This window comes from Hypomesus nipponensis, chromosome 9, assembly GCF_054491055.1.
Source record: "Hypomesus nipponensis isolate SF chromosome 9, ASM5449105v1, whole genome shotgun sequence".
Classification (NCBI taxonomy): Eukaryota; Metazoa; Chordata; class Actinopteri; order Osmeriformes; family Osmeridae; genus Hypomesus; species Hypomesus nipponensis.
Window position 1 is genome coordinate 7,964,968 of NC_140369.1, and position 144,179 is coordinate 8,109,146.

Consider the following 144,179-nt stretch of genomic DNA (forward strand, 5'->3'; position numbering starts at 1 on the left):
GTGAATTAGCTGGTGGATTCATTCTTGCTTTTGCCTTATGAAAGCCAACAGTTGTAATATGCAAGAGCTGTTGCCTCTAAATAAAATTACTGTACAAACAAGGGGTGACCTCAGGTTTGTGATGTTTTTGAGAGTGGATGTCTGACAACCAGCAGAGGGCGATGTTGCAACATTACAAAGTGACTGGAATTAAGTACAACACAAGTTGTACACAAGGAATTAACTTGGCAAGACAAAACGCTAAATACTGAAAGACCAGGTTGAACTACATCAAAACCCATACTTTATTTAATGTAAAGCAATACAATTGACTTATTAAATAGCACTATTAGACTATAACACCATCATATGAAAGTATCATAGTGATATTTGACCTATGATCCTATCATATAATGATTGGATATAATAAATGGACAAAATCAAAACATTTTTCAATGCAAGATACAAAGTAGAGCAACTGCCAACCTTGCCAAAATGGGTGAAGCAAACCTATTCAGTGACTCAATAACTTTAGTGCACACTGGTCACAAAATTAGATTCAGGTGTGGGGAGAGAAGTATGTAGTATGTTTGCACAAAAAACTAACTGCAAACATGGTCTTGTTTTTGGAATGTGAATTAAATCAGAAGAGGGGCTCTTTACGAAGAGGGAAAAAAAATCTCTATGAAAATATAAAGTTGTATGAGAACAAATAAAAGCTTATTTCTTAAACAAAATATGTACATGACTTAAAAACAAACTAACATTCTTTATTATGGAACTTTTAATTATTAAAGTTTCCTAGTGTGATAATAAATGACAATAAGTCAAAGTGTTTCTCCAAATATTGGAGAGTTTGACCTCATTTAACAAACTGCTCTTTGATAAAGAAGCGGATATGAGAGGGAGCACTAATGCAGAAAGAGAGATGTTGCATAATTCTAGGTGAGGAGTGGATTTGTATGCTAGGGGAGGGAACAAACATGATCTCAGCCCACTTGAATCTCACAAAGTCTGCATCTAGATCTGACAAGGTAAAGAAAGCATACATTGTTTTCACTGAAATGTATCTAGACTTTTTTGGACACATTTTTAACCATGTCTTTGGTTACAAATAAAGCGTGTCCCTGCTAAAATGAAGTAAATACATAAATAGGCCAAACTAGATCAAACCTGTTTGACAGAATAACCTATTGTGTTAGTACATCCGGTTCAAACAAACAATGAGAGCAGAGGTAACATAGTCTTGTAGGTAGCTACAGTCAATCATTCAGACAAAATAAACTCCAAGCAGGAGCCACAGTATGCGAAATTACAGAAGTATACAAAACCTTTTTTACTGTGATCAAGATAGTCATATACAATACAAAACAATAATAAATCTTTATATAAAGCAATAAATGTTCACAGTAGATGCTGTAATACCACTTCAACAAAACATAGTATGAGGTTTTACAAAAAAAGAAATTATATATTTGGATAATATAGATATAATATGCAAGTAACAATGTATTTCTACAGGCATTAATGTTTCTTCCATTTGGTGGGCTGTTGATGAGCAGGTATTTTGACCGGTTGACCGTTCTGTGATGCATGCTAGGCTGAGTTGGGTTATGTTTGGAGGGATGGGCTATGTTAAGACATTGGAACTGGATCAGCTGGAGTGTGGGGTGAGTTAGTTGACACGTCAGTTCTCCTTTAATGCAGTCTAATTTAGTGTTGAGCCACGGTTCAGCTACTCTCTGTGAATCATCACTAAGTGGATTTAGGCAGTAACACTGACAGTATAGTGCAAACCGGACACAGCTGCTTTCTCATCGTATCAACTTAAACAACAGGTGCAACCGTTCAGCAGGATAACATTAAAACAAAATCAAAGACAAAAAATAAATATCAAAAACTTTTTTATCAGTGTAAAAAAAGTTATAAGGTTAATTCATTTAACCAAGATTCTGGAGGATAAAGGCCTCAGGAAAGTCTTCCAAAGTTCTTGAAATAGTACAAATTAAGTGCGTGTGGAGGTGAGTGTTTTGTCAGACGAGCGACTCCATGCTCTCTGTGGGGTCAGACTCATCCATGATCACCACCACTCCGTTAGTGTCCATGTACATGGGGCTTAGGCCACTGTCCCTGGAGCTGATCAGGCTCAGCATGGCCTGGTATAGGTACTGGTACTGCTCCTGGAAACACACACACACACACCGTGGCAGTTAGTTCGTTTTTTACATTTAAATTAGTTCTTAAAAAAAGTACTAAATTAACACTTCAATTTTACACTTTAGGCATTGTGTTTGACCTCCTTGTCTATTCTTTGTTTGTCTATAGCCACACTGCAGCTACAATTCACTAAATCTCTCTTACTAATTAACCGTCTAATTAACCCCGTAAGTGTTTCTTTGAGGGTGGCATTTGACCCCTGGTTGTAAAACATCACATTTAGCTCTCCAAAAACACATTTGCAAATAAGATTTTTTTGAAAGACCACATTTACAAAGCCAATGGGTCCTATTGTCTTACCTTGCAATGCCATTGGATGAATGTGGTCTTTCAAAAAAAAGAAATTAGCAATTAAAGAGCTTTAAGTGACGTTGTAATTTCACAACCAGGGGTCAAATGCCGCCCTCGAATAAACGCCACCCTCGAAGAAACACCGCAACAAAAATGAACATAGTGTAATAAAAGCTCCGGCGTTTAATCGAAGAAATATGGTAAACTGTTATGATGTTGTTATTACACTGTTACACTGCTATTACACTTACATTACACAGTGACTACACTGTTACACTGCTATTACACTTACATTACACAGTGACTACACTGTTGCAAAGATGAGAAGTCTGCTTCAGTCCACTTGATCTATTAATGTAGATTTAAGTAGACAACTTTTTACTACAACACTAAAACAGGTAGTAGTAATGGTTACTTTTTACTTATGTATGTCAGAGTCCATGCTTCTTTACTTTAACTTGAGTGAAAAAGTGTATTTTTAAACTTGATTATCTGTACTTCTACTTAAGGGATGTGAGTACTTTTGCCATCTCTGATAGCCATGTAAACTATCAGTTTGTAGCCTTTTTTTTCACTGTGTCCAACAGCAGAAGCTTCAGTGTGTATTTTTGGCACCCCATTTTTCTTCAAAATGAGCAGTTAAAATGTTCTCGCTCTTATAATAGCCTCTTCCAGGCGTCATTGTATGAACTCACCAGGTCAGTGAAGACACCAGGCCTCATGAGGTTGATCATCTTGGCCACCTGATAGACGTCTACGGCCCCCTCGCTCTCCAGCTGCTGGGACAGGGTGGTGAGGGCGCACAGAGTCCCCGCCGACACGGCCCCGTACCTGCTCAACCAGGGACGACACAGTCAAACCTACCGGTCCAGCCTGCACCGCTTCGGATTACAAACCCCAGGAGAACAGTCTCCAGCCCACATCCGGAGATGCTACTGCAGAGCTATATGCACTACTTGCATGCTAACGCTACATCAGGGTTTCCCCCAGCACTTTTCAGTTAAGGCGACTGCCTAAGCAACACACGCCTGCCGCCTTAACTACGTCGTCTGTTTTTTCCATTGCAAACCGTGACCAACGCCAGTCTCCCTTCTCTGCAGAACGCATTAGTCTATCGCACAAACTAGCCCGTCCCCCCCCCCCCCTACCCGCATTGGTCTATCGCACTGTCGCCCCCCACCCCCCGCCCTCCCCTACTTAACTAACACATTTCCTGTGGAAAACCCTGTACATGGATACTTACTCATCATGCACTATGGTGGGGCCATCTCGAGTCATGGCCTCCTCCTTGATGACGTTGATGAGCTCAAAGGTGCTGCTTAGTGGGGCGTCTGGATTTGGCCACTTGGGGCACTGGAAATGTCTCACCTCCAGGACGTAGTCATCCTGACCCAGGGAGAGACACACAGAAACAGGCGCAGTCAATACAGTATCAAAGGGCAGGGGAAGGAAGATCGGCCACATGTCAGAGGTCAGGGGTCAGGGCAGTTTACCTGCGTGGCCTCCAGGATGAAGTCGTGGATGATGATCTGCTCCTCGTTGGAGAGACACAGTCTGTCTTTACTGATGAGGGTTACGGTGAAGGCTATGCAGTTCATGGCCTCCTCTCGACTAGGCCAGTACACAAACTCATCCTCCGCCTGAACAAACACAAGCACACAGCAGAGGGACTGTGAGCATCATCACAGCTGGATCAGTTCACACACAATATTCCTACCAAAGGACAGGGGGGGAAAACCAGCTTTAAAAAAAAGACCAAGTTGCCGCCAAAATGGAATACTGGCTGTGACTGATATAGCTGCTGGATTACAGAGCAGACAGGTGAGCGGCAGGTTCTAGGACAGAGCAGGCTACTCACCAGACCCTGGTTGTCAGGCAGCATGATGATAATCTGGGCGTTGTGGTCCCAGATCATCCTCCAGAAGTCTGTGGTGGTGTGGGGCAAAGGATGCTGGGTAATGATGAACTCATTACTCCTGTAGTAACCCTGATAGATCAAAAGTTACACATGAATGGGCAGAACTGATTATCTGGACGCGTATATGATGGAGGTATATAAACAGACATGACTACCATACCATGATGTATGAGGCGTTGATGTAATCAGTTCCTTTCATGCCAGGGAGAGGGGCTAATCCTACCCGGGCTCGCTCAGCTGAAAATACGCAAACATCTTTATGACATCACAGAACTCATAGGTCCACAACCCTAAATAAGAACACCCCTATCATTCCCCCTATCATGTTGCTGTGGCAACAAATACACTATTCGGGAGCACAGCATGGTGCATGGGAAGTTTCACTTATTTAAGCTCAGCATAGATGTCAATTATGTTCTGTGTACTTATATGTTATGTTATGCCAGGTGCTTGTGTTGTCTTGTCTTAAGAATTTCAGTGCCCAGTCTGACCTTGTGTTGTTCTGTGTACCTGACAAATAATACACTTGAACTTGACCAATGTTTGTGTCTCGAAACAGGGGAGATGAGAGGCGAGGCAGAGCTGTGTCTATGATCCTGTGGGACTCACAGGGCACCACAGACGAGTTGCGGTTCTTCTCCTTGTTGCAGTCCTTCTGGGCGCTGAAGCACTCCACAAACCTGGCGTTGCACTGGGTCAGGAGCTGGAAAGGAAATCACACAGGGATGATTTTAGTTTTAGCTAAGTTGACAAAACCATTAGAAAATCTGATTATTTCGGTGGGCTAGTCAACAGAGGTGCCTTTAATAAAGTACATAGGACAGGAACAACATGAGGAACATCTCTGAGTAGACTTGGATTCTTAGATCAGATCAGCCAAATACTAAAAAGCATCAAGCAGCTGACAGGGTTATTCTAGTGGAATCTGCCAGCCATGGCAATGAACCACGCCAGGTTATTCTTGGCTGCTGAGGCCTACCCTGAACTGCTTCTCCAGGTGGGTGCGTCCACCCAAGCTGGGCATGAGGATGCTGTTGACGTAACCATGGAGCTGCCAGGCGGGAACCTCTGTCTCCCTGCCCAGTATGGCCTCCATCAGGGCGTCATGGATGAAGACATACTGCTCCTGCAGGGGGAAAGGGAGTTGGGACATCCAGGGCTTAGACACCACACAGACTACACATTGGGAGTAATAGAGGTCTGGTGAGGGGAGTCTGTTTCCTGTGTCTGCTACAGGTGAGGAGAAGTTGCCTGCCTTGGTGCCTGGCAGAATAACTGAAAGCTCACAGAAGCGTTACCTCAGTCTGGACCAGGTAGTTGCGTTGTGTGCGGATGTGTTTGAGGAACCCCAGGATGTTGACGGTGCTCTTGTCCTTGATCTGCTGCAGCATGCTGTCTATGACAATGTATGTCCCTGTCCGACCAACGCCAGCACTGTGGAGGTACAGCACAGTTCAAGCAGATCAGCGCCATGCATGAAATCCCAATATCAGCCTCTAGAGGGAGCTGGAGCCACGCATGAAATCCCAATATCAGCCTCTAGAGGGAGCTGGTGCCATGCATGAAATCCAAATATCAGCCTCTAGAGGGTGCTGGCCCCACACATGAAATCCCAATATCAGCCTCTAGAGGGAGCTGCTTTTGCTCAATGAAGACCAGTTTTTTCATAAAATGAAGCCTGTGGATTAGACTATAGATGGGTTTACACCGTAATGGCTCCTACGCAGCTGGCGGATCTGATCGCGGCCACTCTAGTCAGTGCTTCTGTTGAAGAACCGGCCCGGCTCTCTGTTCTCTGTTTTGATTTTAAATCAAATTAAAGTATATTAAATGATTCTATTTTTGACTGACGGCACGTCCAAGCCAGAGTTCACACACAGTGAAATATACAATTAAACCGGCCAAAGAATTGGCATTAGCAAGTTGTACCGTCCTATACTTATGCAAAATCAAATGGAAGTCTACATCGGACAGGCAAAGTAGTTCATACAGTAGCTCTGCTTCTGAAATGCTCCAGGTGTGAGTTTACACCGCGTGGAAGATGGATCCAAGCCTTGTCGGAGCCGTAACAAGTCGCAGACGCGCGCAGTGTAAACCCGGCTGAAGGGAGGGTGTGGGCGAGGGTCTCACCTGCAGTGCACCAGGACTGGGCCCATGTCTGGGGTACGACAAGCAGAGGAGCGGCTGATGAAGGTGAGGACGGGCAGGGTGTACTCAGGGACACCCATGTCAGGCCACTGGGTGTAGTGGTATTGGACCACCATGCGCTCATTCAGCCTCCCTTTCGAGTTCCCCTTCTGACCCTGAAACAAGGAGGCTTGCCTCTTAAGATCATGACTACTTAAAGGACAGGGAGGAATAGCAACATGCCACACGCTCAAATATGTTTTACACTAAATATGAGGAACGATATTGGTTCTTCCCCGAGCTGAGAGGCTTCAGCATCACCATAACAGCTGTTACCTTTTTTACTTTGGTGTTCCGTATAAGGAAACGCCGCAGTGTGTAGCAGGCGTGGACTTTAGTGCTCTTCAGTGTCACTACGATGTTGCCGTATTCCTCACTGCTCTCTGTAGGCCAGTATTGGTCACACTTTCTCTGAGAAGAAAAAAACACAAGATTCACCATGACCACCTCCTCTCTTGCGACATTTAGCCAATCGAGCCCGTGGTCCAGACGGTCACTCTTTCTCAGCGGGTGATGGAAGCTGCACCCACCCTGCCTTTCTCCACCAAGTTGGTGATCATGACGATGATGCCTGTGTTCTGCTCCCACACCATCCTCCAGAAGTCCTCAAACGTGGACTTGAGTGGTCCCTGGGCCGCGATGTAGGCCTTGGGCTTGTTGTAGCCCTGAGAGAGGAGAGGACCACAAAGAGGGAGGCACACATCATTGTAGACAGGTGACAAGAAGAAAAAGGAAATAAAGGAAGTTTATCAGCAGCACATTCCAAGTGATTGGGGGTGATATGACTCACATCCACATAGTTGGCATTGATGTAGTCACTGTGTTTGGAGTCTTTCCCAGGCAAGGCTCGTAATTTGACACGACTGTGATCATCTACGAGACACATAACAGTGAAGTGTCACATTACTGTCTGCCATAAACAGCGCTTCCTTTTAGTATCACAGGACAATCTGTCTCTTAACATCCAAGATCCATTAATATCCCAGCTTGTCCTGTTCTGGGTGTTGACTCACAGGCCACAATGTTGATGTATCTGTTTTTGTGCTTGTTGTCAAGGTGATTAGAATGCTCGGCTGTGATCTTCAAGTCTGCTGTGCAGCGCTGAACCTCCTAAGGAAGAGAAAGACAGAGACAGAGAAAGAGAGAGAGAGGGAAAGAGAGAGAGGGAAAGAGATAGAGAGAGAGAGAGAGAGAGAGAGGGAAAGAGAGAGGGAAGAGGGAGAGAGAGAGAGAGAGAGAGAGAGAGAGAGAGAGAGAGAGAGAGAGAGAGGGAAACAGAGAGGGAAAGAGGGAGAGAGAGAGAAAGCGTAGCCAGAAACAAAGACAGATGAGTGGGAGGAACAGCTTGGGACTGGGGGTTTTATGAAGCATCACATGAGGTCGAGGTGATTTGATTGCCCTCTCTGGGTAAACCCTTTCCCCATAATCAAATGGCATGTTGGACTTCTTACATTTCATCTGTAACACTATATGAAAAATATGAAAGGGGCTTGTAGACAGTATTAGTCCTCGCTGGACTGATGTTTTGTTGTTGTGCTAGAGAGAATCGGCTGTGGATGGCATCTGAATTAAGTATGTTCACATGCACCACTGTGAATGACCCCAATTAGACAGGTTCCTCAGGGTGGAGGTATTTGCCTGGTGTCTCAACCTGGTCAGAGAGACAGTGTGTTCCTGTCCAACCAAGCAGCAAATATACTTCCTTTAATTAACCTTCCTCCCCCAGCCATCTGCTCCACAACAGGAACAGACACACAAGAATACTCACATACATATATGGGAGTTAGATGGCTGAGCGGTGAGGGAGTTGGGCTCGTAATCAGAAGGTTGCCAGATCAATTCCCTGCCGTGCCAAATGATGTTGTGTCCTTGGGCAAGGCACTTCACTGTACTTGCCTCAGGGGGAATGTCCCTGTACTTACTGTAAGTCGCTCTGGATAAGTGCGTCTGATAAATGTAATGTCTAAATGATATTCAAGCCCACACACAAATGAACGTGCAGCTGATTTGATTTTATATTGGTGTGTAGCTGAGATCATAAAATATACATGTAAATCCAATGTGTTCAAGCCTTAGTGATCCCACCAAGGTCAAGAGAGAAGAGAGACGCCTACCTCAAACTCCTCAGCGAAGCCCTGGAGGTTGTTGGAGTAAAGCTCCATGATGTGTTTGATGAAGTGCCTCACTGGGACAGCATCCATGTCATCTAGAAGAACAATACAACCCGGGGGAACATCTCAATCAAAGATTGCTGGAAACATACTACACACACGTCTGTGTGGATACTGTGTGTGTGTGGATACTGTGTGTGTGTGTGCGTGTGTGCGTGTGTGCGAGTAGATTAAATGTAGCTGTTATGAAATGCATGAAAGCACCAATGTTCTTTGTCAGATCCCCCTTTTATGGGGGTGAGAGCCTTAGTGGTTCTGAGTGACAGGTGAAGCACCAGGGTTACTGATGTTCCTCCAGTCCCTGAGCCTCAGAGACGCCACCTCCCCATGCTCAGCCCCTCCTCCACCCTTCCTCCACCCTTCCTCCACCCCTCCTCCAGCCCTCCTCCAGCCCTCCTCCAGCCCTCCTCCAGCCCTCCTCCACCCTTCCTCCAGCCCTCCTCCAGCCCTCCTCCAGCCCTCCTCCAGCCCTCCTCCACCCCTCCTCCAGCCCTCCTCCACCCCTCCTCCACCCCTCCTCAAGCCCTCTTCCAGCCCTCCTCCACCCATCCTCCAGCCCTCTTCCACCCCTCCTCCAGCCCTCCTTCACCCCTCCTCCAGCCCTCTTCCACCCTTCCTCCACCCCTCCTCCAGCCCTCCTCAAGCCCTCCTCCACCCCTCCTCCACCCCTCTTCCAGCCCTCCTCCACCCCTCCTCCACCCCTCTTCCAGCCCTCCTCCACCAGCCCTCCCAGTGTTCTCATGAAGCCTAGGATCTGCTCAGATCTGCACATGGCCACACCGACCCAGGGATGACCTCATACCGCAGGCCTTGTAACTATTCAGATCTTTGAGAGCAAACGGAAGGGGTCTCTACATCGTGTCTGGGGTCGACTGATTTGGTATTAGTAACTATGCTATAAGTAAAATCCTCCATGCCTCCAGTCCTTCACAAAAATAGACATTCAAAAGGTTGTCATCTGGAAATTTTGCTAGCAGCACTGAACAGTCTCAGAATCACTGATCATGATGGATGTCATGTGTGCCTCAGTCAGGGCCACAGTTGGAGTCGAACAAGGAGCAGCACTATGCTCTACAACTGGAGGACATGGCTTGCTTGTTCTGTCGTCTCAATGTCACCTTGGGTGCCATGTTGGACAGACAAAACAGAACGCTGCCCTCTGTCTGACTAGCCTGCCAGGGCCGACACACCCACATAGGCCTACAAGACATCTACTGAGATGCAAAAGCACCAATGAGATTCAATATCAAAATGACATTGTCCTTGCATGCAAAGAGACCTCATTAATCACCTTGCAGACTGACAGCTATAGTACTTAGGCTTAACCAGTCACCGGCACTAAGAGGCTAAATTGGGTAATAGGAGAGTTTGGAGGGAGGTAGCATCTGTCTGATTTGAGCCAGTCCCCAATCACACATTAGGAAGAGGAGGTGATGGGCTGGTCACTGTGGCAATGAGACAAGCATACAGCAGGCCCAGCTGCTGGGTCTGGGCTGCTGGTTACTATCAGAGCCAATCTTCCCTCACAGCTGGGACCACAGGCACTCAAGCTCTCACCGCCGCGGTTCACTGCTAGAGGTGATTGCTTAGTTTTGGTTTAAACTGTTAATTTATCAAACAGCCTCTCCTACCCTCTCCTTTTCTCTGCTCTCCTCTATTCTCTTATCTTCTCCTCACCTCTCCATTCTTCTCCTCTCCTCTCTTTGTCTCTGTTGACAATTGAATCAACTGGCATAATAAATTCAGTTTTTAAAGGGCAAGACTGACTGATTTGAGACGTAATTTCTTTGTTTGTTTTTTTATAAAGAATAAAGGCACTACAAAGCTGCATTGATACAGGGTCAGAACAATAGTAGAAAATCAGTTCATGAAACAATCAGTATATTCAAAAAAGAGGACAGGAAGAAGTGGGTTTCAATAGTCTGTCCTACAAAACATTCAGCCAAGCACACACACATACTCACACACACACACACACACACACACACACACACACACACACACACACACACACACACACACACACACACACAGTAAGATTATTATAAGTTTTGGACTGCACCCCTCTGTCTTCGATCCCTCATTATTCTTCTGTCACATAAACATCTTGTTGTGGATGTCTTCTCTGTTTCCAAACCTTTATAACAATCACTGTTCTAAAATCCCCCTCGTAAACAGTACCACTCACCTCCACTCCTTCACCTTCACTAAAGTATTATTAACAGACTTGTCAATGCAGCAAGAGGCCCTCCAACCCTCCAAGAGAATAAATGAAAAAGAGGAGGAGACAATAAAAGTAGAATGGATGGAGAGTCCATTCTGACAGCAGCTGTGGTCTTTAACTACGGTATCCCAGCCTTGAGACGGGGCACAGTCAGATGCCCTGGGCTGTAAAGCGCTCAGTAAAGCTCTGGTATTGACTTCCTGCCACGTCCAAGCTAGACTGGGGCCTTGAGCTTGGCAGAAACCCAGTCAGAGCTGTGAACAGGCAGCTCTCCAGCGGCAGTTTCTCATGCAGATGCAGTGTGAGTGGCAGAGAGAAGAGGACTTGATCAGGCTCAAAGTAAGGATGATAAGCTACTCAAAGCTACAGACAGACTTCTACACGAGGCTCTCTGTATACAGATGAGAAGAAACGTAACAGTTGGTGCTATGTGACAGGAAAAGTAATTTTCAAACTAGTTTAGCAGCCTGCACACATGGCTTGTTTACCCCACTTATCTCTGGAAACAGCATTGAAGATCAAGGCTCAGTCTGCTCTAGCACTGACAGTAGAGCACCACCAGCCAAGAGAAATAGAGCACAACATGAGCAAAGAACCCCAAACTGATCCAAACCTTATGCAAAAGAAAACTAAATCTGACCTAAATTCTGTTACCTAGTGTCAGATAAGTTTGAGTCGAGTTGGGCTTACCTGGAATGGGGATAACAGGTATGTTGTCATTGGCGACCACTCTTGGAGAGCTACAGTCCTCCACGTAGAAATGAGCGGTCTGGAAAAACCTCCTGCAAGGACAAAGAAGACAGAAGCTTCCGGTTAACTCATGACATCACACATGCTTTGCATAGTCCTTCTACCTCCCAAAGTTTGGTCCCAAACGGGTCCACAGACCCCAACAGGCTGTGGAAGCTCCTGGAGCAGCTCACAGTCAGAGGAGGCAACGCAGAAACCTTGAGAGGAAGCAGTCTCTGAAGCGGGGGTCCGACATGACTGCAACAGCAGGCCAGACATCCAAGCTAACACATCGACACTGAGGCACTAGTACACCGTCCTCTGCTAGAGACTGTCTACCACAGCATGTGCATGGGGAGTGTAATTGGCCAGGACTGGCAGTAAACTGCTGTTAAGGGCCCCAGGGTAGCTGATGTCATACACACACACACACACACACACACGAGGCAGTGCTGGAGCAGCCTAAGAGTACATCGCAGCCTGTGGAGACCCAGTGATGTGACTGCAGGGAACTTGTAAACAATACCAAAAAAAACACCATGACACATTTAGACTTGAGTCTGTAGCAGCTAAACAGAGCGTTGCTGGGTTTGTCACACCACAGTGGCTTCAGCGTCAACATGCAGCACCAAATCAGTATTCTTGAAAATGTTTAGCCTTTTTCTTTTATATGAATATTGGATTTGCCAACAATCAACAACCAAAACTGGGAGATATACAGAAACAATCAGTAGCAACTTTTGAGAAATTGGATTGACCTACATCTACAAATACACCCACACAGGCAGTATTGCAGGTGCACCTGACTTTTCATGAGCATGCATCCCCAATGCACTAATGAAGCCCCCCTACCTGTACTTGATGCAGAGCAGAGAGCAGATGCTGGTCATCCTTGTAGTGGAGGAGTGAGAGAGAGACAAAGAACATAGGAGAGAGTGGCTAAACAGCATGTACTGTGTGTGTAGAGAGAGAGAGAGAGAGAGAGATAGAGAGAGAGAGAGAGAGAGAGAGAGAGAGAGAGAGAGAGAGAGAGAGAGAGAGAGAGAGAGAGAGAGAGGGGAAAGAGAGAGAGGTGGGGAACAGGCGAGGTGCATGTCCCCAGGCTTCGTCACAGCCTCCCCCCTCATCACCCACGTGTAATAACTCCCAGTGGGGGCAGGAAGGCGTGGTGTGACGGGGTGGGAGGGAAGGGGAGAGGGTGGATTGACACCAAGGGATGAGGGATGGATGAGCTCATCTGACTGGACTCCAGTTCCACTCACAGCACAAACCCTACCCACCAGCCCCACCCCCTGCTCCAGTGTGGCTTGCCCTTCCAGCGTCCACCTATACACACGAGGTGTGTGTTTGACATCTGGAGCTCCACCCAACCATGCCTGTCTCAGAGGATTCCAGATGGAGTCCTGCCCTCAATGCAATCATTGGCTTAACACACTTAATAGACTCATAAACACACATGATAAAGACATAGAGAAGTATACAACTGTGTACAGAAGATCCCTATCCGTCACCTTCTGTACTGTTGACAGGGAAACCTACATTCCTGACTAAAACCCTTCAGATCAGCTGGGGCTTGGAGGAGGAATTGCTTCTCCTTAAATGCCCCCCTATCGTGTGGTATAACTGGACTAGACTGATGAGGGACAGGATGAGACAGAGGGGGCGAGTGGAAGAGACAGGGGAAGAGAATGAAAGAGGGGGGGGAGGGAGGAGAGCGAGTGGGCTGATCTGGCCTTTCATCGCGTTCCGCTCCCTCGGGGAAGACAGCCATTGTCTGGGAGCTGTCACAGCCACCGTGATGGCCCTTTCACATCCCGACAGTCCCCCAGCTCTCACTCAAATACCACTGCAAGCGCACACATCTTTCTCACTCACTCACACACTCACTCACTCACGCAGACACACACACACAGATGAGACTGCTCATCACAGTCCTTCTATTTCCTTGATCTGTCTTCCACTAAAAGTTTTCCAACATTACATCTCAGTCAGAGGCTGTCATAGGTTCGTTGCAGGAGATCAACACGGTGCCAAAATCTGACAACGAAACAAAACAACATTTAGGGCTTCTGAGAACCAGTGGGAGACTACGCAGCAAGATAGCAGCACTACAAGAACATATGAATGTGCACTGACGCTCTCCACCCTGACACTGCTCAGGGCAGAGCTGAGCATAAATAAAGCATGGGGATCTGGTAATGATCCATTGTGCTGTTGTGGCTCATTAGACAGCCGGCATGTGCCGCTGGCCTCGCCTGTGTAATTACTGAGGCTGAGTGCTGGGGCTGGAGTCAGCACTGCAGATGAACACACAGCTGGGCCCTGGCTCTTGGCACAGCAAGGCCCTCTGGTCCCCCACCACCATCTCCTCAACCCCCCCCCCCACCCACCCCCTCCCCGCCCCCCGCCATCATCTTGTCTCCCAGGAGCAGAGAGAGAGAGGGGTGGGAAAGAGAGATGGAGACTTGCTGAGATAGCGGCAAACCTTCCAGATCGTTTTGTGATGCCAGCAGCATGGCCACGAGCGGCACACACACACGCATACACACATGTACACACATGTACACACACACCCTCTGGCAGATGGGCCTGAAATCCCCATGGTGACAGAGGATAAGTCACCCCACTTCAGACACAAGACCATGTCCGGCCTTTGGAGTGATTGTGTGTATGTGCGTAGTGGGAGACCTGGGGTCATAAAGGGGTAACTGCCTGACTGTGGAACTGTAGTCTGGTACTTAAGGGTGGCTTGCGGATCAAATTAGAGCTCTTAATCACAAGAACCAAAATGCATGACACAGGAGAAGCTCTCTCAGCAGCATGGTGTACCATGATGACCCACTCGTCCTCCAAACAAGACAAGAAAGAAACGTGGTCCTTTTGAGAACACACGCAGTATTGGACATCTTTGACCCAGTCGAGCAGGCCTCACCTCCAGTAGACCAGCACAGCCAGCAGCAGGACGAGGCAGAGGAGGGTGAGGGCAGACACCACCACCAGGGGGACCAGCCACTCCACACGGCCCATCCCAGGATGGGGGCTCCGGGTCATATTGGACACGCCGGTCCGGTCTTTGGCAGTAAGGACACAACAGAATGGATTACTTAGCACACAATCAGTCACCAAATACAATTTGTTTTATAGAGGGGAATAAACATCTTTACTACTGACACACTTAAGAGTCCTTTACTCTATTTGGCCACAAATGTGCATTCATTATTCCGGAAGCGCAGCTAGATCTGGAAGGTAATAGACTGGGGGAGCCCTGAGGCACATAGCAAGGCTTACTCAAATACATCCATTATCCACAATGACGAAAATATGTGATGTAGCAAACAGTTCATAAAACAAATATCCAGGTTCCTCGTTTTCTGTCTGCCAGGCAGCTATATACATATATATTGTATATGTATACATCCAATGGCCCCCGCAGCAGCCGTTTTATGCCTTCGAGGCACTGAGTTATACTGATACGCAAGCAAGCTGAGGCTGTAGCTGCAGCTAATCTTACGTCAAACTGTACTGTAAAAACAATTCCAGCCTTCAACTTGATTTTTAATTGCAAAAGTGTTGCATATTATGGCGTTTTAATAGTGAAACTGTAAACTTAAGTTTAAGGGGGAAGGCATGGGTTTGTAGTTTCCCTTTAAATGACACAATCCCTTGTATTTGGTGTGGATCTCGGCTCACCAGGTTGGACAGAGAAAGGCCAGCGTTTTTTCTCTTCGCCGCTCCCTTTAGGAGAGCGGGTGGGGCTTTGGGGAATCTGCATCTCTGTTGTGTCATTGTTGAACTCCTGAGTATTCTTCACCACATTGACCAGCTGGTCCTCCTCTGAACTGGGGGGCGCTGTGGTCGTCCGGGACGCACGGTCTTTCCCTTCATCTTTCTCTTTGGCTGTGGACGTGGGACTAGGGATGGTGGACTCTTTTGCCACGGTGCTATTCAGCTGTGTCTCCGTCACCTCATCGGAGGCATTCTTATTCTTCTTCTTCCTGTCTTCCTCCCCCTCCTCTTCCTCTCCTTCCTCCTTCTCTCCCTCTTCTCCCTCGTCCTGCTGACTCACCTCGTGCTCGTCAGTGTGGGTGTCTGTGTCTGAGCCGTTGGGGCCGGCTGGTTCAGGGGTGGAGGGAGCCGGCTGGGCGGGTGGGCGGGTGGCCCGGCCGTTGGTGGCTGGGGCCTGGGTGGGCCAGAGGGAGCCAGGGAGGGAGGAGATGACCCCCCCACTGAAGCCCAGCCCTGCCAGGAGGGTGCTGGTCACCACCGAAGCCACCGTCGCCTGGCTGCCACTGGAGGAAGGGCCCATGCCCGTTGCCATGGAGACAAAGGAGAAGGGGAGGCCGGAGGAGGTCCAGGTGGAGGAGCCGGAGCTGATGGGAGCCATGTCTGCAGACGAGGCAGGAGACACAGTGGGCTGGAGAGAGAGAGAGGGGGAGAGAGGGAGAGAGAGAGAGAGAGAGAGAGAGAGAGAGAGAGAGAGAGAGAGAGAGAGAGAGAGAGAGAGAGAGAGAGAGAGAGGATGAGGGAGAGAGAGAGAGACAGAGAGAGAGAGAGGATGAGGGAGAGAGAGACAGAGAGAGAGAGAGAGAGAGAGAGAGAGAGAGAGAGAGAGAGAGAGAGAGGGAGAAAGAGAGAGAGAGAGAGAGAGAGAGATAGAGAGAGAGAGAGAGAGAGAGAGAGAGAGAGAGAGAGAGAGAGAGAGAGAGAGAGAGAGAGAGGAGGTGTTGGGGGGATGTTTAATCAGCCATTATTCATTATTTTACAACCATGTGCTGCCATCTTCTGGTCACTTACCATTCCAGGTTTGACAATTCGTGACCCTTCAAATATCCTGGTGGTGTTTGCTAGAATGTAAAACCAAAATACGTTTATACAGAAAGCAAGACACAGGGGATGTAATGCACAAATCCAGTATCTCTTCTGCACAGTGAATGACATGGTGGGTTAGGCTGCAAGGCAGTACCGCTGAAGAGCAGGGTTTGGCTGAAGTCGCTGCGCAGGTCCTGCTGACACACAGCTTGCACTCTGAACAGGTACAGAATGTCTGGAGACACGTGTGTCACCATTGCTTTCTGCAGGAGAAAATAGACACACACACATTAATGACTGCAAACTTCAACATGTATTACCATACAAAATACAACTGTTAAGGTAAATAAAATATCGTACAAGGTGCTAATTCTATGTCATATATATTGCTACTGTTATACATCAAATGGAAGGGGAAAGAACTGTCTATATAAATATTGTATGTGAAAGTAGCTGGATAACCTTGATGTGCTGATGAAGAGATAAATGAGACGTATGATGTCTGCATAAAGCAAAGTCCATCAGCTGGTTAAACCTGTCTGTTCTAACATATGCTTTCTATCCTAACCCAACCTTTTACTGTGTGACTCAGAGTGTCCTTATGCTCAAGAGGATGTTCTACAACAAATTATTATTACAGAGGTGTTTCGGTGTGCGTGTGGTGTGTGCATTGGAGGCAAAGGGGCTTGAATTGGAGGTCCTGAGTGGTTTTCAATTGATCCTCTGATTGCAGAAAGCCTGCTGATCTCTAATATGACCAGGATAAAGGCGTCGAAAGACGGAAATTGAAAAAGAAAAATGGAAATGAAGAGAAAGGGAAAAGCAGAGGGTCAGACAGATGAAGTAGAACACTTTGACTGTGTGAAGGGAGAAAGAAAAAAGGTGCTAGTTGAGTACGGTGAAGAGAGATGGAAGTCATTGAAAAAACACTATTCTTCCCGGAGAGGCCTTTCCTGTTGTCACTGCTGATTTACTTTATTAACTTCAGCCAACGCGCCTCTGGCTTTGGGCACCTATCAATCAAGCTCTGACTGGGAGCTAGACATGCGCTGCATCGCAACTTTTAGACTTGGCAAGTCTGCTGTCTAACTAGCCCAAGTGGCAACTACCTGTCTTTACATGGAAAACAGAGGACAGATTTGACATCAATGTGATTGTAATTAGTCACACAAAGTGTCCATTTAATCTCAGACTGACACGTTTGACTCAACGGATGGAAGGCATTTCACACAGCGCGTGTGTGTGAGTGTGTAAGTGTGTGTGATTGGATACCAAAGGCCCAGCGTTTATTAGCAGGCAGGGGGAGATTGACAGGCTGGTGTCAAGCCCATTCGATCCAGACAGACTCTCATCCAGAACCTGTCAGAACATTCTAGTCACCTCCCATCATCCTGTCATTCCTCTCTCTGATCCTCTGACACCACATACAGTAGGAGACAGTCCAGACCAATCAAACCTAATGGAGGCATCTCCCACTGTAATATGTCTTTTTTTCATACGGCACTCAATCTTGAATGGATTGAACAGGAGATGACCTTACCATGCTCTGCTCTCCAGTCTTGTGGAAGGTCTTCTCGTACGCTTCCTCACTCCTCGTCCAGCTGTAGGAGACCATATAACTGAGGATAGGGGGATGGTAGATGGTCAGTGGCCTTTCCCAGCTCACCACCAGCGCCGTCCGGTTCATGGGCTTGATCTTCATGTTGACAGGAGCGCTGCTGCACACTGCGAGAGAGGGGAAGGAGGAAGGGGGGGGGGGGTGGGGGGGAGCAGAGAAGTGATTCATACAGTAAGACACAATAGCAGCATCCTAGGCAGGAAGATGCCCCGGGGAGCCGTTGTTGTAACGCGCGGTGACAGACACTAGCGGGAATGAAAGGCCTGCTGGCTGGCTGTGCTGTGATCTGAGCAGCTTTGTGAGGCTGGCGACGGCAGGGACACTGCGTGAGTGGGTCGCAGGGAGCCCGAGGAGAGGCTGAATCTGTTATTACTGTCTGCCTTTGACTCACTCAGTCGTTTGTACCAGAACATCTTCAAACGGCCTGAAATACTACGTCAGCTCATAAAGAAAACCACCGCTGGGCCTGGCGGGTCTCGAGACCACAGCACGCAGGAAGGGCGTCTGTCTGCCTGGCTTATGGCTGAGGACAAGGAAGCCGGTGAGCATGGGACTGGAATATCAAACAGTGGATTTCGGTAACTGTGCACGGTGTTGTTAGACAGCTGACAGACAAGATGCAACATCCCTGCAGTGCGGTGGGAAGACCTAAAGGGGGCACTGCAAGCTACAGCATTGTATCCATGACACAGGCGTCAGAGGCGGGGGGGGGGGATCAGTCAGGGTATCTGTTAGCATGCGAGTCAAAGTCAGAAAACTGGTTCATATGACATCTGCACCAGGTTTCTGAACTGGGCTTTCAGGCGGCGAGAGACCACTGCTGTGCAAACAGCACATGAACAGGAATGAGTGGAGGAGAGAGAGACTCCTCACTCATAGGAGTGAGAGAAGCAGAGTACAATAACGGAATCGAAAAAAAATCATGTGAAGGATTACCAAAAAAAGCTAGTAGGTGCAACTGGGATACATGTGTGTTTCATGAGATTCCATATAGTATAGCTGGGTTTCACTGTGTCCATACACAGGTGGTGAGGACCCGTTCAGGACGTGTGTTTTCATGGGATTCCATTGATTGAGGATTTAAAAGCTTTTTCTCTATTTATTCACCAGCCAACGTATCTTCATCCTCATTATCCCAAATCATCATCATCATCGTCAGTCCTCATGCACCTTAGCCTCGACCTGAACACAATCTAGTCATCACCCAGAAGGCCAAACACAAACACATGCGGGTTTGTTTGGACAGGGTGTCCTCCCTTCTAAGCCAGAGGATTAGTGGGAGTAGAGGGAGAGAGGGGCAGAGATAAATAGAGATATGTTAATGAAGAAGACCAAGAGAAAAGAAAAGGCTGCGAGAGAAACAAGGAAGACGAGAATAAGGAAGACATCGGTCGGAGAATTGTTTCCGCCTGTTGACATAATGGCACAAAAGCAATTTCACAAATTTGTACGGCTCTATTTTTAGCATGCATATTAATGATGGTGACTGTTCTGGCCCGTTACAGCGCTCCAACTTCATCACAAGCGTTCCCAATCAATTCTCCCTGCCAGACTCCAAACAAAGAGCCCCCCATTTAAAGGAGCAGCAGTCTGTGTTCTGCTTCTACAGCACTACAGCTGGAATCACAGCTCTGACGCGCGTGTATTCGACAAATGGATGAAGGGTAGGCTTCATGAATACACTGTAAGTATTAAGTGAGTGAGTGAGTGAGTGAGTGAGTGAGTGAGTGAGTGAATGAGTGAGTGAGTGAATGAGTGAATGAGTGAGGTGTATCCATGTGTACCTCTGGTGGCCTCAGTGGCGTGGGGGTTGACCAGGACGTCGGTCAGATCCCTCTGCCATGCGTCCTTCACAGAGGACTTGAAGAGCATTCGGTTGTCCAGCTGCTGCAGGGGTCTGTAGTTGTTCCTCAGGTACTCCACCGACTTGACGTGGTCCTGCTGTTCTGTGGTGAAGATGGAGTAGAAGGCCTCCAGCTGACAAGCAGAAAGAGAGAACCCCGCATGAATCATCGGTGATCCTGACGCTGGTGAATGTGTCTGTGTGTGTGTGACAGCGTGAGACACCGAGAGGATACGTGTCACAGTGAGACGGGTTTTAAGGAGGATCCAGCTTGAGGGCCCCTGAGGTGGCCAATTGTCACCGAGCTGCACAGGGTTGCCGATGCTCTCCTGTGAAGGCTGAGCTCCCGCAGGCCGCAGCTCAGGACACCTGCAGGGGGAGGCTGTGGGGGCAGGGCCGCTTGCTGTCACACGGGGTGTAACATTTCAATGGGGCAAATTTGTAGCCATCGATCGGTTTGACTGGGCTCCTGTAGAGCGCCGTAACGACTGCACGTTAAAGATCCTTGGAAATCAATGAGTCCAATGGAAGCTTTTGAGAAATGAATCATATACTCATAAAAGGAGCTCTGTAAACATCAAAAAGATGGCCACCCTAGTCAATAACCCCCACACCAGTCAACCACGGGATCTGGAAGTTCTGGAAAGGTATAAGTGGACAGGTGTGGTATTGTAAGTACTCTTCAACAGGCGACAAGGGGAAAATAACTAAACAGCTGGAGACAAACTAAGTGTGTTGATAGTAGTGGTACAGGTAATTTGCTGTAAATACGCAAGACAGTTGAATGTGTACCAGCTACCAAAAGCTTCATTCAATTTCGAGGCCTGTAGAAACTTCCTGCATGGATAGCAGCGTGATGCATGTCTCCGAGCAATCTGCACACCCACCATCATTCACAGCCAGTAATTGGCTACTCCTCCTGCTAAATCATCCTCTACACACAGAGGCAGTTAAGGCTTGATACGGAGGGGCGTGTGGAAGGGGGGGGGGGGTATAGATGAAGGAAGTGGAGGAGGGGAGGGGTAGCAAGAGAAGGAGCTGTACGGTGTGAACATGAATAAGAGGAGGCTAAAGCGGTCGTCCTATTTGTTATGCTAAAAGGCATGTTTGCATGTGTGTGTGTGTGAGTGGGGCGGGGGGGGGGGGGGGGGGGTGTACTGACCTGTGAATGGGACAGGAAGACAGGCCTGGAGAAGATGATCCACTCCACCACCCTGCTGCAGGGCGGGGTGGTGAGAGAGCCAGTGTAGCGGTAGTAGCTGGTCAGGGAGGAAGGCAGCAGGTCCCTCAGGATGAACGAGCTGAGGACTGTCTCCTTCTCTGGAGGACACATAGGAGCACGCGTCAACACGAGGAACATGCAGCCGTCGCTGTTTCACAGTTTAGGTTGAAATGATCAAGTACTGCCCACATACACCAGACATGCAAACACATATTCACACATCTCCATACTATGAGGACTTAAGGTCAGGGCATTCATCCAAATTCACTCTTTTCAGTGATGGAATCTTGTTGACAACATCCTGCTTAAAGCCTCTTCCCCTGGTATCAGTTTGGGAAAATCCCACTGCTTGGCAGAGGGCAGGAGGAAGAGGAGAACAGAGCATCAGATAAGGTGGTCTGCTCTGACAGCTAATCCATGACTGGGCTGCTGGAGCCTGTGAACTGATACAGTGTCTGGTGCTGCTGTAGCCTGAGGTGCAGGAGGCCTAAGCTTCTAGAAGGCTCTCTCCCCTCTTCAGTGTATCAGGCAGCTGTCAAAACCTGAGGTGACAGTTGGACCGAGCTGAGATAGGCTGAACGACAAGTAAATAAACAAAGTCAGTCCAAGGAAGCAGACATGGCACGTATCTGGCAGTTCCGTACCCATGCAGGTAAGGGTGACAGTACAGTCCTTTGTGACCACCACTGCAGTAGAACAACGTGTGAGTGGGGGACATTTTAATGATGTGTGAGGAAGGCCGCACCCAGTGGCAAGCCCTGCCGGGTCGGTTTTAGTATTCACAGGGGCATGTCCGGCCTCAGAGAGCCTACGTGCACTATCGCTCCAGACTTGCTAGCGAGCTGACAGATGGATGGCCGCGGCTAACGAGCTAACGAGCTAGCGGAAAGCCCAAGCAACCCCTCCAAGGCAGGAGATAGGTGCATTACAGACCGAAGCGGAAGATCCTCATTTTAAACAGCCGCCCCCGCCCAGAACCAGCCGGCGGGGACCCCGAGTCTGACATGGCCGCCGCAAGGGAACACGGCTACACAGGAAGGCTGGCGACGCGAGCGGCCTACCTCACACAACCACCTCCCAGCTATCACTACGTCTAGTCCACCACCACCGCCAGCTTACCAGCCCTCGAGACTGAGCGGAGTAATAAATGTTAGAGAGAGCCAATGAAGCACAGAGGTTGAGTGGTGAAATTAATCAGCATGAGTAAAGAGAGCTCTGTTTATGGCCATATGCTTTTAGTCCATCCTCGTCCATTAAAACGTCTTCTTCTGTCTGTGCGTCGAGCCACACCAAGAGACTGAGCTGGTGTGAGTTGCCCCGCTGGCCATACGTGTGTGCCGTGTACACTTGGAGGGCAGGGGGATTATAGCTGCATGCTAAAGCACCACGGTCTGGTAGAGACACGGAACACAGTAACTCATGTAATGACACGCGCACGTTAACTGTGATTTCAAACTACATGCATCTGTGAAGCAAAATCCCCATAGCATTAAAGATTAATGATGCAGGAGTACACGTGCGGCTCATGCTGTGTGTTTGTTTGTAAACATGGCTGAGCAAGAGAGAGAGAGACTGAGTAAGACTGCATGTGTGTGTGTGTGTGTGTGTGCATTAGACGGAGCACTGACTAATTGAGGCTCAGATGCAATTAATGGTTCTGTCTCTTCTGCTGGTGCGACACTGAGGGAGACGAAGGGAGAGCTGGTATCTCGCTGAGCTAGGTTCCTTTTGATGTGTGACTCTGCTCACAGCTTGTGTTCCGACTCTAATTTGGGATTAAAAATGGAGGCCAAGTTTAAGTATCTTCAAAAAGCAGTCCAGATGACCAATCGCACATGGGTGTCTCTGTTTTCCAGAGGCTAAGAGGGAAATCCAAACTGTCACCTCAAATGAACATCAGGCTCGCTGGAACAGAGCCCAAACAGAAGACAACATCATCAAATCAGTGATGTCTTCATTTCTTTTATGTCCAGCAGAGCATAGCTGTGCTTCGTACTATTCAGTTTCTGCATCACATGTGCTTCATTCAGAGGAGACTACTGCAGACAGCAATCTAGAATCCTAAAAACATTAGGAACCGTAAGACCAGTTGCCCTGAGTGCAACACCTTTAGGCTTCAGGTACAACACACACACAAATACACACAAACACAACCAATGTACAAACCCAGGGTGGGAGTGATGAGAAGAAAAGAGTGTAAGAGAGGGGAAAAATAAGTGTGACATTGACAATCCTTTCCTCACCATGGTGTACAACCCGCTTCAGTCCCTGGATGATGGGGTCCACAGCTGGATTCTCTCTCCGCCCCACCTGTAGCCAGCAACCAGAAACACGGACCATGAAAGGACAATACAGAGGACTCACATACTGCGATCTGACCACTCCATGGCCTCTTCTCATGAGTTTACGGCTTAAAAACCGCTTTGGCTTCCAGGAGCTGTTGTAAATGAATAGCTAGTTTTCTGCCAAACTCCCCGGTCTCTTGTTTCAGCTGTGTGTCTTCTGGGACGTTCACTTCACACTTCCCTTCCTGTAACTAAGTCCAATCTTCTGTTGTGGAACATGAGGGCCATCAGTTTGGTCCCCACGTCCTATTTACATTATGGGACAGAACAGAGCAGGGACACAGGGACCAGTCTTCCTAAGCCCAACACACTCATTTAGGTCAGTCAGAAGAGAATAATCTTCTGGAGGTAAATGCTGAATGTGGGTAGTGTGAACACCTTAGAGGCCATTCGTGGACCCTTGGGGAGTCCAAACAGAGCTCCTGCCCATTGATTAGAGATGGTAAATCTCTGAGTGTGTAAGTGTGCGTGCGCCCGTTTAAAAAACCTCGCTCTGGTAAAATGCAATTCAGCGGGTTGCGCATGGTGGTGCTAATTGCTATAAGCGATAGAGCTGTCAAGACCCAGCGGAGGCATTTAGGTCCTCACACTCCCATGGTCCTTCACTGTCTCCATGCAGACCTACATAAGCAGCACCTGTGTCCTCATTCCTGCCTGCCTTTGCCTGAGAAATGACCCTCTCCACTCGCCTTGGCTCTCAATACTACAACAAAGGGCCTCTAAGTTATAGATGAAGGGAATATAATAGAAAGAGACAGTATAACCGATGGAGGCAAAGTGAACCTGGACCTTCCATCCATTCAGTGATCACTCAGTCTTCTGCAGCTAGTCTCTGCGGAGGTCTACAGGTGCAGACTGAGAAATGTGGAACTCTTCACCCTTCTGCTTAAGTATGGATCTATGAGAGTTTTCCTTCTTTTTCCAAATAGTTTTGAGAGCAATATAAATGATAACTGTCCCCTGGTATTAAGAAGAGCCTTGAAAAACAGCCGTAGAAACAAAGTCACTTTTTCCCTTCGATGCACATGTGTGAAGCCAGCTAAGGGCCATTGAGGTGTTGTACTTCAGCCCTTTTCCCAAGGAGTCCAGATGGCTGTGTGAGTCTTTGGGGGTGCTTCTGTAGAGACTTGACATGGGTTTAAGAGGATCAGAACAGAGGAAGCCCCTTACTTTGAATGTGCTTCTTCTACACTGTAATGGCTCCCACAAGACACATGGCAGACTGCTAACTAAGTACAGGTGCCAGTCTACAGTTGCCCAGGGCTATTACACAAAGACTCACAGTTCCAAGAGAGGAGTGTGTGTGTGTGTGTGTGAGAGAGAGAGAGAGAGAGAGAGAGAGAGAGAGGGGGGGGGAGAGAGAGAGAGAGAGAGAGAGAGAGAGAGAGAGAGAGAGAGAGAGAGAGAGAGAGAGAGAGAGAGAGAGAGAGAGAGAGAGAGAGGGAGAGAGAGAGAGAGAGAGTAGGAAAAGAAAAAGCACCCGGCCTCAGTCTTACTTTACCTCAAAGAAGACTGCCATGGCCGCTATGATGCGTTTCTCCTTGATGGCAGCATTGAGGCTTTCAAAATCATCAGAGTTATACAAGTAGATCTGCATCTGAGAGAAGAGAAACAACACAAGGCATTAGGTGTGGACACACACAGCCTTCATGATCAAACTATTGGCGTTTAGTTTGATCCACTGCAAAGGGATTACTGTGGAAAGACATGGATCAAATGTTTGCATAATATTCCTCATCTGTTCTATGCTGTGTACTTGCATCATTTTCATACAAAGCCTTTCCAACTGCCGTTTCTCTCTCTCATATCCTCTCCTTTCTTCCACTTAGATCCTTTCCCCATCCCGGATGATTTTGCCCAGTTGCTCTAATGGCGGCAGGAGAACCACTGTAGGATTATGGTCTCATGCAGCCAGATCTAGCAGCGTGAGAGGCCTTTAATCACGCCTTCCCAACTGCCTCTAATCAGACGCCATACACTCTAGGAAAACACGGGACAGTCATTTCAAAGATTATGAACAACTCTTGGATGGCTCGGTAACAAGAATAATAATTACGCATGAATAAATAAATAAATACATAAATAAGAAATGTATGTGCTGTATGTTATCAGCAGGACATCTGCCAACCAGGCTCAGAGACGGGGGGGGGGGGGGGCATCCTGTGCTGTGTATTTTAGTGTTTGAAGTCCATTCACAATAGTCATGCAGGCGTCATTCCAGACCATTCTGCATCGCAACAGTCACATGACAAGATAATTTATGCTGAATAATATTCAAAATAAGCCTAACAACACTGTTATTTTAGCACGTCTCTCCCAAAAAGGGGAATACTGGTACCTTTTTGGTCAAAGTGTTCAAGTTCACTAATTCAAGTTCAACTTACTGACTTAAGATGATTCTCAAGTCAGGACTACAATCCCAAATATTTAGCCTGGGTACCAACTAATCAAATGAGTTCATGGTTTAGCTCTAGCAGATACTCCCATTCAAACAGATTTCCCTCCGGCATGAAAAGTGTAGGGCCATTCACAACCATTTATCTGATGTGGGGTGGGATTCATATGATGACTGTTCAGAACAGCGCAGTTGAGACATTTTCATAAACAACTAAGACGACGTTATGTCGCTCTGATTAGTTGTCTCCTGCGTCCGGAGGCATTTTGTCTGTGTCCGTTGATAACACCCCATGGATAATGAAAAATGAACTGAGAGGTTCCAGACTAATGCGCATTTGCAAATTGGTCTGGCGAGGCGAGGCTACCAAATCATACACTTTGATACAAAGCCAACACACCCACGCACACACACACACACAGGTTAGAGATAGTTTGTCTGTAGTTGTTTACAGATGGTCTGGTTCAGCTCTGTGTTTGGGGTCAGCGTGTGTTGGCTGAATCAGGCTTGCGTCTGATTCATATGTCCAGTTTTCAATGCTGTACACCGTGTGTTTGAAACATTTCTCTCACACACAGTCTTCAGTTTCCTCCTCTCTAAACCAAACACTTAGACAGACACACCATAGGTAACCCATCAGTATCCTGCTGTAGACCCGTCAAGGACAGAACCTGCAGTTCCCTTGACAACCGGCTAGGCTGACAACAGATTGTGGCGTGCAAAAAAAAAAGAAAAGAGTAAATACTTTAGTACATAGAGCAGGCACAGGAAGGGCCCCAACCCCGATCCTGCTAATCAAAGTTAATCAGTTTCTTCCAGAGTTCCTTTAACTGGAGCCTTTAATGGAGGCCATTTGTTGTCTGTCTGTGAGCTCAGCAAGGAGGGCATTGGCCATCCATCACCATTCAAATGTTATTAACTACATTCGCCAATTAACTTGCCCCCACAGGCTTCATTTACTCACTTAGTTTGGCATGCAGGCAGCCAGGGCTTGTTGAGAACGCACATCAGCAAACCTGACACTCAATTATCAAATACTTTTATAGCAATAAAAAGGGCACCTGCCGCAACAAATGTAGCAATAAAAGGGTTCATAAAAGTCACATCGACTTTTAGCAAGTTAAAAGTTGCTTGTGCGCAGTGTAGCTAACAATGTTTAAGCCCATGTCAGGAGTCATTGGACATCTTAAATGTAAACAGGCTGGTGTGGTATGCTTCATGTGGAGCGAGGCCGTTCAATGTTCACGACTGCTCTGAGGTCCTTCTGCCTCCCCAGGCTTCCTGTATACAGTTACCCTCTAAGGGGTTGGAGTGGAGCAAACAGCCGTGCACAAACATCCTGCTCCTATCATTTAACTGGAAGGGCTCAGGAGCCAATTAGCATTGGCTCGTTTGAGACTCATTTGTTCTAAATCATATTGTGTATGGGGTTGAAAATGCATGCAGTGTTAATGAGATGATGCTGACTTGAAATATACATAGTGTCAGCATGGTACAGTATGTGAGCTTGCCGCACGCTTTTGTGTTCACAGGATACGGCAAGGACACACACAAACACTTCCCACACAAGCTTCGCACACAGCCTCACACTCTTCTGCGGTACGCTGCGATTCCATATTTCATGTATAATTAATCTAGGCCTTGTGACAGTCAGATACATTATTATAACAGATATCCCTATGGCCTCCTGAGGGTGAAATGGCTTTATCATTTTTCATTGTGCTGTTGGAGCGAACAGGTGGTCCATCTATCGATCCCATACTTCACACGTTTGAAAAAGTGACTTGTCAAACTCCGGGGCCGCAGGCAGTACAGCCCACTGCTCTTTACATAACCATGGGGTAGAGCAGCTTGGCACAGGCCCAGTACATCTGTTAGATGTGATGTCTGTTCGAAGAATCAGAGATGTAGGCCAAGGGTCTCTATGACCATGCTGCCTGTCAATACACGAGTCGTAGAGACCGCAAAATACATGCCGGTGGGATCATTGACGGACTCACTGGCTTTGTAATGGGACCAAAGGTTTATTTGACTTTGAAACTAACTAAATTAGTCATTATCAATTTACTACACCAACGTAATACTCAATGGGGATACTCCTTAGTGCTGTGTGCGTGAGCGTCAGAGATTGCTTTTAGTAGTCATTCCTCAATAATCTATAAGCAGAATACACCACGGGCCTAAGAGTGAATAACAGTCATCTCCAGTTGAGGGCTGATTAAACATATTGGAAAACAACCTGTATTTAGCTGAGGCAAACAAGCCCACAAACGAAGCCTCCAAGGTCATGCAACCTTGTCTTCTATAAAAGAGGTATGTGTGTGCGCGTGTATGGTGGAATTGCTCAATTTAGTCTGTGAATACATCATAGTGTAGCGTTCCATTCATCAAGCCTTTTATGTCATTTGTTGGCCGCACATACAAAATATAACCCAACCATTGATCAACTCATATAGTAAAGATGAATGATGAAGAAGGAAAATGGCCGTGTCCCACACCATGACAAACATCAAATGACCCAAAGCTTTTAGTTGTCCTGTATTCATTACAAGATGGATGACTTATTCGGATCAGCCTACTGTATATAATCAACTTCTGAGGCGTGCAAGAGTTTTATGTACAATGCTTCATATGTGAGTGTGTGTGTGTGTGTGTGTGTGTGTGTGTGGGGGGGGGGGGGGGACAGAGTGAAAAAGACATAGAGAGAGAGAAGTGCAGACAATAACTGCTGCATTTCCATAATGGCCCTTCTTTCTATGTGTAGGTGGGTGTATTCCTGTGCACTTGCTTGCGTGGCCCACATGTGCCCGTTTATACCTCTCCCTGACTGCGAGTGGGGTCATGTGTCAGCAAGTTAGGCTAGTTTATGTGTAAATGTCTGTTCCTTAACTGTTTTCAAGCAGATAGGCTAACCCCCTCTTCATTCCTCTGCTATTGCACTTCATTTCCTGTGTGCCAATTTCAGCAGTCAAAGGTTATATTCCCATGGACTCACTTTACGCTGTTTAAATCCCTGCCAAACTCCAGGCCAATCCTATCTGGGTGTTTCATGCTAAACTCAGACTACTTGAGGACGAGGGTCACCCACCTTTAAATATCCTCTCAGTTGATCATTTCAATGAGACTTTGAATGAGGTCTGAGAACACACCATATTTCCTTCCAACTAAATGTCAAAGCTATCCATTCTAGCCTGTCAACTAGGCCATCAACACAGAGAATACTGAATCATGTGAGTTTGACTTCCAACTGCCAGCCACCTTGCTGAGTCGCACCACCACAGAGAATCTCAGCAACATGGCAGAACCGTATCTGCACACGTGTAGGGGACAGTGTGTGTCATTCACACACACACACACACACACACACACACACACACACACACACACACACACACACACACACACACACCTACACCAGGGTTTCCCACAGCACTTTTCAGTTAAGGCGACCGCCTAGGCAACACGCTGGCCGCCTTAATTACGTTTTAATTTTTTTATAGCGATATCCGACCGACAGCTAACCCCACCCTACCACCTTAACTAACACATTTTCTGCGGGAAACCCTGTACACGTCACGTGGACATACAAGTATGAACACACAATCACACATACATGCATGCACGCTCACACACAATCAATTGGACAGGATTAGGTGAAATAAACACAAATAAAATTATGAACAACCACACAATATTCTGGTCCTGGACTACAGGTGGAAAATGACAGCCATTTTTCTACTTGATATAACAACAACCACACAATTTACTTTGTTGAAAGTATTCTGACATACAAAGACAGTATTGCAGTATTTTGTTCTTTCACGTTTCCAAGCAACAACACTTCAATAGGCTACTTCTGTCAATGACTGTACTATATATAATCACATTTTACACTGCCACCACTTTGAAATCATGGCCTTCACCAGGTAGGCATGCTAGGGCCTGCTGGACCTACAGAGAGCAGACCAACGTCAGGAGATTTCATTAACACCATTGACTCACATTAAGATTTATGTACAGTACAAAAGCTATCCAACACTTGCAAGCTTGGAGGTGTGATCACTTTATGTTTGGAGTGTTTAAGTGTGTCAATATTCCAAAGGTCCTTTGAAAACCCTTTTTCTTCTCTTTATTTATTTGAATCATGGAACAAACGGGAACAATACTTTACAAAAATCAAATGATTCATGCTTGAATCTCAACCAATTGTGGTTTATGGTTGATTATGATTACGATATTAGCCTTTTATGTCTCTAACTACCTAACTATATATCTTTCATCCAAGTTAATAGCACTTCCATCTTCAAGACTATCAGTGTTTCCCCTTCCATTGTTTTGACCTCTATTAACCTCCCGCGCCCCTAAACATATGACAAAATTATATAATTAGGCTATATATTTCACAAACAAATAAGGACGCACGAGATAAAGCTGTTTTCATACAGCCAATACGCTTCTTGCTTGTCGCCTCAAAAGTTCGATTACTTTGCGAATTGCGACTAAAGTTTGCGCATCGCCTTTGTTATTTCCCGCCTGTCCATGAGTCGGCTACACTGGATCCATTGGCAGACACTCACGTTACATTCTGGAAATAGCATTTACTTTCTTCCTGCATATACTGTGCTAACTGTGTTCAGCTAGCTAGTTTTGATTTGACTGACAACATACTGACGTTGCTCGTCCACAAATGCCATAATAAACGCCTAGAATAGGGTTCGCTTCTCTTGTTAGGCTGTCTGTTCGCGCTACCAGGTATATCACACTGCCTTCCTTGCGGGGTCACGTGACTTCCATTGAAAATGAATGGGATTATATATTAATATGTATTAATAAATACATCCGCAAACTCTACTGGAGCTTTTATTCTAACCTGTAACTGCAACCTAGGGCCCTTTGGTTGCCAAGAAGATCAGAGAACAAATAGTGCTGATAATTACACAGGCACTCATGTCTCTATAGTAACAGGGTTCAGCAACAGACACAGGAGAAATAGCAGGGAAGAATGAATGTCATGTCTCCTTTAGTGCTTAGGTTTGTTCCATAGTATTGTACTAAACCGTGTTCACTATTCATGTTTAACCAACATTTGTTATTTCTATAAATCACTATACAATACATTTGTTCTAATTTACTATGTGTTAAAACAGTTCTGTTTTACAGCCTCATCCCTCCAGGACCCCCCTTCCTCTCTCTTGTGCTCCAATATTGTGTGTCGAGAGCACTCACCTCCACTGGGAACCTCCTGCCGTTGATGCTGTGTTCAGAGCCCTCAGAGCCGTTGTTCTGGCCCCAGTGGAACTCCACCTTCTCTGCCTTAAACCTCCCAGGCAGGCCCGCTCCCCTCACAAAGTAGTCATCCTTCAGCATGATGGCCACTGGAGGGACAGAAGGTAAATAGGAGCATCATATCAGATGAGAAAGCACAAGAAAGATACTTAAAAAAAAGGATAGCTTCATTTGTCGGAAATGTTTTTTGTTCAATCTCGTCTTTCTGAGTAGGCCTGGTTCTATTTGGATGACTGTTGGATCCCTGCCTGCGAATCCAAGACAGTTCACTTTCACGTCATCCTAAATGAGTTCTTTCATTGCTTCCATATTGAAGCTGAACGCACTCGAGTGAAGCACATTTAAAGCAGTGCTTTCTGGGCTCTCATATTTGGCCTTTAAGGTCCCATACAACATCCATATTCAAATATCTCTGCTCAGGGGACTCCATAAGACTATGCTCCTGAAGGAAAACTCTGCAGCTATTAAACCTCTGCTGAGTTTCAGAGCTTTAAAAAAAAACTACAGTGACAAATTAAGCTTTGGAGAAACTTCAGCTTTCAATTAACCCCCACAACCTCCAATAAATGCACACTGTCAAGGAGATATCTGTGTCCGATTAAAGCTGGTTGCATTCTGCAGCTCACTCTGGCATAATGCTATGTAAAACTGTTTAATTACTAGATCATAAATGGTTCATGACATCAAACTCTTTTATCATGGCACATTACAACACTTTAAAGAAGCGAACATGACTGCATTTGCTTTGTACGTTCTGGCTTGCTCTCTGGAGGACCAGTGTTTGAAAAATGAAACTAGTACAAGTTCGCCATGATAGGTGGGAACAACGTGCCACACAGTTTGCCTGTTTGCTGAAGTATCTTTTTAGTTGCATTTCTTGAGATTTTAGCCCGTGCTGGCCATGCCTTGGTCAGGGCCTTGTCTGGATCTATGCTTGTTCTTTATGTGTAGTCAGATCCAGAAGCCTTCATCATCCAGCTGACATCATTAGCCAGATTAGACCCCTAGCTTTGGCAGATCATCCTGCCATGTTACTGCAGGATTTAGTCAGCCTCTCGAGATGAGATAGAGAGGCCTCTTTTAATCACAACACAAAGCGAGTGAGGGGGATGAGCATGAGCACAAACAAACACGGGATGTCAGTAAACACAGAGAACAGGACAAACACGCAGGGATATGTACACGAGAGACTGAGGCAGACAGGGAGAGTTGGAGAGGACAAAAGAGAGAAGGAGAAAGATGAAAGAGACAGGGAGAGAGGGAGGGAGGGAGGGAGGGAGGGAGGGAGGGAGGGAGGGAGGGAGGGAGGGAGGGAGGGAGGGAGGGAGGGAGGGAGGGAGGGAGGGAGGGAGGGAGGGAGGGAGGGAGGGAGGGAGGGAGGGAGGGAGGGAGGGAGGGAGGGAGGGAGAGAGAGAGAGAGAGAGAGAGAGAGAGAGAGAGAGAGAGAGAGAGAGAGGGAAAGAGGAAGGGAAAGAGACAGTAAGATATGGAGGGATGGGAAATGATTTGAATGTTTAGAGGGGATGAGTACAGCATTGCATGGAAAAAGGAGAGATGATGTACATGCAGTTGAACAGCCAGCAATGGTTAAGATAAAGAGGCTCATCACACTGGGAAAGGCATGAGATCCTGCAGCTCGACAGGCTCTTCCAATCACACTAGAAAACAGACCCAAAGTGGAAACTGATCCTTCAACGTGGTTATAAGATGTTCTGCTGGTGTTGTTGATGTGCAGTTGTAATCCCCTATAGCACCTGGCAAGCAGGCAAGCATGTAAACAAGCATTCATGCAGACAGACAAACCGACAGGTAGGCAGATAACCAAGCCCGCACACAGTCTGACATGAAGGCAGCCAGACAGACAGACAGTCAGTCAGTTAGACAGGCAGACAGAGACAGACAGACAGACAGACAGGCAGGCAGGCAGGCAGGCAGGCAGGCAGGCAGGCAGGCAGGCAGGCAGGCAGGCAGGCAGGCAGGCAGGCAGGCAGGCAGGCAGGCAGGCAGGCAGGCAGGCAGGCAGGCAGGCAGGCAGGCAGGTAGGCAGGCAGGCAGGCAGGCAGGCAGGCAGGCAGGCAGGCAGGCAGGCAGGCAGGCAGGCAGGCAGGAGGGCCTGCTGGTCCTGGGAGTTTCATTAAAGATGTTGCCCTGTTTTCGAGCGCTTCAACAGCAGAGCAGGAATTAGACACTAAGCCAAAAAGACCTTGAATCACAGCCTGTGAAAAAAGGGGAGCCTGTGTGAAAGTAAATCCTTGATCAATGCAAATGTCTCAGGGGCCTACGAGTCCTCCAGCATTTGCTTAGATGGTTGTTAGAATTTTGCCTGGGAAATGTTGAGTTGAGAACTACTGGATGGTCGCCAATCAACTGTGCTTGAAGCAAGTCAAGGGCCAAGGAAAAGCTGTTAAATCGAACAGGATGAACTTTCTCTTAACTACAAATGGTGGTGGTATTAAACTTATAGCAAACCGTCAACATCTCTGTTCCTGTATGTCCTTTTTTCCATACCATTCTTTGCACGTGGCAAATGGGGGCTGACAGAAACACTTGCCATAATTGAGACTTCTCTTTATTAAGAAAGGCTAAATAAAGGATAACCATGCACACACTGTGTGTGCTTTAAAACGTTTGTTGAGTTTCTCAAAATAATCGGACAGTGACTGTCCGCGGATTTAATATTAGAATAAAGCTCTAACCAAATTTCAAATGTACCCGTCCTTAACATGGCTCTGTCTAACAGCAGTACGGCTCACCTGTCTTTCCAGTGTTCTTCATGGAGGTCCTGTTGGAGGACTCTTCAGAGAAACCATCCAGCGTCAATTCCTGGCACTCCTGTGACACCTGGGCTTCCCCGTCCACAATGTTCACAGGTGACTGGTAAGTCTCTCCACACTCTGGGTAGATTAAGGCCCAGCGCCCTGGCCCATGGTTCCCTGGACAGAGAGAGAGAGAGACAAGGGTTCAACATCAGGTACTCTACACAAAACTAATCTGAGCATGACCGTGCTGGGCTCACTGCACCTCGCTCCTCTCCACAAACACAACAGTAGTTTGGCTGCCGTCTGGGGGAGCCTCCTGATCTGTCAGTCCCTTGACGGACTGGGGAGGGTGAGACAGAAAGGGTTTCACACCAATAATTTCTGTGCAGCAAGAGCCAAGCCGCAACTTCCTCCAACATCCCTGATCCACTGTCTGCTCTTTTAATCCTTTATCCCCCACAGCGGAAGTTCTACAAAAGAATAATCCACAGTCAACAGGGGTCTTCTTGATCTGTTCTGGGCTACAATGGGCCAATGGAACAACAAAAGGCTGTAGGATCAGAGGAATGGGAAGCCTGCATGTTTCTAAAATTTCTAGGTTAAAGCTAAAAAATAAGATCCCATTCCCTACAGATATGGGGCAACACTTTCACGTTATTTTGTATTTTTTTAAACAATGTGAGAATGTCTTATTTGCAACTAACCCCCCCAGACGAAGGATGGCTTGGTGTCATGCTGTGTGCAAAAACGTAAGAAACCTTGAGGATGAGACAGCTGTTCAAATGAGCGTTCTTCAAAAGATGACATGAATCTGAATGAATCTAGTAGATTTCTAAAGGTCTTTTTTTTATTTGTCCAGAACTTTCCTAGCACACACTGTATCTACGGCTGTTTGAATGTGGGCCTGCATGCATTGACACATTCAAAGGAGTACACACTCACTCACACACACACACACGCACACAAAATCCAAAGTCATCTGTAAAATGAATTTGTTAGCCTGCTGTTTCCCATGCTAAAGAGGCAACACTCCCAAGCACAGCTCAGATTTGTCCATTGTGCTAAATTAGGATGAATTGTCTAACCCCTGCTTCACACAACTCGTGGAAGTTTATTGATTGGTGAGGTCTGGGTTCCATAGAAAAGTAGCACTATGGATCTTGGCTGCGTTTCTCACTAATGACTGCATCAGCAAGCCGGAGTGAAGTCATCCGTCATCACTTTAGTGTAACCAATATGTCTGGACCAGTGTCACTCTAATATCTCACACCCACAGGCACACACAAACAGTTGTAATGCCTGAATGTGCTGCTTGTCTGTCAGAGGTCCCAGAGCCAGCATCCAGAGAGGCCGTATGACTAGAGAACAGAGTACACAGACACTGTGAACCATCTTGACTGATGTTAATGGTTCTATTCTAAGCTTGATCATTGTCCTCCCAGCTCACTTCAGCTTAATTAGGTGGGACCACAAATGATCCTGCTTCTGATAATCGCATTGTTTTCTGTATGGTCCATGTTGAAAGTCTACAGACCATGGCTGATATAAGCACACTCTTGTACAGATAGAGCAAGACTGCCCTCTCTCAGGAAACTGTTTATTAAAGACTTCAAATTGGAACAGCTTTTCTGGAGCCGTAGCCTCAAATTCACCTTTCTGGAAAGCAATCCCTAATGAAAAAGGAGCTCATCGTGCATGGATATCTCAACTAAATGTTAGTGCCTGCAGGCCAGACTCTGCCCCCCCCCCCCCCCACACACACACACACCCTCTTCCACAGCAGCACCAAAACACAGACATCCAAAATGACTTCAGCTGGAACATCTCAACTGCTAGGACAGATTAAAGATGTTCAACGCAACTGACTTGCTCGGTTATAAAACATTATGTTATTAGACTGTAATTATCTCAGCGTTTGTATCTATAATTAGGAACTGCACTAAGCTTTACAGTTCAACCATCTCTCTCAGGAAACTCAGGAAACCCTCTCCAGCTCTCCACTGGTGTCCCACAGGGCTCCGTCCTTGGACCCCTCCTCTTCTCTCTGTACACCACCTCACTTGGACCAATCATCATCTCCCATGGCTTCTCCTACCACTGCTACGCTAACGACATGCAGATGTACCTGTCGTTCCCCCGAACCGATCCGGGGATCTCAGTTAGGGTTGAGGGCTGCCTCGCAGACATCTCTGCCTGGATGACCGAGCACCACCTCCAGCTGAACCTCGCCAAAACAGAACTTCTCATAATCCCGGCCAAATTCTCCATCTCCCACAACCTCTCAATCACCCTAGGATCTGCGACGGTGACCCCTTCATCCTCTGCCAGGAACCTTGGGGTTACCATGGATGACGAGCTCTCCCTCACAGCCCACATTGCTGCGGTCTCCCGGTCATGTAGATTCACCCTCTACAACATCCGGAAGATCAGGAGATACCTGTCTGAGCACTACACCCAGCTGCTTGTCCAAGCACATGTCCTCTCCAAGTTGGACTACTGCAACTCGCTGCTCGCCGGTCTCCCAGCATGCGCAACCCGCCCTCTTCAGAGGATTCAGAACGCAGCAGCCCGTCTGGTCTACAATCTACCCAGACGCTCCCACGTTACCCCGCTCCTCATCTCCCTCCACTGGCTACCCATCACGGCCCGCATCAGATTCAAGACCCTGGTACTGACCTTCCGAGCAGTGAATGGGACCTGATTACATAAAGTCTCTCCTGCAGTCTTACACCCCCACCCGCCACCTACGGTCTTCTTCAGACAACTGCCTGGTGGTCCCACCACTCCAGACCGCTCGGTCCCAACCCAAGCTCTTCTCCTGTCTGGCCCCCCAGTGGTGGAATCAACTCCCCACTCTCCACCTTCAAGAGAAGGCTCAAAACGCACTTGTTCCGGGAGTACAACGGTACTTTGGAATGGTTTGCTGAACCCAATGCTAGTTTCCTCAAGGGTCACAATGACTCTTGCTTAGAGACTTTTTGCTCTTGTTGGTTAGTGGTAACTGATTTAAACTGTTGTATTTGCTGCAAAATATTCTAATTTAGTTTATCTTATTTTGTATTTTATTTTGCACTTGCACTTAGCAATTAATGTTTAATTGTAACTTGCTTAACTACATGCTCTCATGGTTCTTCCCTTTGGCACTTATTTTTTGGTTGTTCACAATGTGTACTTCTTGTTTTGGCTACCCGCAATGCTTTGGGGCTATCTTGTTGTTATTATCAGTGATCTATGCACTTCGTAAAGCTCTCTCTTGGAAGTCGCTTTGGATAAAGCCGTCTGCTAAATGAATAAATGTAAATGTAACCATCAAGCCAGTTTACCTCCAGTTCACCGAGCTGCAGTCCAACCACAGAAAACCCTGCCACAGGACATACTGTGTGCGTGATCAACAGTGACAAGCTGCCAAACTGCTGTTAGTTAGCATACCAACAAGCTGTCCCATGGACAGTGCTAACACAGGTCAGTTCTACTCAGGAGGGCTACACTGTCCTGGGCCGTGAGCCGTGAGCTTACAGACAGATCAGAGATCAGCCGGATCCATGGCTGCCCCACAAATAAAATACTGTTATACACATGCCACTGGACAAGTAAACACTAACACACACTAGAGACATGCCCAGTAGGGTTGAGAGGAATGTTATGGAAGGTTAATGATAGTATTAGGATGGGTCACATATTCCTAGATCAGGGGTCAACTCTAAAACAAACCCTTACTCTTGCTAACACCAAGAAGGAGCCAGCTAAGGACTGATAAGTTAAATACATCTGGATCATCTGGATATGAAATGCTGAAAAACATTGACATTGGAGGAGGCGTCACACTGTACTGTGTGTTATGTCAATATTGCCCTCCAAGACAGAAGGCTTTGTTTGCTAGGAGATCCCCTACAGCATTCCCTGCGAATATGTCTGATCAAAGGATCATGGCTGTATGGCATCCGTGTATGTGCATGAGTGTTGGGTATAGAGATATTCTACAAGGTCCCAGTAAGCATGAGCTCTCTAGTGAAGCAGTCCAAATGACAGCTCTTAAAAGACCTCATCCCAGTTACATGGTGAAGCTCTATACAGACTTATCACATGTTTACCAAGAAGTTAATCAGTGGGAGAGAAGCATCTTCACTGCTAGTTAGTAGCTTTCCACATAGCAAATGGAGTAATAAGCCATATACTGAAATCACTCAAGTACAAATTTCATGCACATCACTTTCATCCAAAAGCAGCTGACAGCACTGTAATCTTGTGGTAATTTTCCATTCATGAATAGATTACATTCCATTTACTAGCTCCAAGATAATTTTGGCCTTTATAGTAACAGAGAAAGGGAGGAGCACAGTTAGAATCAGATAAGTGAGGGTTGCGGAGCAGTCCATTAATCTGTCCACATGCCATCCATCAGCCTGTAATTTTAGTGGCTATGCTTGCCGGTGTCCCAGGGGTGAAGGAACACTTCTGCATCAGGTGGGACTGTGATGCCTGAAACAGGCCAAATTTATACTGTGTAATTAATTGTCATGGTTTGGTTTGCACAGCTTCAAACGAGTTAGCATGTCTTCCCTGCAAGGCAACAGACCAGTAAGTATAGGAACCACACAGATATGTCTGAAAACCACCTGTCACCATCATCAATACAAATTATCTCAGAACTGTTTCCAACTGACATTTCTGAGAATGTACTGCTTGCGTCTCCCAGTCTAAGTGTAATTGCAGTGCATGATTAGTCCCTGATAGCTCTCTTGTCTGTGAGAGAGCCTGGATGCCTTAGAAAGCTTTCATTCTACTTTGTTTGGTCCTTTGATAATTACATAACACAATACTTCTATTGTTAATGTAGTATGATAGAATGATTGGACAAAAAAGCTAAACACCAACACACCACACACTACCACACACACACATATTAAACAGAGGAATTAAGCAAAGCATCTCTGACAACCTCTTTATGTACCATTTCTATCCACAGCTCAGATATGAAAGCTGTAAGTGAAGTCCCACTCAGTTAAACTGTTGCCAATAACTGTAACTAAAAGGTCTGCCAATGTTAACCACGTCAGGTCCACAGGTCGTGCACAGGACTTGACCTTGCTCTTCCAGGAGCCTAATGCCAGGAGATTAATTTATTCTCAACCGAGCAGGTGAGACGATTTCACAAGTCTGACTTCTCCCTCCCTGGACTCCGTCTGACAGCCCAAGCTACATTATGGAGTGAGAAGATAATGTTCCTGTCATAGCTCAGGTCTTCCACCATGAAGTAATTCATTATGGCAGGAACTGTTCTCACCTCATCCTTTCTTCTTGCTATGTTCTTTGAAGCTTTACCTCTCCTCTAAGAAGAATATATTTGAAATCATTTAAGCACATTATGCAGGTGAATGGGAGATAGTATATGCCTCAAGTACTTCTTCCATTTTTCATGCACTTTAAGTGCTACACATGGAAGAGTTTCATCCCAGAAGCAAAAGACTGATGCCAACATCAAAATGACAGTAAATCTTTATTGTGACATTATTTGGCTGTGTGATATCATTTTGGCTACACTCACACTTCTGGGCATAGGTGGCCCAGCTGGTGTGATAAGTAACCCTCCCTGAGGCCTGAACACTGGCATTGGCTCAGCAAGCTACGTCTGAATAAAAAAAGACCTCATGAAGGCCATGTAGTTACAAGTAAGGTTGCCTGTTGGAGTACATGCCATCAGGGAGCTGTAGCAGCAGTGTGGGGAATTTCTTAAAAAAGATAGAGTAGCATACAGCAACAGTTGACCTTATTCTGTGACACAAAATCTAGGCAGAAAACCCCCCCAACGTGTCTTTATGCTGTAGATACATTCACAAAACAATGTCTAAACAAAGCCATAGAGAAACCAAACACAAATGAATTCCTTAAGTTATAACAAATTGCAATAAAGACATTCAGTTAATAAGCAAAAGCAGTAGCTCTGTTCACACTGCTTTTAGAAGTAAGGACATTGAATCACTCAGTTCCCCAACTGGGTTTGTCACCGGCTGTCACAGCAAAGGCCTCCCAAACAGTAAGACACACTGAGAAGGATGAGGGCTTCACAGGTACTGAAGGCTTCAGTGTTACGGCACTCTCACTTGGAAGGTATGTCATTGCCAGAATACTAGTTCACTGTCTTTTCTTCAAGCCTCTGTCTGCCCCTGACCCTTTGATCTGTGGACAAGTGATGACACTGAAGCGATGGGAAAGGAAGATAAATGCTCCTTTACTCCCTGCATGACAAGTGTTGCAAATAGACAAACTTGTCCTACACACTGACACTCTAATGGTAAAGGAAAAAAAGCTAGCCCTTAGTCTAGCTGACTAACACAGAAACACTTTTCTTATCAGCAGGGTACCTGATACTTCAAATTTATGGCTGAGCCGTGACAGACAAGGTTAATTAACCAGAGCCAGTTGGTTATATGATGTGTGCCCTAATTTCTGGAGGAACAGGCACAAATCTTGCAAGAGAACAAAAGACAAAATTCTGGAAACAAAATCTGGGATCTGTAGCCTACTACAAGATGTGATGTGAAACATTTACATAAATAATTTAAGGGACGTTGATTAAATTCTCAGACCCTATAATATCATGAGCGGAAGAGATTGACCACACACCATTGCATCTGACCTGCATCCACCCCTAGAAAGCTCTCCGCAGGTCAGACTGTGTCCGGGCCGCAGGCTCCTTCTGGCTCTCCCATGCTGACGCGTTGAACCTTGCCAAACATTAAACAGTGGACTAAGGCGCCAACAGCCACACGGCATATTTCATGTAGGAGTCAGTGTAGCATGCAGGGAGCCTGTCCCATAGCCTCTGCTGGCCCACACACAGCTGCTCGCTCACTCCCTCTGCGACACAGCAGCGCTGAACCAGGGAAGGGCTAAATGGTGTGGATAATTCAACTTGAGATGGCGATTGGATGAGGTGAGCTCGCAGGCTGTCCATGTGAGGCTCAGGTCCTCAGAGGGCGACATGACACCACAAATCTTCCATCCTACATGCTCAATTACACACTGCACGCACCATGCACTCTAACACAAAACAAACACACACGTGAACACCACACAGACACACACCACTGAAGGAAGTACAGGCACAGAGATGCCAACAAACACATATAGAATAGCTTGAGCTTTGACACTCAGACAAGCCTCTTACAATGTCCCGCATTTTCTCAAATGAGGACAATAATAGAGCTAGGAGTTAATAAATAAAAATAGGCTCATCAAACTGTGGTCCAACCACCATCTGCATCCTGGACCGCGGTCCAGCAGGTCTGCAGAGAGTCATTCTAATCTAAATGTACATTTATGTTGAGCCCTATCATTACCATACTGAATGGAGATGTAAACAGACCATTACCAAGTCTCAGCTATCATTGAAAGCAGAGAGGACAATAATCACTATCCACATGATGGCCAGCCTCAATAACTTAAAGGCTGCACAGCAATTTACAGCTAGACCAAATTAAGTTTTGACTAGACATTTGTCTACTGTATCCTAACAGGCAGTTGAAACCCAGACCCATCAACATTATTGCCCATAGATACATGATGTAGATGGCGAGACACTAAATTATACACCCAGGCTTTCCTATGGTTCATCAATAAAGGATATTTTTTAAAGCAGAAATGGCTCAGTGTGATCCGGGATGTTCCGGTTGTTTCAACAAGCCGCCTTAACTGATGTGTCACCTCTTTCGTTGTTCCTCTTTGGCTTAAGTAAAACAGGCACATGTTTGTCTCCATGCAGCACCTTTCTCGCAGACACCATCCCATTAACCTTGGAGATAAATAACCTTGCCTTGGCCACTGCTGCCGTGGCGACACTGACAGAATGGCGATTGCCTTGTCATTTCCGTTTTGTCCCCTGGGGAGGGGTTGTGGGAGGTAGGGGGAGGTAGGGGGAGGGGGGGGTTGGGGTGCATGCTCCCTGGAAAGCCTCCCACATTTGGCACACCAGCCATGCATATCCCCTTCCGATAAGTCCACATGCACAACCACCAGAGACAACAAGCAAACAAGCCCCGCTGACGTGAGCTGAGGTGACAGCCAAGCTTGGTTTGCAAACACAGACGCAAACTGTTTGGCAACAGTGACAAGTACAAGGTACGCAGGCCAGCCCACTCACTGTTGTAGTCCTGGATTGATGGATGACCAGTTCTGACTACATAGGACTAGTACAGTATATCTTATTGATTGTGCACATAACGTGTCTACTAGATCACACTTCAGTGACCGCGACCCAGACACTGATATTGTGCGGTATATCCGGCAAAGCAGGCCAGCCATTCTGACATGTCCATGTTAGACAGCTGATTAGAGCTTGGCTACAGTGTGTCTGATGGAACGGGGTGCTCTTTAGATCCTGCTGGGAGCTGGGGTAGCAGTCTCTAGGACTCAGACTACACATTCTCAGCTTGGGCTGTCTGTTTCCATGGCGTCAGTTATCACACACAGGCTTTTGTCATCGTTCCCTCTTCCCATCTACCTCTTCTTCCAGCCCCTTCCCCTCTCTCACTCACTTTCTCACCCTTTCCCCCCCCAATCCTCTCTTTTCGTCCCTGTGACGTGTAGATCTGCAGCCAGGAGGGGAGTGGTGCTCAACACCGCTGGGTCTACTGTGAAAACAGCAGAGAAAGCTGTCTCACAAGCCACTAAGTCAGGCATCAGCCACAAGCAGTTTGATATGAATGTGTGTTTCTAACACAAGAAAAGAGGTCTATGGCATCCTCATTAGCTCCTTGGCACCAAACATGTAGCCTTTTCCAATGCTCCCGTAAATCCCAACCTAATGTGTCAACCACTGCAAAGTGTAGGTGAGTCAGCCATGAATCTAGCTTTAATGTTAAAAAGTTTCAGCATGCCCCCACATTGCATGTGAAGTTAATGAAGCGAGGTGAAAAAATGGATGTTTATCATAAAGGATCGCTTTCCTCCTTGCAGTAGTGAAAGCCTTGTGTGTGTGATCTCCTATTCTGAGAGCCCTGCACCTTCAAAGGAGTGCCTACTGGTGAGTCTCTTTTATTGGCCAGCTAAGATGAGAAAAGTCAATCACAGTTTATCCAAAAAGGTACAAACCATAATACACAACCTGAGTAAGCTTCAAAGACTAGTGAAAGAATATTTGATGGATAATGGAGAATTACTATAGCCCCAGAATCATGAAATGAAAAGGCAATAAGGAACTCCTTTTATGTTTCTTGAGCTTTTGCTCAGTCTTGACGGGGAGCCAATCATTGGCTGTCAAACCAGTGTACTCTGCTGAAGTAAACAGGATGTTGATATTCATGACTTGTCATCAGGGGGACAGGGAAACCCCCAGTACCTGGGGTCGTTTGGAGAAAGTCTAAAGATTTAAGCATAAGATGAAGGACTTTGACCTTGTCATTATGACAGAACTTAGAAAAACGACAAGGTCATTCTTGAAGTGATGCTTTGGAGTCTTCACTATCCTGAGGTGGTAGAATGGTAAAATGCCCCTTAGTCCACAAGACAACAACAGTACCAATGCAGGAATTGCTCTAGAATTTATGAAAACATCTATATTTCACATAGGTTATGTGCACTGTACAGTAGGCTGTATGAATGTCAATAAAACATTATCTGTTCTATCTTCTATTTTCCTCTGTGGATGATAGTGTTACAGCCAGAAGATTCTTTAAATATTTGGTACATGTACAACCTTCGCGTGTGAGCCTTTGGTTTCTCCACTCTAAGGCTCATGTCTCAGGGAATCGTCTGAGTCATACTCAGGCCCACAGCAAAGTGTTCAGAAATTAGGTACATTATTTAGCAGCTCTCACTTAACCAGAATAATGGGGGTGATGTACTGTCGCACTGTGGTGTGTGGTGGGCTGAAGGGTACTTGAATCTTTCTCTAGGCCGTAGCCTCATTCTTTGTCTTACTAACTCAATGCCAAACCAACTAAGTAGGAACTTGCTCAAATAAGAAGAAAATCTGCTTGAAGTTAAGGCACTTCAAGGGACGGTGGTTACGGTACCATTCTCTTCAGTCATTCTCAATTCAAATATTCATCTTTAAAATGCATGAGGAAAATGGGATTTGGCTCTAAAGCTCAAAATAAATCTCTTAAGCTGAGGAGGAAAATGTGGTTTCTGTCATTGTTGTTGTTTTGGGTTTTCTGGACGCACAATATTTACACATTAAATAAGACAGCAGATAATACAACTGGGACAACAAATTGGGTCTTATCCTCAGAAAGTGAAAAATGTATCTCATAATCAAGTGTTTTTACCCCATTTTTTTTTTTTTTTTACACAAAACAGGATCATGCTTAGCACCAGCTTGGTGAGTGCAGACACACTGCTCACTTTTCTTCTATTTGGAAGAATGTTTGGATGTGAATGTTCCCTTACAAATTGCAAGTCCAGATTTTACAGTTAAATGGCTGCAAAGTTTACATAATGTGTGTGTTTGTTTTTCAGGTTGTCATATCTAAGCTCCAAACCGCTTTGGAGCTAGTTTTAGATCACCTACAATTTAGTCTCGTGCCTCTCTTCCCATTGTAGGAAATACATTATAAAAGAACATCTAGAGGAGGCCAGAGATGTTCTTAAAAATGGCTAAAGCACGTTCAGGAAAGGGGTTTAGCAATCTCCCCGTTTTATAGGAGAGCTTTAGCTTTCATTTGGTAAGCCTTTTATGACACCTATCAAAGAGTTGCCTATTAAAATGATGCCCAAAGTGCAGAGTAAAATGTTTTAACATCCTTCCACTGCTTATAAGTGATCATTACCTGTTTTAAAAAGGACCACATAAATTGCATGAGAGAAGATAGAGGAGATCTAATTTTAGCAGCTGATCAAATCAAACATAGTTGACATTTCATCTTTCTTCTGTCATAGACATATGCATATATCCAGACAGCTTGGTGGTCGTGGAGAGACAGCAACTGCTCTAGGTGTGAGCTCTGGCTGTGAGGGGAGACTGCATCGACAGAGCGTCTGAGGAGACAACACTCTATGTCTCAATGTGTTAGCCCACCGTCCGGGATTAATCCTGCTCTATCACACATGAAACTTTTGAGACCATGGTTCTTCTAGAAGTAAGTTCCACTTTTCCATGGTCTTAGACATCCGCTGACTCATACTGCGTAACCTAATTAAGTAGTTACACAACATGTTGGATATTTTACATTTCGGCATCAACCGATGCACGTAGACACAAGGTTAGTTATTCTCCGCTTTCAGATCCTATTAAGAGTTTTTGGCCTCTGCCCATTTCCTGAGCTGGACCACAGAATGGCGCTTGACAAAGACATTAATCAGCCTCATTAGGCTGGGCTGGTGGAGCGAGACCTGTGCGGTCTGAACTCTTCCAGCACTGAACTACTGACCCCCTATGGTTTTACAATGGTCACCAGGGCAAGCTGCAACACCAAACCCCCAGTCTGGCTGCTGCTGTAATATTGCCATGTGACAAACACCCAGCTACACCCACCAGTCCATGGGAACACCATAGATTTCCAGCCTTTAAATTGCTGCAATATGGCTGCCTTAGAGGCTTTGGTGTTGATCAAGCTAGATGCACAAATCAAGCAAACATAACTGAGATATTTCTTCTGTCTCCCAGAGGCCCGCTACTAGCTATGTACTGTGGAGTAGCGTTAAATTGACATGGCTGACTCATCCTGGGTTGAGAACCAGAATCAAGACATTTCTCTTTTCATAGTGTCTCTCGCATAACATCTAATGACCAATTTGTCATATTTGTTGCATCCTAGACAGACTTACACTGCCCTCTACACATGGAGCGATACAAATCTCTAGAAGTATGTTCCTTGTGGTTCAAACAGTAGCCCCTAGTTGGTCTCTACATAGGATTACGCAACTAAAGGGAATTGGTTCATTCATGTTACCAAAGAGACAGGCCCAGGGTGAAGTGTCAGACTGAAATAAAGAAAGAGACCTTGTGATTCCCTAAAAGACAGCCTCCTCGGGGACCAGTCCAGCACCATCATGCATTTGTGTCAAATCCTATTTAGAAATTGTTAACAGCAAATAATCCTGTATCTTATTTAGAGCAGTCATGTGTGTTTTTGTCAATATAAGACAAATAAGCCTGGAAAGGTTGATATGGTTAAGCTAGTCTATTTCAAAACTTTAAAGATAATGTTCCCATGGGCAGGCATGAGATTATATAACCAAAAATATATAATCTTGATGTATTGAAGCTTAGCGTCTTTGCTAAATGACTGTCTCTTTCCTGTCTAAACTTGACTGTTTCTACATTGGAGTTAATGTCAGTTGAGATTTTTACGTAACTACGGACGTCTTGCAGTCCTTATCAGCTTCACTCAGACATTCCTTATCATGCAATGAATTGCCTCTAACCCCACCTTGCTTTCCAGACCAAGTGTACAGGACAGGGTGGAGGAAAGACAAGCAAACACTCTTATTTATATACAATGTTCACCAGGAAATGTTTCAATGGAGAAAGGGTACTGAGAATAGACCGGTATAGAAAGCAGGCCACTGTTTCCTGGTCTGGTACCTACCATGTAAGAATCAACACTGTTCCCAGCCTGGTATACAGTAAAAGTGCCACGGAACAGCATCGGGACATAATCAATCTACACATTGTATAACTCATTGATAACAGGAGCTGAATTTAACAAATGTCAATTAACAAGGAAGTAAAATACACACTTTGCCTCTCAGTAGTCCAACCCAATTATATTTTTCCATGATAAACAAAATAAATAGCGAAGGAGCTACTGTGCTATGCAGACTAAAACTGTCATAAAACATGGACTGCTATAGAATCAAACATCTGAACAATACAACCATGTCCACTTATTTGGTTGTAGGCAGGAGAACAGGCAGTGTAGTCCTCTGCAGCGGACATCTGATAAAGAGTGGCGCCATGGCAGTCGCACAGGCTGAGCTCAATCTTTAATCAGGGGTCATTGTGTTCCTCAGCCTCAAACACACAAAGCAGGTAGAGGAAGTGCTAAATCAAACAGCCATTGCAGTCTAATTGACCACCAGAATAAGCTCCAGCCAAAATATTGTTTTCCCTTGGCGCTATCTGCTTCCATCTCGTGGACTTTCATAGAAACCGAGGCTTCCTGTTCGAGGGTGTTGGCTGCAGAACACGTCCAACATCCCCAAGTCTGCAAAAATAATCTCCGGGTCCTTGTGTGAAGAGAAAGGAGGCCAGAAATACATTCTGTCCTATGAGGAAAGAGAATGAAACAGTTTCCCGCTCTTTCAAACCTGGAAGCTGGCCAACCGAGGAGAGCCTTGGAATTCAGCTTCTTGTTAATGCCACCTCTGAGCTAGCAGATCATTAGTAAACCCAGGACAGGTCACTCATATCCAAGAGATAGATAGCTCTGGGCCACTCCATACCAACAGCGTCAGCAAGTCAGAGCCAGCTCATTGAAGTCAGGACCTTAGCAGCAACATCTAAGGCTCCTTGTTCACTGACAGTAGCAGGTCACAGCTGTCTTGGAGGAGAGTGATGGCCACTCGTCACTGGCTGAGCACCTGACCATCTCCTTTCAAACTGTAAAGTTTAAATTTAATCGTGAGGGGAGATTTTTGGGCGGCAACACATTGCGCCAGGGTTACATTAACTGCCATGCCACTTACATTGATTTTTTTTGTATTAAAGGTCTTGTTATGTTTAATGTAACCATCATGTACAGTGTTGGCAAGTTCTGTTTATTTTTGAAGTGATACGAAAAGACTTAGTAGGTATAGTAGGACATCTGCTTTAAGATTTCCCTTAGTCTCGAGTTCAGTAAATAGTTTTTTTTCTTCCCAACAGTGATCTCAAACATGCTTCTCATTAAACATAATGCAGCATACAAAAAATGGACAGCTGAATAGATTGATAAATGACCAAATTAATGAAAGAATGCATGTTTAGGTGAGATAAGAAACTGCAGAGGGATGGGCCTCATCTCTTTCCATATCTTTCTGTCTGAGGCGATGCCCTATGAGAGCTGATGGAATGAGGTCAGGCTTCAAGCACACCCTAATGGGGCTCGAGGGTGTCTGGCCATATGTAGATCACTGCAATGTGTCCATTGTCGTAGGAACAATCTTCATATGAAGGTGCAGACCTTACTGACAGTCCATTGCATACTTACAACAAACTGATGGCGTTAGAGCAAAACCTTGGTGAGGGTCACCAATAGTTCTAACTAGCTGCATACCAGCTGTCAATTAACAGGTATTTAGAATGTGATGAGAACACTTAGTACAGTACTGTAAAACAAAAACAATTATCGATATCCACTTGCTTGATTGACAATGATGAAATATCAATTTCAAGATCTGAAAGAAATGGTCTCTGAGACACAGAAACTAAGATATCTCTTTATCTGGGATTCTTAAATCGTTAAATGACAAAGCAAAAGAATGAATGCAGACAAGATAGATTTCCATTAAGATTAGAGAGGCACAATACAAAAAAAGCCTGGCTTGAAACTAATCATGTATGGAACAGACAATGTAGTGAAATTGGAGAAAAGATTTAGCCATCGATGAAGAAAGTGTTTAGTCCATCTCTTCATTAATGGAGTGACTACGTTCAATTGACTTCTGGATTTTAATAAGTATTATCAATCGGCAGATTGGGAGAGAAAACCAGACCTCTGACAATAAATGCCAACACAACACCGAACTTAGGTCTCAATCATGTCTCTCCCAGCTCTGCAGGCCAGAGGACCATTTGTTATAGGGCACAAGAAAGTAAATACATAGTGACAGTCAAGCAGTAATGGTGTTACAACAGTCACAGAGAAAGAGATTGACAGCTCCCAGCCCATGACCACTCTCAGGGCTGAGAGAGATTATATTTGGAGCTCTATCTGTAGTCATCACAAAGGACGTTTACCCAGTACTTAGTCTTGACCCTGGACCTCTATTCAGCCTGACAAATCAGACACAATCAACTGTTAGCAAATGTACATGAGAACATACTTACCAGTATTAAATAACTAGTTCTAATAGTGAATAACATAAGCACAAAGAAAATCAAATGTCTTCCACCCCATGCAGGCATGAGGCATACAACTACACAGTAGTTCTCCTTGTATAGAAGTGGAAGTGAAAGTAGTGGCTTGGAGACATAAATCCAGCTATGTTCAGCAAAGTAGGGAGCTGTATATTAACCAGCTGTATCAACTAACTGGTGTTCTGCCCCCAGGTAAGCCATGCAGTAGTTGTGGTAAAAAGGAAAAGCCTTAGGGGACACATTACCTTCACAGGGGACTCCATAAACCCATGAGTCTAATACAAATGTCTCTTGTTACTTTGGCCTCCTCTGCACTGTTCATGCATAATACATCCACAGCCGTCTTTGTTGCTCTGACATGGGCTTTGAATCCACACAGACAAGGCAAACAGCAGTGACCTGACTCGGATTCTCTCTATCACTTTCAGGCAGCCAGTCCATCCCTGCCAGCTCCACCACTGGAATGAACACCGTGTCCGATCCTCAGAACATGCTAACCAGTCCCAAACACACTGATTCCAGATGAAGGAGCATCCTGTGTTGAGAGGGTACCAGGCTGTGGAAGTAATTGTCCACGCCAATTAGAGATACTGATGAGATCATGAAATACATGAGGTATAATATCACCATCGGCAGTGTGAGAACCCACTGTGTTGCTACTTTCTGTATGTCAGTGTAGGTCAATGTCATTAAGCACATATTGCACACCGATGTAAGGGAGACTCTTGCTCATTGTAAACAGTGGCGAGAGGTGGAGACTCTCTCAAGCAGAACAGAGATCTCCAGCATAGAGCCCTCGAGTGAAACGCTAATTAGTAATGCTACATTACTTTGCTTTCTGTCCAAGGGCAACTGTTTCATATCAATGCACTCTTACAGACAAAGCAACAGGCCGAGTCATGGCAAATACCCCATTGTTCTGTGATGGGAATTTTAAATCAAAACAGCGCTGCTCTCATCAACAACTCAAAAATAAGAGTGAGAGATTATTGGCGTTAGTGTTTCATCATTGTGCATTATTTCCTGTTGATAAAAGGAACCTTTCTGGCTGCTGTTATGTGCTCTTGCATCTCCCACCAAGCCCTGCATGGGCACACACAGTACAGTTCAGTACATTGCTAGAACTAGGAGACACATCTGCATATGATGGTGTTGGTGTTCTGAGTACTTTGGCCCTTGTGATGAGGAGAATGACTCAAATCAGATAATCAGTTCAGCAAGCCTAAATCACACATTCCATTATCACTTCACCAGCACTGTGTGTATGTGTGTTTGTGTGTGTGTGTGTGTGTGTTCATGTGCATAGAATGTGAAAAGAAGAAAGGAGCAGAGAGGTGTACCTGCCCGTGACTCACCATATCCCTCTCCCCTTCTACATTTCTTGTCTCTCTCCCTCACCTTGTCTATTTTGCAGCTTGTTCATATTTCTCTCTCTCAGCCATTATCTCTGTGTGAACCTCTCTCTGCACACTTCATTTATGCATGTTACGCTGTTAGATTTCCCATCTCCCGGCCTCCCCTCTCCGGCTCCTGTTGAGCTGAGATTTGTGCAGTGCCAGGCTGAATATTAAAATTCAGAAGCTGCCAGTCACCCAGACAGGGGAGGTGTGAGCAACGATGCATGCCTGCCCCCGAGCCCCATGCCCAGGGAACTCAGAAGGCACAGGAAGGGTGCCACGGGTCACAGTAGGCACACACTCCCACACAAACACATGGATGTACCAGACCAGGCGTCTGGAAACAGGCAGCAGTGTCTTTAGGGGGTGGGGCTGGTGGTGGGTGAGAGAGGCGTGTCTGCAATCTCAGGGCCAGGGGTCACACTGTAGGAGACCTGTGACCCCACCATCCACAGTCAGAGCTAACTGGACAGCCGACTCCAGGACACACATCACAAGCTGAGGGGGAATATGTTGACAGGTGTTGTGGAACAAGATCCCTGTAGAACAACTTAAACTTTCACATTTACATGATTGTGTAAATTTCTTTTCAACAAAGCAGTGCTTTTGAAATCATCGATACCATGCCCTAAGGGTATTACATTCCTGCCTTGCTAGGTGTGTGGCTCCTGCTGTCTAAACTGATCCGGTGTCCAGGAGAGAGTTAACTCTGATTGGATAAGAGAGTCTGTGATGCTCTAACTGATTTCAGTTCAAGTCTCTCATCACAAAGCAGTGCACAGCCCTGGAGATCATAGGTACACCAGGAGAGAAGCAGATTGATAGAGCCCCATTCAGCACTCTGACAATCTGATTATCTCCCAGAGGCTTTAAAGCCATTCCATTACCTACCACACACACACACACACACACACACAGATCACAGTATTGTGGGGCAAGAAAGGGACTGTACAGTACAAACTGAGACATACTGACTCCAAAACAATAGGTTAAATGAATGAATGGATCAGGATTAATGACAGGAAGGATTATTAAATTCACAATCAAACATACACTCACACACATGTCAACATGGGGACCAACAAAGCAGAACAAGAAATTGAGATATTTCAAAACAACCCCTAGAGGTTTCATTCTGCATGAGGTTGATTGTGGTTTCCTCTTCCTGAGGTGCACCTGTGTCCTCTGACCTGGCCTAATCAGGAGTGTTTATTTACCCCAGCAGTCATTTACCGACTGGACAGGCCAGCACAGGCCCCATGCCTCCCTGCTAAACACTTTAATCTGCTGCTTAATTATTCACATGTTTTCTGGATCGCTTAACATTGGGCCTCTGCCTGCTTCCCTACAGCTCGATAAAGAGAGGAAGTGGAAAAGAGTGAGAGAGAGAGAGAGAGAGAGAGAGAGAGAGAGAGAGAGACAGAGAGAGAGAGAGAGAGAGAGAGCAAAAAAAGAGAGAGGGCAAAGTGTGTATGGGTGTGTGTGCGTCAGACGGTGGGGAAAGCAGAAAGGGGGGAGCAGGGAGGAAAAAATACAAGAGGAGAGAGGCAAGTGGGCAGCAGAAGCAGAAACTGAGCAGGTTTTCAGCCTGGAGCTCCAAAATCACTAATTAGGCCACAAATCACAGGCTAGCACAACCACATCCCAGGATGATTGCTGCACTAAGCACAGTGAGCAGAGATTCCTTAGTCCTGTCCAAATCTGGCTTGTGTCTCCCCTTCCCCCCCTCAGAAAGTCCACACACAGACCCCTGCTCTGAATCCAGATAAGGCCCGCATTAAGAAAGATGTATAAGAGAAGAGAGGGAGGGGGGCGGGGTTACTTCATTGAGCAGAAACCTGATCCTTGAGGAAGACGGGGCACAGTCTAGGTGCTGTGACTCATGATGCGTGCGCCCCACACCACAATCAAACCTACTGGCATGTAGCAAATTAAAAGCAATAAAATTAGTAATTACATGGCACTGATAACCACTTTGGGTATGTGAGCATGATTGGCTGGGAATTAATACATTATCCCAAAATTATAATTCAAACACACCTTCCACATCCAGAGGCAGCTTCTTCTTGTGCACTACAAAAGGGGTGTTGAAGAAAATGTGACAAAGGTAGGCAGTTTACGAAGACATTTTGATAAAGCTTTGAAACGAGCTGCACCTTTGTGTTGAGCGCAGATCATGAATTCCCTGAGCACTGACAGGATATGAGCTAACCTCATGAACACAACAGACTTAATGAAATTACTACCTGACAATAGCCTACATTTCCAACAATTGTGGTATAAGAAAAAAGTTTGTGAATTGAAAGCAACATAAAATGGACATGCTCAGTGGTATGCAGCACCGTGGTATTATTCATCGGTATACACAGGAAAAAGACAAAGGATCACACACAGAATACAAAAAAGCACTACAATTAGGATCAGAAAGTCTGTGTTCAAAGGCATCTATGTCAGTAGACACCCAGTTACATCATCCCATGAAGGCTACTACAGCCACCCGCAGAGGAAAAGAAAAGCAAGAGAAAAAGAACACCCCTTTCCCCTGACAACCATCCCTTCTTCTTTGACATGCTTAGACATGAGATAGACCTACTCTTCCATTTGGCCTTCCTTAACTCCAAATCTTATTCATCTCTGGTTACATTGACATTACATTTAGTCATTTAGCAGACGCTCTTATCCAGAGCGACTTACAGTAAGTACAGGGACATTCCCCCCGAGGCAAGTAGGGTGAAATGCCTTGCCCAAGGACACAACGTCATTTTGCACGGCCAGGAATCGATCTGGCAACCTTCAGATTACAAGCCCGATTCCCTAACCGCTCAGCCATCTGACTCCCTGGTTCTAATCTTGTTGCTCTTATGACAAATGATCAAGAATCTTTTGATCTGAAGCTAGTCATCATTATGATGTTATCGATGGCTCCAACGTTTGAGTAAAGCCATCTTTCTGGGTTGCCTTCCAGTCCAGAAGAGGCCCTGGTACACAGAGCTACAACCCACTGCCTTAGGAACTTAGCAGTACTTCTCAGCCCAGCAGACATTACTCAGCCAGAGAAGAGCTTCTGCAAGCTAAGCATGAACAACAATGGCCGCAGGTTTGCACAGAAAATGCCCCGCTAATTTAGAAATCCAGACAGAAATCAATAGGCAGGGGTATAATTCACTTAGCCCGAGATAACAGGGTAGGAGAAACGATCTACAGAATCACAGAGGAGTAAAAAGGCAGGCAGTCCAGCAGTCACCCGTCATTCCACCTCACGTCTTCCTGGCTCAGACATTTGGGAGGGCAACAACACAGAATCTGACACCCCAGTCACACACCAGTCCAAAAGGGCTTTTCTCTTTTCTTTCATCACCAGTTCATTTATCTTAATGGCTGTGATTGCAGCACAGACAAGCGTTGAAATCTTTAATACACATCCCAAAGTTCTAGCCTGTGACCTTACCCTTTGCAGGTCTGTACAGCAGTTAGTTAGCCAGAGGCCACATCCCTAAAGGTGTTATGCAATCTTGATGAAAGCATTATGCTAAACCCAACGACATGTCATCTTAAGCATGGTATTATCCACATTACTTATGAAGACATCTTTGCCATTATGATCTTCCTCAGGCCTTAATAAGCACGGCGCAAGTGTAACAAATGTTATTTCATCTGCCCCCCCTGTAGTTCAGCCATCACCTCTGGGAGAATATGTACTCATTACAAAGTAAGTCATCATCATTATGAGTTTAAAAATCTGCTGAGCTGCTTGCTCATTCCAGCTCATCAGCATAACCACATTAGGGGAGGGCGAACCTGTGGGCTGGCAATCTACACTTCCTTAATTTTACAATCCCAGGAGGCCGAGCATGTCCACATCCATTAGACTGGATTAGAGCCACCCCGGGTCCAGACAGCCATCACCAGCACACCGCAACACCGACAGCCTCACTAGCCAGACTACTACAAACTAAACAAATTACTTTACACCGCCCTCCAGTCTGTCTGATATGTTAGTCATGGGTAAACAAGATATTCCATCCTGACAATGTGGGGCTCGACTAGTTTCTAAAATGGATACTTTACCTTTACTTCCTTGGACCGACAATGGCGTGAACTGCCCTCACAACACTGTTAGGAGTTGCCCTCAACAAAAACTCCAGGAAAAAAATATTAGCTCAGTGGGCACAAATCCCTAACTTATTTAGATTCCAAATATATTTACCTCATCCAGAGAGTCGAGACAGAATGTCAGAGGCAGAGAAGAGATGTGATTTGGTCCTCGATTCTGCTCACAAATTGCTTTATGCCAGTGTGATACATCATGGAGAATTAAGAGGCCTCTCTCCACCAGCAGAGTACCGTGGACGGCCATATTGGCACATCTGTCAGAGGCCCACCCACGACAGAGATAAATGGACCAATCGCAGCACACAAAAGGCTGATCTGATCTGCCAGCGATAACCAAGATGAATCCTGCGTCAGCCTGTGCCCCGGTGAAATTCATTTTTAATAATTAGTGTTCCCACGCCTCTGAGCTTCTCAGGAAATGAGTGCAGGTACGGCCAGAGGTTGACACTCTACATCAGCTCAGCTCGAACGCTGGAGGGTTATAAATGATGCGCTGCTAAGCTGCCATCATGGCAGGAGCAGGGAGGGACTCTGAAGGCACACAGGCAGGGAGAGGGCTGTCTCGGGTCTCTCCAGGGAGTTGAAAATGAACTGAGCACAGAAAGAGGTGAGGCGGATGCATAGCATGGAGATAGTTCACAACGACCACACTAATAACAGGCAGGAGAGGATATGGTCAAACAGCATCCACTTGAATTTTTTTAGAAGCAATGTCAACAACTACTAGCATCACGGCTACAGTACAGTTGTGTCATGTACCAGCCAAGCCAACACATCAATTTGCTGACTTTAAGTAAAGGCAGAGGATGTATTTAACTGTAAAACCTGCAGCTCCCTACCTGGTATGAAAACAGAAGTAGAGCTTACTGGGTTTGGGTCTATATGGGTCCACTTTGGCTCACTCAGCTCTTGGTTGCCATAGAACAGGGATGGAAAAAGGGAGGGACATAAAAGGTTTTGGGGTAGAGGCAATGGGGATAAAAGAAGGGAGTTGAATGAATGAAAAAGGAAAAAAAAGATTGAAAAAAGTCATGTCACTATTTTAGTGAAATTGTTTGGAAAGGAATGGGCTGAGCTTTCATCTGTGGAGCCATCCAAAATGTTATCAAAAGCAACATGGAATGGCAGCTTTAATCTAGGCTGGTAGAAAGGTAAAGATGTCAAAAAGTTGAATTAGAAGATGTAGAATTTCCTTTTCTCGAACATAGAGTGAAGCCAGGCCCATGAGCTCTCAAAAGATAAGGTAAGAGGACACACTATCCCCCTAACCCTAACTCCTACCTGGACTCCAGAAGTGATGGATCCTGGTGCTAGACTGTTGTGTAGCAGTCTCTTCTGTGGGTCGGCCCAGAGGGAACAGCCCTCCCTTCCATTCACAGCCTCCAGGGAGCAGAGTGTCTTTCATGGAGTGCCATGTCAACATTATCCTGCTCTCATTCCCCTCGCCTCAGCAGGCGAGCAAGGAGCTGTTATCTAACAGAGATACCTCCTTCACTGGGAGCCAGCCAATTAGACACCAAAGAAACTAGAATATAAGCTGTTGTCAGTCATGTGGTAGAAAGGTAGGCCTTGTGATAATGGATGGTAGGTCCTATAGCAGGTGTGTATGATGGAGACCTTTGCAAAGGTCTCAAATTAACTTTCTGGTTTCTAATGGATACCAAGGGAGTGCAATAAAAAAATGCAGTAGTTAACAAAAAACAACAAACAATATCAGGCAGAAATCGAGAATGAGAAACAAACCATGAGACACATAGATATGGAAAAAAATACTAAATGATCTACAAGCCAGTTCCTATGGGGCTCTCATGCGATATCATACTTCATGTGACTGATGTCTTCGCAAACACGTGTGGTGAATAACCTTTAAATCCGACGTCGAGGTGGTGTGTGTTTCTGAGTAACTTATTTGAACAGGTTTGTAACTATGGTCCACACAGTAGGAGAGTGAGAGAGGAGCTGAGCTCCCCCAGTCATGTCAGTCTCTCTTTCAGCAGTGTTAACAGGTCACACAAAACAGCTTCAATCTAGTTTGAACCTACCAATTGGGTTTTATAAGAGTAGAGTTAGATTAGCTCTACAGTCAAATTTAGATTTCCTCATGATACAATCTATTATTGTATGCTGATGGTGAAAGTAATTGCATGATTTTAGGTTTTGTATTGTCCTGTCTTTCAGGCAGAGAAACAAGCAACATCAAAATGTACAAATTACACTATTAAGTGGGCTTAAGTCTTAGATCTCAAAGCTAGTTTAATAGGCTAACAAAGTCGCACAGTGTTTGACAGCATGCTCTCAGGAGAATATCCTCCGAATCCTGACTAGAATATATAATAGAAGAGTCAGAGTTACATGGCTGTCACCAGTGTCAGTCCATATGAATCACATGAATCCAGATGATGTCATCTTGCTCACATCAGTAGAATGGAAGTGAGAGTGTGAGTGTGTTTGTGGGGGGGGGGGGGGGGGGCTCTGCTGTAAGTGAGGCAAGGGAGAAAAGGGACACTTTTCCTACTGTACGCATAGTCTCGCTGCATTGAGTGTAACAATGGCTCTCTTTCGCAGAGGAATCCCCTTGTCGCCCTCCCTGTGGGAGATGAGCTCTCCAGGACACCAGTCATTGAGTGTAACGATGGAGTCAGAGTCCTGGCCCTGGGGAGAGGGCAGGAGACTCGGGCATCACAAACCTCAAGAGAAACTCTACTCCTTCAGCGAGGTCACAGGTTGTGCAGCTTGGAATAGCAGGCTGGCCTGGGTGTTTGCATTCATTTCCTCCCTGCACTAAGTAAATGTCTTTAATAACCATTTAGCTGCTAGGGCAAGCTTGTCCCGCCCCCCATTGAAAAGCTGAGACACTAATTAGCCTACCTTTCTAAGGCAACGGGCAATTCTGTGTTCCCTGAATGCTTCTATTTTGGCCAGTACAATGAGCCAGCTGCAATTTATTCATAGTGTGCTTGACAAAATATTCCCTTTGAAAAGCACACGGTATATCAAACAGTATGTCAAAAACATACATCTGAATACCAGGCCAGAGTATCAGCAGGGGGAACAAAGAAAGTCAATCTCAGCCAAACAGCTTCAGGGCCCAAATTTCACACCCATAGATCTGTTTTGTTTTAAGTTTACGATACTGAGATGTTAACATGTTGCATGCATTCTAAACAATATATGGTTTAAGCAGCATCCACTAAAGTGGATAGAGATGTGAATTGAAGCCCAGGGAAAGCAAGGATAAGGTTAAGGAGTGATATCCTGGGTGGTGGGTTTACTGTAGTCACAAGTGACTAGGCTCATCTCACAGCTGTGTCTGGGAGGTACTGAGATACATGTTGTCCTGCTCTGCTCTGCAAGGAATCGACCTGAAAAATTCATTCTAACTAAAAGCTATTTTTTAGCTATGTATGTTAGATGCTTAAGTACCTAAAGACCCACCTACATACAGAAAACATACACAGGAGACAGACAGCCCCACTCACAGACACAGTGACGAATCAAATGAACAATACAACAGTTGGTATGCAAAGTATCTATCATTCATTTAGTTTGATCCACTACTAAGAGCTGCCAAGCTCATGCCTTCCTGAGTGCAGCTGCCAGGAGAGTGAAAGAGAGAGAGAGAGAGAGAGAGAGAGAGAGAGAGAAAGAAAGAAAGAAAGAAAGAAAGAAAGAAAGAAAGAAAGAAAGAAAGAAAGAAAGAAAGAAAGGAGGCATTTGTGAGTATTACTCAGCAAGGTGTGGACAGTTTCATTAATAAATGATTTGAAGAAAACAACCAACAGATAAGAATATTTACTTGAGACTTGGATAGACTTGGATCCCCAAAGTCAATATCTCTGAACTAGTCAGTGACCACCATCGACAAGATATTATGCCGGGACAGGCTGGATTCCTACTGTTTCAACCTGTCATTACTCATTTGTGTGAAGGGTTACATTGATTATTCCTCACATAAAACTTTTCCAGCACAGGCATTTCTTCAGGACTGTGTGGGTCTTAAATGTGATTTTAAGGCACACTGGGAGCTAGCAGGCAGAACAGAATTATATAAATATTGTACTTAAAGATCATTCTGTGCCACAGGCCTATAAGGGTGGAGTAAGGACAAAGACTGCTTCTCTCAGAGGATGGCCCTAAAGGGGACATCAGCTAGGCGAGCTGGCCAAGAAGCCAAAATAACGACTGATAGAGGCTGGAGAGCACATTTACATCAGTAATGTGTGGTTCTGCAGACTGTTTTATTTCAATAAATAATAATAATAGGTTATGTTAGTTATGTATGACTGGAGTAAGTGAACCAAAAGTACGGTGCAGTACAGGTACTTCCAAGTCATGAAAGCAGCCTTATCAGGAGTTCAAGTGCTAGATCTGACTGTACAAACACACTGAAGAGGTCAGTGGAGGATGAAGCCATTCAGATGGACAAAGATGGAAGACCAAGAAGAAAATGTGATAAATGCCTTAATTATAATAATAATTTACCTCAAGTTTTTCCCTTCAATGGGTGGGTTTCCATGAATAGAAGGGATAATGTCTGTCAGAGACTCACCTGAATATGCCCAGTAGTGATCTGCTGTAGCTCTCCTTTCCCTCCTCAGGCCAGGGCTCCCATGAGCCTTCTCTCCCACCGATCCGGGCTGGCCACCCTGTGGAGCTGAGGAGGACAGCGAAACAGGAGTCAGACGGCACGCTCGTCATTATATTTAGCACAGCTCCATAGATTAGATGCTCTACAGAGGTGATTACACTGAGGGATGTCTAAGTACTCCAGAACACTGCCACATCCAGACATTCCAGCCAGAGCAGGGAGAGGGTGAGAAGATGAACAGCTGCTGGGCTCAATGGCCCTCGGCGGCAGCGGCAGCAGCGATGGTGGCTAGCCACCTCACACTCAGCAGCCCAGGTGTCATCGTTTGACACTACGACTTAATGGGAAGTAATGATTATCACCATTGGGCTGCTTCCAGGGGGCTGCTGCTGCCGGTGAGAACAGAAGGAAAGCGTTTCTGGAGAGTAAAGTCTCTTCCGATCTCTTGCCATCAATCAGCTCCATTCATGCTTCTGGCCCGGCATGGGCTAGGCTGAGTACCACCTCTATTTATCGAATAAATCAATGAGAAAGCCATCCAGAGAAATATGCTATGCAGTTTGTTTGTGCCCAAATTAATAACACATGCTTCCATTCTGAAGAAAGCGAGAGAGGGCTTGTTGTGGGGTTGAATGTGCTTTCTCATAATGCCCACTGTATCCAACTGAGTGAACTATACACACACAAACACATGGTGAGCTCAGAGGGCAGGTTATTCTCCTGGAGGGTGCCGACAAACTGCTTAGCATGAGGCCCCTTTCAAGGTTCAGTGTGGAACAGTCGCTCACCCCTGCTGTGGTTGAAGCACCAATATTAGCTCATTTGGCAGTTATGATGGAGGTCTAGACCTTGCACTACACTATACTGATGGCCACATCTGCGTATCTACACTACCTGAACCACACACAGTAGCTATTATTTCTGCAATTTTTGCCACCCTTACTGCTGTGTTTTCAGCTTTACTCGAAGGTCTCTCCTGGCACATAAGTAGTGTGGGCGATGTCAACGTGCCTCCATGTCAAGTGATCAAATACCCTGATGTTACACCGCAACCTTCTTGGCTTGGTTTGTCACTACATCCTCTCTCGCCCACCTTCCCCCAATTATCAGATACCAGAGGTCAAACACACACAGACAGGCACAAACCTTTTGTCTACAACCAGGTAATCATGTCTGTCTGCCCATTTGATTTAGGTAAACACAGCCCACCCACCCCTGTAACATGCAGTGTCCAATCTGCCCAGATCAAGTAACCATTTCCTACTAACACCCTCAATGGCACATTGTGACATTGTTTGAGGTCAACTTTTGCTACAGGAGTCTAAGGCAGATTGCTTCCTTTTTCAACAGCTGTTCCAGGGAGTGACTCAAGTGCTTGACTTAGTATGGCACATCAATGGCTCACACACGCAAACAGCTCTGTTCAGCTCTTACTGATGGTTGCATCATTAAAGGGGAATTAATTAAACACTTCACCAAGTCTACTACGACTAACAAACGGACTCTGTCTCTGTGCTTAAAGTGGTGCAATATTGTCAACTAAAAGGTAGCACATCACTTCCACGGTCATTACTCATTAGTCATTTAGCAGACGCTCTGATCCGACTTACAGTAAGTACAGGGACATTCAAGTAGGGTGAAGTAGGATTGGCCTTGCCCAAGGACACAACATCATTTGGCACGGCGGGGAATCGATCCGGCAACCTTCTGCTTACTAGCCTGACTCCCTCACCGCTCAGCCATCTGACACCCGTGGTCACCCCAAATGAACAACCAGGAGGCAGGCCTTAGTCATAAAATGTTCCAAATACAGCCACCAATGAATTAACTCCTATTGAAGGCCAATGGCTAAAGCTAGAGCTAATTTGAAATTGAAAGGCAGTCAATATGAATAGACACCAAAAGATCACAAAAAAAGAGGCAGAGAGTTTATGTGGGGGAGTAGAGCTTATTTGAAGACAGGTTGTGGAACAGGAGAATGCTTCGTCTTTGATCAGAAAGCAGAGGAGACAGCACCGTGTCAACAGTTTACTCTCAACCGTATCAGCCATCTCCTCTGGGCATGGGATTAAAGCAGTCCCATCTTTACTATAGACTCTGAACAGAAAACACGGGGCCTTGCTAGGCCTGCTCTAAGCCAGAACGGAGAACGTAGGCTCCCAAGCCGAGAGCATTCACCAGGAAGCTGACCTCCAGCACCCGCACACTACTTCAGTCCGGCCATTAGATTACCAAACAACACCCATCAGTATAGAAACTATATATTTTATGTCGGGTTCACAAAAAGAGATCTAACATATCAAGCAAGACTTGGAAAAAACCCTAACACTCCACTTTTCACTTAGAGTAACAACACCCATGTCCCCCAGTGTAGACTCTGCATCTCTGCACCCACTGACAAAACACTGCACCCCACACCCAGGAGAAACCTGGAATAACTCTCCAGCAGCTACCACAGGAACACTCCGTTTGAATAATACACCACCACTCGTTAAAGATTTCTGGAGTATTAGCATGGATGCATCACCATTGGACTGCAGGGGAGTTGCTAAAGCCAAGACCGTTTTGACCTGAAGCACCAGGACACTCGGAGGAGAGTGTAACACCATTGGCAGATTATTATGCAAAGGCTTTTCTGAGCAGCTTCTTCTCAGCAGGTGCTATAACAGAATTCAAAACTGGATGATGAAAGCATGTAGGCCTAATGTGCTTATGTAACAGCACTGGTCTAATGTCTTAAAACAACACTGCATGATTCAAGAGTCAAGTTAAAGAGTATAGTATGTTATGTATTATAGATCTAGTACTAAGGTTAGCCTGCTGTAGGCATACAGTTATTGAGATACACACTACTGGCCCATTTTGTTGTGCCCATGTAGACTCCAGGGATGAAACAATCCCCAACCCTAGTGACTTTCCTCAAATAGAAGTTGTAGTTAAGAAGCTTAATGGAGACCTCATCATAGTGCAAGGATGCTCATGTGAATTTCAAAGTGAGGAAACGATACCAGCCTGGCAGCCACTGTCCCTGTGGCTACTTCCTAGCTGCCCGTCCATCTGGCTGGCAGAATGCCAACTCTAGTCAACTGCTCAGTCAGACACAGTACATCCAGAGCAGGGGTCGCAAGGCAAATAGACACACCTGTTCTTAAGTTGGGTACTTTTCTTCTTCATCTGGCTCTTTCCAGCTTTCAAAAATTATCCATAGCCCCCCCCCCCCCCAAAAAAAAAGGAAAGAAAAGGAAATGTGCAGGCTTTAGTAAAGCCAGGAAACAACATGTCTGCCACAAAATGAAGCAATGAAGGAGCACATCCTTCAGCACATGAAATAAGACCTTTTTTTCCCCTCACAATGAAGACAGATAGACTGCAAAGAACCATTCAGTTAGCTTTCACTGCATAGAGGCTGGTATGACACTGACCTAAAATGGCAGTTTAGAGTGGGAAGAAATTCACCTGTGCAGTCTTTGTTGTTGGTTTGGTGGAAAGCAAAATCCTAAAAAGAGTGCAATTTCAGCGTAGGCAGGTTGGGATAACTAGATGTACCAGTACATTTCAATCAGACTCAATCTTGAGTAACATGCAGATTAGCAAGCATGAAATTATGAGGAAGGAAGAAGGCATCCATTAATGTTGTGTAACTCAAACATGGGAAAAACATGTAGTTCCACAAGACCTACAGTAGCAGGGCTCTCAAGTTTCGAGATTACCATATCGGTCAACATTTGGGTACTAATATCCAGGAGACGGGGGGGGGGGGGGGGATTTATCTCTATATAACTCATGACAACTCTCAACTTGGCAGAAAACTTCCTTCCGTATGCCTGCACCTCGTCCATTAATATTATATAGACAGGTTATCCCTTACTTCTCAGCGTGAGAAATGACTTCTCAGTGTGAGAAATACACGGTGTTGCCTGAGAGCGTGAGAAATGGATGAAATGTGTGAGTCTCATGGCAAATGCGTGACACTTGAGAGCCCTGGTCTATCTACCATGGTATGAGGTAATATCCTATATCAGCAGTTACCTGCATTGTGTTGATGTGGACTGCAAGCCATCTGCAGTAGATTGGACACCGATCTGACAATAGGTGTTTCTATCTTCATTAGATAAGCCTATAGGCTATGCAACAATCCATAGAACGTATACATCATGGAATAAGATAACAGCCTGTCCCTTATATCTTCATTCCAATCCAAACCTGTCGTTTTCCATTATCTGCCTATCATTACTCTGGTCATGTTGGTCATCTTTAGAATAGAAAACAGCAGCTCGAGGAAGGATCCTATATTTTTGAATGATTTAGACAACCTATCTGTAACTTTAGTATGACATCCCTTACATCACTTAGACTTGATTTGGCAGTCACTAGACTATTAGAATAGTCAGTGGCTATACTGTAGCTTAGTGAATGGTTCACCCAACTCAGGCTTGTTTCTTAGAATAATGTGTTGAGAATACGCCCTATAAACATCTGACCACAATTTTCACATGTTTGTGTCCATGTTAAAATGATTGAATTAATATAATTATTTAAATGAGTCTACATAAATAACTGGATATTCAAAATATTACATCTTAAACAGCTTTGGCCACAATTCTGCTACACTGAAATCACAAAAGAACTGAATTTTGGACCATGCCATACAATCCCCCAAAGCTAATTAGCACAACTGAAAGTTTTGTCTGTTAAGAGAAATCGATCAATGGTATTCAATGTAATATGGTATTTCCATCTTGAAAAGAACTAAGACTCCAACAATAAGTATAGCCTAGTTTGTTGGAGTCTGGTGCAGTACTTGTTGAGAACACATCCCTGCTCCCTGGGTGTGGGAAAATAGTACTCACATCCTGGGTTTCATTCTGTATGGCTCTAGTGATAGTCAATTGTCCTATTGTCTGCAAGGCACCCCCTTAGCGCACTGAAATCAAACTTCCTGGTGAAAAGTGGAAGTTTAACTCAAGTCAAGAGTCATATTCAATTAGAATACTGTTATCTGCATTACTTTTGATAAACTGAATAGAGTAACATTTCCTGTTAATATTTTGCAACAAACTGCCACACTACATCGATGCTGGTTTCTTGACAAACACTTTCATATGCCATTATTAGGTCTTGGCTAATATGTTAAGGCATGTGTCTTGGACCTCCCATCTTAACCAAGTCCAGCATGGGTCCACTAGAGGATTCAGCCTGTTAAATGTACTTACTCATTACATTTATCTGGGGCTTCAGTTAAAGCTAGATTAAACACATTAAGGGTCCATGATATTCTAGGTCAAGGGAATACTCGTTCTTTACATTTGACATTTTATTCATTTAGCAGGCGCTTTTCTCCAAACCCGCGAACAAATACTGCATTGCAGTAGACAAGCACTGTAAGTCGTCCAGTCGAATTACTATTGTATTTTAAATTCCCCTCTACTGTGTCCTCAAACAATATAAACATCCTTCTGAGCATCCAAAACATTCTGCCATAGTGAATTTATTGAGAGTAAAGTAGTGTTTTCAACATACAGCAATTACAGTGGCAAAGTGCCAAGGGCCTCTGAGGTCCTCCTTTAGGCCATTATCAGGAGTTATGGTCCCTGGGGTTAAATGTCCTGCTATTGATCCAGATATAAATCTGCTGTTAAACAATACTGCACAGCCAACACCCATCTCTGAAGGATTCTTCACCCCCTGCTGTCCGTGAACAGCTCGGTGACTGTTTTTTTACAATGGCATTTTTTGAAGATAAAAAGAAAGATATGTTGTTAAGGGCTGAAAACACTTTGTTTTGTTGGCACAAGATACATTCATCTTAATGTTACTGTTAACAATGGGGCATTTGTAAGTTTACCATTTGACCACCTATAGTAGCAGTACTGCATTTAGACCTACCCACACCCATCTTTAAAAGGAAATCTAAAATACAGTAAAGTTGTCTTCCATCTCACTGTTGATTGGTAATCTATCAAACAGGTCAAATCTTTGGTTTCTCACCATGAGACATGATAGCCCATTTCAAGTTCAATTTTCAATTCAATGTATTTGATCAAGAGGTACAGTGTACATTTGTGAACATTAAAATGTAAATGCACCCAACTAGAGCCAAAAGGGTAGTTTCCGTTGGCAGTCCCCCTGCCAGAGTGGAAAAAAGGCTATACAACCCCAAAAAAGGAATTAAGTAAAACAAATATATCTTTAAATACACATTATCACTACTTTGTAAGTAATACAAACATTCTTGCCATGCTAGCCGGACTCAATAGAACTACAGGCTTCAGTCAGCTCTCCTCATTTCCTTTTTGCTGGTCTTTGGCATGAATCAATCCTCCATGGCTCAACTTAAAAAGAACCACAGAGAAGGATTCATCATTTTGCTGAAAACCAAGGTGGATTCAGCATCCCTTTACAGTTATGTACAACCAAAAATCCATACTCTCTGTACGCTAAGCTCAGAACCTTGTACAGAAAGAGAGGAGAAACGATTTATGATCTCCAAGACCACTTCAAACTGTAAAGCACTTCTGAGAACCTGCAATTACCTGCTGTGTCCCGCCTCCCCCCTCCTCCTCTGTACATTAGCCTACCTATGTGCAGGTACCAATGGAACAAAACCACAGTAGCCTGAGAAAGTGTTGGTGATCGGGAAGGCACCAAGGACAACTACATTTGAAATGTTTTTTTGCTTAAAGTTGCAAAATGTAAATCAATAAACCTATTTCCACACTTTAAAGGTGAAAAAATTAAAGCTCCTGAAATTCAAATAGAAAAAAATTCAGGCTGCTCAAATTCAGAAAAAAAAAATGTTCTTATGTTATGAAAAAAAAAATCTTTTTTCAAACCCTCAAAATATTTTTCGAAACGTATTTTTGAAAAAAAAAAAATCAGCCTTCCGGTTATTTTATTTATTTTTTTCTAATCGTTTTGTCAAAAATATTTTTTCAACCTTTTGAACAATATTTACGAAAATATTTGTTCAACCTCATCAATAAGTTATTGTCGGATGATATACTGAAACATTTTTATAACACATTAAATTCAGTCCAACCAGTGAATAACATCAGAATATGACAAAGAAAAACTTTGTGAAAAGAAGAGTAGTTACATACCTATATATAACTTCTGAATGGGATGTATCTTCCTTGGGTAATACCTTCCTAAAGCCCCTGCTCATACTTATATTACTATTTGGCAGAAGGCAGTACTCTGAGCAGAAATGTAATGATATCATATTTTGTTACCAGCCATCTGCTGCCATCAGTTTGTTCATATAATCTCTCTTTTGTGAAATGAAAACAAGCAATCGTACACAGACACAATACAAACAGACACATACGTTCTTAACATTATGTCTTGGTTTTGACAAGACAAACTAACCATATATATATATATATATATATATATATTTATATATATATATATATATATAACCACTTGTGGTTGGATAATGGATATATGTATATCTATTTATATATGTATAGAGAGAGAGAGATCCTTGTCCCCATCTTTTGATAAACCATGGCTGGTTTGAGCTTGAGTGTTGTTGTGCATCTTTCTGGTATCTTAAATTAATGTCACGGACCAAACAGTGGGTTCTTATGGATGAGAGCTCCAGACTCTGCCCTTGCTCGTGTATCAGCCACCCTAAACAATCAAGGTGATTGTCACAGCACACTTACCTAAACAGTACAGATTTCCATTGTCTCTCAGCAACATTCTTTTCTATTCATTTCTAAAAGACCATCCATTTCAACAATGGCATCCAAGCTATGGTAAAGCATGTAGTGCATATCATGTATCACAGATCAGTGAAAAAGATCCTGGCTTTAGTTTATTCTCTGATGTCTGTTCTGCTGTTGATGAGGAGCGCTTGCTGGTTTCCAGGCCTCCAGCTGGTTGTTTACTGCTGGGCCAGCAGATTTCTGGGATCCCTGGGTGATTCGTGGTTACCTGGGGAGAGGTTGTCTCATCTGTGATAAACACTTGTGTCATTTGAGGATTAATCCCAACAATAACACCCATCCACACTCAAGTCACTATGGACCCCACTTCTGTGTTTAAACAAAGAGGAAGGGCAGAGTTGAGGATAACACAGAGATTGGAGTTTCCAAAAGGTTTCTATGGATATCAAAAAGTGGACATAATGATAGGCTTACAAAATGTTTCAATGTTTCTCTAATGTAATTTACTGTTATTTAACTTTTCAGAATGTGAAGGCTGACGCAAAAGCCTAAAATGATGCAATATATGAAAATGTCATAAGAAAAGGCCATGGTATTACAAATATCTTGTTAATTAGGGTTCCACTACCAGGGGGGGTGAAAGTTTGCATTGGAGAAAATACAAATTTGCATTACCCAAAGGGGGGCATGTCAAGAGGATCGATAGGGCACCTTGTATTACAGAAAACTCAGCTCTGCCTCAAAAATGAACTAACTCAGCACATATCCCTACATGGAATCCCAGGAAATTAACAACCAAAGACCAAACTGTTTGCAATAGTGGCTACTGTCTTTTGTCCCAATGTAATACCTTACTGCAACAACACTCAAATTAAAAGCATACAAAACAGCCTTGACTTGGGGACAGGGGATGCCAACTATGAAATAAAAACTATTGGTGTCACTATTGGTGTTACTCAAACTGTCATCATACTAACAAGTTGCGGTGCTCAGCAGAATATACCTAAAAACCATTGTGCTGGCTTAAATGCTGTCTCCACATAGCTTTTAAAAGACACATTTTTCTTTGGTGGATACAAACTGAACATACCCACAGGTCTACAACCTAAGCACACGTACTCACTGGCTCAGACTCAGCAGCAGAGTGTGGCCTTGGGGACGGATGTCTCAGAGCGTTAAAACGGAAAAAAACAAACATCATCACTGCAAGCATTTAATGAGTAGGGTCCTCTTCCAATTCACAAGCAGAGTACTGGACTGTAAAAAGGCACTTGACTGCTCTTCGCCTCCACGTCTGAATGTGAAAATAAATGATTTACAGAGAAATCAGCTCAGTGGTCTGGCTTGTGCAACATCTGTGGGCAGGTGAACAGCTAGACCTAAACCACACTCAGTAGTCAGAGACTAGGGGGTTTGTTTCATTACTCATGCAACACTTATGATTGTTGACAAACATTGTAAAGTTCTTTGTTCAGTGTATCAATCTACAAGGCCATTTTTCCTGACGTGGACTAACACCAGAATCACAATAAATCATAGGTTGCCTACTCTGGCATGATAAACTGATTCCATGTTCAATATCTACCATATTCTAATGATGTGACATGCTGAACAGCTGATCTAATTTTCTGATCAAAAAAGTGCATTTCAATCAATATGTCCAATTACATTTTATGCTTCTGTCCTATTGATTTCTTTGCTTTCAGTTAAATGATTTACTACTTCTATGCAGGTCAATATGGTTGACTAGAGTCAGAGAAGGGACAGGAGAATGAAGGATCTTGTTCTGATTTCATTATATTGACAGCCACTCAATCACAGTGTCGCTCAAGCCTCATTAGGTATGAAGGACACAGGAATATTCAGACAGGACTCTGACAACATCTTTATACCTTTATAAACCGAGTTGGCGTTTGTGGCAGAAGTGCCTTCTGCTGTTCTACATTTGTTTGTCAGAGGAAAAATATTTTACAGAAAGGAAAGCTGGGTCTCACGCAAACCCAAATAACCACTTACTGTATACAGTTATACTAAAGCACATCACAATAAATAAATACTGTATTGGATTGATCATCTCTAAATGTTTGGTCCTTTTACAGTATATTTCCCAGTTCCTAACTTGTCTCTGAGAAATACATGAGGACTTACAAAATACAACAATGGTGCAAGAACAACAAATTCCAAAACAATGAGCATAACGTAATCGGAAACCCATCCCTTCCTTAACTAAATAATCCAACAAGCCGCCTCCATCTTGTTCTCAAATCTTCAAACAAAAAAAGGCAAACTCCGCAAACTCCACAATTGTCGTTTAAGCCCTGTATTACACAAACCAGTGCTGTACCATGAGAATTTGTGATTTTTTTTCAAGCTTTATCAAAGCCATATTGTTAAGCGAATATTAGCAGCTAAATGATTCCCATGCACTGAAAATAATGATCCAATTAGAGAGAAAGTGCTTCAGAGGACAGTTTGTCTTGTTGTTCATAAAAGCCTATGAAGACTGTTTTTTTATAGGCTATAGGTGAGAGTAATTTGCATCATTCTCTGGATTTTATGTGCTGTTGTACTACAGCAGTGTCTACTGACAGATCATCAGTAAGTAAAGCTGGCAAGGTAGTGGCACATACTGAGGATGAGAAAGGTGAAGGCAAGGCAAGGGACAGTTATTGATATGGCAGAGTCCTTGGGTACAGCAGTATTCGTCCTTTAGTGACAATGCCTTATTGCCCGGACATTAATCACCATTCCAGGAAAACGAATATCCTACCACTGGGACCAACCATGTCCCAGAGAGTCATTTTAAATGAATACTTGTGTGGCTGTCTTTTACAGACCTCTTGTTACCTGATAGAATCAACATATACACATTTTGATTCAGTTCTTATGACTGAGTTTTACAGTTGATGTCATAAACAGTGTAACACACCATAATTTCAGGTACGTTTGCTCATGCACTTGTCCAGATTAGATATAGGCTACAGTAAAAACAGACTGTGGACTGCTGGTGTAGCCTGTAGGTAGGCTCAAGAGAGCCTAACTATAATCAGACTGACAAATACAGACTGACAAATCCAACTCTTCTGGGATGGGCCTGAAAATAGGAACGAAAACAAAGATGCGATGGCCATTTGTGGTGCGACTTTCTCAGCCCCATTACAAGGCAGACTCGGCAAATCCCAGACTAGAAAACAAAAGATATTCTGGCCTTATATGTTGATTAAGCATGGGAATTGTTATTAATGACGGACGTTGCTTAACTTCGACCCCTCATATCCTGGCTAAAAAACACTCTGTTGGAGAACACATACGGCATACAAATCAGGCTGATGATCTAATGTTGATCAAAGTGATAACTGTATAGTAAACTTTAATTTACATGGAAGGACACCTAATTACACTTTAACTGGCGGGAGCCAGACTCCTGTTGTTACATCACGCACGGGCATCAAACCAAGGAACGTGCATAACTATCCGGTGCAGCGCAGGACATTGCTGCCATGTCACTGTCACATACCTGTACAGCTGCCATCCCCACACATGGCCACTTTGTGCCTGGGCAACTGTCCTCCAAAATCATACATGTTTGAATATCAGTCATCTGAAGTCCGGACATAAAACCGGACGTGGTAAAACATTTTGCCATGTCCAGCTATCATCAGTCAATTCCTCTCCAATCATACAGGATCCGAATAGCCTTGGGTTGTCCTTGATATATCTACGTTTAACTACATTGTGGCCAATTATGGTTATTCTTTAGGATGGTCACAACGACTTACCAGGGTGACTGTCCGTAGGTTTCGTCAAGGTTGAAAAAATTAAGGGCACGATCCACCAGAAACTCGAATCCAGTATTCTCCGCATGTCTGAATACTCATCGAGAGCAACAAGGCAACGGGTGACAAAGTTTGACGTTCAAAAATTACATAAACTTGATTACAATTGAAATCAAGTTAACAAATGCAGCGTGAACGAAACTGTAACGTCAGATACTGAATGCCTTGATGGAAAATGTACAAGCATTTGCATCGAGAAATAGTCTTATGCACCAAAGGAAAAATTCTGACAGACTCGGCCACATGCACCAGGCTTACTCTAAGCTACATTTTCGAAGGACATTGATCCTTGCGCTAAGAGTCAGTTTAATTACAGCAAAAGTATCCAAGTGTCAAATTTTGACCAAGAAATCGTCCAGTCATCGATATCTCAATGCATCACTTAAAACGATAGTGAATTTAGGAAAAGCACTGCGGGAAATATCCCATTCTCCCATCCAGGAAGTAAGCCTACGGTACGAGCAAGCATGAGAGAATTCTGGCGAACGGGTCAGGCTTGGAATACAGCCACTGTGAGCCAACCTAGCGAATGAACAAATAGGAGGGAGAATCTCAGATTGCTGGATCCTAGCGCCGTTGCTGATTACCAAGCTAGAGTTTTTCGCTCCTCCTTAAGCAGTTTGGTGTACTTCAACTATGATAACTGAGGCAACCACGCAACGATTTTTGCCAACGATTCTGCATCAATCACTAACTTTGTTTGATGGAAGTTACTAGAGATCTGGTAGCCTACTTATCAGAGACATATCATGGTGGCAGTGGCGGTTCTTGACACATTTTACTGGGGGTCCCTTCCTCGTTTCATGACGATTACTAGAAGAAGAAAAACGTGTAAAAAAAAATAATATATTTTATATATATATATATATATATATATATATATAAATATAAATATATATATATATTTAAAAATATATATATATTTTTTGTATTTGTATTCAGTCAGCTCAGGGGGGGCCACAGGGGGGCCAGGGACATTTTTTACTGAGGCACTGGCCCCTGTAGGCCCCCGTGTGGAAACGCCCCTCGTGGTAGACTTCCTCAAATATGTCGTTTTTTTTATTAAGGTGTCAAATCCACTGACCAAAATAGCAGAATCCAGGATGTCATAAATTTGTTTCAGAGGAGAGACTAGCCTGTTTGACTAGCCTACTTGTAGAATGAACAATAGGCAACTGATATCATTATAAACAGTATATCTGAAGAATCACTTAAAGAGAAAACAGACTGAAAACTTGCCATTGGCTGACGGAATAGGCTGTTCATAAACCAATGGAGGGTTGCTACAGACAAATACTACTGTCAAAGATGTCTGCATTAAAACTTTTCAGTTATTTGTTTCTGTGATAGTCCTGCTTTGAAAAATAATACCATGCATACATATGGTCTAGTCTGTTGTGGTGGCGAAGGTGGTGATTTTTCCCAGGGCCTATTATTAATATGACCCTCCTGAGGCCACCCAGTGTGATAGCCACTTCATCCCCCTCCGTCAGAGCTGTGAATGGAATACTTTAGCAGTAATTATCACTCTGAATAAAATCAGGTAGAGTGTGTTTTGATGGGAGAGGTCTGAACACAGCATGAGACACCCACAGACGTAAAAGGAAAGGTAGAGTCAGTCAGCGAGGGTCTGGGAAAACCATACAGCTGGACATTTAATTTGAGAAATCTGATTAAATTCCTCATTTAATTACGCTGTTCTCGGCGGGGTTGTTGAGGATAGTCGCAAGAGGCTTTGCTTTTAATGTGGGCCATCTGCTTCTTCTCCAAAAAGCATGTCTCACACTCCCTTCTTCTCCCTATCAGACCCTCCACACACTTCTTCTGTGTGCATCACCCCACACTGCGCTTGCGACTGATGCACCTGTCCTGTAATCCCGCACAAGGTGCTGCCGTGGGATCACATGAAATCCAATATGACTTCCTGCTCCAGAATACAGGGGAGGGAGCCACATAACCCACCTCTGAAAGAGACCACCACTCAGGGTCTTTGACTTCAGTCTTCCAGTGAGTGATGTCATCTTTCCCTGCCTGGGGATGAAAAAAGTGTTATCTTTTATACAGGATATGCGTCTTTCATCCTCCAGTGAGTTCTTTCAAACTCTTTTTCTTTATGCATCTTCACATGGTCACACTCATATTTACATATAAATACATTTACCATATTTATTTTATGAACATGCTGTATCCAGTGGACGTAAAACTTTCAATTAAACATGAGCATGTTGGCATTGTAACCATGTACTGTACAGTCATGCATCATGGGTCCTGGAAGTCTGGGAAACGTCCCAGTCTCTGCCCTGGGAAAGTTGCAGTGTTTTACTCTATAGGGAGGAGTGCCCCCTACTGGCTCTTCAATGTGACTTCTGTCTGTTGAGATACCTGATTACTGATGATAAGCCTTGACCACAGCTTACCTACCTGCCGGACAGACATATCCTTTTCTCTGCATCCAAGGAACTTGCTTTCTCCTCTGTCTCTATGCGACTGCTTTATGATTTTATTGATAATGTTTGGATAACGTTTTTATATGAAAACTACTGTATAGTGGTCAGTCTATTTAACCTTCACCAGCCTTACAGTTATTTGACACATAACTTATTGTTCTCGTAAACAATTTCACACGTTGAGAGTTTGTACGTAATAAACATCTTTGTACACCAATTATGTACAATAATCTAGTCGAAAACATATAATTTGTTAAAATCATTCTAATCTATATTTTACCCTTTCTGTACACCCCCTAAATACATTACTCGTTAACAGTATCTTCTGTGAGTCTCTTCTCCTTTAAAATTGGTCTATTACAGTCTGGTACTAGCACAATGCTACATTACCACTTATGCCATACCTTTGTCCAATGTTCATTTTACCATAATAAGGGCCTCTCCTTTCATGCTTTTTTGTTGGGATGTCATGGTATTTATCTGTATTAACAGTACAGTATACCTGTGTTCATTTACAGTGAAATAGCTGACCAGTTACTACAGCTCATTGGGTAAGTCTATTATTATGGAAATGTGTGTGCATACATTAAGCATGCAGTTTACAATGAAACAGCTCTAAAGTTAAATTGATTACAATCTCTATTTTCTGCCAATAAATTTTTCCTTACAAGGTCACTTTGATCTCTGTGCCAACATTGTAAAATATCTAAATGTGGTATGTATCATAAAGTGTATGAAGTGAGGATTATCATAATGAAATTAACATTTGTAAAGAAAAATAAGTCTAAATCTCAGTGCAGTGAACGTCTTGGCCACACTTCTATAAATTCAGGTTGAAACTCAGGTTCAAAGTCTTTAGAATCCATTTAAAGACAGGTATTTTCTGTCCCTCTCTAATGCATTATCACTGTCACAGCCAGTGTGACGTTACATATGCTTCTACAGTAGGAAAAAAAGAGGTTTCACTGTTAGTAGCTGAATGCTACGGTACTTCAGCTTTATGCGCTTGTTCCATTTGCTTAGTGGTCCTGGTATTTTGCAAAATCATTGAACATGTCAGTATCCATTTGAAATTTGGGATTCTCTTTTCAGCTCAACATGGCTGTTTTTGTTTTTTGAGTGAGCCATGACAAGAAAATACCTAAAAGATTTGAGCCATTTCTAATTGCAGCCCAGAACATTGTTTTCATGGACTATAAACAAGTCACACACACAGATAAAGCGGTAGTTCTCATTTCTTGAAGTGAATGGCCAAGCTTCAAAATGTTTTCATGCAAGTGGCTCATCTCAAACTGGGCAAACACTGTAGTTGAACTGTTAAGCTGAGTTATGTTTCACATTCAGCTCTAATGTGTAGGTGCCCTGAGGCAATCTGTGTTAAGTATTTCAAAGTGCTGATTTATGCTATGTAATTGAGAGACATTATAAGAGAAGCAGGCAAGGGTCTCCAACATGTGCATAGTGAGCAGCTGGTAACTTTCTGATTGTTTTTGAGTAGCCCTCCAAAAGGGTAGAAGATAATGCATAGAAAAATCCAACAACAAATAAATGTACCCTGGAAACCTCTTTCCATTTCAATCCATTCAAATACACTGATGTACCACCCCCCTCCAGAACAAAAGGATATCAGCTGTCAGTCAAATTAGTTACACTACTGTCAGGTCTCAATAGGCTACTACTTGTCACATCAGTTACAGTGTTTGCCATACATATACATAGAATACATAGAACCATACAATGATGAAAAGGTTTGTAAAAGCACAAAAAAGGGAGATGTAAAGAGACCGAGAGAGGCAGAGGTTAACAAGAAGAGATATTTGATTGACATGTAGTTACATTTGAGACCAGCATAGGGGGTTCTGATGGCTAATGCGAAGATGAATAAAAAACATAAACATCTTGACAAATGGGCATCAAGTGGTAGAAGCACATGGATGAGAGTCAGCTGTTGGCATCCACTGACAGTCAGCTGCTGTATTTGCCAATGGCACAAATGCGATGCCAGGTATTTGAAAGACCATAAACATGTGCCACTACATTACCACAACTTCTGCTTGATACTCTTTTTTAAAATCTATGCTAGTTCTGCAGCTTGTTGCTGTCTCCAACACCTCCGCTTCTACCTCTCTGCATTACTCAAACCTAAGAGAGTATGGCGGATGTTACGTTACAGATCTGCTATTGTTTTAAGATGAAGCCAATGCACTCCTCTGACAGAAATCATTTTGAAGAAAAACAATCCATTGGGCCGAGGAAATACTGAAATGCTAACACCATGTACTCTGAAGACCGAACCGTGATTGCATTTGTAGAAAACCAAAGTAAACGTCTATGTAGGCCCTGAACTTCAATTTCTGAATTTAGAATTACAATTTGGATTGTAACATCAAAGACCTAACATCTCATTTCAGCCTTCTTATCAGCAATAGCGACAATTGCTCAGTAAATGAGACTGTCAAAGCAGGCATATGTTTCAGTACATAACATTCATTTGGAATCCGTTATTGATCCGTCAGCTGTTGTGACACCATTTGTGACATTGATAGTAAAAATAACAATACAAAATTGGTTTGATTTGGAAGGCTACTGTGTCACTGGCAGTACAGTTGCTCCAACTAGGTCCTCTTCCAACGTTTATGCGTTGAAGTTACACCCCTTAGGCTAACTTAACTCTTACAGTACAGTAACTAAGCTTTATGTAACAGACACTATTGAATGTTACTTAACTAAAAGTCATGAGAGCTGTAAAAAAATGCAAATGTCCAACCCTGATTGGAACACACAGCAATAACATACATTGAAGTTGTGCAGATGAATGAGTGGATGAATATAAGGGAATGTGTAATAGCCCCATCTCTATGCAGTGAAACAAATACATCTTCAGACATGTAGAGAGAGAGAGAGAGGTAGAGGTAGAGAGAGAGAGGTAGAGAGAGAGAGAGAGACAGAGAGAGAGAGAGAGAGAGAGAGAGAGAGAGAGAGAGAGAGAGAGAGAGAGTGAGAGTGAGAGAGACAGAGAGTGAGAGTGAGAGTTCAATTTGTCCATGAATGAGTCAGGGGCAGAGCCAAAATTTCATTTTTGGGGGGTTCCATCTTAAAATCAAGGGGACACAAAAAAGGATTACAGTTACATTGAAGGTTAATTCAACTGCTGCTTCATTGACGTGGCATCATGAGGCCAGCTCACTAAAAGTCTTACATGAATTGCAACAGCACCAAGGTCACTTTTCCCTACACATTAGGCTCTATTCAATTTTTAGCAGACTACTGTATTTCTTATATTCCTCAGTGACCTGTGGTCCAATAGCAAACATTGGCACAGTGGATTACATGAATAACCTCGAACATTTTCACATTCTGCACATGATATCTTCCTGATAATATCTCTTCGTTCAAATCCTACATCAAAGGCAATCCTATGAGAACATTTGAGTGGCCAACTGTTGTACACTGTGAATATAAATCCACTTTCCTAGAAAACCCAAATGACCACTGCGCTCGCATTTCATTCCACTTTAGTTGATCTGTGGAGTGAAACAGCATTATGGCTTGTTTAGCTAGAACAGATCCCCTCAGGGATCACTTTCAAACTGCTACTATTGTACTATAGATACTCATTCAGGATGTTCTTTGACTGGAGTGAGGAATTACAACTTAATTTCATTAGTCTAGAGCAGTTTTACAACAATAAAGTACAACTGCTCAATACTTGATAGAGCTTTCAGTCAAGACCTTATACGGGGCATAGTATTAGATCATTTGTGTTTTGTTGTGGCTGCATATGTGAGTTAACACATTTTTACAAACAATGTTGTTTCTGTATCTGTCTGTCATTAGTAAAACATACTTTTGCATATGGCAAAGTTTATTCTTTCACTATAAAGGATATTCAAAGATCCAGCTCTGTTGGTTTTAGAAGGTTTGGCAAGCGTTCCATTCTTGCTGTAGATTATTTTCTGGGCTTGTTGTGATGTGGCAGCTGTCCAGCTGTATGGTCTAGGCTTTTGGTTTTTGGCCCAGCAAAACAATGGCCATGGAACACAATTTGAGGATGAAAGATAGAAGCATTTCAAACTTGGATGCTGTCATTCTGTTTTTTAAATCGTTTGACCATGCACTGTATAATTCATGGATCCGATTGAAAATAATACTTTTTCTTTGAGAGAAATGTGTGCGGCCTAAAATATACACAATATTTACAACAGCATAATTCATGACTGCACTGCAATAATCAAGGTACTGTATATGAAGGATGTTGTTAAACAACAGCAAATACTAAAACTGGAACTCTAGTAGTAAACCATATTATTCTCCAAACATCTGTCAGTCATAACTGACCTATTTGCATGCTGTATTTTGGTAAAAATTGTAGAAATGAGTGGCTTTTGGGTGGCATTCTGTAACATAAGATAAGCTACCCAACCACATCTTTCCATGTGTTGCCATGTTGTTTTTATTGGTTTGTTCTTTCCTTATAGAAACCCATTACATTTTACAGTCCTACCAGTTCCACGAGTGACTTGCAGTGTAATTGCAGTCCACACAGAACAAATTACATTAGACCTGGTGCTACTCATCCGGCGGGGGATGGTACATATGCCTGTATCCACCCCCATCTATGCCTATGTTGTACTAGACTTATAGAGGTGGTCCGCATGATAAAAATGTATCAGATGCAATCTTACTGGCCTCAGCACAACATCACTCAGGGGACAGAATGCAGACCTTTATGATAGCTAACGACCCATGGCTTTTAGTGTCCCACAACCATCAGCATAATTAGGTTCAACGGCTGTGTTCGACCCTTCGTTTACGTGCCCTTGAAAGCAGAGATAGCTATTGCTATTGACAAATTGAGTAGAGGGGTTGGTCGGGCGGTGGGTGCGAGGGGGGTGGGGGACACATACTCCAGATGATGCAGACACCAAACATATTTAAAAAACAAGAGGATTTCCTCATCTAGAGTACCGCTCATTTCATTAGACAACACAACAGCTTTAAGGGTTGTTATTCTTGATGAGACTATGGGTAGTAAGTGTATAAGACTGCGTGTAAATCATTGTGTGTGTGTTGATAAAATATACTGTGCAGTGTAGGCTCTGCTGTCAAAAGTTACAATTTGTTGTTCAGGTTTTTATATGCTGTATTGGTTGAATGATAAAAAACTGTGAGGTACAGATTGAATAATGTATTGAATAATGCTTCTGCGGACGATAGCCTGGGCCACTGAGGTCTATTCAAAACTATTCCATTTTGTTGTGAACCATCATCCGTCATGGTTATTTGCAGCAAGGTGCTGTTGATTTGAACGCTGCCTGTACAACTTGCCCTGCAAAATTAGTTTCACTCATAACTTTACTGCTAACATTACAGCACCAATTCTGTGTGATCTAAAATTAAAGGTAGAATAATGAATAATGGATTATACCCCCTGTGTTGGTTTTTAACTCCCTAAAGATGAAGAAAAAGATAACAACAATTAACACCTCATGCTAAACAGGGAATTACAAAGCAGTGGGAGATGCTACAATTTACAATGCATATTTTCCAGTTAGTTCCAACAAAATGAGATGAGAGGAAAAGCACTTCCGTTTATTCTCATCTCCTCCATATCAATTACGAAGACAAAGGGTGAGCAGAGCTACAGGTACTGGTTGGAAAAGGTTATGTTCTGTACTACTCCATATCCTATGTGGAGGTAGTAGTCTACCTCAGGGTTCGAATTACAGGTGGGTTTGGACTCCCCCAAAAGGTTTTTTAAAATAAATTGTTACCTGTAATGTTGATAATCTTATGTTCTGGTAAAGCATTGTTTGGGTCTGTGTTTGATCAGAAACACAGACACAGTTGTGTGTGGGTTTGACGTGCTGCCGGTTTTGCATTACGATACTTTGTTGGTGACCCCTGACTACATTTTTGGATTATTGAGCCTTGTTTCCCAGGGCAACAGACAATTGCCCAGGGCAACTGAAAATTGTTAATCCGGCCCTGTCTGGAGAACGATTTGGTGTGAACTTGAAACGCAGCGTTTCTGCAATTGTCGTTGTGTTTTGTGCTAATGCTGTGGTGTTCTCGGCTAATGCTGTTGTGTTCTCGGCTAATGTTGCGGTGTTCTCGGCTAATGCTGCGGTGTTCTCGGCCGATTTTGCTGATGTGAACCAATGCTGTTATGTTGTAGGCTAAGTAAGTAGTAGATTGTTTTTGAATTGTAGCGTTTTTATAAATGTTTCGTTTTTGTTAATGTCGTTGTGTTGTGTGTTAATGTTGTTGTGTTTTCAACTTTAGTTTGCTTCGCTAATGTTGCTGTGGTGTGCACCCGTTGGCCACCGTACTTTTCCTATTCGCTTTCCTCACCCAGTGAGCGCCGACAGGTAGCCTATCTCACATGGCGTGCAAAGAGCGATTCACGTTGAAAGAGCTCAGCAAGGGCGAAACATATCTTCGACTCTGAAAAAAAACATTGTCTGTCAGGTTTGAAGTCTCAACTATTCAGTCGGATCTTGATTGCTAGCGTAGATAGGAGTTTAAGTCAATAGAGTAAATTAAAGTAACTTCGAAATTGTCTGGTTCACTGGGACCCTAATGATCACGGCTATCCTTTGATGTGGTAGCAAACCAAGTTACTAAATTAGCTGTTGTCTTGCAATGAATAGTTAATCAAAAGCTCAATACTTAAAGAGATGTCAAATTTTGTGGTAGGTGGGCTCAGAATATTTGCACAAGCCAAGCAATATTAGCAGTCATTTTGGGGGATTTTGAATGAAAGTGCAGACCAAACCATTACAAACCATACATACACTTCCATATTAAATGATCCTGATAACTTTTATAGTAAACATTTTGAAATGCTACTATGTTTTTTATCTAGTCTGTGCCTGTACGCTAATCTAGTTTACATCACTTGTCTCTGTCACATTAACTTGTGGGTGGAAGAAACACTTCAGTTGAGCTCAGAGCTGGGCTGTTTGTGTAAGATGACAGTAAGTCATTGTAATGCAATTCCCGTTTAATGAGTCTCATCACCATTATGGCAATGCTCCATTCTCCTTCTTTTCTCAAATTTGACAATTACCAAAGAGGAACTTTTTCAATGAGACAGATTCATGCAATTTCACCTCTCCAACAGCCTATCCATATAGCTCATCAGTAGACTTGACTCTGGGTGAGAGACTTGTTTTGGCAATTCACTTTAGTCCCATTGAGATATTTCTGATATTGATTGCAATGTCAAAAGACTTGGGTTTTAATGAGCTACTTATTTAGGGGGGTGACAGAAGTGAGATTGAAAACCATTAATGTATTATCTGGAACTGGAAGACGGCTTGATGAGGATGGTTTAATATTTCTCTGAACTGAGACAGTTTGGTATCCACTTTTCACAGGGTGCATGCGTTATCTCTGACTGTTGCCTGACTGATTTGCGCACATCGCCTACACCCTGTGATGAAGATGTACTTCAATGTCAATGAACAGGTTCATGACTACATTTCTTTATCATGTGAAAGTGTCATACTTTCTTTAGCTTAATGTCTTCTGAAAATGATCTTCTGACAAACGGAGATGGGTGAAAGTGTCAGCAGGTGTTTATCCCACGAAGCCATGAACTCCCTGATTGAGCGTGATTAATCATATTTTTCTGCAGTCAGTTCTGTCAAAAACAGTGGGTGAGATGATTAACCAAATTAAATGATTTGGTCTGGCTAAATCCTTGGGTTGATTATGCTGAAAGAGCGAGAGAGAGAGAGAGAGAGAGAGAGAGAGAGAGAGAGAGAGAGGGAGAGAGAGGAGAGTTGCAATAACAGAAAACACCTTTACTGTAAACTCTTATTATTTGGCACGATGACATAGTGAATATTTTTCTCTCCAGCAGCCAAGTATAAGTCAACCATCCCACTGGACATGATGAGCTGTAAAAATGTTTTTGACATTGTAGTGGGTTGCCAATGTTTACTGTGTACCTCCTAAGTTAATGTATACCCAACATCAAATACTGCCCACTATAGAGAGGCATACAGTCGAAACAGCAGCTTCCCATTAGATTGATGGCCATCTTGTTGTGTTAAATTTCCCTATTGTTGTGTCTGTATGCAATTTGGCAAGTTTAATTCATGCCCTTGATTTAAATTACAAACCCTTGCTAAAGCATATGCAGTATTTGCATGAGGCGTGTTTTATATTTCAATTTTTCAGAGTCATTAATCATGCACCCGTTTAGTATTGTATGAAAATGAATGCACCTGGGAAAGAGATTGTTGAGCGTCACAGAAGTAATGTTTTGGAAAGACTGAACATCCAATCCACACAACAACAACAACAACAAAACATGAAACTGGGACCAGCCATTTAGCTCATATCAGTTATGTTTTCTAAACATAAAAAACAGGTTCCCATTACATTGGTGACCTCTACCACAGCACGAAATTGATAAAATAACAATGTTTTGAGTAATGTTGGTGGGAATGCATGTCTTTCCTGAGATGTGATTGTCCCTTCCAGACACAAGCCCTGACACTTATTCCTGTGCAGAGTCTTCACTGACACTTTATGTGGCAGTTTGATTTATGAGCATGCTCTAATTGGTTCTCTCATTTACCTTTATCTAGTAGAGATATTTTGCACGAGATATCTTATTTTCTTATCACAGCTGAGGTGCTACTTGGATGAGTGATAGTTGAATGGCTTGAGACAAAACAAGGGGATTTTAGTCTTCACTGTGCTTTTTCAATCCAATTTCTAAAAGGGGCCTGAGTACTGAGTTCTCATCTTGTAAAAACACATGCAATATTCTCCTATTTCTGGTTAGTACAGAGCAAGACATCTGATTCAGTTATGTGATCTCCAACTCTTACCAAGAGCACAACGTTGTTTTCAAATATCAATTGGATCAAAAAAGAAAAGACAACATCTGCCACACAACCCTTTCCTTTTATTTAAGAAACCTGTGCATAACTTTGGTGCTTATGACCAGGTAAATTATAGATCATCTCAGATTCTTTTTCTAAGTAGTTGTATTTGGAGTTTTTGTTGCATGTATTTGTCATATGCAAATTACGTTTTGTATTGTCTCTGCATTCAATTATTCAGCCAAAGAATATTCCAAGGCTTATTAGCTGGTAGATATTTCTGGAAAATGAAGACATGTTATGTCCACCCATTCCTTTCCAACATCAAAGCTCAAAGAATGTTAGAACTGTTTTACCATGCTGTATTTTTGTACACATGCACACATCGTCTCCAGGGACAACGGGTCCACATGTACAAAGACACTGAGAGAATTCTGGTGTGGATTTGTTTTAATGTTGTGATTTCATGCAGAGAGTGAGCATAGAACCGGAGTAGGAAGATTGTACTCAATATAACAGTTTTACCCAGGAACCATCCCAACAATCTGTAAACACCACAGAAGTTAACAATGTGTGAATTGTACTTTTGCGATTAGAAAAACGATTAGATTTACAGGGGCATTATTTGCAGTACCAGTGAGCTTTCCAAGAAAATCACAATTCTGTCATAAATACAAACAAAGCTGCTCTATGTAAGAGAAGGATTTCACGGTGGTGAAGAATAGTTTGAATGTTTAATAACATGATTAAATTCCATAAGTGAATTGACAAAAGTACCTACATTAATTGAAGCTAATTTCTCTAATATACAACATTGTTTGGAGTTGATGGCAAGGGGGAAAACAGAGGCAGAGGAGACAAAAAGAGAGTGTGTGAGAGAGAGAGTGTGTGTATGTGTGTGTGTGTGTGTGAGAGAGAGAGATGGCTTTGGAGTAAGATGCAGGTAAAGCCATAGGGATGTAGACCAAATAGGGCTGGGGGCTGTACTGGGATGTGATCGACCGCCTCGCTGTAATGAATTTATGAGCCTGATGTGTGGCTTTCCTGCCCAGAGCCTGTAAATTCATATTCTAGTGAATATAGAGAGTCTGAGGAGGCACAGTAATCCCATTCAGTTTGATGAATGTTAATAGTCGATTCGGGTATTAGAGTGAACCTATTTATTCTTAGGGTTATGAATTACACAAATGTTATGACAAGAGAGCTGTATGTTGTAGAAGGATGGTTGTAGGCTCACCTCAAGTGCTTTACCAACCTTGAGGAGTTCAGCTGTGATGATAAGTAGGAAAGCAAGGGAAGGTCTAAAAACACAAAGAACTAATTACTTTACTGGGTTGTTATACAGAATCAGTGCACAATGTCAGCCCTCAAGGACCACTTTATGGGTAATTATTGATGAGCTTTGGTAGAGAACTAATTACATTTTTACATAATCCTGTAGTACACACTCTTTTTTAAATTCAATATAGGTAAGGTTAATGTAAGCAACCCACTACCATCCTTAACTAGACAGGAGCTTAGTCAGACATGATGAAGATTCTGAGGGTGCCTTTGAGGGTAAACCAGAACATTGCTTGGCATGTTGAACAGTTTATTGTACATGCGAACACCTAGAATAACATAGTATACCACAGATATGTATGAAAAGTATTATTTTGAAGTGATTCAAACTTTCAGGAGACTTCAGTTTTTATGTCAACCTTGGAGGATAGCAGTTAAAGTGCCAAGTCTTCATAGTTAGATTGGATCATTAGCAGAGATAATAGGGATAACTTCAGTAAGGCAGAGAAACATGTGCAGGAAGAATAATGAGGGATTCTAAAACCTGAAATCAACTACAAAGACATCTCAGTGTCCTAAATATCTTTAGATTTTTTTTTTACACTATTGTAAATAAATATATTTTGTTGTTTTCTCACTTCTAGAAACAGTGTGCTGCTGTAAAAATGTTTGTCTATGGTGAGACAGAGCGTGATAATTAAGGGTGTCATTGGAGCGAGGGAGACTTAATTTAATTCTAAATTGCCGCACATGGTAATAATGTAAGAAAGTTCTGATGCTCTGCCATCTGTCCCCATTAGTATGCTGTCACTGGCTGTTAATGGTCTAAACTCTTTATGTGCACTTGGACAAGAGAATGAGGAGAGCAAATCTGCAGAGTTTTTGTGAAGTACAAAAATCAAGCCCCCAAAAAATAGACTTTATGAAGGTTGCCATTTCTTAGAAGCTGAGTACTGTGCATTTGTCCTTGATTAACTTGAAACGCAAAATGTACAGAGGAAGAGTGGAATTCCACATTCCTACCTGCCAACAGAGTTTACTCTGTCCATCTGCAACGTGCAGGTGCAAGATCTGTTGAGCTGAACAGCTTGTGTTTGACCCTTCCAACAGCAGCAGATGGATATGGCTCTCCCTGGGCATGCTGTCTAGTATACTACTCTGATTACAGCCAACAGGGTGGACAGGAGCCTCAGTTCATGACTGCATGAGGGGCTGAGGGCCATGGTCCTCATGGTTCTCCCACAACCTAGACCAACCAAGGGAATACTGCATGGAAGTGGGTAAAAACTAAATGAAAGTGGAAAGGGTTCAAAAGCTGTGTATGAAATTTAAATGCGAAGGATACAATTTTAAGTTGTAATTAATGATTTTTTTCAGTAAAAAAAATGACTCTAATGGGCTTTTAAAGACAGAAGTATGTTCTTGAACTGGTTGCGTGGCACTGATGATGTGCTGTGAATCTACATTTGCTATCTGTTGCCTGCACTGAAAAGACTATATTTATTGAATCCAATTACTGAATACATGCAAGGTCCAGAGAGTGGGAAGAAGGTGAGATTCACATAGAGATCTACCTTTTGATACCTTAGTTACTCCAATTTCCTAGTTTCCTTTACTAGTCTTACCTAATTTTTTCATGGTGTTAATTGCAGTCCTTTCCACACGGTTATCCTATTGATTATGTCAACAAGATGATATTTGGGATGAATCAACTTAATGAGGTCTGTAAATTAGCGTTACAGCCTTGAGTGAGTAACAGCATCACCTTTGATGGACTATGAGATTAATTAGAACAGGTTGCTCTCTCTGCAATGACACATCGCTCAGATCACACATACTGTATACTTTTTATTTTATTTTGTGTAAATTGTGTTTCACCCTTCTGTCCAGTTCATCCCAAACCGGCTCGATGGGGTTTAAACATGGACTCTGGACATGGCCATCCCTTGATTTGAAGCCCACCATCTTGTTATCTTCATCTACGGCAGTTCTGACAAGGCTAGGAGCTATGTTTTTGATCATGATTTTGCTGTACTGTAGGATGAACTCCTGACCAAGTAGGCATGTACCAGAATATTCCATGCCGCAGCGAAATGCTGTGGTAGCCTTTTTAGCTCAGCGTAGGCCATCTTTTCTGTGGCTTTGTTACTTTCACACAAACTGTCAGCTTGAAGCTGCTAACTTTCAGAAACGGGTGTTCTAATTCTGTGGTTATGGGTTTGCCAGACCCCTTATAGTCAGTATTCTCCAGTTTCCAAGTGCCTTTTAACTGTGTACAAAACTGCGATTTTTACACAGAAGGAAAGACTTTCCCTTCGTAGTTTATTGCATTTTTCATGCCATTATGATAGCAGTATACTACTTTCTGCACAATCCTGTCCAAATAATGCTTAAGAGTGTGCAGGAACATTATCTGTTCCAACACTGCTTTTGTCAACTTTCAAGGCTAATTGACTTCCATTATTGCAAAATAATGCAATTCATTATTTGTTCCTTAAAATGTATTTTTTACAACTCTAAAATGTACCTTATTATTTTGTTTACCAAAAAATATTTATGAACTTGTGCCTTTACAGAAGACATCTCAGATCTGGAGAACTTGTAGGTTTAAACCCACATTCCTGCCGACTGTTGACATCTTTAGATTTGTTGATTTCCTCATGTTGCTGTTTGGGTGCACTGACCTTTTCATATTTGCTCATCATTGACAGCACCTGTGTTAGAACACAGCTTAGAACAATGGTGAGAGTTCACCTAGGGATATGGCATTTGATCAAATTCAGCCACGCAAACTCGAACGTGTCCAGACATGACAGCTAGACATAAAAAAATGAGTCTGTCTTCACTTATGCATTCTTTGATTTCTCTACCATGATCTCCACAAACTGTAGTCCTTACTGACACTTTCCTAAAGTTCATCACCACCATGGAAGTAGGATGCAGATACCCAAATTCCAAGCTGCTTATATAAACTTGTGATAGAAAATGTAATCCTACAGTGCCAACTTTTTACATCATCTTTAATGGTCAGCTAATGATTTTGACCTTAAGCATGGCCACTAAATGGCAGTGAAGTTTGTGTGTGCTCTGTGAGTCCTTTAGAAGATCTGCAGGGGGGACTTCTCTCAATTACCCAATCTGCAGAAGGCCAGGTTAGATGTCTGACATTAGATGTCCTAATTATTGTATCAGTTCCTTTTTCTTTCATAATGCACTGTAGCCCTGCTGTCTTAAATCATGTCATAAATCCTCTGAAGTTTGCGTATATACAGCTTGTGTGTGAGTGCATGTGAGTGTGTATGTGTGCATGTGCACAGACCCGAGTGTTGGAGAGAGGTTAATTTCTGTGTGTTGAAGCATTTAGGTCATGTGTTTAAATGTGACCAAGCATAGAAATGCTGCTGCCTGTCTCATATGCATAATTTAGTGTGAGATAAGTGTATCTGCGGAGAATGAAGAGCACACCTCAATGAATAATACAACTTTGGATTCCGGTTTTGGATGAGTGGGATTTTACATGACAAATAGCTCATTCACCAGTGCATCTTATAAACGGCTTTACCTGATATGGTGTGTGACTGTGCATTCTTGCAAGATAATACCAGCTTGTCGTCTCTTTTTTTATATACAGATTTACAATCCTTTTAGTTGTGTTATTATTCTAAACCCATCTCTTCCCTCACACCCTGGCTACTCTTACAAGAGAAGTCAGAAGGTCTAATAAAAATGGTTTGTATTTGCGCGAAACAAACTATTATTAACTACCCTGTTCTTAACTCACAGCTGGTCACACTGATAACTGTCAGAACCAACCTTTGAAGCATAATAGTGATTAGCTTGCTGTGGCCTCTTCTTTGATTCCAGTTCTCACCCATTCCACAGCTCAGCTCGCCTCATCTTATCAGTATTCTGGCTTATGTGGCAGGGTCATCGGTGTCCAGAAGGCTGACAGGATGCTAAGAGCATCACAGCTGTCTGCTGTTGTCATGACCCTGTGTTGCCTTGGACTAGCCCCCTGAGCGGTGACTCACACTCACACCTAGTAACACCCAGGTTGCTGACTGTTGACTCACTGTCCAGAGAGCATACCAAAACACATGTCTTAAATCTTTGGCAACTTGCTCTCTCACCAATTCCCTCACTCCACCCGATTTACTGTGCTTAAAGAGAAACAAAATCAGAGAGAATGTAAATAGAGAGCTATAGAAAAAATACACAATTCTACAACATAATTATATATTTGTCAAATGAGAGATCAGGGCAGATCATTAAAGTGCAACACACAGCTCATGACTTTTTGCCTTTGAGTCCACTACTATGCATGTCCTTCACAGAACACTTCCAGTTCTAATAGAAATCCCCTAAAAGTCTGATGTTGAGCAAAAGCATTATATCAATGTGTTGAAAATGCCAATTAGTAGCATGAATATGCTGATAAGTAATCAATGACAGTGACTTAAGTTCATGAGCTTACAATAAAGCCCTTAGGACAACATTATTTTGTACAGTGGGATCCTTTGTATCCATGGTGATACTGTCGGCACACCATATCTTAACAGACAATCTCCTCCACCCATCCATTCATACAGAAGACGTGTCTTGCTGATTTTTAGCAGACCCCAGTGCACTACCTAAAAAATCCCCTCTTGCTCCCCCCCCCACACACATAGCTACAGAGCAATGATCAATTACAATGTGGTTCATGAACAGGACAGTTAATGAACTATGCTGCTTCCACAGGCGTGTGGAACTCCACAGGGTTCCAATAGTAACTTTCTATTACAAATATCCTTCTGCAGACGGACACGTTTGGACTTGAAGACAGCATCACATCAGTACAACTCAGCTGGAGTCCGTCACTTTGATTCAACGATGCAGAAACCTTCAAAGAAATGCACTAGCATTCGGCACCGTCATGTTCAGAACATTCTAAATCTACCTGCCAGGAATGGCTGTACTGTAGGTTGAATGTACTCTACCTCCATCAGCGATTTATTTTTAGAATAGAACACATGCCTTCAGTTAGTCTCTGAAAGTATTGAAAGTTGGAGACTTTCAGATTGAAACATGGAGTCCTCAGCGTAATGTGGTGTAGCCTACACTGTAAACCATTTTAGTGTTTGAAATGTTAAGCTACACAGTGTGAAATGTCATAAATTCTCAACAGTAGCACTTCATACAGAGACAATCCTTCTACTCAATTCATCTCATTGCCATGTTATGTAATCCACTGAGCCCTTCAGCCCCCATACTGGGTTGTCTTTGTTCATATTTTGCCCAAATCTGAATGGAGCTGCAGTCCAGTTCAGGTCTGGCCTCTGATGTGTGGCCCAGACTGTACACCACATGAGATAGAGTATTGTTTCCTCACACATATCTCACACGGCACTGGTCATCTCAGCTGACTGTGAAGCTGAGGCACGCGTTCCTGGTCAGAGTTCTGTTTAACACAGTGAATCTGGATTCATTTGATGCAGGTGTGGGGAAGGTGCAGAGATGGGGATGAAGGTGGAGGATGAGAGGGGGGTGAGGGTGGAGGAGAAGAGAGGGGTGAAGGTGGAGGATGACAGGGGGATGAGGGTGGAGGAGAAGAAGGGGGTGAAGGTGGAGGATGAGAGGGGGTGAGACTGTGAGGAATGGAGGCCAGAAGACTTTGTAGTAATTTTGAACAGAGGCTAAAGATCAATGGGAACAATGAAAATAAGACCTTTACAATGATTGGTAAAGTAGATGTTTGAGGGCCCATTTGTTTATCAGTCACTTACTTTGAATTTGCCACCTCCAGACTGTTTGTTGTTTGAAGGACATTTTACAGTATGAATAGTTTGGATTACAAGAGGTAAACTAGACCTTTGGCTGTCTGAGTGAGAAATAAGGCAGAGATGCCTAAAGTGTTAATGGTTAAATGTTTCTATGACTATTTAGATATTTTGCAGTGATACTTGATAGTGATATATATTTTTTTAATAAATGTCATCATTGATTTATTTAAGCAAGGGGAGTTCTAGCCTCAAATCCATTGTAACTTTCTTGCATCATGCTATCAATGGGAAATCATGCTTGATGGATCTACATTTTTCTGTACAGTATATTTTGCTCTACCAAGCTCTAAACAGAGTGGTCACAAGGGAGCCTGGAGTTGTGTCTCTCAGTCTATTTTACTTGCACTAATTACACAAAACAAATCCGTATGGGATGAGAAGAGTTGGGATCCTACGGTCTGTAATTCAATAAAATCCTAATTAAATGCTGATAGTTATTGAATAAACTAAGGAGCCAGTGGATGTATTGCAACCCTTTACAAAACCTGGTGAGTTCTTCTTCAGCATTAACTTTGATCTGTAATTGTAAAGTGCATTTAAACAATTAACGCAGTTCTCAAGGGATGTGAGAATCCACTTGATATGATTTTTTTTATTTTTTAATCCTCATTAAAATCTTACCTCTGGTTTAAAAATAATACAGGTGGATAGTAGTGTGCTAGCATATTAATTGAAAAAGAAGATAATGGAATTCAAATATGAGCTCTGCTTTGGGACTGTAGCTACTTTCTATGTGTGGCACTATTAACTTTAAGTCATCTTACTACTAATAATAATAATGAGTCTTGATTACTTGCAAAAAAATTTGAATCCCAAAATGATGGCAGTTGACACATTCCTATGTTGATTTGAATACATTTTTTTCTGAAATGCCTTTTTGCAGGATACCTTGATTGCTGAAATGACACACAACAGGACACCATCATTTATCAGACAGTGGTAACATAAAAGGGACCATGGCTACTGGTGTCAAATCATACTATAGCAAGTAATTTATATTGTTTTGTTTGCTTTTATGCTTTGCCATTAACATTTCAATCTCTATGGAAAATAAAAACTAATTGAGTTGAAATTATATGGTGATGGATGTTGATTTGGTGTGAAAGAAAATAAGGAAAAATGTAGTATTACTGATTGAACTGGTTACAATGCAGGGAGGGATGGGGGGGTGGGGATGGGGGGGGGGGTGTATGGGGGGATGGGGGGAGAGGGATGGGGGGAGGGGATCAGATAACTTTCTATACTCATCTGAGTTGGCTGCTGTTATACCAACACCCACAAACAACAGCACACACTTTGAGCTGGCTTGCTATAGCATACAACTGCTGGTGAGATACCGTACAGCTCTAAGATTTTGCTCTCCTCAAGGAGTCTTTGATTAGCTGCCTGTACTGTGAGACAGCAAGGAGACAAGGCTAATTTGTTTAATGCTAATGTGATGGAAAAGAGATGAGGTCAGCGAGGTATGAAACTCCTCAGGGTGTAATTGATTCCAGATCAGATCTCACTTACGTGAGAAACATGGGTCTGAATGTATTGATTATGAATACTCAGGGACAAGTCCTGGTTTTCTCTGGCTCCTGAGAGCCAGAGTAGAGTAATGTCCTTCTCCACTGTGCCCTGTCCTTCTCATCATGACAAGACGAGATTTGCTTCAGTCAGCTTTTTCCTGCGCTAACGTGGCACTATCGGCCCTGGCTTGGATTGGCTTTACTGGAAATCAAAGTGACTCAAGGTGTAATTAATAGATGCATGTTTTACATATAGGCCTCCTCAATTTGACATCAAACAAAGCCAGTGCATCATACTCTGTAGAGCTGCACTCTGTTGCCAATGCTTTTAAAAATGGAACTGAATAGTGATTTTATTGTTGTTTCAGAACAATTTTCACCAGACAAGATGAATGTGTTGCATGTACCTGTGTCAATGTGCTTTGCTAGGGTATTTTTCGTCAAGGCAAATTATAGATGCCAATCAGGACATCATCTTTAATGAGAAGCCAAACTTGGTCGTCATTACTATCAATAACTATTACGTTATTATTTTACAATTAGTGGTGAATCATTAATGTCATTTAATTGTTTTGTGTGTTTGTTTTCTGGGAAGTATCTGGGCTGCCATGTGTTGTAGAGTAAGTACAATTCATGAGACTGCCCTAGCCTCTGAGGACAAAGCGTCTCACCTTCTGACTCTCAGGGTGACACTTCTCAAGTCAACCCCCACCCTCACAGGTCTCAATCACAATCTGCATTTAGATACAGCATTGATTAGGCCTGTGAATGTAAGATCCAGCAGGGAATTCTTGCCTGCGAGTGGAGGGAAAGTGAAAGGCGAAACAAACAAGATTAATAATAGCTGGTAGTGTTTATCCCAGGGGCCTGACAGCTAACAACTCTTGACAAAAACAGGCTTAGAGAGGCAGATGGATTGTCTGTAGACATGAAGGGAATATGCACTGGGATTGTAATAAGGAGTGAGAGCTGGGGGCTGGCCTGTCCCCAATTCCCGCTCAGGGAGGCTGGTGTATGGAAATTAAATCAGCTTGTGACAGTTCCTGTCCACAGCCTTCACCTGGGGAAGCCCACCGTGGTGACCATGACTGTGGATAAGCATTATTCAGACTTTGTTTTCCCTTAAAAGGCTTTTATAATCAGAACCGTGGAGAAAATAAGTTTGAAGTCTTTGGGGAGTTTTGAAAGCGGTTTGACAAGAGATTATAAAGGTTACATTCATATCTATGTGTTCTTGTTCTGTTTTTTAATGCACAATACTGTTTATTATGTAATATCCAATTCTATTTATTTCTCTATTTGTAACTACAGTGAAACGAAAAAACATGTATTTTCTTCTCACTAGACAGTAAATGTTTAATGTGGTCCAGCATGAAGGCTTGATCCTCCATCACGCTGCACCTCCTGTGTTCACAGTGACAGGTGACAAGCTGCTCAAGTGGATGGTCAGGGATCTCCCAGAGGGCTACGGCCATCACAGTAGCACAGCTACAGTCTGCAATGATAGTGACAAATGTAGGCTTTGCTACAGGCAATTCTCTACAGGGTTGGGATTCAGGTCAGTAATAAAGGCTGTGCAGGTCTGAGATGAGATAAGACAGCCGCTTTGTTGAACTTCTATTGACAAGATACTCAGTGGGAAAGGGTCAGCTTGGCACTTTATCAATTCATTTCCAGATAGCAGAGCACAATGGCCACCAGTCCTATCATTTGATGTGTTGACACTGACATCACACTTCACAATCACAATCCCTGAGGTTGAAGTTAACACCTCTGGTGCAGTTTGTGCTTTTCATAAACATGTCCACACAGATAATAATTTTAATCAAAGGTCCATGTACTTATAAGTAATTGCATATCTCGTGTTGTTGAAAGATCAAATTGAATTCAATGGGTGAGAAAAAAATACGGAAAAAGAATCTTGCCACTCTCAGTAAATCTTGGACTGATCTAGAATGTTTTTGGGGTGTTGTGTAGATTTTTCACATGCTACTGAAATGTATGTTTTGGGTTTAAGTTCCTGTTCACTAAGAGAGGTTTGGGATGTTGTGTAGGAAAGTAGTTTAGCCATATATATGTCTAATGTGTGTGTGTGTGTGTTACTGCACCAATAACCCTGAGTGTCCCATGGGCAGCCTTCCTTATGTCAAATCATCCACAACTACCTGTTCTGCTAAATCTGTTTCTGCTTCTTTAAAAAATATATCAGATTGGTCGAATTACATCTACCTGTTGCCATTGCATGAGAGAATAGTTGGCAGTGCACTTGAAACCTGGCTTGGCAGCCTGGCTTGACATTCTCTTCCAGATGAAACATTGCTTTTAGATGATTGGAGAGCCATGTGAATAGTTATTGTCCTTCCTTCTATTTTTTAGGAGAATAAAACATGAAGGTCTCTCATGCAAAGTATTCTTTGATCTCTGTTAATACAAACCTGTATAAACAAAGGTTAAATAAGTCAAATGAAATAATGATATATAAATAGATGGAATCATGACTTCTCTTAAATTAATGCATTTGGAAACTTTTTGGAGCTGTTGGTTTCATAGATCTAAGCATAGGCAATACAAACACATTTATTGTTAATGGCACATTAGTCATTGTAGGCATTAATACAGACTAGTCTTTGAAGAAGCAAGATTTCTCAGTGTGTATTTATGCTTCAATCGAAGATTAATGCGCCTAATTAAACCTCAAGAGAATAAACAATGTGCTTTGGTCTCCTTTAGGACAGCTGAGTTTTAAGAAAAACAAAAACAAAACTGTGGATTGGGTTCACTGAGGAACAGTATCTTGTCCTCCTTAGCTTGTCTTTCTCTTCCCTTTAGTCACTAACCATAAATATGTGTCCGTGAATGTACAATGTTAACAGTTCTAGATGTCTAAAATGTCAATGTACACTGAGTTCTGGTTGGGGGATGTGTAATGTTGACATTTTGCCACCATTGTGCATCATGCAGTACTGATTTGAACATGGATGGACTGAAATTAATTGTTTTGTAGTTACTAAAACTTGCAACCAATTAAGGGCAGTGCCATATGTTTGATGGAAAATTCAGGGAGAATGATTCCATTCGCATGTACCAATCATATATACATTTACATCTCTCAAAAAAGTAGTTTAGCTGAGGCATAAACCATCCAAAAGTGGTGGAAGGTCATAAAAAGTTACACATTGGTTTGACATTTTTTGTGGTAAAAAAAGAAGAGAAGTCATGCATAAAGAACTGGCCTCAGAAAAGCTGAGAACCATGCATAGTTAATTCTCTTAGGCCAAGTAATTGGTGGTTACTTCTTAATAACCAGGTTTAAGTGTTAATTTGTTCAGTTCATGAAAGTGCACTGTCAGATCACTAACCTAACCAAGAATCCCATGAGGCGTAGCATCACTGAGGGCCAGCAATTGCTTGGCACATTTAATCAAGCATGTAGGCCTACTCTTAGAAAGGAAGAACCCACAGGGACCTGTCTCAATGTTCTGAAGGTCCCTATATCAAGGAGAGGAGGAAAGATCTACTCAGAATCTAGCTTTGCTTTAGGTTCTCCATTTGAATGTATTTATGGAGACATTTGATGACAATGACTGTTTCAATAAATGGCTGAGTGACTTTTCCAACAGCATTGCAAATGACCTTTTCTCAACGCACTAATTAATATGTTTTTGAAAATTGGTCAGTCAATTATTAGATTGAGAAAAGTATTTATTTTTCATACATTTATTTTCATTTTCATTTCACGCAAATTAGAAACAGATTGTTGAATTAGCCAGTAGATTAACTGACTTAATACTTCAATGATAAAACATTTTAATTAACTTCATTTTATATCTGATTGTATGTGACATGTTTACACACTTGATTTTGTTGCATACTTAAGCAATAAGCCCCAAGAGGCAACCCCCTTACCTGTTCTAAAATCAGCGCAAAACACTCGCAGGGCTTACTGCTTTTCTAAAACTGCTACTACAAATATTTGATATGATTTCATAAATAAAAACAATTAGAAACAAAATTGTTCAATAATAGACCGTCGTTCTTCTGCCACTACAAAGTATAGTTCCTCCATAAATTGTTGCCATGCAACAGCCATATGGACACCTTTGGAGTATTTTTTTATTTGAAATTATTGATGCACAGTAATATGGAATGTTAATGAATGTTATGAGGACAACCTGCAAGGTCATGCTGGATTTTACAAGGGCATGGAACGCGATATAGCCAATCACAATCAAAGATGGGAACAACCAGTTTTAAAACATAATGTCAGTCATATCTGTGTATGTTGAGTACATTATAAGCTGCATCTAAAAAGAGAACGTTTATGTTTGCTGGTCTGTTACATTTAGTCATTTAGCAGAAGCTCTTATCCAGAGCGACTTACGTAAGTACAGGGATATTCCCCTGAGAAAACCTTGCCCAAGGACACAATGTCATTTTTGCACAGCCAGGAATCGAACTGGAAACCTTCAGATTACTAGCCCAATTCCCTAAACGCTCAGCCACCTGACTCCTTTACATCATCATAAATAAAAGACTGTACCTCTTTTTCACTTGAATTGTTGTTGCAATTTTGCTCTTTGTGACACCACAAGGTCACCATCATCATGGTTAATTGCAATGTGTATTCGAAACAAAACAAGCCTTTTGAGATTGGTGTAAGCCTTAATCAAAACTGTGAGGATCAGTAGACATGAAATAATGAATGTCATAGACCGGCCTTTATTGAGTTTCTAGATAAATTCCACATGAGCATAAAATTATAATGACTTTGTAGAAGTTATTTGTTTTAGTTAATCAAGTAAATCACATCTTGATCTATGATTATGAAGAAAAAAACTATATATCATCAGCCTTTCCAGCCCAGAGTTGCTGTAACAACAGAAATAACTTTGTTATTGATTGTTTCAGTGCTGGTACAATAATAACATTTAAAAACACTTATTCTTATGGACAAGCTTAATAGAAGGACAGGAAAAGAAGGGTGGATGTGTTATGCCTTCAAATAATTCACAGTTTCCCATCCCACTGACAAATAATAAAGTCTTTGTGATTTTCTTTAACAAGCAAATCTATAACAAATATGGCAAAAGATGATTACCCAAAATGTCAGTAAAAGGAATAAGATCATGTATCCTCTCACGAATCAGTTTGAATGAGTGGGTGGCCAAACCCATCTTTAAGAGCAAATAAAAACACAAGTTCATGGTTTCATTTGGCTGCTAACTTACTTAGTGTGGTGGAGTGTAGCCTGACCTGATATGAATGGTTTCAGTTAGGTGATCAGTCTGGCTGTCAAGAATAGAATAAAAGGGGACATCATATTTCACAGTGGCATCAGAATGGGCTTGTATCAAATTAAAGGCTGTGCCTGTTTAAGCACATGAATTTTTTAGAACATTCTTTTTTCCCTTGAAGCCTTGTGAATTTGCTTGTCCTACTGCAGAACTGACAACATTCACCAGTGATGGGCTGTTTCATCACTCAAGTGGCAGCATAATGCTTGAACTCGTTTAGCTGAACATATGGAAGGCGCCATCGAGTTCTCCCCTCGATGGCTTCTGTGCAGATCTGTGGGCACACGTGCCATCCACAGAGCACATCACAGAGAACTAGGCTGCTGTGATTTTACAATAACGGAAATGTCACCTTCCCAAACATGTCTTCTGACGTTCAAGCTGACTGCAATTTGAATTTTGATGGCAATACAAGGGCAAACTAAGTGCAGCCACAACAGAGTAAACTTGGGCTGATTTCCATCTAAAATGCAAATACTGGCATGATCAGGGACAGTGAAGAAAATCCACCCATCACCACCATTCTGTTCTGACTGCATGCTGCTTCAGTATTTTATTGAAAGTAATACAAAACCTAATCATTTCTTGAACATTTTCGAATTGATTGGTATTATGTATTACATTCTCATCATGAATCAATGGCCTCCACATCGACACTTTACAGCCTGCTTGCGTTTGTTCTATGCATAGAAGGAAAGACATTTAGGCAAGCAGGCCATGGCAGGGCAGGCAGAGAACTGACAGATACTGACTGGTCATTTGGTACAGATTGTTTCTCACTTTCTCCAGCTGTTTCATGAATGCACATGTGGCTTGAGGATGAGACATTTCAAGTTTACAATAGAGGAGCTCAGAGTGTGCCCTACAGGACCACATATATGTAATCAAGGAAATACTCCCAGCAGAGTGGAAAATAACCAGCCAGTCTAGCGTTTACTTCAGCTGACTTATTTTTCTTCAGGACTGCATCACAAGTGAGAAATTATTGTTATGTTGGTTTCACTTGTTTAGTTTTTTTTATCTGGGGCTTAGGAATAGTGTTGCTTGAACATTGGCAACACAATCACAGTTTCGTGTATGCTTACGCAGGTGTATAGGTTGCTAAAGGTAGTTACAGAACATTCTAATTCATTCACAAACATGTATTTCTATACATTCTGTCTTTTTTTCTTTGCTGAGCTGAAAGGCCAAAACTTGCATATGTATGAGAGTGACATTTCAAAAGGAAACACCGTTTTAGAACACATTTTGAAAATCAATTGTCTACTGGGCTGATTATTTACATCAGAAAAGAAAGTAACTTACCCTGGGCACATTCATTGCTCATGAGAGCTATCACTAACTCTAAATATAGGAGATGAAATGGTGGTTGTTAAGATTTGATTAAGTAATCTACAAGGATTGATAATATGCATTAGTTAGATCAAGCAAGGCAAGTAGTGAACAAGGATTAAAAGTCCTTGTTGTTCTTAAACTCTGATTACTGCACCGTTGTTTGTTTATTTAATTGAAGATAGAAGTGCAACAAGTGTCTCGATAGTTACTGCACGTAAAACGCACAAATTGTCATCACAGGGCGTGTGCATTTCTGTTACTTGTCCATCTGATTTCAATTAATTAATTTATTGTTTGATACAAATATTTTTACTGACACCATCATGAGCAAAAAAATAATGGATTAAGAATAGAAATGATACCAACATGCAGATACAAATGTGAGGCTAATTGCCACTCTGCAAATTATTTGACTCTTCCAAACCAAGTCTGGTATGGCACACTGCTATGTATAATGATGTGCTCTGATTAACAGATACCCTCTATGCCAAAATCAGAGGCAAGAGATGAAGCCATGGTCTGCTTACATGTGTGGCACTTGGATGAAGTGAGACAATAAATGGGCAAAAATATAAATTACCATGACATAGCATTCCAATACGATTCAAATGCTTTCCATAGTTCAACGTATGACACAATATGAATGCAAACTGTAAACAATAAAGTTTTGTCTCATAATGAAGCATTTGTTTAGCTTATGCATATTGCTTTTGTGGCCCTTGGCATGGTGTTTTGGCATACAACACTACACTACTATACACCTACAGTTGTAGACATAAGGGATGATGTCCAAGGAGGTGTAGGCCTACAATATCATAAAATAGTGGACGATGCGAAGCGTGAACTGCCGACTCGCAATGGGAGTCCGCGGGCGCGTGCTTCAGTGACCTGAAGTCTGCTGTGATCACACCAAAGGCAAGGCAAGGCCAGTTTCTTTATATAGCACAATTCATACATCGTGGTTATTCAATGTGCTTCACATAAATACACAACAATGTGCTTCACATACATAAATACACAATGGGAATAAAATGTAACGTAAAAATAAATTCGAAATAAATAAATAATATCAAAAGGTGATCATCAAAACATGATCATAACAACAGTAAATTATAGGAAATGAACACAGCATGTGTCGCGAAAGATTATCAATGTTGAGATGTCACTGACGTTAGAAGACACGGACACAGTAAATTTTGAAAATGTATATTCCCTAAGGTTTTCTTTTTTATGCACTCGTTGGAATAAGATGTTGACTTGTTAAAGTGTTTCAATTCATTGTCAACGAAGGCTTTAGGTGTCGCCTGCAGCCGCCTGCAGCCCGGCTGACTTGAAGCAGCCAATGGCATTCTCAGCTTCAAGGCAGCCGGCTGCAGCCGACTGTCAACGCCGCCGGCGCTGCATGAAGTCAAAGAGTATAGAAGCACACAGTCAATATAAATTCTTTGATGAATTCGAACACACCTAGTAACTGCATCCCTGTTGCTATGGTTACTTATTTAGACACAGGCTCATAGGCTACTGTGTATCCAGTGCAATTATTTAGATCAGTGAACAGACAGTTTTAGTGGAACTACTTAGTAGGTGTACATTATCACATGATAATGGTCAGCCAATAAGAATTGAGTATTCTCTCAGACCATGGTATACATTTTCATAAAATACCTTTCCACTCATGTCAGTAACCAGTTCTCTTTTTCATCTCTTAATGAAAGTGGGTTAGGTAGGCTACAGTATACAATTGTATCTATTCTATGAAATTATGGAATTTATATTGGATCAAACACCACAATTATTTTCATAATGTTAGATCCTAAAGTAAAGGCACACTGTTCAATTTCCAGACATGTAACACCAGCTGCAGTAACAGGAACACTGATCTAGGTAAGATTTTTTTTTAAATAAAAAATGTTTGATGGCCCTACCATTAAAGCTCTAACTTGGTTAAAAGGGGCTTAGGTTATAGTATCAAAAGTATGATAACTAATTTTGCATTCTTCACTACATATTTTCCCTGAGAGCACTCTACTGAATGTTAAAAGGGTGTTCCAACCATGCTCTTATATATGGTTCTACAGGCCTGTGTCTAATAAGGCCACGGTGGGGATAATTAACACAGACCAGGGGAGCACACGGAGGTCTGGTTATCACCTGTGTACCCTGACATGGCTGCTGCTGGCTCCTTAATGAGGGTTGAGGACTCTCCTTTGGTCGGTAACTGAAATGTGAATGCTTGTGAGACTTTCTGTGAAGGCTTTCTGTAGACAGTGCTGTACTGTATGGATCATTAAAGCATTGCAAATACACACAGGAGAAGCGTAGAAGTAAAAGTATTAATGCTGTTCCTTTGCCTTTGACTAAATCAATGGGAAGGTCATCCGAGGAATGAGCAATATCAAGGTCAAGAACATATTGAATGCTGGGACACTATATTTTACTGAACTCAGAAGCACTCCAAAGTACCTATACTGTATGGCTTTATTCTTTATCCTCAATTGTTGGAATATAACAGTGTGTCCTGTTGAGGTATTCAGTGTCCCATGTACTGTATTCTACATGCAGAACATCCGTACCTGGTATATCACCAGTGAAATAAAGAGTATTTGGGTATTTTACATACTTGATAGAACCCAAAATAACTCAAATCAAGAGCAAGTGTAAATATCTTCCTTAGAATAAGGCAAGAGGTGAGGGACAGTAGCTATGATGTGTTTTGTGAACATGCTTGAGGACAGTTATACCCAGACATGCCCTGGGAGGACAGTGTCAGAGGCCCAGTAGACTGAGTCAATGTGACGAAGAAATGGGAAATGCCCTAAAGGCCGGGTGGCTGTCTATAGCCATTTCCAGCTGCAGGGTGAAATTTCCACTGCGGTATGATAATATTAGGTGACGTTGTCTAAGAATTGTCTAAATTTAACAATTAATTAATGTACATATATTTTACTTAGGTCTACATACCTTCTATATGTACCTCCTTCTATTTTCTTATTGCAAGCATGTCTTCATTGTTGAACACAAAAAAACACATACAAGCATATTGTTCTGGCGTTTCTATACAATGAACTGTGTTTCTGTAAAGTAAGAATGTATGAAAATTACTAATACAGTATGAAGTTCTGGGTTAGTTTTGAATTTATGATTTTCAAGATGAAAACTACTTCTGGCATTGATTTATAGTATCATGCGTACTCTCTTCCTTGGCCACTTATGAATGCCCCAGAACAACTCTAGATTTTGCTATCCAACAGTAAGCTTTAGATATATGTAATCTTCCATTAATCACAGATATTACTAGGTCAAGTCTGGCTTCAGTTGGTGGATGTTAAGATAGGTATAGTTCAGAAAGTCTTCTCTGAAGGGGGGAAAATGCTTGCTGCCTGTGACTAACAGAAGCAGCTGCAGCTTTGACAGCAGTAGTAGACCTGCAGTGGCAGATGTGGAATTACTCTACAACTCGAGTAAGATGATTTGGACATCCCAGGCAGGGGATGGGAGGAGGTCAAACAAGGAAGACAGGAGAGAGGAAATCCATCCTCTCTTCATTACATATGAGTATTATACTGTAGAGTACATGCATATATACAATTAATTCAACATGGACCCAAGGCAACTGTGTGTCTGACAACTGTATCATTTGAGGCCCTGCCTGGTGAGCCCAGAAGCCCAGACCTGCCCAACATACTTCAGGGCACACTGCTTTTCCTTGCAGTGGTGGCTATTTTGATAGAAAGCAGTTAACCTGAGGGAAAGATGCAGCAAACATCCGACTGGCATTTCCCAAAGGTATTAGTGCAAGGATGATAGGAGCTTTCAGTCTGGTAGCTAATAGATTCAGTTGCATGCGCCACTTATCGCCTTTGCAGATGGGATTGGAACCCAGCTGGTCTCACATTCTAACAGGGCTTATGAGAAGATTCTGAAGTGAGCGACAGACAAAGCTGGTTACAGAGTAATGCTACAGTATTGCAAGTAATTAAAGTCTGACCTTATTAATTCACAATTTAAGGAAATATTTGCCTATATGATACAGGATTTGTTGAATCTTGCTGTTTCATATTCCCCTGGGAATATAATACCTGGTTGTGCAGCAGTTTGAGCTGGATTTACCAATCATACTGTACGTACTGTATACGTTATCTTCAGTAGAGCTATAATGGATCTCCCCAACATTCTCAGACTATATATAAAGGTCATGGTAATTATATTTTTATGATTTGAGATTAATGGTATTCCCACATTAACATTTTCTGTGACCTATTCTCGCATTTATTTATAAGAATGCAACAAATTAAACTGTTGGGAGTTGTGTTATAATAAAATACAATAACTGACATTCATCATTTAAGTTCTGTGGAAGCTAACACTACAGTATGTACGTATGGTGATTTCCATGCTGCTAGTAAAGTTCCTTTAGTCAATAGCTCCTCTACTTCACTTTGATACTGTATGCCTCTGAGAATTCAGACATGGAGTATCTCAAATGAAATCCGATAAAGATAGACCACAAGAGAGCGTCTAGTTTGATCATATTCTCTACATCTCATATTTCATTTTATTGATTTGTTCTTTTTTCTTTTCTGGTTTATGACGTATGGGGACTCAATAATCTTTTCTTTTTTCTTGGGAGTTTGGGGATGCTGTTTCATAGAGCTCAGAGGAACAATTAAACCATCCTTGCTAGCAGGCAAATTTAGTATTTTCCACACATCCCAAAGCGAATGTAAAGTCTTTACATGGGATAACCTTTAAACCCTCCACATGTCTGGGTCCACATCATTTTGTTTATGAACAGTCTGGGGCCAATACCCACAGAAATCTATTAGCCAGTTTGACATGACAGCAGTTCCGAGTAGAATGGGTTTTTATTTCCCCTGTGAGTCCTAAATTTGGATTGGATCTCTGTGTCACAAAAGTTCTCAGGAAATGATTTCTTCCATAGTTTCATGGAGGACAAATAGGAAAGCATATTGACTGCAGACTCAGGCCTCCCTTTCAACTACACAGTACTGGAGTTGGGCAAGTTTGATATTCTAAATGTATTTTATTTGACTGACACAACTCTCATGTTTGTGCCTGAAGAAAGAATAACTATCCACATTCTGGTTCACATTAGATATTGAACAGTGGGTCATTAAAGCTCTTCATCCTTTTGAAATGCAAAAAAGAAAAGTAAAGAAAAAACGACATTGTCATTGTCACCCTGTTTACTCTGGCAGCAGGTTTATTAAGAGATCAAAAACAATCATTTTTAATTAGCTACTGAGGGAGCACACATCCAAAAGTGGGGCTACATGGCTTGTTGCTTATTTGCGGGTTCGCAAATGTTTGATTTAACCATGAGGTGGTCTCCGTTATTTGTGGATGTGGAACAAAGGAGACCACACAGAAACCCAAATCTGCCCACTAAAGCCTCTGACTCTGAAGGGAACGTTGTGCCGAGGACATCCTTTCATGCCATAAACTTTGATGTTTGTGCTCCGGTTTTCTTCAGTGTTCACTATTTTCATGGTTTAAGTAGACAATCACACAATCACGTTGTTTCCAAACTTTGCAAAGACGCCGAGACTTTTTTGGGGGGCATCAGAGGAAAGCATCTCCAAAAAGTTTGCAGCTTTTCTTCCAAAGAGTTGTTGTTTGCAGCTTGTTTGCAGCAATACTACTGTACTAATCACCTTGCAGATTACTCTGGTGCGGTGCCACATCAAGAGAGAATTCTTATGTTCCAGAAAAAGAAAGGCTGGTAATTGACTTCTGTCACCAGCAACGTCCTGACAATGATTGGGACTGGCACTATCATTAGAATACAATACAACCCAGTATGAGGTTCTCACAGAACAAACTAGCTTGGGGATTTTTCAAATTTTTACACCATGCCTCTCTGCCTTCACAACATGCTTGATAACATACTGTTCCAATTATCAATTTATAATTTTCAGGAAGCCAGAAGAAAGTTATGTATGTATGTATAAGAAAAACAATCAAAATCGACTTGCTATTAATATTTTACTGCGGATTCTACATGCAACTTTTAACATCCTTGTGTTTGATGACATCTGGAGGAATTAGAAGATATTTATTGATGGTTGCATCATCCTTGGTCCTTTGGTGGCATCAGTGATCTCAGCCCATGTACTACTGCAATAAACAGTCTATATTTACGCCATCATCCATGCATTAAAGATGATAGATTTTCAGCAACCACATCTTAAAATAGATTACAAATGTATCTGAAAAGATATTAAAATACAAAATGTTCTCAGCAGATCTTAAAAGACACCACAAAGACGTCAACATGTAGACCATAAAGTCAATGAGCACATTAACAACATTATATTGAATGTAGGTTATTGAACATAAATATCAGCATTTAGAGTTTTTCTTGTGTGATAACTTGTAATACTATGCCACAATGAAGTGTAACTGCAGTTCTTGCAGCTTCTATGTAACTACAATATTGTTAATTTAGCTATTGCCTGGCAGTTGCATGGTAGATAATGTAACCTTATTCAAAAGTGTTGAATGCCCCAAAACATAATGAACACACTATGTAAACATTAACATGGATGCTAAACAAACAGGAACATTCTACACACATGACTTGTGAACATACTTTATGGCAAAAAATGAAGGTCAATTTATTGTTATCCACCAGCAGGGGCACCACATGTCAAGTATCTCTTTAATAATGCCAGGAATCTCTGTCCAGTTTGTTCTGTCAAGGGGGATGCAGAGTAAGAAGACCCATATGCAGGAGACAGACAGGGAATAGGGAAATGTACAAGTGTAAACACATTCTATTTAACTAGAAATTCTAGCCACCAATCACAGTCTGAAATATATACCACGGGCACTTCGTGAAAATAACGAGAGAGGGTAGATAATCACTAGACACAGGCAACTTCTGTGCTATTAGCAGGTGGCATGACACATGAAACAGGAATGTCACTGCATGGGATATAAAATGCAGTTTCATTTGTCAATAATCAGCAAATTAGTCAGTGTCAAAAGAGCAATCTTTTGACAAAAGCAAAAGTTGAACCAATGGTAGTAGACTCCTCGCTGATTCTAGAGGCTTTTATCTGACGTTTAATGGGTTCTTAGCTTTAATGATTAATGGGCAGTTATAAGATCCACCAATCCTTAAGGATAACAGTAAATCAGTGGTAGGCAAAGAATTCACCTGAATCCTCAACGGTTTATTGCGAAAAAAGGGAAATAAATTATTGTGACCTTAATAGTAACATATGAAGTCAAAAAAAAAAAAAAAATCACAGTCAAGAATAACTGATATAGAATAAATTGTAGCAAGCAATTAAGCTAGGTGTCAGGTAAGTAAAACACATTGCAGCCCTATTTCAGATCTCTGCCATGGACGCAAGTCGTTTTGATAACTTAGAGGCTACTTCAGACACTCTCCTCAAAGTGCCTGATCAAAATTCTTTTTTTTTAAGTGCAGAGGAAATAGGCCTATGTCTCAGACTAAAGCAACAAACCTTTGTTGGTAGGGCATCAACCTCCTAAAATACAAAATAACAAATAGATTGTGTCACACTATAAGTCACAAACTCTAATACTCTCCAGCTCCCCCTCTTAGTGTATTATTTTGCACAAAGCAAGATGAACCATATACTATTTGTGTTTCTTTGGGATGTGGTTTTCTAAGGCTGTGACCCTCACTTTATTTAGCAGTAGAGGTCAGGCCCACAATCCAATCTTGGCTTTGGGCCAATCTGCAAATATTTGACACCACACAAACTTGGTATCCAGAGAAGCAGTCCTTGAATACAAAGCCATGTGTATGACCTGATCATCTTCCGGTCAGTCCCAAAAGATTGTTTCTCCAGAACTCATTTCACTCAGGGCCCTCCCTAACCCTTTCCCTCCCCCACCACTCACTGGCTATATGTACTCTTGTTTTACCCCTTTTTTGTGTACTGAGCATATAAAACTCCATGTCCTTCAAGTGCATGTTAGCAGTTTTTTTTGCGACAGCCGCCCTCCACATTAAGGGTGGCGGATGTTCACATAGATTTATATAAAGGCCTTTATATATATATATCTATGGATGTTCAGACCAATATTAACTCCAAGGTAACATACTTGTGCAATTATCGGCTACCATTAAAACATTTTGTATAACATCTTTATAAACATGATGTATAATGACCTAATTGAGTGGATGAGAATAAGCCTTTTGATTACTGTTGTCCTAATCGTATATATATGTATAATTTATTTATTTGGGAGGGGGGGGGGCATGTTCTAAAATGCAATTGGGTGTTCTACATTTCAGACATTTTTTACCTCATGAAACAATCAATGGATAAAGACACCACAAGAGACTGGCAGCTTCCCATAACACCAAAGCAAGGAAGAAATGATGTTTGCTGATGAGAGGTATCCTCCATGCTTGACGAGAGTTACTGAAGTTCACTGAATAAATGCAATTAAGTTTTTATGATCTCTACCTCACTGCATGTGAACAATTCATTAATCACAGAAAGACACATACTTAAAAATACACATTAGACTGAAACTGAAAGCATTTCATTTGTTTTGGGCTTTATTGTAATTCCTAAAGGTCATACAAATTCCATTCTCTGGTGGTTGGAAGGAGGCATGCTGCCTTTTAATGAACACATTTCACAGTTGTTCATATTCTGGGGACACTATTACAGGTTGAACTCTGAAAAGTCAAATTATGATGTATGATGACATAACCGGAATTGTGACTAAATCCTTCTGCAGTAAATTATATAAAAATACCTCAAAATCATGCAAGGCATGTTAGCCTATTTGGCAAAGGCGAGAAGGTCTGCTGTTTTTCTTTTGTTTGTTTCCTATTCACGAAATTGCAACATCGGTCCGGTGTAAAATGTTACTCCCAATGTTCACAGATTTGGTCCAACTAAAAGCATATTTACAACACTTCTATGTCTATGACTTTGTTTACCGACGGAACTCCGGACTCGGCAGATACGGGGTAAGAGTCCTCTTGACACCACGCGCGCTGGCGCTCAGTTAAAGGAGGGCCTGTCACCATGGTAATCACTAACACAGCAGCTCCCCTAGATGCGTTGAAATAATAATGTAGATGTGTATAGCGATTCAGCTACCAAAAATGTTATATATATAAAGAGTTTCAATGTTTTCATGGATTTAGTAAAATACAAAACCAAGTCAGAATGCGTCAACTATCGGTGTAGCTTAAGACGCAGCGTATAATGTTGTTGTCTGGGAGGACTACATCTACGTACTAGGCAGCACTGCCCGCACACACTACTAGTAGCTTGCTGGATAACGATAGCAAGCTATATTTCTATATGTAACACCAGCTAGCTAGCAGGCTTGTTAGCTACCTGCTGAAGTACTTGGCATGACTGAAGTTTGTATTGATCCAGACCCCATTGACGAGGAAAGAAATATAGTTAAACATGTTTAAGAATGACTATCAGGTGAGTGTAAATGTCGTCATCGATTTGATTGGTCAATCAAAACAAGATATTGTTATCCTGTTCAAATATAGTAGTCAAACCCTTTGATATTATGCAATATCCAAGGGTGGAGCTGTGGTTGAGATCTTCAGTGCCCATGGCAAAGATCCTGTGGCAAAATGGAAGCTCTGTGGAGGGCAGTCTGCAATAAAGAAAGTGAGTATTCATTTTCATACAAGTGAAGTGTTACAGTTACGGTGTACAGTACACCTTTGCTACATGAAACCCTACACCCTATGTATTAATCAGGCATTCCGTTGAACACAATGTTAGACTATTCTTTGCATAGGTGCATTATATAGCCTAATACATGTTCTTATTTCTCTATAGGACTTTGACAAAGAGGTCAAAGGCTTTGTGTACATATTGGAGGGTAGCAGTCAAACAATTAAAATGCAGATGCCAAAGGATAGCAAAATGTCTCGTAAGTGAAAAAAATAAAATCACCTGTTTAAGCATCTGTACTTATATTCTGTGGTTGGTGCTAGATATTCTGAGTGCTGTTATTACTATTGATTTAGAAGTTATTCTATTTTCCATCAGCAATGGTGTTTAAACAGATATTTCTGTTTTCACAGTTGGCCTTGTTCAGAGATTCTTGGTCCTCCAATTGAATGTTCCTCTATGTAAAGAATTCTCGACAGAGCTTGTGTGAGTAAGCTTTTGTTTAGCAAGTTTTTATTTTATGATAATACATTCAATTTGTGACTTATATCATGAAGGCCATTTTTGTCAGCAAGATCTGCCTAGACACAGTAATACAGATATTAGCTTACCCACATATTTTCATAAACCCTTGGCAATAGTCCCCCCAATTTTCTTTTTTAACATGAATCTTTTGAAAGACTAATTGAAAAAGACACAGACTTTGTGATAAAAACACAGAATTGTGATTGTGTTCTGATCACAACTAACTCACTTTTAAAGTTATTTTTTTCAAGCAATCACCACCATGTAATTATTTTAAAATGCTTGCTGAAGAAATTGCAGTTCATCAAGTAATCATTCAGAAGCTCCATGTTTGATCGCAAAACTGTAGAGTCAGACGTTGGCATCCTGTTGGAAATATGTAACCCAGTCTGCGTTATTTGTTCTCTTGCTACATTCTGTTTGTATGTGACCTTCCTAAATACTATCCTTTGTTGCTACCTGTTCATACCTATTTAAAAGTTCAATGTTTTTTTTCGTCTTATACTTAATACTTCACACTTTAATGACTAAATGACTAAATTTAAGGAGGTTCAAGAATGTTACCATTTGATCTCTTTGTGACTAGCACAACTCACAAAATCTCTCTTCCTTTTAATTTGTGATAGTGGGTGCTCAAAGTAAAGTAGCACGTTGAGTTAGTTATTTCCTTCATGACATGTAAAGTCCAAACCTTACATTCAAAATGATAAAATGCTAATATTTTCTGTTCACAATGTTTTTATTGAACGTGTTTTCAGAATAACTGATTCGGGGTATCTTAAAAGAAGACTTTACTTTTCAACTGTTCATAAAGAGTTCTCTGCAACACCTTTGCATGCCAGGATACCTTTTGTTGGACTGAAACGTTGCATTGTGAGTGTGTGTATTACCTCAAAAAATAGAACCCTTTTCACCTTCAATGTTATATTACATCCTTGATTATTTAGTCATGTTACCACTTCAAACTAGTTTCTGCAACATTTTTCCCCTTTGGTGTTTAGTGGTGCAACATGTGCATCGACCTTGTTTCATTCATCGCCGAGCTGTTTAAAGGAGCTGGCTTCTTGAGCTTGGATGGCGTCACTTTATCTGCCAGCTGTAAGCTCAGAAAAATCTTCACCATGAAGGAGGAGCCTACAGGGGCCTTAGTTGGAGGTAAGGCAGTCAGTCACAGCTCACGCCTAGTTATGGTTCCTGCCAAAACAGAGCTTAGACAGTTCACCTTATCTCTGGAGGAATAACCACCCACACAGTCTGATGTTTCTCTGTGACATTCATCTCATTACCAACTTATAATTAACTTATCTGCACCCTCAAAAACACCTCAGACATTTTCATTTGAATTTGTCTTTTGAATTCTAACTGTGAAGTGTTTACTTTCCTGTGTGCTTTGAAGTGCAAGCCAAGATGATTGAATTTGGGTATAAATGTGTGTGTGTAATGTTTCCCAGCAGTGGGGGAGGATGCCATACTTTTTTTTATCATTACCCAGAGAGCACTGGAATGGTAATGTTAAGGACAGATGTGACCCAGCAAAGTGCAGCCACTGTCTCTGGTGAATTCACCTGTAGAATACTAGGGATTACCATTGTTTTTAAAAATTATATTTATATACTGGAGTAAGGTGGCTGAGCGGTTAGGGAATCAGGCTAGTAATCAGAAGGTCGCCGGATTGATTCCCTGCTGTGCCAAATTATGTTGTGTCCTTGGGCAAGGCACTTCAACCTACTTGCCTTGGGGGAATGTCCCTGTACTTACTGTAAGTTGCTCTGGATAAGAGCGTCCGCTAAATGTAAATGTAATACATTTAGAAGCACGTGTGTAATTTGTGACCTTGTCCCTGTCCCCTCACAGACTTGTTCCTCAGTGGGAGGGGTCCTAGAGATCTTATTCCTCGGAGCTGCCAGTTTCCGACTGACGTACAACATGTGACTCAAGTCTTGAACATGGAGAAAATAAAACTGGCAGATGCAAGGGTAGCCCCCGTGAACAGTGAATATGGTAGGTGAGACAGCAAATAAAAGAAGAAACTTAGTTATGTTATTCTTGTATTTTGCAACTGAGTGCATCTCCAGGAAGCATTACTGTCCTCACTATCATGTACAGCAATAATTACTAGTTTCAAGCAATGACAGGTGTTCAAGGAAATTAAGTATGATTTCGAAGTTTATGGATAGATAAGTAAAATATCCTTGCACAATCCTTTAGTTTATAGGTGATTACTCTTGTGCAGAAAACAAGGGGGAGAGCAGTTCTGTCTACTCCAGCTTGTACAGCTTGAACTGAGTTTTTATCTGAGGTAGGCTATTCCTTTGACATACAGTTTAGATCACTTTAACTCTTTTGGTGCAGCGTTTGCTATATTTAGTCATATTAAGTTGGTTATGCTTGCAGGCTTGGAATGAGGTAATGTGGAGTCTACACCTGTACTAAGAAACTCCAATAATTTACTCTGGGTACAAAAAACGAGTTATTTGTTCTGACAGCTGTCTAAGTCATGTTGACTCATCCGGATGTGCACATACAAATCCAGAGCAATCACACACTGAGTTTTCATGGAAATAAGCTCTCATAATTGGTGTTGTATTATTAGCATAACAGGCCTAATAATGATTTTAAATGATTGCTATTGAAGCAGGCACCAAATCTGCTTGAATGAGAAAGACCGTTGCTAATTACCATTGCTTCAGTACATTTGTCAGAGGCAAAAAATATTTGTTTTGTTGAGAGAAGCAATCATACTCTGGGTATAGTAATAACCAATCGCATTTTTGCTCTCTCAAGGTCATCCAGTTCACAAAGGCCAAGTGACTGTAAAAACATAAATTCCATGTTTGGTTTTCAACAGTCTTTACAAATCTAAGAATTATGAAACCTTCCACTTTTACTATGGAACCTTAAGAAATATACCTTAAGAAATATCAACAGACATTTTCCCAGTCAACACTTTCCAATACTCCTATTGCTTCATAACTGGTACCAAGCAAACTGTAAACAGCCTTTGTGTCCCTTTCTGATGAGAAGAAGTGTCTGCTCTGATAGAGATCAGACAGAGGGTGTCAGTGGGAGTTGCCATCGCTTGAGCAAATCAAGACTGGCACACAGGGACACTAATAGACCTGCCAGCCATGGCCATGGTACCAGTCAAGCCCTGTCCTCCAGCCTACTTCCTGCTCCAGACTGAGCCTCGCTGGGGCTTGGTTGGCTCAGCATGTTTAGCTACAACCATTGTAATGAAAAGTATGCTATCTCTCTGTACCTGACAGATCAGTCAGGCAGTGCCCGGTTGACCAGCGCACGAGGTTTGAGGACCCAAGAAGCCTCCCACATAGCGTTTGGGTCAAGGGTCGCAGGACCCCCCCCTCTCACTGGGAAAAAGAACAGTGGACCACAAGAGGTATACCGTACACCTAACATGGTAGTCCATTGTTGAATATGCTTCTCAGTTTACTGTATTTAAGCAGATTTATAAGTTATAACATTGATCTTGTTTTGTACCACAACTTTTACTTGCCCCTTTGCAACATGCACTTTCCCAATACAGTAAGCCCCATGCTGTGTCCCATTAAAGCAAAAAAAACACAGGAGGGCGTGGTATATTGAAGCAATAAACCATGAGAGGGTGTTGTTTATCGCCAAATAACTCATGGGTTGTGCTGTGGTCATAGGCACAAGGTGCATTCTGCTATCAACCAATCAAATTTTGAGGTTGAAATGACCCATTTTATAAACTTTAATATATTTTAGATACCACTAGCACATAATAACATTCAATAACATAGCACTTCCTATGTGCCTGAAATATTTTACATAAGGAATTACTATGGTAGTTAATGCAACATTAATGTAAAGTGTTGCCAAAAGTTATTTTCAAGAAGAACTGGATTTCTCACAAGGAAAAAACCTTTTTTGTAGCTGTAACTCATTAGCGCTGTGTCATTACCATGATCCAACTCCAAAGTCTCTTTCAAGTGTATTTTATTAAACGTTTCCCAGGAGTGTGGTCCTGAGTCCAGACCAAGCCAAATGTGGGCTGCTGTAGATAGACTGAATAATGCAGAGAGGAATGAGAGACAGCCTTGTCCCTGTGCCCAGGAGAATTACATTGTTCATGAGCTGTCAGGTAAGAAAAAGACTAATCTGCTTTTACGTCACCAGAATGAACTACTAAACTCACAGGAGGACTTGATCGCTAGTTTAGTCTCAGCAGCTTTGGAAAATCAATGTCAAATTGATAGATGTTTGGCTTTACAATTTTTGATATAAGAACTTTGTAAGAGATATATGGTAAGTCTGTTATATTTCAAATACTTTACCATGATGACAGCAATAATTGATCACTGCCACCATTACCAATCCCTTGTTAACTTTAAGCAATTATTTATCATTAGTGGAATACTATGGTATGAAATAACTGACTCAAATTATTAAAGCTCCTTGACTTGGCTTTATTGACTAGTAAATCAATATGTTACAGAAGTGTGTGTTACAGAACTATTTACTGACTAGTAAATCAACTGTCTGTTGTATTTTGTACTAGCAGCTGCTTATTGTAGTCTGGCCTACATTTGCTAATATTAGACTTGGTAATGATATACTGTATTTTGAGTGGGATGGGATGCAAAAGAGGAAGTCTGCACTGATTAATTTCATAGCACATACAATGTACTGTATATACCGTGTGTGTGTGTATATGTATATATCCTTCACTGCCTCACAAGGTTTTTAAATATTTCTCTCTGTATATGTATATATATATGTATATATATATATATATATATATATATATATATATATATATATATATATATATATATATATATATATATATATATATGTACATATGTACTATATACAGTATAAAATTGTGTTTCTGTAACTAACACAGGAAGTCGAATACATCCGATTTCTATTGATGGTGATTTTTAATTATTTTTAATGTTTTTTCTCTAATGTGTTCCTGTAGTGTCTACAGTGCAGCCAGGGAGTCTGCAGCCACAGCCCCCCAGAGAAAGAAACAGGGCCTCTGATAGGCAGGCCTCTAGGAGGCTACGGCTTCACAGTGCTGGGAAAGAAAAACCAGCTCCCACAGGTAAAATCTGTGTTGGAAATGGAAAAACACATAATTCAAGGATGTTTTCTTACAGTGTGAATGCTTCTTGTCTGTGGTATACAAAGGGACATCTGACATGGTGCGTGGCTTCAGTGGAGACATGAGAGCCTCTGGTCAGATGTCAGCTCCTCCATCGAGCAGGGACAAGATGAGCCGACAACCTCTGGTCCTCAGACAGACGAGAGAAGGCCGGCCATCAGGTCGGTTTGGAATCCAAAGACAGTAGAGAGTCTTCTGTTTGACACGTGGCAATTGACCTTGTCCATCAATCTTCAATTAGGCTCTACAGTAAAGTTACTGCTTGCTAGCAGTAAGTGTGGTTTTACAATTAAGAGTATTTTGTTCCATTGCCTTTTATGGACTTAACTTCAGTACCCCCCTCCCACACACTTACCCCGACACCCATCAACTGTAAATGAACCCGTATGTGAGCTTAATGTGTTTGAAGCACATTTATGAGCTGATCCCACAGGCAATAGCACACCCGTGGCCTCTAACTGAATGCAGTAAGTTCATTAATGGTAATGGAACATTAAGTACTAGTCAGAGAGCTGCCTCTTGGGTCCAGGGTCCACCACACCGTGGGCAATTACAGAATATGATGACACTGTTGGGACATCTAAATGTGTTCTGAATGTGTAGTCACTCAAACCCATGAAAGTGGGACTTGTTGAAGCATTGTACCTTGCACCAAGATGTTCTGATTGTGAAGGTGTCAGGATTGACATGAGCCCTGCCACCTGTCAAGAACAGTTTGCTTGACACTGTTGATGGGCCCTGAGTCAATTTGATTCCTTGTTTTAAAGTTCTGGCAACTGAATTGAGTCTGGCAGCATTTTTAAACTTTCCTGATAAAATCTCAGTTTGGTGTTTCATTGTAGCTACATGCAGCATCGCCAGCGCAATAAGCAAACATTGTTAGTCAGCTTGGACAAGAAGTCTCTAAGGCGGCCTTTTCCTGGGTGTTTTTGAACGTGGGGCCTGGCGGACCCCCTAGGCGTAAGTATCCGTGTGTGAGTGATGACTCTGCAGCAAAGTGGCGCCCTCACTACTAATGATGTCGTTTGTGTGCCGGCGGGTAAGCCCTGCTCTGCCAAGGCGACGCGTTTTTCTCCCTGCATACCGGAGACAAATACATTAGCATTGTTTCCAAGGCTTCGGCTCTGCTTAATGCATATTTGAAATGCTCATTAAGGCATTACACTGCTATTAACAAAACTGCCGAAAATATATCTACACTGGAGAAATTAATATGCAGCTTTTGGCAAGTATCATGGAATTCATTTCACTCTGCCATATTGTGATTAGGTGGTTATTTCCATATGAAAATGAACTGAAAACAACAGAAGCCTCCTGAAGAGGCATCCATATCTCCCCGTAATTAGATTGCTATCATTATTCTCTATTCGATCTAGCTAGCACAGGAGAAAACACAAGTGGCCTGTGCTGTGTATTGTGCACTATGCTCATTGATTTGAAGTGCTAACTCATGTGTTGTACAATCTCTTCTCTTGAGACCCAAAACATAATTTAATTGTGGTTCGTAAATGAGGTGCAACTGTTTTAGTTTCAAAGAGACAATTTGTTGCGTCTTTGAATCTTCAAATTAGCTCATCAAGTCAATAAGAATGCTGAGATAACAACCAGACCACAATCATGTTTGTTCTCTTCCTGCTCTCCTTCCAGATGAGGAGGAGAGGAGCTGTTGGCATCCCTGCTCCAAGCCTCCTGCCAGGCCCCAGTCTCGGCCCCCCACAGGCCTACTCCCCTCACACCTCCAGCGAGGGAGTGACGAGGGCAGTGAGCCCCATCTCTCTATGGATGAGGTGTTCACGTTTGCCTCACAGCCCCACTCAGCCAGGAGAGGGCAGGGACGGCGGGAGCCAGAAGAGCCAAAAGACGAGGAGAAGGATTTGGAGATCTCTGACATACAGATGGATACTGGAGGATGCAGGGGAGCCCGGCCAGAGGACGACTTCATTGCTAGTGAGAGTGATGAGGTATGGTGTGTTCCACGCGCACACATGAGCACACTACACCTGAGGAGTTAATCTCAACTTTACTTTTACTGTTTTAAAAGTAAACTTGTTTACTTAAAAGTAAACTTGTTTACTTTTACCTTTGAAATTATAGAACTTTAAGACTAATGAAATACTGTAATGTAAATATTTTACTGAATAAAAAAAAGCTGAGTGGAAAGTGAAATGACTTTTAAACATTAGATATATTCAAGGGAAAGTAGAGATTATACTGTATATCTATTCACAGGAAAATTGATTGTCTTTACTGGTTCTAAATTTAAGAATATAATTAAACATTCAGACTTAAGCCTTACATTAATGATCAAATTGATTATGAATGGCTGAATATTCAAAAGGAGTTCTTAATGTTTCTTTTCTTGGCTTAGTCTAATGATTTTCACTCATCTCTGAACCTTTTTGTTCTAAAGTGAAGTCTTTGCAGTTGAACACAGTTGGACTGAAAATAACATCCGTACTTTGCCCGTACTCATGTTATTGTGCCAAAATAAGATACCAACTGAGGCTACACTCTTTTCTATTGCTGCCGTTGGTTATGAACCATTAGAGGCACTAACTGTTTCCAGTTAATAACCATTATTATATTTCTAGCAGATAGTTTAGGTGAAATATATGTTAGTGTAGCATATGTGAGTGTAGCATCATGTAGTTATTATGTTGAGTATGTGGGCCTAGATTTCTGGGAGAGACACAGGAGTTGAGGTCAGACTGGTTTACACACAACTCTGTGGTGAAAATACATCACAGCTTTGTTCCAGTCGGAAATAACATAACCACGACAGTAGTTAGAGCAATTGGGTGTACTTACACATGATACATTCCATTCAGTTTTGTGTGAGGTCCATTTCATTTTCAAGATACATATGCTCTGCTTCTGTTAATTAAGCCACTGTGATTGATGTCTGGGAGGTTTTGTTTCAGCCCTAACTGCTAAGCGAGGACAAAACATTTGACTCTTGAACAGCACTCTTTCCTTGTTGTTCTACTTGACGGTCTGTGGACCCCTTTCAATGCACTGTATTGCACTGTAGTTTATTGGGGGTTGAATATTCCCCAAAAATGAGAAGCATGCTGCTTACATGTTTGTTGTTAACATTGAAAACAGATATTAACCTACCTTGTGGCCTGTTGTGGACAGTTTAAAACCCAACAGAAACTAGTGAATATAGTAAATATATACTACATAGTTACTAGACAAGTTTTAAGAGTCAGCTCTTCTCAACAGGAGATCCACTCCTATCTATAATGGCATAGGGAAATGAGGTTACAAATAAGCGGAAGTGGATGGAAAGTTTCTATCAGGAAAGATAGGAAATCTTATCAGAGGAGGGATGAAAGGTAAATGGGGATTGAGGAAGGAGTCAAATATGCCCTTTCACCAGGTTGTCCTCATTAGAAGGCAAATAGAACTGTCCGCTTTCAAGCCAAACATAAGAAGACCATTAGGAAGGATGAAAGCCATGCAAGTTTAAAGACATCGCCTTTGCTGGATACACTAATGTTGTGCCTTTTTAGATAGCATACTGCCATACCTAATTGCAAGTAATTTGTGATGTTATCCCAGATCCAGTTAGTCACATTTGCTTGACTTTATTTCTCATTCATCAATGACAAGTTTTTCTATGCAGAAGTTATTCCTTTCAAGGTACTGCAGCAGACCCACCATGATGCAGTTTTAGATGTCTCTTGTATTTAATCAGACCTAAAACCGCTTGGACATTTTAATATCCATTATCTCCACAGAATACATCTAAATCTAACTTTAGACAAATGAAAGAAGTTGCAGAAAAGTATATTTTTTACTGGAAAGTTAAAGATGTTTTTCTGATTCATTGTTTTCCATACAGGAAGAGGCCTCCACTAGGTTCCTTCAAAAAAGGTGCAGTATCGTCTACATTCCTGCCACCTGGCCATCCAGTCCAGGTGGGGACACTCCTCTCAGGCCTGAATCCAGTGCTGCAAACCGCACACCTATCAGACGGACCATCCCAGCTGACTCTCCATCCAGCAGGAGTGCAGAGGTGGCAGGGATGGTCCCAATCCGCTGTCTCTCTCCCAGCACAACCACCCAGGGCCATGGCCCGGGACCTGAGGGAGTGAGCCGGGACCAGAGATGCAGGACATCAGTGAGCAGGACCTCCCTCAAAGAGATCCCCCCAGGAGACTTCAGACTGCTGAAGGTTGTACTGCTATTTAGTATTCAGATCCTTACCATATCTCCTCATCAGCTTATCCCCCAGGATGGAAGCACATGGTTTCAGAAGAGAAAGTTCTGTTGACACTCTTATTCGCCATTTTATTTTTTATTGGTGCTGGTGATTTGAACATCTGTCAGGTTGCTTTCACTCCATAATTGCTCCTCCAGGTGGCCCCGGCAACCATGCTGTCTCATGCCACATAGGGAATTTGAGGTCCAGTCAAAGTCCAATCCTGTGCAAAAACAACATGTGATTTTACCCTGTTTCTTTTTTAACTATATTGTAGACTACATAATTACAGAGTTGTAGATTGTACAACACTGAAGGCCCCGAGCAGTAGCTGATCAGAAGCCCTTATTATCAGCACATTTTCAACACTTATTTGGCTGTATTATAACCAAGGATAACTTGGGGACATCGTTGAACACAAAACGTTTTGTTGTGCTGATTGAATCCTTTAACGCAGTGGTTCTCAAACAGCGGGGGCAAAATCCCCATGGGGGGGGGGGGCTATGTAAGAATGGATAATGGGAGGGGGGGTCCAAAATGAATGTCTTTTCAAAGGGAGTCCTCAAAAATGTCAGAAGCACTAATCTAAACCTTCTTCAGCCTTCAGAAAAGTGCAGTTCTCTTTCTGATGGATGATGAGTTTGTGACCCCTGTTGATCTCTCAACACCCCAATCTCTGGAGGTGCAGTAAGAATCTCTAAAGGTGCAGTAAGAATGAGAAAGCTTTGAAAGATCATGGGAGAATATCGGGATAGTGATAAAAACCCAAAGGAAGTTGCAAGTGAAAGGGACTAAAATAATTGCTGGGACTCTGTGAGGAGGGCATTGTTTACCTGGACCAACCAGACTCAGAACTCAGAAGTGAGACTGGAATCAAAAATACGTGAAAAGTTGGATGTTTGTGTGAAGAGAAAGGTTGAGGCTAGAAGAGAGAGGCTCCTGTTGACAGAGAGTAATTCTGACAGTCAGTGGATGCCACAGTCTCCTGTGGACAGGCTGGGCTCCAAGGCTGCTAATTTAATCTGTGATTTGGACAGAGTGGGTTTTGGAAAAGGGGGGAAGCTTGTTAAACGGTGGGCATTGTGCTCTGCCTCCTGTGGCATCGTATAACGTGTCGTGCTGCTCCCCCTCTTCATCCCCTCTGCTCATATTAAAGTGTGGGATGTGCCGTAGAGAGCAGAACAGGATTTGAGAGCAGGTTTGTCACGCTGCACTGAGGAGGATTTCAGAGAGGGTTGTCTCACCTTGAGGAGGCTTCTGCTGCTCCTGGGGGAACCCAGGATCAGAGGACAGTCAAGTGGATGGATCACAGGGCCACAGGGGAGGCTGCTTCAGGGTTTGCCCAGGTTCAGACCCTGCTGCTCAGTCTCAGACAGCCCTCACCTCCCTGTTCCTGGTTGCTGGATAAAAAACATTTTAGCCTTCCTCTTCTCTCTGTCTCAGAAGCAGCCCTTGATTATTATGCCTGGGTTGCTCGTCTGGTAGCCTAAGTTGCCTTAGAAGTGTACTGAATCAATAACTGTGCTACTGTTTTATAGATGTTTCTTCTGAGCCACAAACCAGGAGGTGGTTTGTCCAGATGTACCCCAGGTTCTGGTTTAAACACCTAGTCTCTTTTCCTCACTGGGGATTCTTAGTTTCGTAAAATAAACATTGTAAGAATTCTCTTGGTTTCGTTGCGATGGGTGTAAAGGTGCAGGGGGAGAGGAGTCTGGCGCATGTCGGAGCCAGCAGCTGTGACTTGCATCTGCTGAGCAGTCTGCACATGCAGGAGGAGGAGGAGGAGGAGGAGCTGCGCATGCTGGCAAGTCTGCGCCGGGAGCAGGAGGAGGAGGAGGAGATGGGAGGAGCAACAGGTCTCACTTCCTCCCAGATCCACCAATGCAATGTCAGCATCAGCACCAGCAGTGACGACACCTCCACCTGGACACTCATCCCCATGGTCCGTCCCATTTGTATCCTGCACACGCTGACTGTTGTTATTGATTTCACTCAGTTCCATTCATAATCTGCAAACCTCCATTGTTACCAACCAGCCACTCATTCCAATGGCCAGTTCCATTCATACATGTTCAAGACATTGAACATGTATGTACAAAACTTTTTTCTTTTTTTTATAGCTACAAATGGGCAACACTGCTGAATATGAGAACATGATGTCATTATTGACTCCCAAATAATCCCCACCAGCCCTCTTCACTATGCAGCTTGCTATAGGAAAATACAATATCTGACAATTCCTTAATTGAGTGCACAAGCCTGTAGAGAACGTTAGATCTCTGATGGATGCCTTCATTTCAGAAGCTCCAGCTGTAGAACTATTATCCAAACTGCTCACAGGCATTTTCTGTTTTCACGCTGAGACTCACAGAGCTGAGGCACAAGCTGTCATTCCGTGTCAATATCATGCTTAATCTCATACAATCTCATACAATGGGGAGCTCTACAGTCATACTACATTATTAGTAGTTTTTTTTATGGTATTACAAGGGGCATACAGGCTGCTGCCAAGGCCTCTCCCTGCTCACTTTTAGTTTTGAGTTAGTTTTGAGGCTTTAGTTACACAGGTTTATTCTACTCTGCTGTTCTGTATTGAAAACATATGTAGCAACAGTGCCACCGTTAGACATGTTTGGAAACTGATCACCATCATACAGTCTTACTACAATGTTATAAAACTAAATATATAATATACTATTATGTGAAGACAAACGCTTAATGAACCTACAGTACATGATGGATCCTCACTGCCTCTTACTACCCTCATCTATTGTGTCCTTCCATTTCACCCAGCCATCCAATCAAGGACATCACTATCAAAATGAAATGAACCCTCTCCTACACTCCAATCCAAGGTGAGCATTGATCGTGCTTTTCTAATGTGTATTAATTTAGGCCAATCAGATTTGGCTTTCTTTCATTACACGCTTTAAAAAAATATATATTACTACAATGGAAAGGTAATACCAGAAGATAAAGGGAAATGAAAACATTTCCACAGTAGCCCTGCCTTGGTGTTGGTGTTTAACTTCAGCCTCGCTTATTAGCTTTGGCTGTCAGGGGTGATTAACACAGTGTTTCTGGTACTGGGCCCAGACACACACACACTCACACACACACAGAGGTCTGGTTTCAGTCACTTGGCTGTCAGTGCCTGGACCAGTCTTGCCATGCAGGGTTACAGGGTGCCCCTCCCCATTAGAGGGGATGTCATCTAGTCCTCTCTCCTCATAGGCTAGCTCGGCTCCCCACTGCTGCAGCAGCCAGAGCACAAGCCGAGTCAAGTACCAACGCCTCTTCAAGCGTGTTACACAGGAGACAAAGTTATTGCATCACTCTTCCACCACTTTAATTATGCATAGTCCATCAACATTTTAAAAATGTATTTTTGAAAACAAGGCAAACTTATGTGGACATGTGTAGATATCATGCCTGTAAATGTAATAATAGTTCCTTTTTATGGATCTAAAGTCCACACAGAAAATAATTTTGGGGAAGGTATCTTAGGACAGACTGCAGGAACAAATCAAAGACCCTCGCCATTACTGCATATAGACAGCTGTAGTCAGTGACTGAATCTGTGTCAAGGCTTTTTCTTGCTTTTCTGCAGTCTGTGCATTGTGAAGCCTGAAAGTGAGATCTGTCATTGTGTTGAGTATCCTGGCAGTGCTGCAGTCTGTTGTTTGGAGTGGTAGTCCTCCCCATGACAACTGAAATGCTGCTCTACCTTTGGTTTGTCAGTGCTTTTCCAACACATTGAACATGTTCCTTTGTGTGGGATTTTTGTGCCTGCCTCTGGCAAACGAGCTTTGAATCCCTTAAACATCCTGTCATGTAGATGTTGAGTGGCATTTCCGCTGTTTCAGAAAAGGCTATTTTGAACAGAGACAGGAATGCCAAACAATATATTTGTTTTCACCCTTAGCTCTACAGATGTAGCCTGCATATATCATGAATGTAAAAGCCTTAGTCTCATTGTTGTATAAACTGAAGGCAAGATATTATTTATATTTTTTTGCCTGACAGTAATGGAAAACACAGACCAAGAGGATTGTTTCCTGTCAGGTTAGATTTGGCGAATTATCCACAATTATCCAGTTTGCCTAAATGTTATACGTATAAAGATGTTTTATTTATCTAACAATTACATCTCTAGCCACGCTGCGTGCCACATAGCAATGTACGATCCCTGGGTGTTCTGTATAGTCAGGAGTTAGAAAATAAAGATACCATTGGTGAAAATAGATATCTAGATGTATTTATAGAATTTTAAAAATCCTTACATGTGGTAAAGGTTATTTTTACTTTCTGATGTGTGCTTAAATCATCAAAGGAGGACTTTTGTGTGTGTGGTGTGTGACTGTAAAGTGAGAATCAACCTTGACCATGGAGGTGAAACACTAAAAACTGTACTTGTACTTCCCCAATGGGAAATATCTACCTCCCCTACCATTAATGAGAGGGTGAAATGTGTATTGGTACTTCACTGTCTTTTCTTCTGACAAACACACCCACACACACAAACAAGCCCACAAGACCAAAATCCCATTTGGTCATGGATGTCAACAGTCCTTGAGCAGTTTCGGCCCCATCTGTCAGATGTTGGGGTGGTGTATTGATCTTCCTTGGACTGTTCCAAGAGAAACCAGCCTGTAATATTCAATTAAATTGTACAAAAGAAAGTTCTGAAAGATTTGTCCCAAAACCCTGCAATGATGTTTCACAATTAAACTTTATTTGTGATCTAGAGACAAAAGATCACTCCAAAGAACTCCAAGCTCAGGCTTCTGTGTAGAAGAAGAACAGTCATTACGCAACATAATATAGAGCCATCCACCGCCTACTTACAGCCAGGGGCAAGGTTGAGCCCCCTGCCCTGGACCACAGTGTACAATTGGAGATCATAGCTGGTCACAGTTTCCTACAGCTAAGCCTCTGTGCTGTAGCCAGTAAGAACACAGGAGAGGATCTTAAGAGCAGGGGGTTGGGAATGGCTCACTCGGGGCTAGCAGAGAAGATGGGGAGATTATGAGGACATCATGTCAAGATAATAATATAAGATATCTACAGGGAGTGTTTTATGCCTATATTTGTTTTTGTAATGGCTGGCTTCTGATCTCTCTTTCCCAGAGAATGGATGGATGTCCTCAGTCCTCCCATTCTCTCATCCAGCCTGCTTAAAAGGTCAGGGGACACTTGGGACCATCACAAGGATCCTACCAGAGGTAACACAGACACCATGAACCCAGTTCTCCAAAGATACCCCCAACCCTCAATTACCTTAACAATGAAAACAGCACACATTCACTTGCTGATATTTTCATGATGAAGGGGGAGAGGGAGACCGATCAAATGCTAGGGACATGCACAGAATACATACATTTTGATTTGTCCAGAAACCTCAGAGATAGCAGCTTTAGCCCGCACAGCGCTAATGGAATCGTTGACTGGGGTCAGAGGTTACACGGGCGGAAATGTTACGCTCCCGACAAGATGGCACTGCGTGGAGAGGAGGGCTGTAAAACCGGCTCCAATTAAGGATAAAACCCCCATGCGACTGGAGCGCTCTGTCCTCGGCAGGGCTGTATAGGTCAGCTGAGATGTGCTCGTTACAAGGCCGGGCTCTGAAGACGCGCCTGCAAGGTTAATTGGTGAAACCTTTTCCATTTACAGCATAATTTTTAAACCTCTGACACATTGTGCCTTATAATTAGTTTTCATTATCATCGTTGAGTTCTGATTAGATGACAATGTTCCTCCTGGAGCATTCTATAACCTTTTTAGTAGTTAACAGCCTGTCAGTTTAACAACTAAAATCGTGTGCTTTAAGCAAGAAGTGAAATTAGATTTTGAGAGGTTTTTTACAGCTTCATGATGTGACTTTGGGTGTGAATGTCTTAAAAGTCCCTGTCTTGATTGATGAAGGAAGAGTGTTGGAGATGGTGGGAGAAAGGCTCCCAACGCTCTGGGGCAGAAGGTCACCCCACCCTCAAGTCTCCCTGGGGCTATTTCCTTCTACTAATAGTTCATCGGGGACAGAGCAGATTCAAACTTTTTACTTCGGTGAATCTGTTGGTGATACTGCCATTGATTGTGTCTACATACTGTGCAGTATAGTTCATTCTGTGTGTATTTGTGTTAGTGAAGACCTTCATGTGTGTTACAGGGGCTGATGGCTCAGACAAGGAGAACAGGGAGGAGAATGAGGAGGAATATTTAAATCTGCTCTATGATCCCTGTCTAAATTGCTATTTTGATCCTCATACTGGAAAGTACTATGAGCTGGCCTGATTTAAACCCTTTCATAATAAAACACGTAAAAGTGATGAAATTGTCTTATTTATATGCCTATATCCCCATACATTATGTGTTTGTGGTTATCTATTCTTGTGATCTAAGACGTCTATAACTTAGCTATGTATATAGGTTGTGAAGTGTTCAGCTATCCTACAAACCTTTTGTTTCAATGTGCCCTCAAATCAATTGCAGTGTTAAAATGGAGACATTCTAGTTTAATATGTGAGTTCTTATAAATATATGTATTAACAGATCATTACGTTTTCGTTGCTGATAAAATAATGGCTGACAAAAGTGCAATGAACAATCGCAGAAGGATCGACTTAAAAGTGACATGACATGAAAACTTCATTTTATGAGGTTATTTAACATTAATATGAGTTCCCCTAGCCTGCCTTCGGTCCCCCAGTGGCTAGAATGTTCGATAAGTGTAAACCAAGCCCTGCGTGTTCTTCTCCGCCTTTGACAAAATTAAGGCTCAATTGCGCTGTTTGAAAATCTCCCCCTAGTGACGTAGATAGGGGGAAGGTTACCTCCCTCTCTCTGCTTTGCCCGACCAGATCATCTAGCCCGCCCATGAGAAACTGAGCTACCACAGTGCAAGGGCGAGTGCGATATCGGTTTTTCCTGGAGAGATATCATGGCGAGCAAACAAACGAAGCATAACAGTTGCTCAGTGCTTGGATATACAAATTCAAGCACAAATCTTTTTTTTTGTTCCTTCATCCGAGCCTTTGCACAACCCGTATCTTAATTGTATTTTCGCTGGAAATGCGCCGACTCAACTTCCCAAAGTGTTGCATGTCTGCGCCAAACATTTCCTCAACTTGAGCCAACTCAAAACTGGCCTAGCTGAAATTAAATTCTGGATCATTACTAAATCTCCTTGGTCAAGCTACAAACCTTGGACAAGTAAGTTAACTAACGCTATATCATTTTGTTGCTTTACTGTATATGGTTACCTATCTTGCTACCCTTAGAATGTGGCTGTAACATTAGCTCTGCAGCTAACAGCTGAGTTACTGTTGCTAACGTAAAGATAAATGGCATCAAGAGTGTGTGTGAATACAAACGCTGTAACGCCAGTGTTGTACACTTCTTTGATTTTTGGATAACCGTTCTGCTGTTGGTGTTATGGCTCGCGATATCCGCCTTTCTCCACATTGAAATGACTGAGTGTGCACCTCTGCAAACCAGGGTGATCAGATGAGAATGGCTAAATTCGAGGCATTTTACAGCAACGGGGGCAACGAGCCATTGCAATACATCCTGTAAACATTAGCGCATGTTGCCGCCCCTCTCCTCCTCATTAGCATTTAAAGCTACAGACACAGAAACAGCGCGTTCTGAGGAAAGCTGATTGTGGGACTACTTGTAATGGCTATAATTCTGCACCATGGCTGAATTTCGGGAAAGAGACTTCAGATACAGTATTAGGGGACAACTAAGGCCAATGTAAAAGCATCCAAAAACAGCATGTCATGTCACCTTTAAGGTAAGACTCGGTTACAAATTGAATTTCACCCAATCAGAAAGGCCGTTCTTTTCCATGCTGGCTTCTGTCACTACAGGTAAGTCAAACCAGGAAGTAAACAACGAGTACTCAAAAAAGGCCAAACTCCTCTTACTCGAGGTAGCAACATTTTGTGAGACATCCAAGTCATCATGCAAGTTTGACTTCAGCTATACGACGATAACATTGGATTCCAAAGTGCAGACCGGTACTGTCAGGAAAATGTCAACCGAACAGGTGTTACACTTTAGCTGGTTGTGGTGTTTGGTTGTAACGTCAAGGCAACTGTGCCAATATCACTTTTCGTTGTGCTAGTATTGGTCTATTAAGCGCCGAAACATGTTAAAATGAAGACATGTGAAAGTCTGCCTATGCAGCGTAGGCCCACTGTTAAGTGAAATTAACACTCACTGTATGATTTACCTTTCTTAAGCCAGGACAAAGACTTCATCCTGGGATCATTGCATCTGTGATATTTGTTTCATTGGTTGCAATTATCGCTGCAGTATTGATTATCAGAAAGTACTGCTTTCCACGCAGGTAATCCAAATGAAATTAGTGACCTAAAATCTAAGACATTTAGGACTGTATTTGTTTAATCTGTACTTCAGTTATGAATTGAGTATGCTAATGTTATGTTCCCATGTGTTGTCAGTGAGGCATCATATAGATATTCAGTGCTGATGCGGATGGAAAATGAGGGGCTAGACGACACAGTGGGAGAGGAGTCAGATGAGGTGAGGGTTTACTACCGTACTTTCACATGTCTCATTGTAATGCAATCTAATCGTAATCGTAATCTATTTTTGGAGGCTAATGTCCATGTACCTTTCAACAGGACCTTTTGGAGTAAATTTGTAGGCCACGGCATTGATGGAATGACTTGGAAATAGTCAGATGTTTTATTTTTGTTACATGGACTTTTATTTTTACCTCCCTCTCCTGTCTGCATTTAATTCAGTCTATAGCATTTCTGTCTTCTGTACTTCCGGGGGTTAAACATTATAATACATTACATATAAATGTTAAATATGATTAACATATGATATTTAAACATTTTGTTTTGTATAGTTTGTCTGTTGTGTGCTAGCAACTCAGAATCTGATGAAACTTTACATTTGACCAAAGACCATGTGCAATGGATTATGTCATTTGAAATTGTTTTTAGACTAAGAGCAACTGTAGCCTTTTTCCTCAAAGATGCCTACAAAGTTCAAGCCCTATCCTGACTTCTGGTGGTGTTTTCTATGGACCATTCACTCTAACATCTGATTAGGAGTGAGATAATTTGAGACATCAGGGTTAGCTGTCCATATAGAAGTTATAGCTACAGTATACCCTGCATTGCAGTCTGTCTGAATGATTTCCACTTTCTTAGCGTGGTCTGTTGTGTTACTGATCTCTGGGTAAACAAAATATTTTTCTGAAATGGTTATAGAAAAATATTAAGTGTTATTTGCATATCATGTGACATTGTGTCCTTTGATATTTACGACAAACTACAAAAATGGTGTGTGGTTTAGTGTTTTTTTTATTGTGGACTGCACTTACCTATATTCTTAAAACAAAAAGGCATCGTTAACTTTTATATTTTTCTATATGTATAGTTGTGTTTTACGTTTTCTGTACTTTGACAAACAATAAATATCATGCTGCTGAAGTAATTTAGTTTGTGTGTGAGTTTGAATGCGAAGCTTTCTTCAATACCAGTAAATACACTAAGGAGGACATCTACTGGGCTATTTAAGTATCACAAGTTACCTGAGTAGACACTTACCCTTAATTCTACACACACCATGAATTAGTCTTCATAAGTAATGAAAGTGTCTGTGGAAAACAATTTACTGATGAAAGTTTTAATAATGTGAGCATTATCTAAAGAGTAAACCTAATGTGCAGTGCAGAATTTACCAGTTGAAGTGCTGTAGTTGACCTACCTTGTAGTTGGTGATCTTCCTGAGCTTCTGTGAGGAGACTGCTCAGGCAGATCACCAGCTACAAGCCCAATTCCCCCTACACCATTAACGACTGTCGCCTGACCAAACGCCCTGAATGAGTTCTACTTTCGATTTAAAAGACAATTGGACTGTCCTGACCTACATCTACCCACCCTAGAGCCCCCCCACCCCCATCACCATAGAGACAATTCTCTCCATTCAGAAAAGAGAGGTTTACAGATTGTTCGATAGGCAGATCCCCTGCAAAGCAGCTACTATTTATACAGCACCAAAGTGTAGTATGTAGTATTGATAACAATAGAATGAGTCAGATATTTGTGCCTGTCATACTGCTGTGTGAGGTGTTGTATTTGAACACCAGAGGACAGTAAAGACTATGGTAAATACCTGGCCTGAACAGGCTCATTGTTTAGGTCAAACCCATATCCTTTTCAGTATAATACACCACACACGTTAAGACTGAAGTCTGAAACCTGTTTGGTTTAGTGGGCGTGAACAAACTGTATCCTGCTCTTGCAGTGGCCTAACAGGATGGCTGGAACTTTCAAGATTAGGGTGTGTTTGTCATCATGGCAAACGGTAATAGAGGGATGCAGACGTACTTTGTCAGTAAATGACATTGTAAACCTCACAGTAGGTCATCTAATCGTCAAGATGAGATTGCGAGGTGAGATCACCATGTTTGATATAATCAACTTTTAGTATGTAATTAGTTTGTCTGTAATATGTGTCTCATGGTTTACAGATCTTGTATATGGTGCTGTTGTCATCATGGTCACCCTCCTGGTATGGCGGATCTCTGTCAAACCTTCCCACATACACGAGAGAGCAAGGGACATTCAACACATTTTCAGTAAGCTTGAATTTTTCAGTAATCATTGTTCAAGTTCAAGTATTTTATTGTCAGATACACAGGGTCAGACTGGGCACTGAAATTCTTAGGACAAGACAACGCAAAGCAACCTTGCATAACATGACATATAAGTACTTAGAACAAGTTTACACATATGACAAGTTAACATATAATATAATAAACCTCCAAAATATAAAAATGAATAAACGATAGAGTACACTAAACCTATAATACACATAATATCCTATACTAACTTAGAGAAAAGTAGGGTACAATTAGTGCAATGTTGTTGATTGTGCAACCAGTAGCTAAAGTGACAGTGTGTAAAGGGACTATTGTGAGTGTATCAATATCCATATCAGTGTTCATCCAGAAGCCTGATGGCCCTTGGAAAGAAACTGTTGTCCAGTCTGTGTGTGTGAGACCGAATGCTTTGGTATCGCCTGCAAGAAGGCAACAGGGTTAAAAGAATGAAGGATGGGTGGTAACAGGCTCAGTCTAGTCCTTGTCCTGCTTCACTGTTGGGCTGTAATTTCATTGTGATTTTCATTCATTTAAGGTTTTCATAAGATATCCAAGGTCTCTACCAGTAAGTGTGCATATTTGTTATTTATGCATTGTTTATTTATATTTATGTGTAAACGACAGTCATTTAAGTTATTTTTTTACTGTGTTATAAATCAGCTACACCTGCAGCTTCCCCGAAATGCAAGCTTTCCAAGGTCTGTCCCATCGACCATTTTGCATTTCACATCACAAGTGGAGCAGCTGATGTTGTCGGTCCACAGATCTGTTTTGAGGGTAAAATGTAGGTGTCTTCATAATAATAAGGATACATTTAGCTGTATAATTAGGTATATAAGTTAAATAGTTGTGTTTGTATAATAGCGTGTGACCCCTTTCTATATATATATATATATATATATATATATGTACAATTACACCAAATATATCACTTGATAAAATTTGAACATTTGATGCTGATTTGTTGCAAATTATGTTTTACTTTATCTTCCTGGTCTTTTCTTCATAGAGTGATGAGTGGTGTGATTAACAATGTGGGAACTGGGCTTAACGTAGTGGAGGTGAATGGTAAATATACATCAGCTTATATGCATGCATATGTATACACATACATGCACAAACCTTCCCACTCAGCCTGTATGCACAGAACAAAGGACAATTGCTTGGTGAAAAACTGTCAAACATTTCACACAACAGGGGGGTATTCCAGAAAGCAGGTTATGCATTATAACCAGGTAAGTTAACCCACCAGCTGATTCACAATGCTGCAGCAACCTACTGACAATTTTGCTACAATGCTGGGTGTCAGCTGGGGAGTTAACTTACCTGGGTATGTCACATAACCTGCTTTCTGGAATACCCCCCAGGTTCTACAGATTAGAAATTCAATACACTATTGTAATTGATGTTCCTACTTCAATACTATACCTGTCTGTGTATGTTATTTTCCATTATTCAATTTATCTAGGTGAGAATGGGACTGTTGAGAAGTTTTCCTACCTTAATATGATCCATGGAAGTAAGTAAAAGTAAAAATAGCTATAACAATTTAAATTCTTAGCAATTTAAATAGCTCATATTTTTACATCATTCATTTTTTTAAGAACCTGAAGATATCCTGGCATACTTGAAAGATATTAAGCCTGGAATGATTGTTTTGGTGGCGTCATTTGATGATGTGACAGCAAAGTATGTAAAAATAGAAACTTTCAATTTGTTACTATAACTTTTTGCATGCACTGTACAGTACACAACTGGTCAATTGTCCTCTCTCCAGGATGACAGACGAAATGAGGGAAATATTTGATTCACTCGGGAGCACCATGATCAAGTCTATTAAATACAGAGATAGCTGGGTCTTTGCTGGGGGTGCTGGAACAAATGAGAAAAGTCCATTTGAAAAGGTAGGCCCCCATGTTTTTATTTACCCACTATCTTCATGGAGTCAGTGAGTGTGTTTAATAACTGTCTATAACTGTACAGCATAATTTGTCTCTCACTGGTCAGGTTGCTGTAAGTGATCTGAAGAGCAACATTTATGAGGGCTGGCCAGAGGCTGTTGAGATTGGAGGCTGCTTTCCCAAGAAGATCTGACACACTGAAATCCCAGAGGAACACAGAGAGGGCATTTGAGCATCTATTACCAAGGTGGAATAGATCTTTTGAAGGATCCCTCAAAAGAGTTTGAACTTGAATTGAAAAATAGCTTTTCGCTGTGCTATTTAGCAAAATGTTCCCCGCAAATTGTCATCATGAGAACATGTATAATAAAATAATGTATAAAGTAAATCATCGATCCTTGATCTATATCAATACATTATATGTTTTTGTTTACTAAGTTTAAGCATGTATATGTGAGGATGGGGGTGATTTAGAGAGATTTTGTCAGGAACAATGCTGGTAACTGCGTTTGGTTAATGCTTCATAGCTTCTCATCAGTAAACTTGATTGTATCAAAGATGGTTGTAGATCCCTGACTGCTTTTTTGGAGGAGCCTGGAGACCCTCTCTGCTCAGAGCGGTGATCTTCCCAGCCTGCTGCTCCATCACCATCGATTAGTCTAATCTGTCTTGGGCCCCCCTTAAGCCCCTGCAAATGTGGGAACACTTGTTAAACATGAACAGGTGGTCAGTGTTATTCCACTTAACTTATCTCCAACCTCTTTCTCTTCTTTTTTTCTCCTCTCCCTCTCTTCATCTCTTATCCTCTCAAACTCTCATCCCCTTCACCCCAGTATAATTATCTCCTTTTCTTTTTTTCCCCACCTCCTCTCCACTTCTCTCAACCATCCACCTGTTGTTTTCACGCTTACGGCTCTTTCGTGCTGGGTTAGGGTTAGTCATGCTGTTGGCTGGAAACAAGAACAACTTTGGATTTGTTTCAGTTGTCTGTTGTTTTCAGGGTTAATGTGTGGAAACCCCAGACAGAGGGCCCTCTGAGATCCTGATGTCCCACATTAGAGGAGTGTACTGTAGCACTGTCGTCGGCTCTGGAGGGCTGCATTCTGTTATCTTTTCTCTCATCTGTGAGAGTTGTCAAACTTTTCTGCTCCTCTTACTCTGGTTACGGATCTAAACTCCGCCTATGGTCATGGGAGTCACCTATGGAAAGAAGGTAAGACCTTTCACATTCATTAATTTGCTTTTTGATGTGCACTTCTGTGACAACTCTTAGTTCTTACCTTATGCTTAGCTAAGATTCATTTAAATCTTTAGGTGACGCACAACTGTGCGTCAATTGTGCATTTTATTAAATTGTTTTAATTCTTCATCATAAATAGTTTATGAGTATAGTAGCTCACATTGGGTTGGACCATTTGTTTATTTCATTATGTAGTGTATATGTTAACCTATATTACATAATATAGGTTTGTATGGGCTTTAGGGGTTGTCAAGGCAAGCAGGACCAAGTCATTCCAACATAGTACCTGTACTTCAATTTGACTACTGTCAAATTAACTTAAAAACTCTTAGTTCATGTAGTGAGCTTGCAACTTTGTGCAGCAGTGACATGCATGATAACATGGTGGAAAGGCTCTCAAATATGAAAACCAGTGTTGGATGAATAAAAAAAGGAAAAAGGTAAAAACTGAAAGAAAATTTAAAAACTGATAGATTCAACATACATTGGTACAAATTGACACTTGTTACAAATTGAGTTTACTTTCAAATTTGGCTGATGAGTTACGTTTCTGGTGGTTTAGATATGTGTATGTTAACTGTCAAAAAATTAAGAGCAACAAACATAACACAAAATAAGTAGCTCTACATGTTTGCCAGAGTGGTCAAACTAAAACAATCAGGATTAATGAAGCATTCTTCTTTCATCCATCCTGTTCTGGTTCAGACAAACAGTTAGTCACTTTGACAGTGGTAAAATATTACGATATTCTGACAGCAATAGCAAGATAAGGTATTGTTTGTTAGATGTCATAACAGGAGAATATGCCTCGCAGTTTAATGTGTTTACCCTTTCATGTCACATTAATGACTCTCCACACAGCTACTCATATCTACTCAGCGAGATTAGCCAATCAGCAGGAATTCCACTTCATTAACGAAAGAGCAGCCAGCAAAGATGCCATTAGACTAGCTCAAGGTGATTAAACACAACACTCTCCCTTCATTGACTAGCATTTCAGTATGACCTCGACTACTGTAACAGCTTCAGACCAAAGTTAGATCATAACATTATTATGACCCATAATGACTTAGTTTTGAATGCCATTACACTAGCCAACAGCTAGATTTAATTTATTTATGCTGCATTATTAAACGGAATGATAATGGTTGATAATGGTTAGATAATGGTTGCATTAAAAACCAAATGCACGCAAGATTTGAAGTTGAATTCTCTTTTTAGTTTATTTGCTTAGTCCAACCACTGCACTGACATTTTACTCTGAGAGTATATTGTAGTTCTTAATTGGTAAAAGAGAGTTCTAGGTACCCCAGATTGCAGTGATGGAGCTGTACAGTAGGGGTATAACTGTTGTTTGTAGCAACCGAGCATTAATGAGGTGGCAGCCCTCCAGTTAGCTAGTGAGGCCTCTCGATCTACTGAAGAGACAGTGCTGCAGTTGGCCCTGTTCTGTCTTCATCACAATACAGCCTTGTGCTCCTTCAACCCTGATCTCACACAAAGAACTGTTGTTGAATTAGCTGGCAGCTTTTGAGAGAAACATGCCATGTAAATATTTATAATAAACATTCTAAAATCATTAATATGTACTATTGTAGTTTAACAAGAAAACATTTGACACGTTACATTGGCAACATCTTGTCCCTATTCCTATTAATTATTCATTTTGTCATGTGGTTACTGTGAGTTTGAGCTAAACTGGTGAGTTATGACTTGACGTGATAACCTTTACAGTCTCTCATCTCATGTTCTCTTACCTATTAACAGAGAGAACACAATCCCCAGCATGCATCTTCAGGAAGTAGGACACACATGAAAAGACCAGGTAGGAAAATGATCAGGGATCTAAGATCAAATAAAGCACAATGGGCAAAGAATATCTTCTGCTGTCTTTTGCACTCATCCTTGAAGGCAGTTTCAACTAGGTTTCTGAAATGTTGTTTGGAATAAACCCCACCCATGTTAATGTATGTGTGGTTGTGCAAATAAGGGCCGGGTTTCCCAGATTCGTTAAGAAGCTCTTAACGCTAAGATCTTCCTAAGAACGTTATAACAGTGCTCTAGAACGCTCTTGGAACGTTCCATAAGAAGCTCTTAGCGTTAAGAGCTACTTAACGAATCTGGGAAACCCGGCCAAGGCCAGTGGTTTTGTGGGAGGAAATCAATAGTCACGTGTGTCACTCAGTGGGATCTGATGGGTATTTTCTTAGATAGAATCCCATTCTCACTTTCCCTTGGTCTAAGAAAGACCACCTGATCGTCTGCGAAACCTGTTAGTCTGGTTTGTCAGAGGGGGTTGTCAGGAGACAGGGTCATGTGTTTTAACACAACTTTGTTGTGCCCAGGACCATCCTATCTTTATCAGTATTCCTTTTTGCTTGACTACTATTTTTGGATTAAATGTTTTTACGAATATTCCCTTGTATCCTTTGCCCATGGATTCAAAAGGGCCATACATAGTAGTGGTGTTGTGTAACTTGACCTCTCCTTTCTTATACATTTGTGAAAATAATGGTTTTATGTTTTCCTGGACTTGATCTCAAGGGTTAGTCTGCTTCACTAAAAACGAATTATGACAATAATTTCATTTATACAGTAAATATTATACTGATTAGCAAGTATTGTGCTGTTTTACTTAGTCATTCCAATGATATATACTTCACAGTCCATGATATTGTCACAATGTATTTGTACACTGAGACTTAGTAACTAAATGAGTTCATACGTGTTGTGTGTGTTGCTCAGTCCACTGTGGCCTGCAGAGGGAGGAGGATGGACAACAAGGTGGAGAAGACCTGGGCCTGAGTCAGGAGCCGGTGGTCCTGGCAGGTGACATACAGACACTTCCTTCACAGCCAGACAACCAGGAAGAGAGCAGAGATCTCATTATTCCCAAGAAACTAATCAACCCTGTCAAAGTGTCAAAGAATCATCAGGAGCTTCATAAGGAATTAAAAATGACATATAAGAAGTAAGAACACAGGTTTGTTTTACAATTCTAGTGGGGACAAACAATTCACTCCCATTCAAAACACCCTGTTATCTCTAACCCCTAACCCTAACCCCAACCTTAATGCCCTTAATGTAATTCTAACCCCCTAGAAATAACACTTGAAGGTGTGAGGCCCCACCAGGTAAATTATTCTCAGTTTACAATCTTTTTGCGGACTTGGGTCCTCTACAAGGGTAGTTAGACAGGAGCACACATACACATAATCCCACTGGAGTTTCAAGTTTTATTGTCAGGTGCACAGAACAACACAAGGTCAGACTGGGCACTGAAATTCTTGGGACAAGACAATGCAAGCAACCTCGGATAACATAACATATAAGTACTAAGAACATATATTGTATCCATGATAACATCAAATAAAATAGAATACAATTAAAATAAATAATACACATAATGACCTATACTAACCTTATAGACCTATACTAACCTAAAACAAGACCTATACAAGCCTAAGCCATAGACACATAGACACTCACACTGAAAAAGCCTGACCCTGACCATTCACATTCTCTACCAGGACCGTGTGTCCACAGGGGAAGCCAGAGCTCCAACGTGTCCTGGAGAAGAGGAACTGGGAAATAGGGAAGAAACAGAAGAGAGAAGACGAAGCAAAGAGAAACACGTCCCCTTTTCACCAAGAACTGCTCAAGAGGCAACAGAGGCTGGAGGAGGTAAAATGGACCAAACCTTCGGTCACTTCTAGCTCTGGTACAGCATTAATCTCATCCATTTAGCTTTGAGTGCTCAGTTCATACAAAATATATCAGTGTTAGGAGCCTGAGTCATGTAGACTATGGCAAGATCAGCCAGTTACACACATATTATGTACCCAAATGCTCATTAAAATATGATTGTACTGTATATGCTCATGAATAAGACCAAACCATTTGCAATATTACATGGCTAGCTTCAACACAGTGCACATTTACTGTATCTCAGGCCTGACTCCAGTTTTTCCTCCCAGCTGGAGAGAGAACTATATCTGCAGCAGAATGGGCAAGACAGTTCACCTGAGTTTGTCAGGGTCAGAGAGAGCTTGAGAAGAACCACGATACTGGATGTTGGAGAGAAGAAGGTCTAAAAGGGAGGAACCTACTTTTGTGCATTCAACTGGAATAATAGGTCAAGCTAGCCCCTTGGGACCTATGGATAGAGGGTGTGGCTGTAGGTGGATGAATGCGGTTTGGCAGGTTCACTGTATGTGTGTGAGAGAGCGTGGTGCAGAACAGTACCTCCCTCAGAAAACAGAGGATTTAACTTCCACTCCATAGAGACAAACCCATACTTGTTATTTAACCCATGGAAGGTTGTCAATTATACATATGGTAAATGAATGTAATAAAAGTGTAGAGAACTTACTGTAGGAGAGAAAGGGACGATAGAAGTGTAACTCTTGTGAGTCTTTAGTCTTCTGAATCATCATATATATATTTTCATTTATCAGATCAAAGTCTCATCTATAAATGTGTTTTTTTGTTTGGCATTTTACTTATTTAATTCACCCTATTCACAAGGACATGCACAATTCACTGCCTTTTACTTGTTCAAGACCATTTACTGTGTTATATGTTTCCCTGTTCTGAATCCCTCTGTGTAAAATTAACTGAGCAACTTAAATGAATTTTGAATTCAAAATGACATTTTTAAAATGTACACATTTATAGTTTTCTTAATGTGTGTAAATGTTGTATTTACAGTTCAAAATGTAAGACAGTCTCATCGTATAACTACAACTGTATTTACTAATTCCTATTTCCTAACTATTTCCCAAACATTAAACATACACTGTGCTGTATTTATTGATTTACAACCTCACCTTGGCCCAAAACATCCAAGCTCATTTTAACATCAGACATAATTCTTCACGTCCAAATTAATTTCAAAATCCAAGACCCTGATTGTGTGAGAAAGTGTACAAGCTGAGTAAAAGGACAGAACACACAATGCATAGACAAGGAAGTTGTATTTTATTTCCCTCAATCAGATCTCTGTGGGTACAAATCATGAACATGTTGATCAATAACCCATGATGCATTGCATCCATACATTTGAGCTCAAAACAGCTTTTACAAAAAAGGATATACAATATATATACCTATATATATAATATACACATTTCTTTATGCATGTAGATGTCTTGTAATGAGAAACATTTGCTTCTTACTTATAACAACCAACGAAAAACTCAAATCAAGGAAAAGTTGAAAAGAAGCTAATCGCTAAAGACATAAAAACAGCCAGATCATTAAAGTCATCAACCGTGAATAGTGTATCTTACATTTAACATGAAGCCCTTCACACACAATTTGCATATTTCCCCCACTGCAGTCAGCCAAGTCAAAGTCAATTTGATTGCCATCTTTGCATCCACAATGAATTTTGACCATACACATTTTGAGGCCATATGGCAACATCAAGGTACCTAGCCTACAGTGGTTAATTAATAACTCAAAGTTACTTCAAATTCAGTAGAAGAAAAATCTATAGGTCATCCCAATGGCACTCAAGAAACAGTATTGCATCAACAACTTTTAGCACGTGCTTGACATATTGATGTATCAACTGTAATTTGTGCCACTGTGCCTTTATAGGTAATCAATTTACATACCAAAAATCACTATATTGTTTACCAAGTCCAATCTTCTCATTCTTTGGATTTGTGTGGTATCAGAAACACAGCACAGTCAGGCAAAGTGTTGTTATTTAGCCCCTAGATGCTAACAGACTGGAAAAAGTATAACTAGCAGCAGTTCAGCTTGGGCTTCAGTCATACAACGCTATGTGCTGTGCTCGCGTGTGTGTGCTTATGTGTGTTATGAACTGTTACAACAGCTTATACAGTACCAGGGTGGGTTAGGGACAAGTGGGTTGAGACAGACTACCAAACAAACAAAACTACAAAGAACTCACCCCTACAAAAAACATTAGGTTTCCTCTAAACAAACATCAAACAGAAGATTAGTGTCAGGGGGTCACGAGGGTGGAGCTGTGACCCTTGTAGTCAACGCAGAGGTTATAGTACAGTTCAGACTGTGCTGTACTTACAACATTACTTCTGGTGTTTCTCACTTCACATTATAATATTTCAGAATTACAGAACAGCATTTTCAATACAACAGAGTTATAATAATCATGTGTGTTTATACGTATATGTTGATCTTCATTCATGTAAACATATTTAACCAGGTCATGCAAACAGTAGACCAAAACTTCTTCCACAAGAGGTGTACAGAACAGAGCAGACAGAGTGCCCAGACTGAGATCCCTTCCACTCTACGCCAGAAGGGGTGGGGTTAGACTAATGATTGACAGGAGAGGTGCTCAATCAAGAGCATACTGTGCTGTACACAAAGAGGCTTCAGTCAGAACACTGCAGTTAGAAACGTTACAGTCTGGAATTGTCCTCCCTATGAAGCCCTAGATATCACCTTATCAACATGCCCCAATTCCCAGGGAGAGTCCCAACTAGCAGGGAGAATGGGAGTTACTTCTGGTTTGGTGTGGCCACAGGGATCTCAGTTTAAACCTCTGAAATCAGAACAGCCATAAGATAGAGATGTCTCCCTTTGATATCCATACATTTCACATTTCATTCCAACTGATGCATGCAGTTTCCCCAGGCCGCAACCGTTGTATAAAGACCCAGTCTGAGCCAGAATATAGAGTCCAGGCTATCCTCTCAATCCTAGACCTTTAAGGACCTCCTACCATACACAAGACAACAGAGGGGACGAGGCCACTGATGATGTGAGAAGAATGGATTAACATGGATAAAGACTTACAGCCACATGCGGTGAGAATGGGGGATTTCTGGGGAAAAGTCTGACAAAATGACCACAGCAGTTTACCCGCTGTTTCCCCTGATGACACATGAAGATATGTTTCCTTCAGAATGAAGAAGTGGCAATGAAAACACAGCATGCATCTTTTGGGGACAGAAAACACTTCTGAAAAGGAAGTATACCTTTATCGCTCTTACTGGGCAACCGTGTAGGTCCTTCTGGTTGGGTTTTAATGTTGTGGCGGAGTGGGAGGACTTGGGAATGTGACAATACAGGTTGTATTGCAGATGTGACAATACAGGTGGAGGCAGTTGTAGATGGAATGTGTTATAATGAGAACAATACAAACCCTGCCTATATGCCATTTTAACCATGTGAGTGAGTCACTTTATTGAGGTTGTGTCCAAAGCCACCTTCAATCTGTATCACAACCCACTAGCTTTTCAGTTAGTCACAATCTACTGTAACTCTACCTCTTGTTCAGGGTGAGAAATACCGGATGGGTTAAGGAACTGGGCGCTGCATAATAAGTGTAGTCGGGAGCAGAAGACTAAGATAAATATCTGTAGTTTGGTGGAGAGTATTTTAGGGCTGAACTTCATTGTGTGTAAATCCCTCAGCTCCCCACTTCCACACACCCTGAGCCCAACTGAAGCTGAGAGATGGCTCTGGACAAGGCACTCAAAGTTTCCCTGCACCCAAACCGTGACCTGCTCATGATCTCCCCCTAGTGGAACCTGCCTGATAGTACTCTGCATTCTTGGTCAGACTGGGCGGATGGGCTCTGGTGGCTCCATGGAAACGTATCACCATGGCGACGGGGGGAAGGTTGTGCTCAGACGCGGCTGGCAGGTCTGCAGCAATAGGTGCAGCTCCTCAGACTGTCCCGGTCAGCACTGCCCTCCGCACTCCCACGACGACCATCCTCACAGTGAGATACTGGAGGGGAGAGGAGACGAGAGGGGATGACAGCCAGAGGCTCCACACGAGAGAGAGAGAGAGAGAGAGAGAGAGAGAGAGAGAGAGAGAGAGAGAGAGAGAGAGAGAGAGAGAGAGAGAGAGAGAGAGAGAGAGAGAGAGAGAGAATGATGAGTAGCTAAACGTTATGGCGAGGAGACAATGAGGAGTCTTTACGGTTCAGCCTTGACTGCTCACTTACAGCTCTCCTCCTCCTCGTTCCCCTCCTCCTCCTCCCCTTCCTCCTCCTCCGGGAGCAGATGGCTGTGGCAGGGGCTGGTGGGAGTGATCTGACTGGGCCCCTCCAGGCTGGTCCCCAGCTGCAGCCTCCGCATGTGTCTCACCACCGCTGTGGCATTAAACGCTTGCTGTGTGGAAACACACACAGGAAGGGTTGAGAGGGAAACGCGAGGTGAACAACAAATACACATTTGATTGAATTCATCTGTGCACTCATCTATCACCACCAAGCATCCATCCAACCAGTGGTTCACCAACACTCACCTTCCATTTACTTTTAGCAAAGTTCTTCTTGATTTGTGCACTAACAGACTCGTGGATATTCTTATCCAAAGCGGTGTCTCCACAGATCCTGCAAGGCAGAGATAAGGAGTTTAGAGTGAGATGTGATGTGTGAAGTGTAGGGCACACTAGTGTTGGAGAGTGTATTCAGAGCTAAGGAAGCTGACAGTACCAGGGGTGCAGAAGGGCCTGTTCACAGGTGTATCTCTTTGAGTGGTCCTTCTCCATCAGATGACAGATAAAGTCTTTGGCTGAAATCAGAAGATTGTCTTAAATAGTGATTCAACACTGACTCATCAGACGACACCACCTCTAATACATTACAGTATGACTCATTGTACCATTTAATGACTCATTTAATGACAGTGTAGCAATACATGGGGGTGAAATACCCATTTGTGTGAGGTAGTGTTATGGTTCATGTGAGCTGGAGAAGACCATGTAACAACAGGAGAGGATTAGTGTGTTGAATGAGGAAGATACCTGAATCAGAGATGTCATCCCAGTATGGAGAGTCAAACTCGTACTCTGCTTTCAAAATCTGCTCAAAAAGCTTGGCATCATTCTCGTCGTAAAACGGAGGGTATCCACATAATCTGGAAGATTTCAAGAAATATTTCCTCACAACGAACTCAGGTACACGTGTGGTATCTGCTCAACCACCTAACTGGAAGGAATAACTTACAATATGTAGGAGATAACCCCTATGGACCAACAGTCTACTGCTTTGCTGTAAGGTTTCTGAGCCAACACCTCAGGAGCTGAAAAATAACACACACAACATCAATTCTGAGGGAGGGAAATGACAAGGTAGACAGACTGAGTCAGTAGGAGAGGGAGTTAGACATAAATGACCCTCTCAATCATCTCCCTGAGCTCTGCTTGCTTACATCAAACAGAGAGGGGGGAAAGCACTTCTAAAGTACCAACGGTCTAAACAATAGCGTTAGAGGAGGAGTGAGCTCTTCAAACACAGCGAAAGTGGGATATTAGCTGACTATAACTACATGCTTCACAGAAGGTTGCGGGCTCATCAGACAGAAAGCGCGAGAGCTAGCGATGAGAGACATTGAGAGACCGGACTACACATGCACCGTTACTCTTACCCACATAGCCAGGGGTCCCACAGGCTGTGGACATGACACTGCCAGAACCCTCGATCTTAGACAGACCAAAGTCACTGATCATGATCTTGGAGTCCTCGTCCATGCTGTAGTACAGCAGGTTCTCAGGCTACCAGGAGAAGAATGGGGAAAAGATGGACAGGCAGGTATGGTAAAGACATATCTGAAGGACAATCAATGAAGTAGATTCTCATTCAAAACAGTACTGTGTTGCGAATGTTGTGTAGAAGTTCATTAGGGCCATAAAATACCTTCAAGTCTCTGTGGACAATACCCATGTCATGGAGGTATTTAACGGCATCCAGTATCTGGTGGATTAGTTTGCTGGCGTCCCTCTCTGTGTAGAAGCCCTTCTCTACGATCCGGTCAAACAGCTCCCCACCAGATACACTAAGCAATAGGAGTTACAGAACAAACAGTCACTCTGGCTATGATTATCACCACACAACAACACTACAGGATGTTGGAGAGAAATCAGAGAAGAAGAAAACGCCCTCACAGCTGCATGACCAGGTACAGATGGGAGGTGCTCTCAAATATGTCCTCCAGTGAGACGATGTTGGTATGTTTGATTCTGAGAAGACAGAGCCACAAGGAGGACAATATATTTACATTGTTATGCATCATGCATCCACAAATGTCCCCATGTACAATTCCAATTCCCTTTCTCCCATTATTGCTGCGTGGTTATTGCATCAGATGGCTGAACTTTTGGATCTCTGCCCAATTTGACACAGATTGGAGAGTTGATACACAGCGCCACGATTAATTCAATTATCAAATTTGCCAATTAGGGAGTGAACTCAAAGGACTTTGGTACATGTAAAAAAATGAAAAAGGTAAACAGGCATTGGTTGTTATGTGAGCCAGGGTAGTCCATTTGGGCAGAAGTCTATAGTTGCTTCTGAACAGCCATGTTGAGAACATGTCAATGTCAACCCACATCAGTGGAACTAGAAGTCCTTGTCTTTGTCTCGGTGCCTGTGTATGTCTGGGTGTCACATTAAGAGTGTGTCACCCTCTATTATTTATTTATTTATTTATCTCACACTCATCACTTCCTAATCTATCTTCTTTTCTTTTCCGTCTTTTCCGTCTCTTTTATGTCTGTCTGTCTGTCTGTCTATGTGTCTGTATAGTTGTCTTTCTCTCTTACTCTCTCTTCTTCAAACCCCTCACTAACCCCTTTCTCTCATCTCTCTCTGGTATATTTCTTCCATACCCCGCTCTTTCAGTCAACCACCCCCCCCTCCACCCCCATCCCGCTTGTCTCTTCCTCTTCCTTCACCACACTGCTGCAGGGAACTCCACACCATCTCCGCCTATGAGTGTGCTGTTGCCCTAGCAACAGGGACACTAAAAATAGGTCTATCTTCTTTACTCCCGACATTTCCGGTGCAAAATCCCACTGTTTCTACTGACAGACACCATGCATTTAGTCGCACACTCTATTGACCTCTGAGTCGAACGCTCCATGTTCTCTTTTGTCACTCTCTCTTTTAGTCAAGCTCCTTCCTCCTATTCTGCGCCTACTGATTGCATCTACTGAATACATGCCATGCTCACAATCATTGGAGAATGCTTTTCATTTTAGATTTTGCAGAGAAGGGTTATCTACAGGAGTGTGAGCGTACTGGAGGGACCCACCTGTGCAGGACAGCAATCTCATTCTCAATGTTGTTCTCCTTGCCCTCCAGGGCTTTCTTGGGGATGCACTTGATGGCCACCAGCCTCTGGGTCCTCTTCTCCTCTGCTAGGACCACCTCAGAGAACGCCCCTCTGGAGTAGGAAGAAAAACACAGAGGATGGATCAGATAGCTGGTACAACTTCAAGAAGATCACTTATGCACTTCCTTTAAAATTCTGTGGAATACCACCGAAGGAGAAAATGTTCCATACGTTCGTTGTTGGTTTCTTCACAGCTACATGTAGTTGTGTTATTACATGTGTGTGTGTGTGTGTGTGTGTGTGTGTGTGTGTGTGTGTGTGTGTGTGTGTGTGTGTGTGTGAGAAAAAAAAGACTAAATGTGTGCATGGAAAAGAGAGAGGAAGAGAGGGAGAGACCAGACTAGTATGCAGGTTATAATCTGTTTTACTTTCCCCTCACAAAAACCTATTAATAGCATGCAGCTCTTTGTGTAAGTGTTTGTGTGTGTGGTGTAGGAATGAGTCACTTCAAGGTATAAATAGAGACTAAAACTATCTGCAAATATCCTAATACCTTACAAGCTGTGATAGAATTGAGGGGAAACGTAGATATACATGATATTGTTAGAGTTGTTTAATAGCTTGTTGTGTAAAAGTAAATGTGTCTGCATTAATCATACTCATGTGCATGTTTAAATACATGTATCTCTGTGTCTCCATTCTCCATTCACGTGGGGGGTAGATTGGTCTGTAAGTGTTAGAGTGTTCTATAGATGAATTATTCAGTGAAGACTGGTGACATTACTGTAGATCCTCTCAAGGTTTATGGTTTAAAGTGGAAGAGGGGGAACCAAACGACAGAGCTATCGCAAACATCACAATTATAAGACAAATATCCATGTTGATCTATTGTATACATAAATGTTGTTGTTTTTGTGTTGCATGAAGAAACAAGTTGGTGTTTACCAAGAAGCCACTCCCCCTAGAGAGGACTGTGCTCTAGGAAAGAGTCCCACTTAGATATAGAGCTATAGTTCTTAGCCTGACGCTCTGTTTAGGCTAATGCTAGGGCTTGGGACCAGGGATGGATGGATCTTGGACTGGGCCCAGGTCTGGACTGGGACTTTGAAAAGCAGACTGGCCCACGACCGTGTATTATTATTATTTTGCATGATGTCGTGGTCGTTTGACCGGCCGTTAGGAAAATCTCCCGACTTTCCAGACGGCCAGTCCAACCCTGACTGGGGCCAAGCTGAAAGCAGGAGCTTTAACTTTTAAGCTTCAGATGATAATATATATCTTAACCAAGTGAACAGATATGAATACAACTTTGTTTTGCATTTAAATGTAAGAAGTCAAAGTGAATCCTCACTTCTCTATTGGACTGTCTAACAGGGCCCTTTTTGTTCAACGAACCAGTCTAGCAGAAAGGTTTGCATGGTTAGACTGATTTTCAAGGATGGGATCAAATCTCACGCATTTTTCGTTCAGCTTAACTGCATTTTAAATTTTCCCTAAAACAAAAATCACATAAAACTGCACTTGTCATCGACCCTCCCCCAAAATCGTTTTTGACTGCACCGTTTACAGTAACTGTTAACTGATGTTTCATCACAAGGGCACAACCCCTCAATAAAGTATCTTTGTAAAATCCATAGGATCTAATGGAGCCAGAAATAAAAAAAAGACCAAATGGCTCAGCAAAACATGGAGGAGGAAGTGTCATAGAGATGTCAGTTTCACTCGAGGCAAAGGAAACAGAATCAGACGTGCGTCATCATAAAACTTGTGGTTTTGTGTGTGTTTTGCTGTGTGTGTGTGTGTTTTGCTGTGTGTGTGTGTGTTTTGCTGTGTGTGTGTGTTTTGCTGTGTGTGGAGGGGGGGAGGGAGTGGGTGGGTGGGTGGATGGATGGATGGATGGGGGGCAGTGCAGTGAAGCAGAGTGTAATTAGGCATCCTGTTGCTCATTTTCCCTCAGAGCCAGTGGAGCAGTGTGGGGGTGGGGTCTCTGTAGGTTTGGACTAGAGCCAGGAGCCTTGTAGGAGGGGCCACTCACTGGGATTGACACTGAGAAGCCTGTAAGGCTCTGTGTGTACGCAACTGCACTAGTGGACAAGTGTGTGTTTGTGTGTGTTTGTGTGCGTGTGAGAGAGATGGGGGTGGTGAAGCTACACATTCTTACACAGAGACATGAAGAGAAACGAGGAAAGCAAGATTATCGAGAAACAGAGACACAGAGAGAGGAATGCGCCTCAAAGCCTGAGCTCTGGGAATTCTTTGTCTCTGCAGACAAGTGATAGTTAGGAGGAGTTACTCTACCCCAAAGAAACCAACACTACATGCTGCCGCCCTTCTGTAGGAATTAGTATACAAACAATATAATCTAAACACATAGGCACTTACATACGTACACACAAATGCTTAATCTGTTAAACAAGATATGATACTCTCAGCTGTCCAGATGGCCAAACCACACATAGATATCTGGATATCACAATGTCTCATTATTCAGAATCTTGTGGAAGCTTGGCTTATTTCTTGCACGTGGGTTATGGTTTCATAACAGAATCAGGCACATGCGATGACACGCACATTTCTGCCAGAATACAAATACATTCACACAGCTTAGAAAAAGGGGGGATGCCTCAAAAACATTGCAACTTACTAG

General features: G+C 42.5%; 5 protein-coding genes and 2 long non-coding RNA genes across 21 annotated transcripts in view; 5 read left to right on the forward strand and 2 right to left on the reverse strand.

Annotated features, from left to right (window-relative positions):
• Positions 1–265: 265 nt before the first annotated feature.
• Positions 266–71,126, reverse strand: ca16b (carbonic anhydrase XVI b). Of its 6 annotated transcripts, none has more exons than XM_084704644.1 (30): positions 70,545–71,126; positions 59,054–59,158; positions 33,988–34,167; positions 31,175–31,323; positions 25,055–25,150; positions 23,452–23,518; positions 21,149–21,306; positions 19,928–20,120; positions 18,066–18,250; positions 16,680–16,788; positions 16,511–16,560; positions 15,407–16,130; positions 14,649–14,787; positions 12,569–12,607; positions 11,678–11,769; positions 8,707–8,798; positions 7,606–7,702; positions 7,383–7,465; positions 7,123–7,257; positions 6,869–7,003; positions 6,536–6,708; positions 5,704–5,839; positions 5,385–5,531; positions 5,015–5,108; positions 4,566–4,642; positions 4,346–4,474; positions 3,981–4,127; positions 3,731–3,873; positions 3,183–3,318; positions 266–2,159 (listed from the first exon to the last, which is right to left on the reverse strand). In XM_084704644.1, the coding sequence occupies exons 1-30, from the start codon at positions 70,627–70,629 to the stop codon at positions 2,013–2,015; spliced, it is 4,242 nt and encodes a 1,413-aa protein (XP_084560770.1). In that variant the 5' UTR covers positions 70,630–71,126; the 3' UTR covers positions 266–2,012. The 6 variants fall into 6 exon arrangements, with proteins under 6 accessions (XP_084560770.1, XP_084560768.1, XP_084560767.1 ...); XM_084704642.1 differs by lacking the exon at positions 12,569–12,607 and adding an exon at positions 66,763–67,033 and having other exon boundaries at positions 70,545–71,125; XM_084704641.1 differs by lacking the exons at positions 12,569–12,607; positions 70,545–71,126 and adding exons at positions 66,763–67,033; positions 67,889–68,019.
• A 27,615-nt stretch (positions 71,127–98,741) lies between these two features.
• On the forward strand, positions 98,742–99,382 carry LOC146272634 (uncharacterized). Its single transcript, XR_014766510.1, has 3 exons — positions 98,742–98,857; positions 98,979–99,018; positions 99,213–99,382. It is a non-coding gene; the product is annotated as an uncharacterized LOC146272634 (long non-coding RNA).
• Positions 99,383–106,159: 6,777 nt separating this feature from the next.
• cfap20dc (CFAP20 domain containing) lies at positions 106,160–123,018 on the forward strand. 7 transcript variants are annotated; one of them, XR_014766721.1, is made up of 18 exons: positions 106,161–106,592; positions 106,698–106,787; positions 106,962–107,055; positions 107,210–107,282; positions 108,080–108,194; positions 108,323–108,476; positions 109,176–109,322; positions 110,588–110,718; positions 111,318–111,444; positions 112,288–112,413; positions 112,500–112,634; positions 114,121–114,434; positions 116,321–116,653; positions 118,374–118,622; positions 119,474–119,535; positions 121,811–121,905; positions 122,077–122,323; positions 122,847–122,985. XR_014766721.1 is itself a non-coding variant. In XM_084706261.1 (17 exons), the coding sequence occupies exons 1-17, from the start codon at positions 106,572–106,574 to the stop codon at positions 122,969–122,971; spliced, it is 2,391 nt and encodes a 796-aa protein (XP_084562387.1). In that variant the 5' UTR covers positions 106,161–106,571; the 3' UTR covers positions 122,972–123,018. The 7 variants fall into 7 exon arrangements, 3 of the variants coding, with proteins under 3 accessions (XP_084562388.1, XP_084562387.1, XP_084562385.1); XR_014766722.1 differs by lacking the exon at positions 122,847–122,985 and adding an exon at positions 122,606–122,836; XR_014766723.1 differs by lacking the exon at positions 122,847–122,985 and adding an exon at positions 121,429–121,629 and having other exon boundaries at positions 122,077–122,121.
• A 1,091-nt stretch (positions 123,019–124,109) lies between these two features.
• LOC146272636 (uncharacterized) lies at positions 124,110–125,177 on the forward strand. The gene is made up of 3 exons (XR_014766657.1): positions 124,110–124,727; positions 124,924–125,030; positions 125,146–125,177. It is a non-coding gene; the product is annotated as an uncharacterized LOC146272636 (long non-coding RNA).
• Positions 125,178–127,000: 1,823 nt separating this feature from the next.
• On the forward strand, positions 127,001–129,783 carry LOC146272637 (protein FAM3C). Of its 2 annotated transcripts, XM_084705067.1 has the most exons (9): positions 127,001–127,115; positions 127,194–127,301; positions 127,861–127,890; positions 127,986–128,109; positions 128,335–128,393; positions 128,794–128,844; positions 128,930–129,014; positions 129,103–129,229; positions 129,333–129,783. In XM_084705067.1, the coding sequence occupies exons 1-9, from the start codon at positions 127,103–127,105 to the stop codon at positions 129,417–129,419; spliced, it is 684 nt and encodes a 227-aa protein (XP_084561193.1). In that variant the 5' UTR covers positions 127,001–127,102; the 3' UTR covers positions 129,420–129,783. The 2 variants fall into 2 exon arrangements, with proteins under 2 accessions (XP_084561193.1, XP_084561194.1); XM_084705068.1 differs by lacking the exon at positions 127,194–127,301 and having other exon boundaries at positions 127,004–127,115.
• A 96-nt stretch (positions 129,784–129,879) lies between these two features.
• Positions 129,880–135,274, forward strand: LOC146272638 (protein FAM107B). 3 transcript variants are annotated; one of them, XM_084705071.1, is made up of 6 exons: positions 129,880–130,439; positions 131,328–131,423; positions 132,234–132,291; positions 133,212–133,437; positions 133,997–134,150; positions 134,444–135,274. In XM_084705071.1, the coding sequence occupies exons 3-6, from the start codon at positions 132,279–132,281 to the stop codon at positions 134,558–134,560; spliced, it is 510 nt and encodes a 169-aa protein (XP_084561197.1). In that variant the 5' UTR covers positions 129,880–130,439; positions 131,328–131,423; positions 132,234–132,278; the 3' UTR covers positions 134,561–135,274. The 3 variants fall into 3 exon arrangements, with proteins under 3 accessions (XP_084561197.1, XP_084561196.1, XP_084561195.1); XM_084705070.1 differs by lacking the exon at positions 131,328–131,423 and having other exon boundaries at positions 133,997–134,187; XM_084705069.1 differs by lacking the exon at positions 131,328–131,423.
• Positions 135,275–135,340: 66 nt separating this feature from the next.
• Positions 135,341–144,179, reverse strand: part of camk1a (calcium/calmodulin-dependent protein kinase Ia) — a 13,717-nt gene continuing 4,878 nt past the window's right edge. Inside the window, exons 3-12 of the mRNA XM_084705072.1 lie at positions 141,512–141,643; positions 140,364–140,438; positions 140,116–140,254; positions 139,847–139,973; positions 139,426–139,501; positions 139,224–139,336; positions 138,913–138,991; positions 138,723–138,810; positions 138,421–138,586; positions 135,341–138,200 (exon numbers count right to left, since the gene is read on the reverse strand). Coding sequence (XP_084561198.1) covers positions 138,097–138,200; positions 138,421–138,586; positions 138,723–138,810; positions 138,913–138,991; positions 139,224–139,336; positions 139,426–139,501; positions 139,847–139,973; positions 140,116–140,254; positions 140,364–140,438; positions 141,512–141,643 — 1,099 coding nt within the window. The 3' untranslated portion in view covers positions 135,341–138,096. The remainder of the gene's footprint in view (positions 138,201–138,420; positions 138,587–138,722; positions 138,811–138,912; positions 138,992–139,223; positions 139,337–139,425; positions 139,502–139,846; positions 139,974–140,115; positions 140,255–140,363; positions 140,439–141,511; positions 141,644–144,179) is intronic.

Coding starts and splice junctions, on each gene's coding strand:
- ca16b (XM_084704644.1), bottom strand. CDS start 70,629: ATGCGGAGAATACTGGATTCGAGTTTCTGGTGGATCGTGCCCTTAATT. Junction 34,168..59,053: donor TCACTACTGGGCATATTCAG/GTGAGTCTCTGA, acceptor CTCTCTGTCCAG/GGAACCATGGGCCAGGGCGC. Junction 16,131..16,510: donor GAATTGTCAAACCTGGAATG/GTAAGTGACCAG, acceptor CTCTCTCTCCAG/CCCACTGTGTCTCCTGCCTC.
- cfap20dc (XM_084706259.1), top strand. CDS start 106,572: ATGTTTAAGAATGACTATCAG. Junction 107,283..108,079: donor GAATTCTCGACAGAGCTTGT/GTGAGTAAGCTT, acceptor ACGTGTTTTCAG/AATAACTGATTCGGGGTATC. Junction 116,654..118,373: donor GAGACTTCAGACTGCTGAAG/GTTGTACTGCTA, acceptor ATGGGTGTAAAG/GTGCAGGGGGAGAGGAGTCT.
- LOC146272637 (XM_084705067.1), top strand. Junction 128,110..128,334: donor ATCTGTTTTGAGGGTAAAAT/GTAGGTGTCTTC, acceptor TTTTCTTCATAG/AGTGATGAGTGGTGTGATTA. Junction 128,394..128,793: donor TAACGTAGTGGAGGTGAATG/GTAAATATACAT, acceptor CAATTTATCTAG/GTGAGAATGGGACTGTTGAG.
- LOC146272638 (XM_084705069.1), top strand. CDS start 130,410: ATGGTCATGGGAGTCACCTATGGAAAGAAG. Junction 133,438..133,996: donor TTAAAAATGACATATAAGAA/GTAAGAACACAG, acceptor ATTCTCTACCAG/GACCGTGTGTCCACAGGGGA. Junction 134,151..134,443: donor GGCAACAGAGGCTGGAGGAG/GTAAAATGGACC, acceptor TTTTCCTCCCAG/CTGGAGAGAGAACTATATCT.